We start from the raw sequence: 129,999 nt of genomic DNA on the forward strand, positions 1-129,999 counted from the left end.
TTTAAAGGAGTATATATTGTCCATTGCTGTTCTGGTGTGTTCAGCAGATCATTACACTGATGCCCAGAGAAAGGCTCTGACAATTCCCACACGAGGTGCCAGGTGTAGGGACTGCAAAAAAAAAAGCCATTCAGCACTTCTGTTCTGAAGTCTGAACAGGCATCCTCTGGAAAATGTCAGCAGTTTTCTCATGTTAAAGGTTATCAAGATTGGGACAGCTCGGTGGTTCCCTTTACAAACAAGACAATAACAAATGGAGCCTGACAATTATTTGCTAAATATCAATAATGTCTCTGAGGATAGCCATGAAATAATAAGGGGCATTCAGCTGGGCTAACAAAACATCTATGGCCTGCTTTGAGCATCAATGGAGAGGACCTGAGTGCTCAGGAGCTCACAGGAGTGGGAAGTTGGCAGCCTGAAAATAACTGATTTGGAAAAGAATTCAACAAACTCAAAGCTTTTTCTCCTCTGAGGAAGGAAGGAGCTGGCATTGCAAGGTAGTTTAATATTAAGTCCAAAGCCTCCATTAAGGTGGTTTGCAACCCAACACTTGCCTTTCCTCTCACGTTAAACAGCCTTTTCTGTATGAACCGCCTCATTAAATTCAGTTGGACTTCCTCGACAGGAGAAGGAGGGTAAATATTTTCCTGAGGGTTGTGCTAATGGAGCCACTTGTGCTGCACAAACAAACAAACAAACGTCTGGCTGGCTGTCAGTTGCAGACCTCAGTTTGAGCAGCACAGGTAGGGCAGTGCTGGGCTGTGCAACTTACGTGGCCCAAACACAAACAGCGAAGAACTGTCTGCCTCAGATGGCTCCAAACGCCTTTCATTGGAAACAGATGCTACTTAGGGCGAGAGTTGGTGTTAAAAAGTAACTTGCTGTTCCCACTGTGAATAGCTTGAAATGATTTGTTTAGATTACAAATCAAATCAAACAAGATCAAAAATCTAAACTAGCCTTCTCAAGTTGCAGGTCAAGAATGGCTTTTGCCAGCCCGGCCCGGGACTTGGTTGCGCTGGCAGACCTGCACCCAAACCTGGCTCGTCCTGTAAGTCTCATAGACATAGTTCCTTTTGTTCTCAGATGAAATTGTAGATGGCTGGATTGTATGACTGCAAAATTATGTAATTGATGTGGATTTAGGGAGTAACAGCATTAGTGTAATTGTGAGATGGAAAGCACCTTCCCTTCTTTGTGCATAAAGCAGCAAAAGGAAAATTGATGCTGCTGCTGTGGCTTCCCCGTGCTATGGGCAGCTATAGATACTGACTTGGGCAATTCAGTGCCTGAGAGCATCAGAGGCTTCTTTGTGGGGTTTAAATGGATACTGAATTAGTGAAGGCATCTACAGAATCAGCTTTATGTAGTCACAATACATCTGGAACCCACAATGGTCTTTCACTGGAGGCATAAGGCCCAATCCTGCAAGCTTCAGTGGTGTGCTCAGTCCCTCTGGGCTGCATAAGCTAGTCCTGAATCGTTCAAACAAACCTTCTGTGTTTTACCTGGGTGAAAATCTGACAACTGCATGTCAGGGAGGATCATTTCTACTTACTTAGAGCACAAAGTGGGTTGGGTGGTTGTTGGGTTATAAGGAGCTAAGAATTTCCCCTGTGGGGAGGACAGGATAGTAGGATGAACCAAAAGCTAAACCTAAATCAGCAAAGTTTTGTTGTTGGCAGATTCATGCAGCTGTTTGAGAGTGAACCTGTTGTTGTTGTTGTCCTGACTGAGGGCCATCACCACTGGAGTAAGAGCTGAGCAGGGGGAGTGTGTTGTAAAACTCGGTATTTTTCTCTTGGGAGTTTTAGAGAGTTGAATAAGATCAGCAGGGTTAGGAGGTGCAGCTTCATTCCCTGCTCTCCAGGGAAGAAGAGAGTCAAGAGACACCCCGAAGGTCAGTCTTCGAGTGGTGAGATGCAGGGTGTGCTGCACTCTGGTTGAGTTGAAATGTGGTCTTTAGAGAAACAAACAGGAACTTCAAAATAAATAGCTCTATCCCCCTGCACGCTGGGGGCCAGCTGGCAGCTAGAAGATGCTCTGTCAGACTGGAAGAGCTGGGATCTGACACTCGTCCCCGGCTGTCCTCCTGATGGTTTCCATCCGTGTGGGGTAAGGCAGCTACCTTGCTCCATCTAGTGATTCAAAGGCCACTGGGACCATCAGAGCCAGTTTCTGAGCGCATGTGGATCGCTCACAGTTACCCTGAGGTCAGGCAGGCTGGGTGCAGAATGCAGCCTCTGTGGATTATTAACTTGTCACATTGCCCCTTGCCAGCTGGGGCCAGCTTGTTAGCTGGGGCTCCCGTGCTGGAACAAGGAAGTGAGGTGGCTCTGGAAGTCAGGGCACGTGTGGAGTGCAGTAGAAGGATGTGGCACACTTTGTCCTAGAAGACAAAGCTCATTGTCTAAGCTCCCTTTGTGGCTGGCAGGGGAGAGGCAGCTGCCCACAGTTGTGCTGTGGGCTGGGGACAGGATCTGTGTCCCCCCCTGTACAGGTGTGTGTCCGTGCTGACAGCAAGGGAAAGCTGTGAACTAAATTCTGCCCAGACTTTGCCTGGTGTGTGCCAGGGGACCTGAGTCCCGTGCAGAGAGTGTGAAACCACTCTACTGCTGCCAGCTGAGGAGAGATGCATGCAGAGCAGCCAGCACTGGGCACGCTTTGGGTGAACTTTTGTCCTCCCCTTGTCTTTCCAAACAGAACCAGATGGGTTCCTTTGAATATTGTTATTAGTCACTCTTTTTCTTACAGGAAAATGGGATGTTTATGTTCCAGTCCCTCGTTCATATGGTGCTGTGGGATAAGTAGATTAAACTGATTTCCAGGCAGAAATATGTTTGTTATCATCAGTAGAGTGCAAGCCCATGAAATCTAATTCATGCTATCCATCTGTGTTTAATGCTTGTTTTCTATCATCTCTTTATTTTCTAGAGTGTAATCGGTGTGGTTATTGGGAAAACAGATGTCAGAGGCTTTCCAGACAGAAAAAGTACAGTCCCTTTTAACTCCTTTTACCTCTTTTGTCCTTCCACGGGGGAATGCGGTGCCTAGGACTGAGCCCAGTGGGTAAATGATAAACAGACTGCTTGGTGTAAACCAGAATGGAAACGTGCCAGAGCAGGACTAGGTGTGTGCTGGAGGAGGAGAGGGCAGCAGGAGTGTGGCTCAACCTTAGTGATCAGAATTTGCTTGGGAAAACTCTGGCACGGAATTAAGGGTCTGAAGAAGGTCACTGAGTCCAACCAACAGCTTGAGACCACCATGGCCACTAAACTGTGTCCCAAGGGGCTGTGCCTACACGGTTTTTGAGCCTCTCCAGGGACTGTGCAGTTGGTTTGGTCTCTTCATGTCCGTTCTCTCTTGAAACAGAAATGTCAAGCAGATGCCTTAAGGAGGGGAGTAAGTAATTGCTGGTCTAAGTAGCACCAGCCTCATCTTAGCATAGAATGACCATAGAATTATTGTGGTTGGGAAAGACCTGTGATTCTTCGATTCAGAAGGAAATGCTTTAGGTTGGAAGGGACTTCTAAAGCTCATCCAGCCCAACCCCCTGCAGCCAGCAGGGATATCCCCACCTAGAGCAGGCTGCTCAGAGCCCCAGACAACCTGACCTGGAACGGTTCCAGGGATGGGGCAGCTCCCACCTCTCTGGGCAACGTGTGCCAGGGTCTCACCATCCTCATCATAACTTTCCCCCCCCACGTCTCCAGTCTGAATCTCCCTCTTTTAGTTCAAACCATCACCCGCTGTCCTGTCCCAACAGGCACTGCTCATGAGTTTGTCCCCAGCTTTCTGACAGGCTTTCTAGTCCAGAGAGGCCGCAGGGAGGTCTTCCTGCAGCCTGTCCCTCGCGTTACAACTGTAAGTTCGTGAGGCGTCCCCTAAAGTGAAGTCTCCGCACACGTGGCTGGTGCGGGTCCCGCCGGGCGCGGGCGGGAGCCGGCCCCGGCCCCGGCCCCGCGCGGGACACCGGCGGCGTGCTGCGCGGTCTGCTGCCCTCTAGCGGCACTGCCCCGCAGCGCGGGCAGGGAACCCACGGCGGAGTCTGGGAAAGCCTGGATCCAAACCCCAGGTTTGGTAGGTAAATTCTAGGGTGCAGTCAGATGTGGCGATGAAGTGTGACAGCGCTGTTCGGGTTTGCAGACATCGGGTCCGAGAGATACACCTTCAGCTTCACCATTCGTGACTCACCTGCGTACTTCATTAACGTCAGTGCCTGGGGCAAGGAGGACTATGTCAGATCACTTTCAGAAAGCTTCAGGGTTGGTGACTGTGGTGAGTTGGAGCTCCTTCTCAGCATGTGTCTGCTTGAATCTGGGGTGGGTTTTTTCCCTCCCAGTAAATCAGTGTTATGTACTTGTGGCTTTGCTCTATTTTTCTCTGAGGACTCAGAAAACATTCTAATTGGAAACAAACTGTTCAGATATGTGGAGTAGAAAGAGGAGAGGGAATAAGACCTCAAGGATTTAAACTCAAAACCAGTAAATATGTCAACAAAAGGACCAGATACAACCCACTGAATGCAGCCACCCAGAACTTACCTATAGTCAATCAATCTAAATTCTTACACTATGTTCAGTCCTTACGAATGATGAAAAAGCAGCTCTGTGAGGGACTTTGGTGTTTGTCTTCATTTAGTCATAGTTACAACTACAGTTGCTCAAATAAACCCCAGCAAAGCTCTTTACTGACAGTCTGTGCTCTTCTCCTGTTCTGTTAATACAAAGACTTTGCTGCCTTGGCTGAGAGATCAGAGCAGATAAAACTGAGAGTAGAGAGCTGCTGGAGAGCTCTGTGTTGTTTCCACTGAGCATCTTGAGGACTCCCCTTAAACTCCTGAGGATCTTGCCCAAGGTGTGGATGTGGCACTCTGGGACATGGTTTAAGGACCATGGTGGGTTTAGGTTGATGCTTGGAGATGATGATCTTGGAGGCCTTTTTCCAACTGAAATAATTCTATGGCTCCATGAGCTGCCTGGAGAGCTTGGAAATACTTGTCAGGAGTTACTGCACACTTCTGCTTTCCTTAAGCTTGACAACAACCACTTTTAAGAGCTCTCTTTCTTCCTATATGGCTATGTTCAGTTTGCTAACTTTATTTCTCCATGTTTTGTTTTAGTTACAATTGAAAATCCCTTAGTTCAGTCCAAGGAAGTGGAGAGGGAAGAAAAATTCAACCCTGTGACTCCCAGGTAAATGTAAAGCACAGCCTGGTGGTTCTCTCCAGGAAGATCAAAATCAGTGCCTGCATTAGCTGGCAGCAGGCAGCTGGTGCAAGACTTTAGAACTGGTCACCTTACAGAGTTCTACCTTCTTCCTGTGCTCATCCAGGTGTGGGCAAGAAGTCTCAGAAGAGAAGATATTTGTCAGTACCTGGCCATAAAGTAACCATGTGATAAATAATGCTCTTGGTAACTGACCAGAGCCAATCTTGCTGAGTTTGCTCAGCTAAAATGGTTTGACATGGAGTTGGTTTTTGCCCAAGTCTCTTATCAGACACTTGAATCTCTCTATGAAACTAAAACTGCAGATCTTAACTTAGATATGTTGTAACTTACCTGAGGTAGCTAAGTTTAGGCTGGAGGTGAGGAGAAAGTTCATCACCGAGAGAGCTGTTGGCCATTGGGATGTGCTGCCCAGGAGGTGGTGGAGTCCCTGTCCCTGGAGGTGTTCAAGAGGGGACTGGACGTGGCACTTGGTGCCATGGTTTAGTAGTCATGAGGTGTTGGGTGATGGGTTGGACTGGATGATCTTTGAGGCCTTTTCCAACCTTGTTGATTCTATGATTCTCAGATGCAGATATCAGGCCAAGCTAAGCTCACACACCTCGTCTTTAATTAGTTTCTTTCCTAATTCATAGAACCAGAGAGCAGTTTGGGTTGGAAGAGACCTCCAGAGGTCATCTAGTTCAACCCCCCTGCTGTCAGCAGGGACATCCTCCACCAGATCACACATGAGTGTAAAGTGCCCAGTAAGCCTTCAGGAACACAAAAGTATATAACTCTTGCAAACTAATTTTAGAGCAAATTAATTCCAACTTTCCCATCTCTTCAGGGCAAAGAAGAAAGGCATAAACCAGCAGTTACTTCCTCCTGTGAATTGAGTCCAGATTTTGCAGTGTGAAATGCTGATGGATGTGTTGTGTTTTGTGCACACCCTTTAGTGGCTACAAATTGCTGCTGAGTGAAACTCACTCCGTGGTCAAAACTTCCTCCTGCTACGAAATGGACACGAGGTTGCTTCCTCTGCTGCACCTGCCTGTCAAGGACCCCCAGGATTATTATTCACTGGGTGATATCATGGCAAATGGACAAAGCCTGGATGGAAGGATCCTGAATGTGCTTGCAGCTGTGATGTCAGTGAGTAGAGGAGCTGCAGCAGGCTGTGTTTCTGCTGTCCCGTGGGTAGCTGCACTGATGCAGGTGTGGCTCTGCATGCCAGCTCTCAGGCTGGACAGCCATTGCTGGGTTGGTTTGCTGAAGCTGGCAGCCACTTCAGCAGAGTCACCACAGCCACCACCTGAGCCACCTGAGGTTTCATCAGCACTGTGAGGGGGGAAGTTACAGCCACAGAAATCATAGCACAGAATCACTTTGGTTGGAAGGGACCTTAAAGATCATCCAGTCCAACCATTCTCTAGCTCTACCAAATCCCTCAGCACCACATCCCTGCAGCTGTGAAACACCTCCAGGGAGAGGGATTCAACCACTTCCCTGGGCAGCCTGCAGCTGTGTTTGAATGTCTCATGTCAGGAGTAGAGAACCTGCAGACATGTAAGCCATGAACTCTTCTGAGTTAAATATGAGGCTATGATAGAAAAATGTAACACAAATTATGGATGACTTTAAAATGTGCCTCCCTATCCTGAAGTAAAATTGCTGCTGTCAGACTGAGTGGTGTGCAGGTGGGGGTTCTATTTAATGCTGTTTATGGTGTTTTCCTCTCTTTAACTCTTTGTTTCCTGGCTTATCACTTTCATCCTCCTAAAACTCTTAGTGGCAGAGTGACTGCTTCCCTTTCTTCTTAAAGGTTGGGGAGCCAAAGCATTTTATGACCTCAGACAAGAGGAAAGGTCAGAGGTGTGAAGTGAAGCTCTATGATGAAACTGAGATGTCTTTTCCAATAGTATGGTAAACAGTTTTTGTTTGTTTGGGGCTTTCCTATCCCCTCAACCACACAAATCAGTGCAAAAGTAGGCAAAGACACTAACTCTAACCCTGATGAAACACTGCCTTTTAATTGAGGTGGATTGATAGTTGTGTGTGACCCCCAGTGCATACTAAACAGGGGCTAAAAAAAGGAAACTCATTAAAGTGGCCTCATTTGTATTGTCTGCTTTATGACTCTGCTGACAGCCTGTGAGCTCATGAATGGCAACAGGAAGCTCAGGGCCAAACAGCTACGTTTTTTTTTAGTGGGGAAATTTGAGCTAATTCAGGAAATGGCCTTTAAAACCAGTTGCAAAGGCAGTGCACTTCTTCCACAAGCCAGGCTGAGAGTACAAGAGGAGCAGGCTTGCTTTGTTAAAGCCAAGCAGTATGAACAGGTGGAATGGAAACAGGTTGAGAATGTTTGGCCATGTTTTCAGCCTGTATCCCTTTACTGGCTGCACCCATCCCTTCATGGGTGTGAACAGTGACTTACTCCCACAGGGACTTCTGCATTTTGCCCCCAGTTTGTACAATAAACTCATGGCTTATCTATGTGCAAGGTCTGGGGGTACCATTTGCCTGGGGCTGGCTGTCCCTTGGTCAGAATGCCCTTTGCTCCCTAGATAGATGTAGCAAGCCAGCACTGCACTGAGTGAGACACTGCACTATCCCTCCCTGTAATGCTTACCACAGTGAATGGACACACACAGGCACGACCAGGCATCAACAGGGTGAGGCTGTCCAGCCCTTGGGCTGCCCCCAGTGTCAGTTGCAGAGGCACCTTCACTGGGAGTCCTATTCCAGGGCTGGCAAGCAGCAATCCAGAGCTGCATCCTTCAGGGCTGCTCAGAAGCAGAGGGGAGGTGGAGTTGCTGTGTGCACTCCAAACTCTGCTTTTTTGTGCTTTCATGAAGCCACAGCTAGAGACAAAGATTCAGGAAATCCTTGAGCAACAGGGCTGTGGTGAAGATACTTCTGAGGCCATCAGTGCAGAGGTGGCTGAGCCATGCCAGATGGAAAGGAAATGCCTTAAATCTTTTCCCAAGGATTAAGGCAAAAAGCCACCAGACCAAACTGTGCCTTGGCAGGGTTCTTGCCATCCAAACTTAGGAGGAGCTGAAAGAGATTTTATCTAGGGACCAGACCATCACATTATCATTTCTGAGGGATGCCACTGACCTCACTCCAGTCTCACCATCCCCACTCACAAGGGTTCCAGTGTTGGAAAGCTGGCTGAACATCTGGCCCAGTGACGAGAGCCATCAAGTGGTTCCCTCAGCCCAGGCGATAAGCAGCTCTTTCAGCTGTGCTCTGCTGCACTCTCAGATTCCTTTGGCCAGAGCCCTGAAATACAGACAGTATCTGCCCCATTATGTTCTGCACTGAATCATTTTGACCAATCTAATAGCTCTTTATTCTATCCTGTTTGGCATGGGATAAAAGAGGCCATCCATAAAGCATCCTGCCTGGCTGCAGAGCAGATCCCTCTGGGTGCAGACAGCGTTTCATTTGCACGTGCATTGACAAAGGAGTTGTGTCCCCTTTGACCACCTCAACTACATCACTTCTAGTTCAGTAATAAACACTTGGAGTGGTGTTTTGATCCATTCTCTCTCTTTAATTTAGCTGGGATAATGAATCCATCCAGCTGGCACAGAGTTGGATCCCCCGAGAAACAGGTACCATAGCCTGGGGCTTACGCTGTGATGTGGCTGCCAGTGTGAGGCCCTGCAGTAACAGGGCTGCTCTCCTCCTCTCTCTGCAGTCATTTTTGCCTCAGATGTGAGAATAAACTTTGACAAATTCAGGAACTGCATGACTGCCACTGTGATATCCAAAACCATCATCACAACGAATCCAGGTAAGAGCTGCTGGATTGTGACTCCAGTATTAACAACTGTTATGGGCTAGAATGGAGGTCTGATGACGTTTGCCTGCTTGCTTCAGGAAGCTCTCTCTTTCTTCTCTGTCACCAGTGGCTTTTGGCTTCCACCTTTTCCATTTTCCAGTTATTTTATTCCATGGAAGCAGCCTCCCCACATCTCACCCAGGACTGACAGTTGCAGTACAAGAGCCAAAAGCAGCTGTTGGCTAATTCCAAGAGATGACATGTTGGTACTAAGAGAATAAGGGCATGCCTCAAATACTGAGGGCAGCGTTGTGCCCCTCGCTCCAAGAAGGGCACTGAAGTGCTGGAGCCAGTTCAGAGGACAATGAAGTTGGTTCAGGGTCTAGAGAATAGGTCTGGTGAGGAGCAGCTGAGTTGTTGGGTTGTTTAGCCTGGAGAAAAGGAGGCTGAGGGGAGACTGCCTGAAAGCAGGCTGGAGTGAGACCAGTGTTCACCTCTGCTACCAAGTAATGACAGGACAAGAGGAAGTGTCCTCAAGCTGCACCACAGAGGTTTAGGCTGGAAATCAAGAAAAATTTCTTTGCTGCAAGGGTGGTCAGGGCCTGGCACAGGCTGCCCAGGGAGGTGGTGGTAGTCCCCATCCCTGGAGCTGTTCAAGAAACCTGTGGCACTTGGGGACAAGCTTTGATGGCCACAGTGGCGCTGGGGTGACAGTTGGCCTTGATGACCTTGGGGGTGTCTTCTAACCAAACCAACTCCATGATTCTGTACAATGCTGCTGTTGATTAACATGCTGCATGCAGTAAGAACTTTTGCACATGCACCCCTCAGAAACAGCAGAAGCAAATGCTCTCTTCAGCTTCATAAAAGACAGTGCATGCTCAGGAGCTCTGCATGACAAGATGGACGAGCAGGCAAAAGATTCCATTAACTGTAAGCATGGATCCAACCCCTTGGCTTTACCTACTGAGTCTCCTTCCCACTGCAGCTGCAGCACCAAGCTCTAGCTCTGTACAGTCACCAGACCAAAACTCAAGTCTTGCCTGGCTGAATGCTTAGAGTTTGGACTGCTGTTACTGGGACCACCCCTTACCACTGATTGCTCTTCAAGGCTGCTGACTCTGCCAGTTGCAGCCTGCCTGGCACAACTCTTTCTGTCTTGAAGAAGTACTAAAACTGGAGAGGGAAAGTTTTTGCCCAATACCTTTTTGGGGCACACAAAGATTAAACATTAGCTATTTTTCTCCCTTGACTCCCCTTTTGCTTTATTTCTTGCCCCTAAATGATGAACCTGCTTCAAAGGGAAAGTCTTGGGGGGGTCCTCTTCTGGTTGTTTTAGATCAGATCCTCTCCTGTTGATTCCCTGAACGCCCTTTTTGTTGTTGCTCTTCTGCATTGCTTCTTCTCAGACACATTTAACATGTCCTTTAAACTTTTCAGTGGAGACTATAGTTGATGTTTACACTGTGGAGCAGCTGAAGGAGAAAGCTTTCCAGAGTGATGGGAAACTGGAGCCAGTCTATGGCATTATCTATGGCTACATTTCCACCCTGGACATTGATGATAACGCATCCAGAGTTGTTCGTAACAGATGGTAAGCAACTGCCTGCCTCACATTTGTGCCATGCAGTGCTTCTCCCTCTTCTCCTGACCCAGATCAGACAGGACAATATCTTAGTCCAGTTCCAGACAAGGAATAAAACTCCCCTGGAGAATGCCATGTGGTTTCCTCTTGTGTAGACCTAGGATCAGATAATGGCTTGGGTGATCACAGGGCCACAGAATGCCAGGCTGGAAGGGACCCCAAGCATCACCTGGTCCAAGTGTCTAGGTGACAGCATAGCTGAAATGATCTGGCCCAGCACTCTGCCCAGCTGAGCCTTAAATCTGTCCAGTGTAGGGAAATCCACTGCTTCCCTTGGGTGATTATGTATTGTAAGGGACCTTAAAGATCATCTAGTCTGGTGGCCCTGCCATAGGCAGGGACACCTCCTGCTGGCCCAGGTTGCTCAAGGCCACATCCATCCCAGCTTTGAACACTTGCAGGGTTGAGCACTTGGATTGCAGAAGCTGCAAGGAAAGGAGTTTGCTTTCTGGAGGCCTTGCTCTTTCTGAGTCCAGAGCAGAAGACAGAGGCCATTTCATCTCAGACTTAAGAATTTAGAAGATGAGAAGGCAAAAAGCCTCTTGGGGAAGCTCAGCCTAGCAAGGAGCTTCCAAGCAGGAGGAACTGCAGGGCAGCACTAACTCTCTTCTGATGTTTCAGCTCAGTTTGCCGCTTCATAGTGAGCGAAGGGTCCAACACCTGCACCTTCTGCAGCGATGTCTCCTCAGATTCCAGACCAACCTTTGCAAGCTTTGACATCCTGGTGGATGTGACAGACCACACAGGCACTCTTCCCTCCTGTTACCTCTCTGACTGTGTGGCTGAGGAAACTCTAGGCTGCACAGTAAGTAGAAATGAATTGGGGTTTATTTGACCTGAGGAAGGGGAGCGGTAAGTGTAGATGTGTGTATGGGGAGACACCGGAACGGGTTGCCCAGGGAGCTTGGGGATGTCCTCTCCCTGGAGGTGTTGAAGGCCAGGCTGGATGGGCCCTTGAGCAACCTGGGCTGGTGGGAGATGTCCCTGCCCACGGCAGGGGGGTTGGAACTGGAGGAGCTTTAAGGTCCCTTCCAACCCAAACCATTTCAGGAGTGAATCTGTGGAACGTTTTTGTGTGTGTAGCTGGTTCAAAGAATGCTGTGTACCAGTGGATGCACACAGAGACTGTCACCAGTCAAAGTCAGAAATCAGTGGCTGCTAGAATCCTGTTGAGTGCAGAAGTAAAGCCCCTCTTCAGCCCACCACTTAGGTTGATTCCCAGCTCTAAGGACACGTTTGGAACTGCCTGTCTTTGATTTCAAACACCCTGTAAGTGGTTCTGACAATCTGACTTTCCCAGCACACAGACCACACCAACCACTACCTTACAGCACAAACCCACAGCTTTGAAACCTCTCAAAAGATGTCAGAGGCTCTTTTCATCAGCACTTTGCTGTGGAGGTGCTCCAACTGCAGGCTGAAGGACTGCTCTGTGGTGTCATTAACAGGTCCATGAATTCCTGGCTCTAGCAGAAGACAAGAAGACTGCGCTGAAGTGGCAGCTGCTTTTGGAGCGCAGCAAGGTCTATTTTAAGGTTAGGGTCTGATGTTCATTGAGCCCCTGGCTGGTTCCCATTCAGCAGTGTGTTTAGTACTGACAAACTCCCTGTTGATTCTGCTGAGGATTAGCTTTTGTACCTATTCTGAATCACAGAATTGTTGTGGGGGGAAAAGACACTGAGTCCAACCATGAAACTGATGCTACTAAATCTACTGCTAGACCATGGCCCTCAGCACCACTTCTCCAGGCTTTGAAACCCCTCTGCTGAGAGGCCAGGCTGAGAGAGTTGGGGTTGTTCAGCCTGGAAAGAGAAGGCTCTGGGGAGACCTTCTGGTGGCCTCTCAGGACTTCCAAAGGGCCAAGAAGAAAGCTGGGGCAGTGCCTGTTGTGACAGGACAAGGGGTGCTGGTTTAACCATAAGCTAGAGGTTTAGACTAGGGAGAAAGATAAGATCTTTGACCCTGAAGGTGGTGAGACTCTGTTCTTGGTTGCCCAGAGAGGTGGGAGGTGCCCATTCCTAGAACTGTTCCAGGGCAGGCTGTTTGTGGTCTGAGCAGCCTGCTCTGGTTGGGGCTGTCCCTGCTGACTGCAGGGGGGTTGGAATGGATGGGCTTGAGGGTTCCCTTCCCACCCACAGCCTGGGATTCTATGACATAAGGTAAAATTTGTATACCCAAAGCTTCCAGTGACACTCTGTGTGAGGCTGGAAGAGAAGACATTCCCAAGTGCCATGCAGCAGTCAACACCAAACCCTCTCCACTCTTTTTACAGGGCACTTTGGCACCCAGCTGGAGAACTGGGCTGAAAGTGAACCTTCTGTCCTGCCAACTGGCAGACCCTAGAGAGGCAACTCAGAGCCTGCTGGGGAAAGAGACTGGGAGTAAGAGATTGCACCCTTAACAGCAGCCAGGGGAGAACTCCCCTCACTGCATCCTCGGGAGTGGGATGCTGCTGCTGCTCTGTTGTGCTATGTTCTGATGGTAAGGAAAGGTTGTGTTTTACTGACCCCCTTGAGGGAGCTCCTCTGCTCACCTCTCAGGTGATTGGGCTTTAAAAAGCGTTCTAGTGCCTCAGCCTCAGAAGAATTCCACTGAACTCAGCCCTTTGCAAGGGAGGTGGAAGCTCTCCACTCAGTTTAGAATGCATTTGACACAATCAGAAACAAGCAGCAGTGTTCAGTGTCTGTAGGGTTTAGCCCCTGGTTTTTCCTGCTCCTTCTGTGTTAATGAAAACAAACAATTAAAGAGCCAGTTTGAAGCAGTGCCTGGGTTTGTGGTGCACCTTGTGAGCCCAGATGTGGCACTTGTGGCAGCTGCAGAGGTGTGGAAGTGGCTGTGATGTTTGCAGGGCTGCTCCTCTGTAGGGCAGAGTGAGTCTGATCAGAGCAGAGATCAGTCACCAGGGATCTCTGACACCCAATCTGAGACCAGAGGTGGCAGAGAGGAAAGGACTCTTCCTCCCCCAGGAGAGCTGCTCTCAGCAGAGCAGAAAGCACCCCGGATGCCTTTCTGCACCTGTGTTCCCTGGGGTTGATCTATTTCTGTCCTTTTCATTTCTTTCTGTATTTCCCCCTGGGTTCTAATCTATTTGCTGTCCTTTCTGCTCTCCTGCAGCTGACTGCCCTGGTCTGTCTTCATTTTCTTCCCCATCCCATCAGTCTCTCTGCCCTGTTTCCTTTCTCTTCCCTTGGGGAGGTCAGAAGGGTTCTCAGGGAGCTAATTGGATGATCTTCAAGCTCCCTTCTAGCCCAACCCACTGCAGGATTCTGTGTTCACTTTCATTTTCCTTGTGTGATTCACAGTGCCCTGCACTGTGCTGCTCTTTCCCAGAGCCGCTTCTCTGGGCTCCAGCAACTCTAGAATCACAGAACTCAAGCCCAGACTGTTCCTGGTGGCTGTGAAGAGCCTCCCAGACATGGGGACGCTTAACTTCGGTGCTCGCAGGTGCGGAGACAAACAGGCTCCATCAGCTCTGGCTACAGCTCGCCAGCTCTCCGCAGCCTTTGAGGAGGGGAAGTTTTGATGTTGGCCTCTAATGGGTTTAATTACATTTTACAGCTTGCTCTGTCACTCCTTCAGGCTGAAAGAGGACTTTCTGTCGTGCAAAGCGGCAGAGAGGGTTTGATCAGCCGGAGTCTGGCAAGGGGCAGTGGCTCAGCGCGGCTGTGAGCAGCTGGGAAGGGCTGGAGACTCCGAGCGCTGCCCTGCACGCTGCTGCAGGCAGATTGGTATTGGCTATGGATTTCAGTCAGTGGAAGTAAAGACAAGCTTGCTGGTGGTCTTTCTCAGGGAGCTGCCTTCCTCCTCATCTTTTGTATTGTTTCACTTTTAGAAGAGTTTCTAAGGCTCCGATGAGGACAAACCCAACCAAATACCTGCCAGCATCTGCCACCTTCCCTGCTGCACTGCACCCCCGGAGCGGCACGGGCAGGGGCAAGGCACCCTCTGACCTGTGCACCTGAGGAGCCAGGAAACTGATCTGAGAAGTGATCTTAGGACACCATGGAACTGTTTGGGTGGGAAGAGACCTTTAAGATCGAGTCCAACATCAGCCCAACACCACCCTGGCCCCAAGTGCCCTGGCCACAGGCTTCTTGCACACCTCCAGGGATGGGGACTCCACCACCTCCCTGGGCAGCCTGTGCCAATCCCTCACCACTCCTGCAGCAAAGAAATTGTTCCTCATGTCCAACCTAAACCTCCCCTTCCAGGCCTTTTCCTCTCATTCCATCACCTGATAGTAGGCAGAAGAGACCAACCCCTATCTGCCTCTGACCTCCTTTCAGGGAGCTGGAGAGCAATGAGGTCTCTCTTCAGTCTCCTTCAAACACCCCCAGCTTCCTCAGATGCTCCTCCCCAACCCTGTTCTCTAGTCCCTTCCCCAGCTTCAGGGCCCTCCTCTGGACCCCTCACTGTCCTTCTTAGCACGAGGGGCCCAAAACTGACCCCAGGGCTCAAGGTGTGGCCTCATCAGTGCCCAGCACAGGGGCAGGATCTCTTTCCTACTGCTGGTCCAGACCAGGCTGCTGTTGGCCTTCTTGGTAATGTGAGCACACTGCTGGCTCATCTTCAGCTGCTGTCAACCAACACCCCCAGGGCCCTTTCTGCTGGGCAGCTTCCAGCCACCCTGCCCCAGGCCTGGAGCGCTCATGGGGTTGCTGTGCTCCAAGCCTTGTTGAACCTCACAGAACGGTCCTTGGCACATTGATCCAGCCTGGCCAGATCCCTTAACCTTTCTATTGTGGATACCCCAAGGTGAGGAACTCTTTCTGAAGGTGCAGCTCTTCAGCTCTCGCTTTACTGTCAGAGAGACACCTTGGATTTCCTACAGCAGGGCTGAGCTTCAGCTCTTACAGCACCGTTTTAATTCGTTGCACTTTTTATTTCGAGGCAATACAGTGGCAAAGCTCTGAGCACCATCGGAGTGCACAGGGTGACAGCCAGCCCACCTCCCTCCCCAGCTGTCCAGGGTACTGTTCTCAGCAGCAGTCCCAAGGAATGGTTTGGCTGTTAACCATCTGCCCCACGCTGGGCTGGACTCCAGGCTCACAGATGAAGAGGAGGATGAAGCCTCCATGAGGATGGAGCTGTCTGGAGTTCATGTGCATGGTGCACAGCCCTTGGGGCACACAAGTGCTGCAGGTACAGCACAAGCCTGTGTGTCTCTTTGTCCGCCAGATGCTTCCAGGAGAGCCTCTGCCCCTGCAGACGGAGTCCTGGTTAGGATCCACGCTGCTGCTGAGCCACCTTGAACCGCATGGAGAGGACGTCGCTGATCCCAGCCTCTATCTCATCGTTGGCCTCCACAGCCCCCACTCCTTTGGGGGACCCTGTCAGAATCAAGTCTCCTTCTTCCAGGGTGACTATTTCACTGATGTAGCTGATCAGATAAGGGATGGAGAAGATCATGGAGGAGGTCTCCCCTTCCTGCCTCAGCTTTCCATTCACCTTGAGCCAGATCTTCAGCTTGTGAGGGTCTGGGATCTTCTCCTTGGGCACAAAGTCGCTGACTGGGCACGACGAGCGGAAGCCCTTGGCCAGGGTCCAGGGCAGACCCTTCCTCTTGCACTCCTCCTGGGTGTCCCTGGCCGTCATGTCCAAGCAGAGGGCATAGCCTGCCACGTGCTCCATGGCAGCCTCCTGGGGCACCGCCTGCGCCCTCTTGCCGATCACCACTCCCAGCTCCACTTCGTGGTGCAGGTTGGAGCTGTAGTAGGGCCGGAGGATGGGCGACCCCTCCCTCACGTAGGCCGAGGAAGGCTTGAGGAAGAAGAGCGGCTCCCGGGGCAGGGCGCTGCCCATCTCCTTGGCGTGCTCCGCGTAGTTGCGCCCCACGCAGACGATGTTCCTGCCCCACTCCCAGAAGCGAGACAGCGGCTTGGAGGTCGCCATAGCCGCGGCTGGGCTCCGGCACCCCCGGGCGGGACCGCGGCCGCCCTTGGGCCGTCCTTGCCGTGCCCGGCGCCGCCGCTCCGCCCCGGCCGCCGCAGCAAATCGCCGGGCCGCGGCTGCCGGCGGGGAGGGCGGGCAGGGGGAGGGCGCGGGGCTCGGCACCGCCCGCGCCGCACGCCGGGGCCGGGCCGGGGCCGGGGCCGCCTCCCGGGGCAGGGAGCAAAGGTAAGCGGGGCCGGGCGCGGGGCTCCGGGCGGGGCCGGGCGCGGCGCTCCGGGCCGGGCGCGGCACCATGCGCGGCGGGGGCTGGCGGCGCCTCGGCACCGCCCTGCTGGCCCTGGGAGCTGGGGCCTGGTTCCGAGCCGGTACGGGGGCGGCGGCAGGCGCCGGGACGTGCCCGGGGCAGGGCCCCGCGGGCCGGGCAGCGCCTCGGGCGGGGGGCGGGGGGCGGGGGAGCCCCGGAGCGGCGGCGCCGGGCGCTGCGCAGGGACCGCACGGCAGCCAGCACCGGGCCGAGGGCTTGCGGTGCCCTCTGCGCACCGGCACCGGAGCCGCAGTGCGTTCCTGCAGCTGGCACCGGGGAGCGGGCATGCTGTGCCCGCCGTGCAGCTGGCACCGGGGAGCGGGCTTGCAATGCCCCTGAGCAGCTGGCACTGGGGACAGGGCCTGCCATGCCCCCGAGCAGCTGGCACCGGGGACAGGGCCTGCGATGCCCCTGAGCAGCTGGCACCGGGGACAGGGCCTGCGATGCCCCTGAGCAGCTGGCACCAGGGACTGGGCCTGTGATGCCCCTGAGCAGCTGGCACCGGGGACTGGGCCTGCGATGCCCCCCGCGCAGCTGGCACCGGGGACTGGGCCTGCGATGCCCCCTGAGCAGCTGGCACCAGGGACAGGGCCTGCGATGCCCCCTGAGCAGCTGGGCCCCGTGGGGGGCTGGGGGTTGCAGGCCCCTGGGGCTGGCAGCTCGAGTCTGACGCTGGTTTCATTCTCTCCTGGTTCCCTGGCACAGGGTGTGCCCAGGTTTGGAGCTGACTCACAGCCCCAAGTAGGTCAGGGCCTGCTCAGCTGCAGGCTGTCTGTGGCACTGTGCAGCCATCACCCCTCCGAGAGGCTCCTGTGGCGCTGGGGCAGTGCTGGGGCAGTGCTGGGGCGGCGCTGGGGCAGCGCTGGGGCGGCGCTGGAGCAGTGCTGGGGCGGCGCTGGGGCAGTGCTGGGGCGGCGCTGGGGCAGTGCTGGGGCAGCGCTGGGGCAGCGCTGGGGCGGCGCTGGAGCAGTGCTGGGGCGGCGCTGGGGCTGTGCTGGGGCGGCGCTGGGGCGGCGCTGGGGCAGCGCTGGGGCGGCGCTGGGGCGGCGCTGGAGCAGTGCTGGGGCGGCGCTGGGGCAGTGCTGGGGCGGCGCTGGGGCGGCGCTGGGGCAGTGCTGGGGCGGCGCTGGGGCAGTGCTGGGGCGGCGCTGGGGCGGCGCTGGGGCGGCGCTGGGGCAGTGCTGGGGCGGTGCTGGGGCAGCGCTGGGGCGGTGCTGGGGCGGCGCTGGGGCAGTGCTGGGGCAGTGCTGGGGCGGCGCTGGGGCAGCGCTGGGGCAGTGCTGGAGCAGTGCTGGGGCGGCGCTGGAGCAGTGCTGGGGCGGCGCTGGGGCGGTGCTGGAGCAGTGCTGGAGCAGTGCTGGAGCAGTGCTGGGGCGGCGCTGGGGCGGTGCTGGGGCGGCGCTGGGGCAGCGCTGGGGCAGTGCTGGGGCGGTGCTGGGGCGGCGCTGGGGCGGTGCTGGGGCGGCGCTGGGGCGGCGCTGGGGCAGTGCTGGGGCGGCGCTGGGGCGGTGCTGGGGCAGCGCTGGAGCAGTGCTGGGGCGGCGCTGGGGCGGTGCTGGGGCGGCGCTGGGGCGGCGCTGGGGCAGTGCTGGGGCAGCGCTGGGGCGGTGCTGGGGCAGCGCTGGAGCAGTGCTGGGGCGGCGCTGGGGCGGCGCTGGGGCGGTGCTGGGGCGGCGCTGGGGCAGTGCTGGGGCGGCGCTGGGGCGGCGCTGGGGCAGTGCTGGGGCGGCGCTGGAGCAGTGCTGGGGCGGCGCTGGGGCGGCGCTGGGGCAGTGCTGGGGCAGCGCTGGAAGGAGGCCTTGGGGCACAGAGGCTGCATTTAAACTGAACTTGTGGCTGCTAGGCTCTGCTGGCAGTGCAGGCACAAAAGCCAAGACCAAAACTGTCCAAGCTCTGCATTTGCATTCAGGGCCTGAATTCTGACAGCATCTTGAGCTGGAGGTTGGGCTTTAGCTTCGCAGCATCTTGGGCTGGAGGTTGGGCTTTAGCTTCGCAGCATCTTGAGCTGGAGGTTGGGCTTTAGCTTCACAGCATCTTGGGCTGGAGGTTGGGCTTTAGCTTTGCAGCATCTTGGGCTGGAGGTTGGGCTTTAGCTTCACAGCATCTTGGGCTGGAGGTTGGGCTTTAGCTTCACAGCATCTTGGGCTGGAGGTTGGGCTTTAGCTTCGCAGCATCTTGGGCTGGAGGTTGGGCTTTAGCTTTGCAGCATCTTGGGCTGGAGGTTGGGCTTTAGCTTCGCAGCATCTTGGGCTGGAGGTTGGGCTTTAGCTTTGCAGCATCTTGGACTGGAGGTTGGGCTTTAGCTTTGCAGCATCTTGGACTGGAGGTTGGGCTTTAGCTTTGCAGCATCTTGAGCTGGAGGTTGGGCTTTAGCTTTGCAGCATCTTGGACTGGAGGTTGGGCTTTAGCTTTGCAGCATCTTGAGCTGGAGGTTGGGCTTTAGCTTCGCAGCATCTTGGGCTGGAGGTTGGGCTTTAGCTTTGCAGCATCTTGGGCTGGAGGTTGGGCTTTAGCTTCACAGCATCTCAGGGAAGCTTTGCTAGAGGCCCCTTGCAGCACTTGGCTGTGAAGGTGAGAAGCCTTTGAGGTTCACTGCCAGGCTTGCAGCCCTACCCCGCTGCTGTCTGGGGAGCACATCAGAGCCAGCAGGCAGCAGCTCCTGAGATCCCTGCAGATGTTCAGGGTCAGACTTGATGTGGCTCTGGTCAGCCTGATTTAGTTGGAGGTGTCCCTGCTGACTGCAGGATGTTGGACAAGCTGAGCTTTGAGGATCCCTTCCAACCTGATGCAGTCTGTGACTGAATCCCCAGGCTGCAGGGTGGGTGCATGCCCTGCCCACGCTGGCTGTAAGCCTCTGCCAGCCTGTGCCACTCTGGCAGCTTGACTCAGGACTATCTCAGTTGGGAAAGAGCTCTAAGATCAAGTCCAACCATGACACTGAGTGGGACTTGCCCTAGCCTGGGAGACCAACTCCTTGGTGCTGTGTGAAGGCACAGACTTGCTGGGTCTCCAGAAAACTCTCTGCATGTGCTGTGTTCTCCCCCAGGCATGGCAGGGATGTTCCCCTGGCTGCTGCCTTCGAGGGGCAGCCACAGCTGAAATGGGCAATTTCCACCCTGTGTGAACTGGAGCAAAGCAGAGCGCTGTGGAGAGCCTGTCTGGAGCAGCCCTTTGCTGAGGGACCCTGCCTGGGATCACGCAGGGTGCTGCTCCCCTCACACACATCTGTGCTGATCTGATGACACAAACCCTTCCCTCTTGGCAGCTCCTCCTGCGCCAGCCTCCCGTCCCAGAGAGCTGAGGCCTGTGGGGCTCTGCTCCCCCCAGTGCTGCCTGCTCCAGCAGGGACTTGTTACACAGCTGAGTGGCCGTGGGGGCCCTGGGCATGGATCCTGGAGCAGAGCTCTGCGTGTTAGAGCAGTCCTGAAAGGCTCTGCTGGTGGTGGGCTAGGGGCAGAGGTTGCCTGTGGCCTGGGGAGCTTCCTGCAGCAGGAGTGGGGTTGAGAACATCCTTCTGCCCAGAGTGTGGCTGGCTGGCTGGGCAGGCAGCTGGAATGATGTGGGAGTTCAGGAGGAGCTTCTTAGCCCTGGCTGTTTCCTTGGTCCTGTCCTGAAGCCACACTTCAGAGGACATTTCCTTCTGTGGTGCAGCTTGCTTGTGTGTGTTGCCAGAGCTGCGAGTTCATCATGCAGAGGGCTGCAGGGAGCCTGGCCAGGGCCAGAAGTGGTTGATAAGGAGCAAGCATTTGCAGCTTGTCAGTAATTCCTTTGCCTTCAAGTTAAGGTTGTCTTTTATTTTGCTTGGGGGCTTGGTTTTTCCTGCTCCAGTTACCATCCACCCTGCTGTGCCTTGGGGCTTTCCCTGCAGCACAGTGCTCCCTTCTGCTGCCCTCTCCCCTCCTCAGCTCCTTCATGAGCAAGTGAGGTGCTGGAGGTGGAAGGGGAAGAAGTGCTGGGTGGGACAGTTGTAGCAGAGAGGCTTTACAGCTGCATGCCCCTGGGGTCTGGGCACTGCCTGTTGATGTGTGGAGCTGCAGGCAGGCTGCCAGGGCTGGCTGCAGTCAAGCTGTGAGGCCTCTGCTTTCTGGAGCAGGCTCTTATCAGGGGCAGGCAAGTGTTTTGGGAGATAGGGGCAGGCTGATTAGGAGCGTGGTGACCTCTCCCTTGGGCTGTGCTGGAGGTGACTAAGCACCGAGGGCTGGAGCTTCAGGGACAGAGTCAGTGCTGCAAAGTGAAAGAGTGGCTGAGCTGGCACAGCTTAGAGCAAGGCAGTCACCACCCGTGGTGTGCCAGGGCCCTGGGGTGGAGCCCAGCTTATTTACAGCTGGAGTTAGATTTGCTTCTTGGATCTGATTAAACATTGACCCCAAAGCAAACAGGGAGGCTCTGCTGGGGCACCAAGGTGGCCTCTGAGCAGGAAACCTGCTGCTGGTGTGTGCCTGGTGCCTGGCCAGCTGGGGAGCTGAGCCTGTCTTCTGCCCAGGCAGCATGTCCCCAAGTCACCAAGCAGGCAGCAGGGCTGTGGCAGGGCTGTGGCAGGGCTGGGGCAGGGCTGGGGCAGGGCTGCAGCAGGGCTGCATTGCTGTAGTTCTCTTTGCTGCTGTTGTTCTTTATCCCCTTCAAAAGTGGCCTTTGGTGCTTGTTGTTGCAAAGTCACTGTCCCAGGCTGACCTTTGTCCAGCTGTTCCCTTTCTGCTCTGCTTTCCTGCCCTGGAAGTCCTCTCTCCAGCCAGGGTACAGCGCTTGCCCTGCCCCAGCACGCCTCTGTGAGCTGCGCCCTGACGCCAGGAGCCTCCCACACCGTGGGGCAGGTGCCGCAGCCGCTGAGGCTTTGTCCTGCCCTGGCCTCTGCCTTCTTCCTCTGAAGGAAGGAGCCTGGGCTGCCCAGACCCTTGCCTCTCCGGGGCCGTGGGCCGAGGGCTGCCGTGCTCTGTCCCACTCCTTCCTCCTCGGGCTGCCCCAGGTCCTGGACAGCTCCGAGCGTTCTTCCTGCACACGGAGCACGAGCAGCGGAGGGCGCACACGGTGCTGCAAGCCGACATGAAGGTGGAGCTGCTGCCAGCCCTCACAGACAACTACATGTACCTGCTGATCGATGAGGAGAGCAGGGAGGCTGCCATCGTTGACCCTGTGCAGCCCCAGAAGGTACAGCTGTCTGCTGCCCCGGGAGCAGGGTGCTCGCTGCTGGGGCCTGGGCAGCTCTTTGCAGGTTGCCACAGCCACAGGAGAGTTACTCACAGCTGAGTGGGGTGTGGGGGAGCCAGCACACACAGGCTCCGTGCCTGTGGCCAAGCACAGGTAGGGCCAGGCCTTCACAGGCAGTCTGCTGCTGGGCTCAGGCAGCTGCTCCCTGCCTTTCAGTGCTTTTGGTTGTGCCCTTAGTTTGCTGTGGTGCAGGAAAGGAGATGGGGCTGAGGGCTGAGACCTCGCAGTCTGAGCTGTCACTGCAGTGCAGAAGGGGCTGAGCTGTCTGCAGCGCTGCTGGGGTGGCTTCCAAACCCCGGGGCAGTTGTGCCCAGGCTCCACCAGGCGCTGGCTGTGCTCTGAGCTGTGCTGCTGTTGTGCCCTGTGCCTGCAGGTGCTGGATGCAGTCAAGAAGCACGGTGTGAAGCTGACCACTGTCCTCACCACTCACCATCACTGGTAACTCTCTGCTGTAGTGGGACCCTCTGCACAGGCACCAGCAGGGGAGAGGTGTTGCTCTTCTGGACCAAGTTGGTCTTCTCTGAGCAGGAGCTTAAGTGTCAGAGCTCAGGAAGCTCTTACCAAGCAAGCCCTTGAACTGGTGTGACCAGATGGGTGTTTAGGCTACCAGCTCTGTCTGCCAGCACCTTGAGCCTTTGAAGCTCTGACATCTTCCAGGGGGCAGTGGAGCAGCTGTGGGAGAGGGCAGCTGTGAGGCATGGGAGGGAGCCCCTCGCTCTGAGGTGTCAGGGCATGCCTGGGAGGTGTGCTGCTCACGTGAGGACTTCACCTCTGTGCCAGATGAGCTCTGCCAGGGGGGTGAGGCTGAATGTTTTGCTGAACCTGGGTAACCTCAGGTCAGAGTGGAGCCACCTCTGTGGCTGCAGAGCCAGCTGTGAGCTGGCAGGACCAGCACCACGAGTGGCTGCTGAGCTGCTGGGAGTGTGCCTGCTCCACGCTGAGGTCTCTCCCCAGTTACCCCGTGCTCTTCCTGCCCCAGTTACTGGCTGTGAGCCCCTGAGGCTGGTGCTTCCCAGCCAGGTGAGAACTCTGACTGCCCTGGAGAAGTGAGAGTCATGGACTTATTTCAGGTGGGGAGGACCTTTCAGGTTGTCAAATCCAGCCATTACCTGCCTGGTGCTGAGCCACCTCCCTCAGCACCATGGCTCTGCACCTTCTGAACACCTCCAGGGGTGGGGATCCAAACAGCTCCCTTTGGCATGAGGACAGGAGAGCTGGCCAGAAGGGATCACCACTGCAGGATGAGTGATGACAAGCTTGTCTTCATGCCTGCCCCGAGCCATCTGTGTGCCCTGCAGGGACCACGCGGGAGGCAACGAGAAGCTGGCGAAGCTGGAGGCAGGGCTGCGGGTGTACGGAGGGGACAGCAGGGTGGGAGCACTGACACAGAAGGTGTCCCACCTCACCTCACTCAAGGTAAAGGCACTGAGCTGCAGGGCTGGCCCGAGTTAACACTGTGGTCACAGCTCTCAGCCTCTAACCTCTCTGGGACGTGGTGGTAGCTGAAGCAGAGCTTCCTGCGTCCCCAGCCCCGTGGCCCACAGCCCTCTGCTTGTCTTGGCTGCTGGTGCTTTGCTGGTGAGAACACTGGCAGGGCTCAGCTGTGGGGCCTGCTGGGTGTGCATGTGCTCTCTGACAGCTGCTGTAACTGGGGTGCTCAGCACCCATGTGTGAGAGGACAGGGCCTGTGCTCTGCTTGGAGCTTGGCTAGCACTGGACAGCTGCAAGTGGCGCTCTGAGCCAAGGCTGGATGCAGGGTGAGGAGGAGCTGGGGCTGTCCCAGAGCCCTAGCAGCAAGCCTTGCTGGATCCCAGCTGCTTGTGTACAGATGAGCTCTCAGAGGTGCAGCCTGCCTTGGGAGTCACTTGCTGGCCTTGCAGTGCACCTTTGGTGGGGGTGTTGTGGGGGCAGGGGAAGGTGTGCAAGTCAGGCCTGGGTGGGAAAACCTCCCCTGGGCCTCCTGAACGTGTTTCATCCTTCCCTTTTGGTGAGCCTCATCCTCTGCTTCCCTTCAGCTTCATTTGGATGCTGTTGTTTGGAGCTTTTTCCACGTGATTAAGTGTGCTTGGAGTTTCTGTGCTGCTCTGGATCTGTTCACTCTCTGCTGCCAGCCAGGCACTGAGTCACTCCTGGTGTAAATGAAAGACTCTGGCAGTTCTCTTTGTCACAACACCTGCTGGGAGGAAACAGCTCCCTTCCAAGCCCCTGCCATAAACCCTCTCCTGCTGGAGTCTCCCAGGAGCAGAGCTGATGTTTCCTGGCCAGCTGTGTGAGGCTTTGCCTGGGGGACCTGCAGGCTGAGCTGACACTGCAGGCGAAGAGCAGCCTCAGCTCCAGCCTTCTGCCTTCTTCCCAGGTGGGCTCCCTTCAGGTGAAATGCCTCAGCACACCGTGTCACACATCTGGGCACATCTGCTACTATGTGACTAAGCCAAACAGCTCTGAGCCACCTGCAGTGTTCACAGGTGAGGGCTCGGAGGCTGCGTCGCCAGGAGCTGAGCTCCCCTCGGCCTCTCTGCTCCTGCCTCTGCCTGTGCGTGGAGCAGGCAGAGAGCTGTGGCAGCTGGAGAAGCCCTCTGAGGTCACCCAGCCCAACAGCAACCCAGCAGCACCCAGCTGTTGGTCTATTACCTCAGGCCAAAACGTGGCTGACTCCAAACCCTGTTGGTGTTCCACGCTCTGTAACAAAGCTGAGAGGACCCTGAGGAAACAGGGGAGTGAGGGGGGGCTGCTGCTGCTCCTCTGGTAGGCAGCCTCTGCATCCTGATTTGGAGAGTAGGGGTCACCCTTCCCCAGGACTGCAGGCAGTCTCCCCAGGCTGTCTTCCCTCTGCTGGGCATTCTCCAGAGCTTGCAGCCACTGCTGCATGGAAGAAGGAACAGCTCGAGCAAGGGGGAGCAAAGCAGAGGGAACTCATCTTGGTGCATCCTCATAGCAAGGAGAAGGCTCCTTGACCACTCTAGAGAGGCCAAGAGGGGACAACAGTGGCAGGACTGAGGCCTCAGGGCCCTGTGCTCGTGCTTTGGGGTGAGGCCCCTGGCCTGCTCCTGACACCATGTCCATGTCTCCCTGCAGGGGACACCCTGTTTGTGGCTGGCTGTGGGAAGTTCTTCGAGGGGACCCCAGAGGAGATGTACAGAGCACTGATTGAGGTGCTGGGCAGCCTGGACCCCCGGACGGTATGGACCTGCCCTTGGTGTGGGCACCAGCCAGGCAGAGCCTGCCCTGCCCTGCTAGCAGCACTGCTCCTCCCAGAGAGCCTCTCTCAGGTGCTGAAGCAGTGGATCCCTGCCTCAGGAGTGACCTTTGCTGACTAGCTGGGGACGTCCCCAGGATGTTGGTGCTTTGTGGGCAGCCAGCAGCTGCTGCTGTTGGAACAGCAGCTGGTGAGGGGGTGCCTGAGCTCTTCCCCAGCCTTGCTGCTCAGCTGGCAGCTGGCACTGGCTGGTAGCTCCTGGCACCGCGCCTGGGCCTGTCTCCAGTGGAGCCTGTTGTGTGTTCTGGAGGGTGCTCTGCTGTGCCTGCTCTACCATAACACTGCTGGTGGTGCCTTGCTCTCCACCTCTGTCCCACCAGTTCCCTGGTGCCACTCCTCCCTTCTCTCCCCAGAGGGTTTACTGTGGCCATGAGTACACCATCAACAACCTCAAGTTTGCTCGGCACGTGGAGCCCCAGAACGCTGCTGTCCAGGAGAAGCTTGCTTGGGCCAAGGTAAGCTGCACCCTCCCTCCCCAGACTTGCTGCTTTCATGCAGGCACAGCCTCCCTCAAGAGGCAGAGGAGAGAAGACAATGCTGGGGAGACAGAGAGGCTGAGGAAAGAGAGTTGAGAGCCCCTTATGTAAGTTGTGCCTGCAGAGGAGCGCTGTGCTGGGGAGCAGTTTGCATGGGGCCCAGGGCAGATGCTTTGCTGTCGGGTGGAGGTGCAGCCCTGCTTCAGAGCTTGCTGGTGTACTAACAGGCTGATGTCCAAGCCTGTCAGGGAGGGTCAGCTCCATCCCAAGTGTCTCTGTGTGTTCCTCAGTGCTTGTCTGTCCAGCTCTGCCTGGCCCTGGCCTGAGGAGCAGCAGGGCCTCTTGTGACAGGACAGGTGGGGATGGTTTAAACTGATAGAGGGAGGCTCAAAGTGGAGAGAAGGAAGAGGCATTTTACACTGAGGGTGGTGAGACTCTGACCCAGGTTGCTCAGAGATGCCTCACCCCAGGGCAGGTTGTTTGGGGCTGTGAGCAACCTGCTGTGGCTGGGGATGTCCCTGCTGGCTGCAGGGGCTGGACTGGAGGAGCTTTAAAGGCCCTTTCCCACCCAGCCCAGTCTGGGATGCTGTGATCCTCAGGCAGTTGGATGCAGCAGCAGCCAGCCCTGCATGGTTAGTGTCCAGGATGTTCTGTGTTCACCAGAAGATGCCTCACTGAGCAGAGACCTCTCTGTCACAGGCCAAGTATGACAGTGGGGAGCCAACCATTCCCTCCACCATCGCAGAGGAGTTCACCTACAACCCCTTCATGAGAGTGAGGTACGGGGCAGGCCTGGCTGCGGCAGTGCTGCTGCCGGGAGGGGGAGGGATGTGGGAGATCTCCAAAGGCCCTCCTGCCTTGCACAGCCCTGGTTTGATGCTCTCAGTAGCCTCCTTCAAACACCCTCTCCATCCTGGCAGGAGCTTGCTGCGGTGCAGGGTGAGTCCCTGGCTCAGGAGGAGCTTTGCTGTGGTAGGATGTGGCAGATGGGCTCAGCAGAAGGTGCTGCGCCAGAAGCATTCCAGCCAAGGTTGCTGATGAGGCAGTGCCAGGGCCTTTGATCCTGAAGTGCCACATTGCCCCTGGGTGCAGGCTAAAGGTGGTGCAGCAGCAGCCCTGAGCTGTGTTCCCTTGCGGCAGGGAGAAGACGGTGCAGGAGCACGCGGGGGAGAGCGACCCCGTCCGGACCATGGGAGCCATCCGCAAGGAGAAGGACAACTTCCGAGTGCCCAAGGACTGAGCGCCCTGCCTGGCTCTCTCCTGCCCCGCAGCTCCCCGTAGGCTCCTCAGATGTCTCGGCAGCCCAACCTCCTGGCCTGGCCGAGGCAGTTCAGTCCTCCTTAGGTTTTGGTGTTCATGCAGGATAAATCCCAAAGCACTTTGCCCTCCTTGGGCTCCCCCCAGCATATTTGTGTTCATCCTCCTGCTGCTGGCTCCCCCGCTGGCAGTGCAGCTTCCCGCAGGGGTTGGGACGTGGCTCAGGGTCTGGGGTGGGGAAGGGGCTAGGGAGAAGCTCCTCTTGCTTTAGTGGGAGCCAGATGTGGAGGCAGGTGGTGGGGCTGGGCCTGGTGTGTTCCTGCAGCTGCCTCTCCAGCTGAGGCTTTGGCTTCTCCTGCTGCCCGAGTCTGTCCCTCCTGGCTCCGCTCACCGCGGTTCCCAGTGGCAGAGCCACGCTGCCAGCACCAGCTCAGGGCTGGCTCTGTGCAGTATGCAGGGTGGTCTGGCTCTGGGAACAGCGTGTGGGAGCTGCTCAGCTTTGCTCTCCTCTCCAGCTCGTGGGCTGCAGTGACTCCTCCAGGCAGCACTGCTGGCTTGGAGGCCACACTGCTGCTCGCCCCTCCTGCTCTTCGCTGCAGCCTGCCTGCATGGACCTGCTCCTTGCTCCTCGGGGTCACCTCTGTGCTGCTGGGACCGGTGTCACCCAGATGGAGAAGACATTTCTTTGCTGCTTCAGAACCCCAGGAAGAGCTTCCCTGCTGCCTCACTGCATGAGACCCCCAGCAGATGCCTCACTGCCCATAGCTGCTTGGTACCTTGCTGTCATGTGGCAAAGCAGCATTTCTTAGCTGCCCTGGTGAGCACTGGCAGGAGCTGGGCTGGCTCTGGGAGCCTCAGCTCGTGGGCCTGACCTACAGCAGGTGCTGGGGTTCACCCCCTGCCCTGCAGCCTGCTCCAGAGAGGCCACAGAGGTGACATGACCTATAGTGCAGAGTACACGAGGTTGGACTTGGTGATCTTAAAGGTCTCTGCTAACCAAACTGATTCTGTGGTGAGGGTGGCCACAGACTGACAGGCAGAGCAGGGCTCAGATCATTGCACTGGAGATCAGGAGCAGTCTCTCTGCTGCAGGAGTGGTCAGGCACTGGAACAGGCTGCCTGGGGGGGTGGAGGAGTCCCCATCCCTGGAGGTGTTGGAATGTGTGCACATGGCACTTTGGGCCATGGCTTGATGGCCATGGTGGTGTGGGGTTGATGCTTGGAGGTCTTTTCCAAGTGCAACAGTTTCTGGTTCTGGGTAAGCGGCACCAGGATGCAGCCTGGCAGCTCCTGAGTGCCCTGCTGGGGCTTTGCTGTGCCACCCCTGTGTGAGGGAGCAGGCTGTGGCTTGGCTCCAGGCCTTGACTGGCTTGGAGAAAGCGAATTTTCTGTAGCTTGGGAAGAAAGTGGTACCTGGACCCTTCCTGCCCCCTCTGCTTCAGTGCTGTGCTGCTTCCAGGGCGCTCGGCTCTCTGGCGAGGGAGCCGCAAGTGACACCAGCAGAGCCGGGGGGGTGGGGGGAGGGGGCTGTGTCTTACGAGATTCTTTGTCTCCTTAAAGATGTCTTTATCTCCTCATTTGCTTTGTGTGGTTATTCACTCCTGGTGACTGAGGGCAGCCAGCTGGAAGAGGCTGCCTGATCCTGGGAAGGAGTGGGTGGCAGTTGGGGTCCCTCTGGGGCTCTGCTCAAGTTCTCTTTGAAGAGGATCAGAGGCTGTCCAGTGCTTGACTCCTCCTGGCAGCTCTCTTTGCCCTTCACAAGTGGCACTTAGGGGACTGTGGGCAGCCCTGAAATGAAGCTGGGAAGGGAGCTGTGGCATTCCCACACCTTTGGTGCTTTGGGGGCTTGCATGGTTTGGGAGCTGTCCCTGGAGTTCTGCCCCTCCCAGCATCTCCCTCCCAGGGCCAGGACTTGTCTGTGCCATCTTGTGTCACCAAACGGAGTGTCACTTCAGGAGTGAGCCCCCCCTGCAGTGCTGGGGCAGCTCTGGAGTCCTCAGCACAGACAGGAACCTGTTGGAGCAGGGCCAGAGGAGGCTGCAGCAGAGCTGGCAGGGCTGGAAGCCCTCTGAGGCCAGGCTGAGAGAGTTGAGGTTGTGCAGCCTGGGGAAGGCTCCAGGAGACCTTCTGGTGGCCTTGCAGTGCTTAAGGGGGCAAGAAGAAAGCTGGGGACAGGCTTTTGAGCAGGGCCTGTGGTGACAGGAGCTGGGGGGGTGGCTTGAGGTGAAAGAGGGAGATTGGAGAGAAGAAATGTTTGACATTGAGGGTGGTGAGCCCCTGACCCCTGGTGCCCAGAGAGGTAGGTGGGAGCTGCCCCATCCCTGGCACCACCCCAGGCCAGGTTGGTTGGGGCTGTGAGCAGCCTGCTGAGGTTGGGGCTGTCCCTGCTGGCTGCAGGGGGCTGCGCTGGAGGAGCTTCCAAGCTCCCTTCCCACCCGAGCCAGCCTGGGAGCTGTCCCCTGCCTCCGGCCCCCGCAGCGCCGCAGCCGCTGCTCCCTCTGCCTGCAGCCGCGGGGCCGGGCGGCAGCGGTGCGTGGGGCGCAGGCCGAGCCCCCCAGCCCCGCCGCGGGGCCCTGCGGGCTCTCCGCCCGCCCCACGCAGCGTGACCCGCCCGCGCTGCACCGACGGGGGCGGGACGCGACCGCCCGCTGCGGGGAGGGGCCGCGCCGGGGCCGCCCGCAGGTAGCGAGCGCCGCGTCGCGCGTGGGCTCCGCCGAGGGTCCCGCTGCCGGGGGGGACACCCGGGGGGACACCGCACGCCTCCCTGTGTCCTGCGTGCGCCTCCGCACAGCGCTTTGCTGAGGCGGGGCTGCACCTCCTCCCACCCCCACTCGTGTCCGTGTGCAGCGCCGGCGGAGGACCATGAAGGTGAAGGTGATTTCTGTCCTGGAGGACAACTACATGTACCTGGTCATCGAGGAGAGCACCCGGGATGCCATCGCGGTGGACGCTGCTGTCCCCAAAAGGGTGAGCGACGTTTTGTCCCCTCCCCCGGTGGTCACAGCCCCCCCACGTCCCCAGTGGGCTGCAGGCGCCCACTCAGGGCAGCGCCCGCGGGGGTGGCCCCGCGCTGGGCTAGCCTGTGGGGGCTTGGCGTGCAGGGGGTGGGTCCGCGGGGGCGTGGAGCACCCCGCCAGGGGGTGACCGCCGTGCAAGACCCTCGCCCTCACCCTGGATCGTGGGGGGATTTCCTGGTCACCTCCCAGCCCTCCCTGTGCCGCAGCTGAGAGCTGTGCAGACCCCAGCCCGGGGCTGTGCCTCCCGCGGGGTGCCCCAACCTATGCCTGTGCCACTGGAGGCGGCCCCTGGCGTCAGCCCTCGCCACTCTGACGCCTGTGGTCCCCTCTGCCTGGCGACCCTCTTGTGCCACCCTCGCGGGTTGGTTTGTCCCCGGCTGGGACGGTTCCTGGGAGCGTCACTGGCAGCGGTCGGTGCTGCCACGGATCGGCAGTTGGCATTAAAGCCTCCTGGCAGCGCAGCCCCGGGGTTGGCAGCCCCGCCGGGCCCCTGGCTGTAGCCAGGATGAGTGGCACAGCCGCTGTCCCCCTGCCGCGCCGGTGCCCCCGTGCCCAGCCTGTGCCCTGTCCCTGTGCTAAAGCCCTGGCCGTAAAGCCACCGTCCCTGGGGAGGAGGCTGGGCACGGGCTGAGCCTTCATCCCACCCTCATCCTCCCATCTCAGAGGGCTGGGGAGGGACTGTTCAGGGACAGGACGAGGGGCAGTGGTTTGGAGCTGGAGCAGGGCAGGCTGAGGAGGGACACGAGGAGGAAGTTCTGCGCTGTGAGGCTGGTGAGACCCTGGCACAGGCTGCCCAGGGAGGTGGCTGAGGCTCCATGCCTGGAACCGTTGCAGGTCAGCCTGGATGTGTCCCTGCGCAGCCTGCTCCGGCTGGAGCTGTCCCTGCTGCCTGCGTGGGGCTGGACAGGATGATCCTGGGAGGTCCCTTCCCACCCGATGCCGTCTGAGTCTCTGTGCTTCGGCTCTGCTGGAGCCCTGCCTGCAGAGCGCTGCCCACAGGGCACATCCTGCCCCGGGAGGGGCACGGTGGGCACTGGCTGCTGCCAGCTGCGCTGTGGGGGCCGTGGCACCTGTGCCACCTCCCCTCTGTTCACTTCCCTCTGCTCTGGGTCCTTTCCAGCTGCTGGAAATCATCAGGAAGGAGGACGTGGTGCTCAGAGCCATCCTCACCACCCACCACCACTGGTAAGGGCCACCAGGGTGAGCTGGGCGCCCAGGGTGGCCATGCCCAGCGTGGAGCTGGGCATCCATTGCCTCCTCTGCCCGTGCAGGGACCACGCGAGGGGCAACGAGGAGCTGGCGAGGCTCTGCCCCGGGCTGCAGGTGTACGGCGCCGACGAGCGGATCGGGGCCCTCACGCACAGGGTGGCACACGGCCAGGAGCTGACGGTGCGTGGCTGGAGGGCCAGGCAGCGCCAGGGCAGCGCCAGGGCAGTGCCAGGGCAGCACGCAGGGACTTGGTCCCACACGGGGCAGCTGTGGCCGGCAGGGCGCTGGGCTGGTGCAGAGCAGAGCTGGGTGATGGAGCAGAGCCAGTGGGGTGGGTGCCTGGCTGGGGCTGTGCTTGGGCACCCTGAGCCGTGGGGAGGGTGCAGATGGGGCTGTGCTTGGGCACCCTGAGCCGTGGGGAGGGTGCAGATGGGGCTGTGCTTGGGCACCCTGAGCCGTGGGGAGGGTGCAGATGGGGCTGTGCTTGGCACCCTGAGCCGTGGGGAGGGTGCAGATGGGGCTGTGCTTGGGCACCCTGAGCCGTGGGGTGGGTGCCTGGCTGGGGCTGTGCTGGGCACCCTGAGCCGTGGGGTGGGTGCCTGGCTGGGGCTGTGCTTGGGCACCCTGAGCCGTGGGGTGGGTGCCTGGCTGGGGCTGTGCTGGGCACCCTGAGCCGTGGGGAGGGTGCAGATGGGGCTCTGGTTGTAGCTGTTGGCCGCAGCCCAGAAGGGTTTTAAAGGTCCCTCCGCCCGCGGTGTGTTCTGTGACCCCGCGGCGCTGTGGGTGCAGGGCTGGGATGGAGCACTGGGGTGGAGCAGAATCCTCATCCCATGCCCAGCCAATTCGGGACTGTGCTGGGGACCCAACCCTCTCCCGGGGCCGTGCTGCTGAGCGCCGCTGGAGCAGGGGACTGGGACCCCCCTCAGGCGCGGGCTGGGAGCCCAGCGAGGGCCTGACCCTCTCTGCCCGCAGTTTGGGGCCATCCGGGTGCGGTGCCTCTTCACCCCCTGCCACACCTCGGGCCACATGTGCTACTTCATGTGGGAGGAAGGCTGCCCGGACGCCCCGGCGCTCTTCTCAGGTACCAGCTGCCAGCGGCACCCCGCGGGCACCGGGGGCGTGCTGCCCCTCCCTGCCGCGCCTGGCGGAGCGAATCCGGTCCTGGGGCCTCCTGCCCCCGAGAGGGGGCCCAGGGGTGCCCGGTGCCTTTCCCCACAGGTGACACCCTGTTCGTGGGAGGCTGTGGGAAGTTCTTCGAGGGCACAGCTGAGCAGATGTACACCAACCTCACCCAGACCCTGGGGACGCTGCCAAAGGAGACGGTGAGTCGCCTGCCCCCCAGGGAAGGGACCCCAGAGTCAGCAGAGGTGCCCAGGCTGGCACCACTCGGGGGGGCAGCACCTATCCTGCTCAGGTGAGGCCCAGCACGTGTGTGGCGCTGAGTCCCTTCGTGGTGCTGTTGCAGAAGGTGTTCTGCGGCCACGAGTGCACCGTCCGGAACCTCAAGTTTGCCTTGAAAGTGGAACCTGAGAACGAAATGGTGAAGAAGAAGCTGGCCTGGGCCAAGGTAGGTGGCTGTGGCCCTGCTGGGGCGGGGGCAGAGGGGGTGCTGGGCATCAGCAGGGGCTTGGATGGCTCTGGTCCCTTGGCAGCAGCGGGACGAGGAGGACCTGCCCACGGTGCCCTCCACGCTGCAGGAGGAGTTCCTCTACAACCCCTTCCTGCGCGTCAGGTAAGCTCCTACCTCCCCCCGGCACCTCCTACCTCCCCCCGGCACCTCCTACCTCCCCCCGGCACCTCCTACCACCCCCCTGCACCTCCTCTCTCCCCCCTGCACCTCCTCTCTCCCCCCTGCACCTCCTACCTCCCCCCGGCACCTCCTACCACCCCCCGGCACCTCCTCTCTCCCCCCTGCACCTCCTACCTCCCCCCGGCACCTCCTCTCTCTCCCCGGCACCTCCTACCACCCCCCTGCACCTCCTCTCTCCCCCCTGCACCTCCTCTCTCCCCCCTGCACCTCCTCTCTCCCCCCGGCACCTCCTACCACCCCCCGGCACCTCCTCTCTCCCCCCTGCACCTCCTCTCTCCCCCCTGCACCTCCTACCTCCCCCCTGCACCTCCTCTCTCCCCCCGGCACCTCCTCTCCCCCCAGCATCTCCTGTCTCCCCCCTGCACCTCCTACCTCCCCCCTGCACCTCCTACCACCCCCCGGCACCTCCTCTCTCCCCCCTGCACCTCCTCTCTCCCCCCGGCACCTCCTACCACCCCCCGGCACCTCCTCTCTCCCCCCTGCACCTCCTACCTCCCCCCTGCACCTCCTACCACCCCCCGGCACCTCCTCTCTCCCCCCTGCACCTCCTCTCTCCCCCCTGCACCTCCTACCACCCCCCGGCACCTCCTACCTCCCCCCGGCACCTCCTCTCCCCCCAGCATCTCCTCTCTCCCCCCCAGCATCTCCCCCTGCTCCCTTGGCTTCCCTTGGCAGCGGAGAATCCAGGGCTGGGACTCCTGGCCGTGGTGCCCAGCCCTGCCCTGCCCTGCCCAACCTGGGGTACCCCCGGCCCCATGCCCCCCAGCACCCACCCCCCCCCCCCCCCCCCCCCCCCGAGATGTGGCTCCCTGCTTGTCCATCCCAGCACGTGCTGTGGTCCCAGCGGGGAGGGGGTCCCCATCCCACCCCCTTGGGCAGCAGCAGAGTCGATCTCCTGGCAGGGAGGAGGCCTTGCAGCAGTTCACCGGCAGGACAGACCCCGTGGAGGTGCTGAGGATCCTCCGCGCCGAGAAGGATAACTTCAAGAAGCCCAAGGAGCAGCCCCACCCCCAGGCCGTGCTGGCCTTCGACTGGGGACTTTTCAGCCCCTTCCTGGAGCAGAAGTGAAGCTCAGCCCTGGAGCAGGGGCTCCCAGTGCCCACCGTGGTGGGGGCTTCCTCCTGGCTACCCAGCTCTGCCTCCCTCCTGGAACCTGCCCCTGCCGGCTGCCCGCAGCGCCCTGCCGGCTGCCCTGCCGGCTGCCCGCGGCGCCCTGCCGGCTGCCCGCGGCGCCCTGCCGGCTGCCCGCGGCGCCCTGCCGGCTGCCCTGCCGGCTGCCCGCGGTGCCCTGCCGGCTGCCCGCGGCGCCCTGCCGGCTGCCCGCGGCGCCCTGCCGGCTGCCCTGCCGGCTGCCCGCGGTGCCCTGCCGGCTGCCCGCGGCGCCCTGCCGGCTGCCCGCGGCGCCCTGCCGGCTGCCCGCGGTGCCCTGCCGGCTGCCCTGCCGGCTGCCCGCGGCGCCCTGCCGGCTGCCCGCGGCCACGGCAGCTGTGCCGAGCGCCCAGGCCCCGGGGAGCAGAGCTTGGCAGCGCCCTCGGCCGGCAGCCAGGGCCCCCTGTGTCGCTGGGCTGCGGCTGCTGGTGGGCTGTGGAGAGAGGACGCTCGGGCTGGGGGTGCAGCAGCTGCTGCCCACCCTGCAGCCCCTGGGAGCCAGGGGAGGGGACGCTTGGTGACCATGGTGCTGTACCCCTTGGCTGTACTGGGAGATCCTCCTGGTCCTGCCTGCAGCTCTCCAGCTGTGCCTCAGCCCTTTGCAGGCCAAGGGGGTGTGGGGAGGGCACTGGTGCTCAGCAGCACCTACCTGACTCCTGAGCTGCCCTAGCAGCACCCCCGTGGCAGTGGGGGCTGGGTGGCTTTGCCCACCCCCAGCCTTGCCGGCTCACAGGAGTCATCCAACCCCCTGGACCATGCCAGGCACACTCAGGTGGAGCAGAGGCTGGAGATCCAGGTAGGACATTAGGAGGAAGTTCTTCACCATGGAGGTAGAATACTGGAGCAGGCTGAGGCCCTGTCTGTGCAGACAATCAGGATCAGGCCCTGGGCAGCCTGCTCTAGCTGGAGATGTCCCTGCTGACTGCATGGGGGGCACACAAGGTGACCTTGGAGGGTCCCTTCCAACCTGATGCAGTCTGTGAGTCTTGTGGCTGCCCCCTCCCTGGAGGTGCTGAAGGCCAGGCTGGATGAGGCTTCGAGCAGCCTGGGCTGGGGGGAGGGCTCCCTGCACAGGGCAGGGGTCCCTGCACAGGGCAGGGGTCCCTGCACAGGACAGGGGTCCCTGCACAGGGCAGGGTTGGATCTGGATGGCCTTTAAGGTCCCTTCCAACCCAAGCAGGAGACAAAAGGTAGAGCCCCAGCTGCTGATCTACAGCTGGTATAGCCTGAGGCCTCTGTGCATCCTGGCTGGCTCTGCATGCTCTCAGCAGAACCTCTGTGGTTCCTTTGCACCGATGGAGTTACAGCCTCAGCACTGGGCTGGCACCGGGCTGGCTCTCCCTGGCACTGGGCTGGCACCGGGCTGGCTCTCCCTGGCACCGGGCTGGCACCGGGCTGGCTCTCTCTGGCACTGGGCTGGCTCTCCCTGGCACTGGGCTGGCTCTCCCTGGCGCTGGGCTGGCTCTCCCTGGCGCTGGCCTGGCTCTCCCTGGCGCTGGGCTGGCTCTCCCTGGCGCTGGCCTGGCTCTCCCTGGCGCTGGCCTGGCTCTCCCTGGCGCTGGGCTGGCTCTCCCTGGCACTGGGCTGGCTCTCCCTGGCGCTGGGCTGGCTCTCCCTGGCACCAGGCTGGCTCTCCCTGGCGCTGGGCTGGCTCTCCCTGTCGCTGGGCTGGCTCTCCCTGGCACCGGGCTGCCTTTCCCTGGCGCCGGGCTGGCTCTCCCTGGCACTGGGCTGGCTCTCCCTGGCACTGGGCTGGCTCTCCCTGGCACTGGGCTCTCCTGCTGTAGGTTCATGCTGGAGCAGAGCACTCTGCTGTAGGAGCTGTGCATGGAACCAGGGGGCCATGAACCTTGCAGCTGGCTCCTGCGAGGCAGCAGAGGCAGGGGGAGATCCCTGCCTTGCCCACACTGCATTCAGCTCTTCATCAAGAGCTGGAAAATGTAAAGCTTTTCATTAAAGCCATCCCCAAATGCCCTGCACACTGCTGGCTTCCTGAGGGTGAGGAGTGGAGGTGGACTGGAGCAGGGCTCGGGCAGGGGCTGCCAGGAGGGCTGTTACCAGGGGCAGGGCAGGGGCTGCCAGCTTTGTGTCCCAGCAGCCCTGGGCTGGAGGCCACCAGGACTCCAAGGCCTTTCTCCCTGGAGCTGCTCTCCAGCAGGCCCAGGCCCAGTCCCTGCTGGTGCTGCTCCTCCCCTGATGCAGGACTCTGCACTTGTCCTGCTGACCTCCTCTGCAGCCCCAGGCCCAGTCCCTGCTGGTGCTGCTCCTCCCCTGATGCAGGACTCTGCACTTGTCCTGCTGACCTCCTCTGCAGCCCCAGGCCCAGTCCCTGCTGGTGCTGCTCCTCCCCTGATGCAGGACTCTGCACTTGTCCTGCTGACCTCTGCAGCCCCAGGCCCAGTCCCTGCTGGTGCTGCTCCTCCCCTGATGCAGGACTCTGCACTTGTCCTGCTGACCTCCTCTGCAGCCCCAGGCCCAGTCCCTGCTGGTGCTGCTCCTCCCCTGATGCAGGACTCTGCACTTGTCCTGCTGACCTCTGCAGCCCCAGGCCCAGTCCCTGCTGGTGCTGCTCCTTCCCTGATGCAGGACTCTGCACTTGTCCTGCTGACCTCTGCAGCCCCAGGCCCAGTCCCTGCTGGTGCTGCTCCTCCCCTGATGCAGGACTCTGCACTTGTCCTGCTGACCTCCTCTGCAGCCCCAGGCCCAGTCCCTGCTGGTGCTGCTCCTCCCCTGATGCAGGACTCTGCACTTGTCCTGCTGACCTCCTCTGCAGCCCCAGGCCCAGTCCCTGCTGGTGCTGCTCCTCCCCTGATGCAGCACTCTGCACTTGTCCTGCTGACCTCTGCAGCCTGCTCCTCCTGCCTGCCTCTGACCCAGAGGTGACTGCTGGGGGCTGCTCCTTGTGGTGATTACATCTCACAGCCTCCTTCCCTGCCCTCTGTGACCACCTTCCAGAGACTCCTCAGGCTTTGTCCTCTCTGGGCAGAAAGCTGCCCAGGAATCCTTCCTTGGAACACTGCAAGGAGTCCTTTCCCCTGTTTGGTGTGGCCCACCAGGAGCTGGCTGGGGCAGCTCTGCCACCCTCTCTGCTCTCTGTTCAGGGACACAGAGCTCTGACTGCCTGCAGCTGGAGCCAGATGCTGGAACTGAGGGAGCAAAGGCCTGGGTTTGCCTTCAGCATCCCCCCACAGCCCACTCCAGCACAGCAGCCCCAGGGGTGATGCTGCTCAGGTGATCCCTGCTGACCCCACAGAGAAACAGAAACCCAGAGGCCAAGGCCTGCTTCAACCCTTGGGAACTGAAAGGATGTCCTGAGGGGCAGCCAGAGAGCAGTGACTGCAGCCCTGGCACTGCAGCCGTGGCACTGCAGCCCTGGCACTGCAGCCCTGGCACTGCAGCCCTGGCACTGCAGCTGCTCCTCCAGCCCAAGCCCCTGCAGCCAGCAGGGGCAGCCCCAGCCAGGGCAGGCTGCTCACAGCCCCACACAACCTGAGCTGGGATGGTGCCAGCCATGGGGCAGCTCTCTGGCAGCCTGGGCCAGGCTCTCCCCACCCTCAGTGCCAAACATTTCTTCCTTCTCTCCAGTTCCAATCTGTCACTTTAAACCCTCAGCCCCTGTCCTGTCACAGCAGGTCCTGCTCAGAAGCCTGGCCCCAGCTTGCTTTGTGTATTGAAAGGCTCCTGGAGGTCTCCCAGGCTGCACAACCCCAACTCCCTCAGCCTGCCCTCACAGCAGAGGGCTCCCAGCCCTCCCAGCATCGCTGTGGCCTCCTCTGGCCCCACTCCTACAGGTCCCTGTCTGCTGTGCTGGGGGCTCAGAGCTGCCCCAGAACTGCAGGCTCAGCCCTCAGAGCCTGCTTGGTGCATTCCTGCTCCTGGGGACGTTTCAAGTCAGTGCTTGGGCTTTATTTACACCGCTTCCAAAGTCCTCCAGCTGTAGGTGTGACTCCTGCCTGCAGCCCACAAAGAGGCAGAAGTGGCAAACTCCCAGTGAGAGGCTGGAGGTGGAGCTGTGTTCTGAGAGTCTTTCAAGAGAGTTCAAAGGCACTGAGTGGCTGAGCTTCACAGTGTCAGCCTTCACCACTTGATGCTCAGGCCAGAGCTGGCTCTCTCCACGGCGTGGTACTGGGTGTGCAGAGCCTTCAGAGCCTTTTCTGAGTCCACACCACCCAGCCACTGCTCATACAGTGCACTCACAGCCTGGTTCTCCTCTGGGGCTGCGGCCTGAAGAGACTCATACAACCTCTCCACCTGCTGCAGCTGCTCCTTGCTGGACCCCCCAGCTGCCTTGAGCTGGCCACCTCCATTCAAGCAGCCTGCAAGCAGCAAGGGAGGAAATGTCAGAGCCCAGACACCACCTCAGCTTTAGCAGGGGGGAGGCCAGCCCCACCCCAGCTGCAGCTCATTTACTCTGCACCTGCAGGCAGTCCCAGCCATGGGCACACCCCTGCCAGGGTGCCTCACTCCCCACCTAGCTCCCAGCCCCAGGTGGGCTCCAGCTCTGGGGAGGAGCTCTCCGGTGTGGTGAGCCCCAGGGTTCATAGCCTGCAGGCAGCTGCCAAGGCAGGCTGGGGGGAGCAGCAGCAGGGAGCTCTGGCCCTTATCTCCTGCCTCCAGAAGCCAAGCAGGGGGAGAACAGCCTTGGAGTCTGCAGTGAAGGTAAGATAAAGGTCCCTGGGCTGGGGCTGGGTGTGCTGGGGGGGGGGGGGGGAGGTGCACAGCAGGAGGCTGCCCAAAGAGGAGGCTCAGTGTGGAGCAGTCTCTTGGGGTTTGTGTTCTTGGGAGAGCCCAGAGGGGCAGCTCAGTGTCCCTTCAGGCTGGGTTCAAGCTGCCCCAGCTCTCAGGTAGCAGATTCAGAGAGAAGCAGGAAGGAGACTGAGGAACAGGCAGAGCTCTTCTTCAGCAGCAGTCTCCAGGAGTGCACTGCTGTGCCCTGCCAGAGGAAGCATCTCCCTGTGCTCAAAGGGCTCCCAAACCAGGAGGCCCTCTTTAGAAGCAGCACTTGAGGGCAGTCTGGGCTGCAGGTACTGAGAGCCTGGAGAAGCAGCAGCTGCCAGGCAGGACAACAGCCCCAGGCAGCTCTGAGCTGCTGCAGTGACTGCCACACCTCCAGAGCTCTGCCACAGGCTCCAGGGTGGGCTTTCCCTTGCCTTGGAGCACACCTCAGGGGCAGCTCCCTCTGCCCTGGCAGCCTCACCTGCTGGGCAGGCCATCACCTCCACGTAGTGGTAGGCAGCCTTGCCGCGCTTCAGCTTCTGCACCAGGTTCTGGATGTTCCGGAAGCCGTAGGCCAGGGCAAACTGCAGCAGCACTGCTCCATCCCTCTCCAGGGTCACCTCCTGGAAGTCCTTGTTTCTGAGGAAGCAGAGAGAATGGCTCAGCCAAACTCCCTTCTGACCTCACCTTCCAAGAGCCCTGTGCTCAGAGCCCTGTGTCAGAGCTCAGCGGAGGAGGCTGTCCCAGCCCTCTGCCACCCAGCCCAAAGAGATGAAGAAGGTCTTGCAGGGGAGCTCCCAACCCCCTGTGGGCATCTGCTGCTCAGGCTGAGTGTGCTGAGGAGCCAAGGGAGCCTCAACACAGCTGTCATTGTGCCAGGCCTGCCTCAGCCAACTTCCCCACTAGTGAGGCCACTGAGGAGTAGAACCAAGGGGCAAACCATTACTGCAGGCTGCAGTGGGGAGACCTGCTCCCGAGAAGAGAGTCAAGCAGCTTGGTTTGTGACCAGTATTCCATGCTGGCACTCTGGGAGGGAACTGCTCCTTGTGCTTCTCACACCAGAGAATCCTGAATGCTAACAGAGAGATACAACTGCACAGGCTGGATGGGGCCTGCAGCAACCTGGCTGTGGTGGGAGATGTCCCTGCCCAGGGCAGGGGGCTGGAACTTGATGATCTGTAAGGTCCCTTCCAACCCAAACCATTCCAGGGCTCTATATCCATCATCTTCTTTAGGGGGTTGGAGCAGCTCTGCCCCAAGGCCAGGCTGAGGGAGCTGGGGCTGTGCAGCCTGCAGGAGAGAAGGCTCCAGGCAGACCTCACAGCAGCCTGCCAGGACCTGAAGGGCTGCAGGAAGGCTGCAGAGGGACTGCTCCCAAAGGGCTGCAGGGACAGGAGCAGAGGCAATGGTTTGGAATGAGAGCAGAGCAGATTGAGATTGGATGTGAGGAACAAGTTCTGCCCCAGGAGGCTGCTGGAACACTGCAGCAGGTTGCCCAGGGAGGTGGCTGAGGCTCCCTGCCTGGAGCTGTTTGAGACTCTGAGCAACCTGCTCTAGGGAGGATGTCCCTGCTGCCTGCAGCACTGGAGGAGCTCTGGAGCTCCCTTCCAGCCCAAACCATTCTGTGATTCTCAACTACTCTGAAAATTGTCTGCAAGTTGATTCTGGGAAGAGCTGCTCAGGCCAGAGCAGAGTGTGGGAGGTGCAGGGGTCAGAAGGCTCCCAGGGAAGGGCTGTGGGGAGCGTGGGCTGAGTTAGCCCTGGGCAGCTGTGGGAGTCAGGAGCCAGCTCCCAGGCCTTGAAGCAAGTTTGAGCCCTCAGCAGGATAACAGCCTGAGAGAAGTGCTGACACCCAGGCACCCTGCAGGGCTTTGTGCTCCTTACTTTAAGGCTTTGTACTGAACTGTGTCCACTTGAATCCCAAAGAGCTCCTTGGCTGCATGCTTGTAGATGTGCTCCAGGTAGCCCCCAGAGCCCCCTCCTGAGTGGGTTGTGAGCTCCTCTTCTGCAGCACCACTGAACCTGGAGACAGGAGAGAGAGGCAGATGTGTGTGGGGGCAGCTCTGGTGGGACAGGACAGCCAGAACACAGGGCTGGGGCACTTGGGGCAGCACAGCAGGTCCCAACCCCCCTGCAGCTTCTGGCTTCTCCCTTTCTCCTGGGAGCCAATTATTTATAGCTCCAGAGCCCAGCAGGTTTAACCCAGTGCTGCCCAGAGTCCCTCAGGTCCAGCTCAGTGCAAATACTGTCACTTGTCACCCCAAGGCCTGGCCCAGCTTGGAAGGGACCTCTGGGCATCACCCAGTCCAACCCCTCTGCCAAAGCAGGGCACCCACAGCAGCTTGCCCAGGGGCACAGTGCCCAGGGGGGGTTGGAAGCTCTCCACAGCCTCTCTGGGCAGCCTGCTCCAGGCCTCCAGCAGCCTCACACCTCCTCCTGCTCAGGTGGAGCCTCCTGGGTTCCAGTTTGTGCCCCCTGCCCCTTGTGCTGTCCCTGGGCACCACTGAGCAGAGCCTGGCTCCAGCCCCTTGCCCCCCAGCCTTTATCTCTTGCTGAGCTTTGCTCAGCTGCCCTCTGGGGCTGCTCTTCCCCAGCAGCCTCAGACTGAGGAAGCTATGGTGCTGCACCTCTGTGCTCTCCTGAGAGCACCACCTAGCAGAGGTCCTCTCTCCATCTCAGCAGTGCTAAAGCTCTTCTGCCCCAGCTCCAGAGGCAGAGCCCACTCCTGAAAGCTCCAGCTTGAGCTGCAGCATCTCTTCAAGACAGACACTGCAGATGTGGCTGCTGGGGCCTGAGCTTTGAGAGGCAGCAGTGCTGTGACCACAGGCACAGAGGGGTGAGGTCAGGGGGTTGTGTGCTTGAGGGTAGTGGTGGCCAAAGCTGCTGGTGGCAGCACATTGGCTCCTGCAGGGCTGGCCTCAGAGGGACCCTGGGCTTGGTGGTGAACACCCAAGGCCATCACAAGCTCTGCACTTGCAGCTCCTGACAAGTGAGTGCAGCTCAGGGCCGTGCCAAACCCTCCAGAGGTCAAGGCCACGCTTCTGGAGAGCAGCTCTGCAGCTGGGAGCCACAACAATGGCTTTTGTTAGAGCACACCAGGAGGAGGGAGCTGCTGACAAGCACTGCCCAGGCAGGGACACTCCTGTGCTCCTCCTGACAGCTGCAGAGGGGACAGCACTTGAGCTCAGGCCAAGATGGAAGATGGTGCAGATAAAGCTCTCAGCTCTGGGAGGGCTGCAGAAGGCAACTCTTCAGCCTGCACTCAGCCCTCCACAGCTATTTTAGTTTGCTCTTGTTTACAGGAACTGAGCTTCATCAGCTGAGCCTCTGGCTGTGTCCGGCCTCACGTACCGCTCCGCTCGCCAGGCACGGCTGCCAGCAGGGCCTGCAGCAAGCCCTGCAGCAGCAAGGGGCTGCACACTCCTGGCACCTCAGCTCCTCCTTGCTGCCAAATGCAGCAGCCTCTTACTGGGCTCCTCCAGGTGCTGGAGGCTGAGGCACAGCCGGGGGCCCCTGGGGGCTGCGGGTACGTGCGGCCTGGGGCAGCCTCTCGCTGCCTCTGCTCAGCTCAGCCCGGGGCAGGAGGCTCCTGCTCACCACAGCCCTGAGGCCTGGTGCTCAGCATGTCCTCCTCCCAAGCTGGCCACAGATCAGGGTCAGTTAGTTAGGCATTGAGCTCTATCTTATAACTGACACTTCCACAAAGTCACTTCCTGAGGGGGCCCAAAGGCCTGGGAGTCTCTTTGCCCCTCCCTGCCCCCGTGCTGGTGGTGGGACCGAGCAGCTGGAGAGCTGCCTGCTTGGAGAAGCAGAGAATGGGCTTGGAAGGGACCTGAAGAGCTCACCCAGTGCCAGCCCCTGCCATGGGCAGGGACACCTCCCACCAGCCCATGCTGCTCAAGGTCCTACCCAACTTGAACACCTCCAGGGAGGGGGCAGCCCCCTGGGCAGCCCCTGGGCAGCCCCTTCCCAGGTATCTGCTCCATGGCTAATACCTAAGCTGAAGCTGCTCTTTTGGGCTCAGCCTTGCAGCCATTTCTTCCACCTGGGAATAGTTCTCTTTCCTGAGCAATCTGAGCAACCAAACCAGACTCTGAGTGCTGGAGAAAGTGGCCCCAGACAGAGCCATGGCAGTGAGTGTGCTGTGTGAAAGCTGCCCCTCCTGCTCAGGACACAGCTGCATGAGCAGGGTGGTGGCAGGTTGATGTTGGACTCAATGATCTTGGAGGCTTTGTTCCCTGCTGAAACAATTCTGATTCCATTCTGTGAAGGTGCTGAGCAGGGCCAGGGAGGGGCAGCAGAGCTGGGGAAGGGGCTGGAGAGCAGGGCTGGGGAGGAGCAGCTGGGGGTGTTGAGCCTGGAGGAGGCTGAGGGAGACCTTGGGCTGCAAGGGGTGCAGCTGAGCACAGGCCTGTGTCACCTTCTCACCAGGGCCTGCTGGCTGGTCTCTCCTGCCAACTGCAGGGGCCTGAGCAGTGCCTGTTGGACTCCTGCACTGCACCAGCTCTGGTGACTCTGCAAGGCTGCTGCCTCTCTGTCCACTGCTGTGCAGAGTGCTACAAAGCCCTTTGCAGGCTGCAGAGGGGAGTGCTCTGCTTTGCCTTCTGCTGTGGGAGCAGCAGTGCACAGCAGCTCAGGGGAGGAGATCCCTGGGCAGCTGTCCCTCACCCAGATGTTCTCTTTCACTTCAAGCCACTCAAGGCCCATCTGGACTGCACGTTTGAGGTCTCATTTCTTCCTCCACTGAAGACTCCTAAAGATGAGCTGAGTGACCTCATGCATGCCTGGATTGTGGGATCTCTACAGTAGCTCTGATAGAGCAGGGAGAGGCAGCTGAGCTCGGTGCAGGAGCAGGCTGTGGTTAGCAAACCCTTCAGCACTGAGCCACAGTCTGCAGGTAACTGCCCTGAGGGACTGCACCAGCTGCAGTGTGAGCAGCAGAAGGGAAATCAGAGCAACTCATCCTTCCTGCACAATTCCTCTGCCCTCACTGAGCTCATTCCAGCAATCTGTGACTGACACAGGGAGCTGCTAAGCCTTGGCCTGCTGAAATCTGGGACAAGGAGTTCCAGCCTCTCCAGAAGGGGGAATGCAGCATGTGCTGCAGTCAGGGGCTGAAGGCACAGCTGGACTGAGCCAGGTGATGCAAGGAAACAAAAGAGATGCAAACTCTGTGTGGAAGAGAAGCAAACTGTGCTCAAGAACTCCCTACCTATTAGGTGAAAAAGAACAGAGTGAAGGACCTTGGGGTGCTGGTGGGAAGGGAGCTGGGCATGAGCCAGGGGTGCTCTGGCAGCTCAGAAGGCCAAGGGCAGCCTGGGCTGCACCCAAAGCAGTGAGGCCAGAGATGGAGAGAGGGGATCCTGACCCCTGCTCAGACCTCACCAGAGCTGTGTTCAGCTCTGGAGCCCTCAGCACAGCAAGGACCTGGAGCTGATGGAGCAGGGCCAGAGGAGGCCAGGAAAATGCTCAGGGGGTTGGAGCAGCTCTGCTGTGAGTGCAGGCTGAGGGAGCTGGGGCTGTGCAGCCTGCAGGAGAGAAGGCTCCAGGCAGACCTCACAGCAGCCTGCCAGGACCTGAAGGGCTGCAGGAAGGCTGCAGAGGGACTGCTCCCAAAGGGCTGCAGGGACAGGAGCAGAGGCAATGGTTTGGAATGAGAGCAGAGCAGATTGAGATTGGATGTGAGGAACAAGTTCTGCCCCAGGAGGCTGCTGGAACACTGCAGCAGGTTGCCCAGGGAGGGAGCTGAGGCTCCATGCCTGGAGCTGTTCCAGGTGAGGATGGAGAGGGCTCTGAGCAGCCTGAGCCAGGGCAGGATGTCCCTGCTGCCTGCAGGGGCTGGGCTGGATGAGCTCTGGAGCTCCCTTCCCACCCAAACCCTTCTGTGATTCCATGTAAATGAAGTTTGTCCTTACATGGTGTCCAGTGGGGCAGGATCTACATCTGCTAGAGAGACTCCCTCCTGCTCCAACAACTTGAGCACTTCTCCTGAGACACACAAACCAAAAGCCATTATTGTGGGGCTGAAGGCAAAGAGCCCCCCCAGGTGAAGACACCAACTGCCCCTGCAGCCCTCAGCAGGACAGGATGAGCAGAGTGAAGGGCAGCTAGGCAGTCACAGCCTCCACCAGAGAGGAGGGGCTGCTGAAGCTGGCAGCAACCCTGCCCTGAGGCTTGCAGCCACCAGCTGGGCCAGGGCTGGCTCCACTCACCTGTGGTGATCACACAGTCCACATCCCGAGTTTGGTGCTCCTGGCTGAAGAAGTCTGGCCTGGAGGCCTCCAGCTTCTTGTCATAGCAGGGCATCACTGTCACGTGGTAGACCTGGCTGGGCTGGATGTGCTGCAGGGGAGACACAGCTCTGGAGCTGGCCTGCCCAGCACTGAACCCATCCTGGGGGAGAGGTTTTCCAGGCACAAAGGATGATCCCAGCATGGGAGCTCTGGGGATCAGCCTGGCCCATCCCCTGCTCCAGCAGGGCTCCCACAGCAGCCTGCCCAGGGGGGGTTGGAAGCTCTCCAGAGGAGACTCCACAGCCTCTCTGGGCAGCCTGCTCCAGGCCTCCAGCAGCCTCACACCAAAGAAGTTTCTCCTCCTGCTCAGATGGAACCTCCTGGGTTCCACTTTGTGCCCCCTGCCCCTTGTGCTGTCCCTGAGCACCACTGAGCAGAGCCTGGCCCCAGCCTCTTGTCCCCCAGCCTTTATCTCTTGCTGAGCATTGCTCAGCTGCCCTCTGGGGCTGCTCTGCTGCTCACTAAACACCCAGAGGAGGCTCCCCAGGCTCCCAAATGCCACCATGCCTCTGGCAGTGCTGCCCAGGATTACAGAGCCTCTCCCTCTGCTTGCACACAGTGAGGCTGGGCAAGAGAGAGAGATGGAGTTTGCAGCAATGTCAGCAGTGTGTCTCTGACAGCTTCCCACCCCTGCCCCCTCTTCTTGCCTGCTCAGATGATCCAAACAAAACCAACCAGGGAAGTGAGTCTCCAATTCTGCAGCTAGAGAAGAAGCTTCCTCTGTGCTGCTGACCCCCAGCCCCAGGACAAGATCTGGAGTCAGATAAAACCCCAGCAAGCCAAACCTCATGGCCATCCAAGAGGTAAGCACAGGCTGAGGAAACAAATCATTGACTCCAGGCCATTGTTTCAGTTGCCTGGTGCCAAAGGCTCTGAGCAGCTGCCAGGGTCTGCTGACATCTGCAGCCCTCCCTCCTTGGCTCCTTAAGGCACAAGAAATCAGCCCCAGAGCAGGGCTGCAAGTTTCTTGCTAGGCCTTTAGCAGAACTCCACTCTGCTGGGATCAGACTGTAGGTGGGCAGGAGCCCAGGGGTTAAAAGACTGAGAAGAGAGCTGAGCCAAACTGGAGCAGAAGGTGAGGCTGGGAAGGAGCAAGTGGCTTGGAGAGCAGGCAGGATCAGCAGGTCAGCACTGCCTGCAGCCCTGGGGGGAGGATGCTTGCAGTTCCTCCCAGCCTGGAAGAACAAGCAAACCCCCCAGACAAGAGGGGAGCACAGCCACTCCAGCACAAAATGTTCCTGCCCATGGATCAAGAGGCTTCAAGCAGTGCATGCAGCCTGTGCTGAGTGCTGCTGCCCTGGCTGCTGCCTTCTGGCTGGAGCAAGCAGAAGGCAGGGAGGAGCTGGCTTACCTTGGCACTCTGCTGCACAGTTAAAACCATCAGCCTGCAGTGCCCCCTGTGAGCACTGCACAGTTGAGAGCCTCACCTGCTGTGCTGCAAAATGGCCCTTGACCAAGGAGCCCATGACCTGCTGGGGGGACTTGGTGGTGCTGATGTAAGGGATGATGAAGCTGCCATGGGTCTTCTCTGCGTAGCAGATCCAGCCTGAGGGGAGAGGAGTGAGCAAACTCAGTGCAAAGGCTAAGCAGCAGCCCTTGACTTGCCCCCCTCTGCCCTGCCCCCAGGCTCAGTGCCCTTTCACAACCACATTCAGCCCCACTGCAGCACAAAGAGCAAAGGAAGCTTCGTTTGAGAGCTCCCCAGGCCACCGTGGGGATCGCTGCTGCTGTTGACACCAAGAGCTCTTGGGACTGTGGGGAGAGAAATCCTCTGCCAGGGCTTGTGTGGTTTTGCCTGTCCAGGGTCCTGCTCCTGTGGCCTTTGATTCAGCTGGTGCCATACCTGGGCAGGCAGAAGCAAGCATTGGCAAAGCCTTGCTGTCCTCAGCTTGCCTCCGGAAGCGCTTCACGAACTCCCGTTGGCTTTCCAGCAGGCTGAAGTTCCTGGGGAAGGTGGTGTCAAAGACATGGTGCACACCTGGGCAGCACAGAGCCTGGGTTAGAGCTCCCAGCAAGCATGTGGCAAAGGCAACAAACAGCCTCACTGAGAGCTCAGGGGATCCCATTCACAGGTGTTGACCTCTGCAGCTGAGGCTGAACCTCCTCCCTCGCAGGGCAGCGCGGCGAGAGGAGCACCGGGGCCAGGGGGCTGCAAATCTAAGCCTTAGAGCTTCCTCCTTCCATCACCCCAAGCTCCTGCTGGGGCTGAGGCTGTGGACATGCTGCCTTTTAGTGCCAATTATGAGTCCATCCTAGGCTGCATCCAGAGCAGTGTGCCCAGCAGATCCAGAGAGGCAATTCTGCTGCTCTGCTCCGCAGGGCTGTGCCCAGCTCGGGAGCCCTCACACAGGAAGGGCCTGGAGCTGATGGAGCAGGGACAGAGGAGGAACATGAAAATGATCAGGGGGTTGGAGCAGCTCTGCTGTGAGTGCAGGCTGAGGGAGCTGGGGCTGTGCAGCCTGCAGGAGAGAAGGCTCCAGGCAGACCTCACAGCAGCCTGCCAGGACCTGAAGGGCTGCAGGAAGGCTGCAGAGGGACTGCTCCCAAAGGGCTGCAGGGACAGGAGCAGAGGCAATGGTTTGAAATGAGAGCAGAGCAGATTGGGATTGGATGTGAGGAACAAGTTCTGCCCCAGGAGGCTGCTGGAACACTGCAGCAGGTTGCCCAGGGAGGTGGCTGAGGCTCCATGCCTGGAGCTGTTCCAGGTGAGGCTGGAGAGGGCTCTGAGCAACCTGCTCCAGGGGAGGATGTCCCTGCTGCCTGCAGGGGCTGGGCTGGGTGAGCTCTGGAGCTCCCTTCCCACCCAAACCCTTCTGTGATTCTATGACAGGAGGCTGTAAAGCTCCTTCCTTCCATCTCTCCAAGGTTACTGTGTGCTGAGGTTGTAGCCATGTTGGCTTTTCATCAACGCTAACCATGACTCCATCAGGAGGTAAATCACATGGGTCTGCTGCTCTCTTAACAGGCTTAACACAGCCCCCAGACGGACAGACCACCAGCACCACCACCAGCACCACCACCAGACCACCACCACCACCACCAGCAGCACCACCACCAGACCAGCACCACCACCAGACCACCACCACCAGCACCACCACCAGACCACCAGCACCACCAGCAGCACCACCACCAGACCAGCAGCACCACCACCAGCACCACCACCAGACCAGCAGCACCACACTTGCCTAAGCTCTTCAAGAATGCTGTCAGCTTCTTTGCTGTTTCCAGGACACCCATCTGACATCTTGCAGCCAGGGAAGCTCTGGACTGTGGTGAAACAGAAACCACCACCAGCTTCTGTTCCCTGGGAGCAGCACTCTGTGAGGACAAACCAAAGAGCCCCCTGGTTCAGCCAACATTCACACAGCACAAGCAGAACCTGGACAGCAGGAAGCATCTCCCAGCTGACCTCTGAGGTCAGCACCGAAGATCCCTTCCAAGCCCATTTATTACTTACTAAACATCACTAAACCACAGCAGAGCACCAAGAGCACCCTCAGACCCTTCCCAGCACTGCAAGCAGTGTTCAGTTTGCTCTTCCCATGCTTGTGTCTGCAGATGCAGCCCCCCAGCCTTGACAGCTCTCAAGCCCTGAAGGCCAGCTGAGCAAGAGCTGCCACCCACCTTGTTCGCTGCCAGCACTCTGCAGAGCTCCTCATGGCTCTGCTGGGTGATCAAAACACTCTCTGCTGAGGTGATGCAGCCACTGCAGGCCAAGCAGTCATCCAGGCTGATCTTGGCCTTTTCCAGCTTCTGTGCTCCTCCACTCTAGAAAGCAAGAGCCCAGACTCAGTCCTGCTCAGGGCTGGGCAGCACTTTCCCCACCTTTACCACCTTCAGTGGCAAAGATGTTGACCTTTTCATGCTCCTGCTTTGTCTCTCAAGGAACAATGAAACCCAGGGCAACCAAACAAAAAGTTCTCTCTTCTGCTCAGCAAGGTGAGGAGCAAAACCTCTGAGGTTTGCTGCTTTCAGTAAGGTTCCTTACCCCACAGCTGCACAAGTGCTGAGGGACTTCAGGAGCAGCCCAGCAAGAGCAAGGACGTGCCTCAGGATTTAATTCAGGCTGGAGGCCAGGCCAGGCAGGGGCAGCAGCTGGCTTCCCCACTTGAAGGAAGGATTTGTCCTTTCTATCTGACCTGAGTAAGTCAGTGGTCCCCTGAGCCTCTCCCCTCAAACATCACTTCTCAACAGAGCCACAACCAGCCAGCTGCTCTTAAACTGAGAGTCTAAAGTAACCATGGAATGGCTGAGGTGGGAAGGGACCTTCCAAGCCCAGCCAGTCCCAGCCCCCTGCAGTCAGCAGGGACATCCCCAGGCAGAGCAGGGTGCTCAGAGCAGTCACTGATGTCATGAAGCACTGCCACAGAAGTGGAATCACTGCTGATGGAGCCAGGACACTACACAGGCCATGCCTCAGGATTTAACTGAGGCTGGAGGCAGCACCAGCAGCACTCCTCTGGCCTCTTGGTCCTCTCTGAGGCCGTCAGTAGCTGTAGATGATTCAGATACTCAAGCAGAGACTCAGGCTCTGTGGCTGGTGCACAGAAGGCTGAGGTAAGGCCCCACATACCTGATCAATCTGGAAGTAGCTTCCATCTGCTTCGATTTTGATCTTGGCTGCTGCTTTTCCAGGCTTCTTGTCCACTTTCACAGGCTTGATGCATTCCTGGAAGAGAAGTAACAGCCCAGAGGGGAGGAGATGGGCAAGGAGGAGGGAGATGCAATAGGAACTAGAATGATCAAACACTAGTTTGAGAGTGAATGCTGCTCCCTGCCCCTTGAGAGAGACTGGATCTGCTCACAGCATCTCTGCCTGCCGAGAGCAAGCACAAAAGCAAAGCCTCCTTACCCCCTTCTTGCAGAAGGAGCACTTGCCCAGCATCAGAGCAAAGAGAGAGGCCAGTTCTGCCAGTCTTGCTGAAGATCACAGCTGTTTGACACAGGCTTGGGAGGCTCAGAGCACAGCCTGCCTGCACAGCCCTCCCCTCTCAATCCCTACCCAGAGGCTGCATTCCTCATGGCAAGTGCCGCGGCAGGGGCGGGGACAGCCCGGCCAAGATGTGGCTGCTGCCAGTGGAGCTCCATGGAAGGGCTCTGATGACCTCCACTGGACAGCTTCCAGCTTCCTCTGCTCTGCAGTGAGGAAGTCTCCAGGGTGCTGTTGCATTCTGTGTGATTTTGATTGTCCAGGCTCCGTTACAGCTCCCCAGCCCGCTGCTGCAGCCCTGATTCTCTCTGCCCTGCTCTGCCAGCACCTTCAGCTCTCCCCTCCTCAGCTGGAATCACAGGATGGAAGTGGAGCCTCCAAGGCCACCTTGGCCACGTGCCCTGCAGTGAGCAGGGACTTCCAGCTGCACTGCACTTTGAAGGTCACCATCAGCAGCTCTTCACTGACTAAACCAGCACTTTGTACTTGAAACAGAAAAGCAGGCTGCACTGTTGAGGTGAGAGACTGCAGCAGCACTGCAAGGAGAGGCCATGGGGTGTGCCCTGTCCCACTGCTCTCACTGCAGGAGTTTGCTTTGCTGCTGCACTTGTCAGCAAATACCTCCAGGACTCTGATTCTGTGCTTTTGCTACTGCTTGAAGACTCCAAAAGGAAGAGGCTTGACCTCTCCTTGCTGCTCCTTCCCACCACTGTGCCACCACTGGCAGAGAATCCCAGCCTGGTCTGGGTGGGAATGCACCATCCAAGGTCATCCAGTCCAGGCCCCTTGCAGCCAGCAGGGACAGAGCATCCCAGAAGGGCAGGGGCTGGAAGGGACCTCTGGGGCTCAGAGTGCACTGCCACACGAGCATCTGCCTGCAGTGACAGTGGGCAAGAAAACCTCTCCAGGGTTGTTTTCTAAGGGGGTGCAGATCAGCACTTCACCAGGCTGGGGTGGGGATGCCCAACTGGCTGCTGGGCAATGGATTCGGGGGAAGGTAAGGCTGAGGGCAGACCTTAAAGCTTTCTGTAACTCCCTGCGAGGAGGCTGGGGTGAGGTGGGGGTTGGTCTCTGCTCTCACGTCGCAGGACAAGAGGCACCAGCCCCAGGTTGTGCCAGGGGAGGTTTAGGTTTCTTTCCTGCAGGAGCGGTCGGGCCCCGGGCCAGGCTGCCCAGGGAGGTGCTTGTGAAACGCGCGGCCCTGGCCCAGCGGGCAGGGTGCTGCGGGGCCTGGATGACCTCAGAGCTCTCTCCCATCCCCTGGGAGTGCCTCGGGCTGCTCAGAGCTGCTGCCCTGGCTGCTCCTCGACTGCGGCTGCGAGTGGCAGAAGGCTCTCCCCGGGCTGTGCTTTCCTGTCTCTGTAGCTGCCAGCACCCAGCGGCCCTCCGCAAGGGCCCTGCGCGACCCCACGCCGCGGGCCCCAGGGCTGTCACCCTCCTCCCCTCAGCGCCATCCTCTCGGCCTCCCCCAGGCGGCGCTGGCGGCGCAGGCCGACCCCGCGAGTCCCCTCGCAGTGCCGCGGCCGCAGGCGGCCCCCGGCCCGCACCCACCTGCGAGGGCCCGATGTAATCATCCAGGTCCGTCAGCTGCAGCACCCCGCTGAAGGGAGACGCCATGGCGGCCGCGCCGCCGCCAAGCGCCGCCGCCGGCGGGGAGGACGGCGCCACCGCCTGTCGTAAAAAGGGCAGCGCCACACTGCCGGAAAGCGCGGCGGAGGGGGGCGGGGCTCGGCGGAAGGGGGGCGGGGCTCGGCGGAAGTGGGCGGGGCTCGGCGAAGCGGGCGGGGTGCGCGCTCGTCCCGTGGCGGGAGGCTGCGGGGGGCTGCGGCTTGCATCGGCTTGGGAGGGAGCCGCAAAGGTCGACTGGGGCAGCTCCTGTGCGCCCAGCAGGGACTCCTCCAACCGCGGCAGGCTGCCCAGGGCCACATCGAGCCCCACCGTGAATGTCTGCAGGGCTGGGGGCTCCGCCGCATCCCCGGGCAGCCTCTTCGCGGGGAGAGGAAAGCTGCGGACAGCCCTGTAGCAGAGTCCTTGTGGCAGGGGTGATGGTTTGAGCTGAAAGAGAGCGACTCAAACCAGAGAGAAGGAAGGAAGGGTGGTGAGAGCCTATCCTGCGTAGCCCAGCGAGGAGGGAGCTGCCCCCTGCCTGGAGCCATCCCGGCTCAGGTTGTTCGTGGCTCTGAGCAGCCTGCTCCGGTTGGGGCTGTCCCTGCTGGCTGCAGGGCGCCGGACTGGATGGGCTATAAAGGTCCTTTCCGCCCCAGAAGATTCTGTTACTTTGTGATGCTTTGTGTGTTGGAGGTTCCGAGCTGAGTGTCAGAGACGAAAGAGCTCTTTGAGGGCGACTTTATCTGCATGTGAGGTAGTGGAGAAAGCGGTGCAACAGTTGTGTGAGGTTGCTGCTGTAAGGCTGCAGTCCTTCCAGGTGAGAGCTGTGCATGTGCTGGGTTGCAGACCCTCCTGGGTCAGTGGCGTTTCACCAGAAGCCTTGCAGAGCTCAGCCGGATGCCTATCAGCAGGAGCTTTACTTAACGACAATATCTCTTAGCACTGCTGTCCAAGTGCCCTGAGCTACCCAGATGGAAACTGCTGAGGGCAGTGTGCTGCAGCGGTGCCAGGCAGGATGAAAGGAGAAAGTGGTTGTGTCTTGGTCCTGACCCTGAAAACGCTGGGGGTTTGCCCTTGCACCTTCCAAAGCTCTGGTTCAGATGTGAAGGTGAAGCTGTGGGCAAAAATCCAACCCCCCCCGGGTAGATTTCTCTGTGACTTTAGCATCCTGCAACTGCACCTCTGAGTTACTGTGAAGAAGCAAAGGAGCTCTGAAGAACCCCTTGGAGGCTGAAGTGCTGTGCATCAGTCTCTGTGCTAGCAAACCTCAGGCTTCAGGGATCAGATCTCCTCTTCAAACCAGTGTTTGGTATCCAGAGGGGGAGAACACAGCAAACCCCCCAGGACCTGTGTGGTCTCATCCGTGCTGGTGCTTGTCTGGCTGCAGGAGGTGCTGAAGTAAACATTAAGGCCCCTCATCAGCTGTGAGTCCACGGAGATCATCCCCTGAGGCAGTGATCTGTTGAGCATCTGGAGCAGCTGTTCAGACAGCTTTCCCATTAACCTGCTGCCAGCAGAGGAGAGTCCCAAGGGAAGAGGGACAGTCAGGAAGTCAGCCGTGGAGAAGGCTCCAGCTGGGCTGTGCAAGGGACTGGGGACATGTGGGATGCAACAATCCTGCTGCTCCCCCCCCAGCAAACTAGGGGTGACCCAGAGGGGCTCCCCGGCTGGCCCTGGGTGGGGGCTGATGCTGAGCTCACAGCAGTCCCTGCCCAGCTGGGCACAGCCTTTCCCTCGTGTGATAAACGTCCCTGTGCAGTGGGGGAGGCTCTGCCCCCAGGCAGACAGGGAGTAACCTTTGGGGTACTTTGCTCTGCAGGTGGGAGCCCCTGGGGACCCTTAGCTGGGTTTGTCACCCAGGGCAAGGTCTGAGGGGCAGGTGTGGTTCCTTTGGACTTGGTGCAACACAGACATTGCAGAAGAGATTGCAGGGGACAGAGGGAGGCAGAAGTGAAGGAAAATCTCTTGTGTGGAGCTCTGGGAGGACCAAAGTGATCTCTGATGCCGTCTGACCTTTTCATCCCGTCCTGGTCATCTCCACTGCCTTCGTGCCGGTGTCTGTGCCACTTCCTTTAACCCCGAGTGTCCTCTTGCCAGAGCAGGGTTTGTCCTGGACCTGCTGCAGCAGGAAGTGAGTCAGGGCTGGGTTTGAGCCCTGAGGTGGTGCTTGCAGGTCCCTGGGCCCCTTGGCTTTCCTCCTTGGCAGCTTGGAAGTAGCCTCGAGCAAAAGCCTTTTAGCCGAGGGCAGATGGCTCTGCAAGACACAAACCTGCAGGGCCCTGGTGACCCCCTGGCCTTTGCAGGTAACACCTTGAGCTCTTTCACACCTTCCCAGATGTAACTGAATGCTTAAGCAAACAGGGCTGAGCCAGGCTGTTGTTGACCCAACTGCTGCCTTGTTTATGGCAAGCCCTCTCCTTGACGCTCAGCACCTAGCACCGTGAGGGCACCGAGCTCCCCGGGCCGGAGCTCGCCTCTGCACTGCCGCGTTCCTGGGGAGATCTGCTCGGAGATAAGACCCAGCCCTGGCACTTGCAAGCTTAACTTGCAGAGCTCTGAGGGCAGAACTTCCTCTCAGCTGCTTTCTGAGCCAAGAGCTGCTCCTGGTGCCTGCTGCAGCCGGGGGCAAGGCTGTGCGGTGCTGGAGGGGCCGAGGGGTGATGAGGAGCGGTGCTGCAGGGGCTGCCTGCACCCAGCCAGCTCTGCTGGCCCCTGCGGGGCACAGGGCAGCTGGGCTGTGCCAGGACCCCCGACCTGGGAGGGAGACCTGGCTGAACAAAGCTCCTTTTGTCTCGGGGAGGTGCAGAGGCTTTGGGCTGAGCAGGGCTGTGGGGTGTGCTGGTGGGGAAGGCACTGGAGAGGATTTGTTGTCTCTTGTCACACCTGGCTGAGCAGGAACACCTGGGGAGGCCATTGTACACCTGAGTGCTGCTCAAGAGCACTTGAGCCACACTTGGTGCTGCACAGTCAGGTCGGGTGAGAAGCTACTGACTCATGTGAGGAGCAGCTCAGGGAGCTGAGGTTGTTCAGCCTGGGGAGAAAGAGGCTGAAGGGAGACCTGGCTCCTTACAGCTCCCTGAAAGGATGTTGGAAATGGCCTCAGGTTGCCCCAGGGGAGGTTTAGGTTGGGCATCAGGAACAATTTCTTCCCCCAAAGGGTTGTCCAGGCCTGGCCCAGGCTGCCCAGGGCAGTGGTGGAGTTCCCATCCTTGGAGGGGTTTCGGAGCCATGGAGCTGTGGTGCTGAGGGCCATGGCTTGGTGGTGCCCTGGCAGTGCTGGGGTAAGGCTTGGAGTCATTGCTCTTAAAGGTCTCTTCCAAGCAAAACTGTTCTGTGATTCTATGGTTTCCCCATGGTGCAGACTGTCTCTCAGGCATGTCCCACTGCTGCCCACCCAGGCTGGATAAAGCTCTGAGCAACCTGATCCAGTGGAGGATGTCCCTGCTGAGTGCAGGAGGGTTGGACTGGGTGAGCCTTGGAGGTTCCCAGACCTCCAAACCGTTCTGTGAGGTCTGAGAGGCCCTCAGAGGCAGGCTGGCTGCTCCCCTCCCAGCCTGGGTCCATGCAGCTGCTGCATGGCACAAGGCACTGGGCAGCCCTGGTGCCCCCTCCCAGCTGCTGGCTAAGAGAGGCTCTCCAGCTGTGTGCTCTTGAGGGCAGGTGCCACCAGCAGCTCTGTCACACTGAGTCCCCTTTGCCTGCTGCTGAGGAGCTTGGGGCTGCAAAAGCAGAGGAGCTGCTGAGGGGGGGGAGCTGCAGCTGGGAGCTGGGAGCCCAGCTGCTTGCCAGCTGGTGCATTTCAAGCTGATACAGAGCTGGGCAGCCCAGGGCAGGTGTGGGTGAGAGTCACTTTCACACAGGGACCTGTGAGTCAGGCCCAGGTGACTTCTGAATCAGCCCAGTCCTAACCTAGCTGCTAACAGCATGGAGGGAGCCAGGGCCTGAGCAGCTGCTGGTGCTGCGAGGCAGCCCTGGCCTCCCTTGCCCCACACAGGGGCTATGGGTGGGCATGAGGGGGCAAGCCTGAGCCTGGGACAGAGCTGGCTTTGGGACACAGCATCCAAGTGAGCAAACAAAGCTTGGTGGAGGCTCAGGGTGCAGAGGCACTCTGCTGTGTGCAGAGGCAGTGCTCAGCTCTTGGAGCAGAGCAGCCTGCAGGGATGGGAGAGCCCAGGAAGCAATGTCCCAGGGGCTCTGCAGCAAGGGAAGAAATGAAGGTGTGTGGGAGGACAAGGGAACACTGAGGGCAGCTCCTAGGTGGTTATGAACACTTCAGGGCTGGGTGTCAGGAGGAAGGGGCCAGGACAGCACAAGGGGCAGGGGGCTTGGGAAGTTCCATCTAAACATGAGCTGCAACCTCTGCCTTTTGAGGGTGGTGGAGCCCTGGGGCAGGCTGCCCAGGGAGGTTGTGGAGTCTCCATCCCTGGAGTCAATCAAAACCTGCCTGGACCCCGTGCTGGGGATCCTGTTCTGGGTGACCCTGCTGTGGCATGGGGCCTGGGCTGGATGGTCTCCGGGGGTCCCTTCTGTGACCCTGGGCAGGGCAGGGAGGGAATTCACCTCAGCAGCCCCAGCTGGGGCTCAGAGTTTCCCTGCTGCCTCTGAGGCATGAGAAGTGCTGGCAGAGGACAGAAATGCCAGGCATGCCTCTGTGCTGCTGCACATGTGCATGCTGGAGGGCTCAGAGGTGTGGCCAGGGCTCCCAGTGCATCCTGTAATTTCAGCTGCAGGCTGGAGAGGCCAGGGGCACTCCCTGCTGTGAAAAGCAGCTCCCTCTGCTCCCAGCCCTGCACACCAAGTGCCAGTGGCTGGAGGTAAGTGCCAGGGGGATGGTGCAGCCTCTGCTGCTCTGCCAGAGGGGAGCTGGGCTTCAGAGATCAGCTGCAGGCATCCACCTGAGCGAACTCAGCTGCAGCTCTGTGCTTCCCCAGGCAGAGCAGACCCTCAGGAGTTCCTTGTGTGCTTTGGTCTAGTCTGAGATAGGCTTTGAGCAGTGCTCTTGGCATAAGTTTGCTTGGAGTCAGTCACTTCCCTCCTCCAACCCTGGGCTTGGAGTTATCTCCTTCTCTGATGACCAAACCTGGAGCCCAGGAGGCTCCATCTGAGCAGGAGGAGAAACTTCTGTGGTGTGAGGCTGCTGGAGCCTGGAGCAGGCTGCCCAGAGAGGTTGTGGAGTCTGGAGAGCTTCCAACCCCCCCTGGGCACTGTGCCCCTGGGCAAGCTGCTGTGGGTGCCCTGCTGGGGCAGGGGCTTGGATGGGTGAGCCCAGAGGTCCCTTCCAGCCCCCCCATGCTGGCAGCCTGTGTGGTTCTGAGGTTGTTCCTGTTTGCTTCTTCCTGGCTGCACTAAGCTGACTCCTTGCCCCTGGGGCATTGAAGACCTCTCCAGCAATGCCACCTTTGCTCCCAGCACTGAGCCTCCTCCTGCTGCTTGGTGAGTACTGCTGTGGGGGCGATGGCTCTGCTGGGAGGACTTCCCTTGCCATCCCCCTGTCCAGCACAAGGACACAGCTTGCCTGGAAGAGTGAAGGGCTCTTCATGCAATGGCTTTCAAGCCATGATTTTGGGGATGGTCTTTCCCTGGCTCAGCATGCAGCCATGGGAGGTTATGGGGGAGTGTGGCCAGCAGGCCAAGGGAGGTTCTCCTCTCCCTCTGCTCTGCCCTGCTGAGGCCACAGCTGGAGTCCTGGGTCCAGTCCTGGGCTCCCCAGGTCAAGAGCCAGGGAAGTGCTGGAGAGAGCCCAGGGGAGGCTGGGAAGATGCTGAGGGGCCTGGAGCAGCTCTGTGAGGAGCAGAGGCTGAGAGCCCTGGGGCTGAGAGCCTGCAGCAGAGCAGCCCCAGAGGGGAGCTGAGCAATGCTCAGCAAGAGATAAAGGCTGGGGGGCAAGGGGCTGGGGCCAGGCTCTGCTCTGCCCAAGCAAGCTCCCTGACCTGAGGTGAAAGATGCTAATGCCAGGCAGTCTTTGTGTGCCCCTGCTGCCCTCCTAGGCTTGCATTTTGCCACCTTTCCAGCTGTGTGCTCTTGGCAGGGCAGCTGCCAGCTGCCAGCAGGAGCCCTGGAAAAGCTGGGAGCCAAGGGACCAGTGGAGGGCTTGTGCAGCCCTGCCCAGAGCCAGCAGGGACAGGTTGGCTTCTCCCAGCTCTTGGGCAGGACTGGCATGGGGACTGTCACTCTGTGACCTGGTGCTCTGCAGAGCTGCAGCACAAGGTGCATCTCACCCAGCTGAGGGCTTGGCAGGGGAAATGTGTGGATGCAGCACAGGCCTGGCTGCAGTGGATGCAGAACCACAGAACTGTTTGGGCTGGAAAAGCTCTCTGAGACCACCCAGTCCAGCCCCCAACCAGCCCCCCCATGGCCACCAAACCCTGGCCCCAGGTGCCATGGCCACAGGTTTCCTGAGCCCCTCCAGGGCTGGGGACTCCACCACCCCCCTGGGCAGCCTCTGCCCGTGGGGACTGTGTGAAACAGGTAGAAGCCTCAAGCAGGATGGGAGCAGAAGCTTGGTGAGCCTGGCCCCCCCCAGCCTGCTCATGGTGCACAGGGGGTGCTGGGGAGGGAAGCCCTGGAGAGAGGATTGTCCCTGGAGGGTCGTCTGCCCCTTGCCTTGCCTTGCCTTGTCCTCTCGGGAGGCAGGGGTGCAGCAGTCCCTCCTGCCAGCTGTGGCACCCTCCTGCCAGCTGTGGCACCCTGTGCCAGCTGTGGCACCCTGTGCCTGCTCTGCCAGGCTGACCCAGGGTGGGCAGAGCAGTGCTTCATGTCTGCTGCCTCAGAGCCAGGGAGGGAGCAGCAGGGAGGGCTCAGTGCAGTCCTGTGCCCAGGAAGAGGAACAGAGGGGTGTGCAGGGTCTGCTGAGGCAGGCAGGGCTCTGGGCATCAGCTCTGGCCCGGGGCTGCTGCTGCACTCTCGGCTCCTTGCCTTGCAGGGTGGCAGGAGCCTGCTGCAGCCTCTGCTGGGACTCACCTGGTAAGGGCAGCTGCTGGGGGGGAGGGGGTCTGCTCCCCCCAGGCCTTCATGGCAGAGTGGGGCTGGGGGCTGGTGGGCAGGGCCCCGGGGGGGCTGGTGGGCAGGGCCCCGGGAGGTTGGTGGGCAGGGTGGGCTCCATCCTGGCAGCAGTGCCTGGGGGCTGGGGGCTGGTGGGCAGTGCCCTGGGGGCTGGTGGGCAGAGCCCCTTGGGGGCTGGGGGCTGGTGGGCAGGGCGGGCTCCATCCTGGCAGCAATGCTCGGGGGGGCTGGGGGCTGGTGGGCAGCGCCCGGGGGGGCTGGGGGCTGGTGGGCAGTGCCCCTTGGGGCTGGGGGCTGGTGGGCAGGGTGGGCTCCATCCTGGCAGCAGTGCCCGGGGGCTGGGGGCTGATGGGCAGTGCCCGGGGGGGCTGGTGGGCAGGGCGGGCTCCATCCTGGCAGCAGTGCCCGGGGGCTGGGGGCTGGTGGGCAGTGCCCGGGGGGGCTGGTGGGCAGTGCCCGGGGGGGCTGGTGGGCAGGGCGGGCGCCATCCTGGCAGCAGTGCCCGGGGGGGCTGGGGGCTGGTGGGCAGTGCCCGGGGGGCTGGTGGGCAGGGCGGGCTCCATCCTGGCAGCAGTGCCCGGGGGGGCTGGTGGGCAGGGCGGGCTCCATCCTGGCAGCAGTGCCCGGGGGCTGGGGGCTGGTGGGCAGTGCCCGGGGGGGCTGGTGGGCAGGGCGGGCTCCATCCTGGCAGCAGTGCCCGGGGGCTGGGGGCTGGTGGGCAGGGCGGGCTCCATCCTGGCAGCAGTGCCCGGGGGCACTCCGCTGCCGCACGGCAGACCCAGCGCACCGGGCGCGGAGCTGGAGCCGAGTGCTCTTCCCCTGGCGGTCGCCAGGCAGGGGTGGGATGGGGCTGGCCTCTCCGGGGCTGTGCGGGGCTTCGGTGCCAGCCCAGCTGCAGGCAGGTCCGGGGAGGGTCACTCGCACCCCCGGGAGCTGAGTCGCGGAGCCCCCGGGGGCCGTGGGAGCTCGCCGGGCTCCGGGGCGCGGAGCCGGCGCTGGAAGCCACTTTGGCAGCGGCAGCTTCCGGGCAGGGTGAGGTTGGGAGCCCTGGGTCTGGGCCCCTGAGCGTCCCCAGGCCAGCTCCAAGCGCAGGCGGTGGCAGGGAGCTGGGCTGGGTGCAGAGCTCCCAGCTGGTGCTGTGCTCCTCTCCTGGCTGGTGCTGAGGGCTTCCCTTCTCTGCCTCCCCTGGCGCAGTGCTCCAGCTCCGCTGGCGATGGTGAGTCTCCTACCAAGGGGTCCCCCCCAGGGGCGGTCAGCCCTGGCTCTGTGTGCGCAGTCCCAGCACAGCTCCTCGATCCCTGTCTCTCTCTCTCTGTTTTGGGGAAGCAGAACCTGCCCTGTGTGCCTCGGTGAAGAGGTATGGGAGCCACCAGCCAAGGAGCCTGGCAGTGCCCTCCCTGGCAGTGCCCTCCCTGGCAGTGCCACTGGTTTGTAGGGGATGTCACTCTGGGGGGAAGGAAGCCTCTGAAGCCAGGAGCAGGACCGGAGAGGCACAGAGCAGAATGATCCTAAAGGCCTCTTCCAGCCCAAACCACTCCGGGATTGTGAGGCTGGAAAAGGCTTCTGAGCTCAGGGCAGCAGCACCACAGCCCCTGAGCCACGTCCCACAGGGCCATGGCAGTGCCCTGTGAGCTGCCCCCCTGCCAAGGCCCAGGGCTGCCTGTGGGCAGGGAGGGCTCTGGTTGCACTCACTGAAGGGGGGAGGGAAAACTCCCTCCGGGGGCATTGTCTGTGCAGGACAAAGGCAGGCAGGGCAGGCCCCTGCCGTGCCAGCAGCTCCAGGAGCCTTGGCACTGCTGCTGAGCTGAGCCTGGCAAGCAGTGGGGCCCTGAGACTCAGAGCAGGTCCTCTTCAGACCTGCACTGGACTTGGTTTCTACCCAAGGGCCCACAGTTTCCACCTCCCCTCTCCCTGGGGTGCCACCTTCAGTGTGTTCTGTTTGCCCTGTGGGCTGTGCCTGCCTGGCACCACTCCTGCTCCTCACTGGCTGTGCTGGACCCCCACCAAGCCCGTGGTCAGGGGGGCCCAGGCACCTTCCCTGCCTGCTGGGGCTGGGGCAGTTGTGCCCCCTGCTCCTGCCTGTCTCTGCAGGGGTGGTGTTGGCAGGGTGCTAGCTCCCAGCACGCCTGTCCCCAGCTGCTCCGGCTCTGGGGCAGCTGGCACGGAGGAGATGTCTTTGTTTTGCCACCAGTGCCAGCCCAGAGGTGCTCCATGAGGTAGCTCATGGCCAAGCTCCCCCCTGCAGCCTCACTTTTGGACAGCTTGCCTGTGCTCAGGTAATGGCAGGGTGTGCTGCAGGGGACAGGCTGCTCTGGGGGGAAGGGACCTTGGGAGCTCCCCAGTGCAGCCCCCTGCAGCCTGCAGGGACAGCCCCAGCCCCAGCAGGCTGCTCACAGCCCCACACAGCCTGGCCTGGGGGTGCCAGGGATGGGGCAGCTCTCTGGGCAGCCTGGGCCAGGCTCTCACCACCATCAGCTGCTTCCTTCTCTCCAGTCTGGATCTCCCTCTGTTAGTTCAAGCCCTCCCCCCTTGCTCTGTCACCACAGGCCCTGCTCAGAAGTCTGTCCCCAGCTTTCTGCTCAGCCCCTTAGCACTGCAAGGCCACCAGAAGGTCTTCCCAGAGCCTCCTCCTCTCCAGGAGAGGAAGCAGTCCCGAGGGAGGTGAAGTGCTGCAGCATCCCCCAGTGCTGCACAGCTTCCCTCACCTCTCTGTGCATCTCCCTTCTCTGTTCCAGGGTGCTTGGCTCCAGGACCTGCAGGATGATTTCCTCCCATCCTTGTACTCCTGCCTCTCCCCCGAGCCTCCCAGGGCCCTGGATCCACAGTTCTCCATTCTCTTCTTTTCCAAATACGACTCCAAGAAGCTTGCAGCTGCCCTGGCCAGGTTCAGCCAGAGGGTAGGAGCCACACAGCCTGCTGCCTGCTCTCCTGCAATTAGTGCTCCGCTTAGCCCTGGCTTAGCTTTCACCTCTCACAGAGTCCTGAGGTGGGCTGGGGGGGAAGGGAGCGTTTAAAGCTCGCCTAGTCACCAGCAGGGCCATCTGCAGCTAGGCTGGGCTGCTCAGAGCTCAGCCAACCTCCCCTTGAGGGGACAGCCTGAGGCACCCTTGCAGAGCACAGAGCCCCAGCAGCAGGGCAGAGCTCTGCCGGCACAGCACAAATCCCAGCCCTCAGCCGCTGCAGCCTTTGCTGCCTGCAGGGCCAGCACAGCCCTGGGCTTCCAGAGGGAGGCACAGGCTGGCTGGGCTGGAGGGGCAGAGGTGCTGCAGGGGTGGAAGGGCCGGCAGCCAGAGGGGGCTGGGGCTGGGGCTGGCTCTGTTCCTGCTCTTCAGGCTCCTGGGGGGCTGTGGAAGGCCCCTTCAGCTCTGTGCTTCTCCTCATCTCTTGCCTCCAGCTGTCTCATGTGCCTCTCTCTCTGGAGTGGAGCCTGGTCTTCATCAACGGCCTGTGGGAGAGGGTGCTGCAGGTGCCAGGCATTGGCAGCCCAGCTGTCTTGTTCCAGTGGGTCCATGGTGGGCTCCAGCCCCTCCTGGCCAAGCCCCAGGTTGCTGATTGTCTCCATGCCAAAAACATCCTGTGTGAGACCTTCCAGGGGATGTAAGTGCTGGCCACAGACAGCTCAGCTGGGAGGTAGGGAGGGAGTCCTTGCTCAGCCTCCCCAAGGGGAGGAAGCCTCAGAGGGCTGTGCACCCCTGGGGGCCCAGCCAAGGTTTCTGCTCAGCATAGCTGCTGAGCCTGTGGCTGGTCCTCAGCATCAGTCACTGCCCCCCAGCAGCCATGGGGGGCTGCTGGGAAGGGAAGTCACAGCAGTAGGGGGACAGGGCTGACAATATCAGCCTGCAAGGCAGAATCCAGCCCTGGCTTCATCTTTATTGCCAAGAGAGTCACAGAATCCTAGAATGGGTTGGGCTGGAAGGGACCAAACCCATGGCAGGGGCAGGGACCCCTCCCACCAGCCCAGGCTGCTCAAGCCTCATCCAGCCTGGCCTGGAACACCCCCAGGCAGGAGGCAGCCACAGCCTCCCTGGGCAGCCTGTGCCAGAGCCTCCCCAGCCTCCCTGGGAAGGATTCCTTCCTCATCTCCAGACTCAATCTGCCCTCTTCCAGCTCCAATCCATCCCCTCTCCTCCTGGCACTCCCAGCCCTTGTCCAGAGTCCCTCCCCAGCTCTCCTGGAGCCCCTGCAGGTACTGGGAGGCTGCTCTGAGGTCCCCTGGAGCCTTCTCCTCTCCAGGCTGAACAACCCCAGCTCTCCCAGCCTGGCCCCACAGGGGAGGCTCTCCAGCCCTCTGCTCCTCTTCATGGCCTGCTCTGGACCCACTCCAGCAGTTCAATGTCCTTCCTGTGCTGGGGGCCCAGGCCTGGATGCAGGGCTGGAGGTGGGGGTCTCACAAGAGCAGAGGGGGATCTTCCTTTCTGCTTCACCTGCAGAGTGGCTTCCCTCAGTGGCATCTACCCTGACCTGCCAGTGGAGGAGCAGAGGAACCTTTATGCTGCCATCAAGCACTACCTCCTCCAGGCTGGTAAATGCCTTGGGTCTCTTCCAGAGGCAGCAGGAAGCTCTCAGCCCCTGCTGCAGGATCAGCTGTGGTCTGTGCCAGGGCTGTGGATTTCTGCTGTCTCTCCAGGGGAGAGAAGCTGGGACTGGGGCTGGGGCTGTGACAGGGCTGGGGGCTTGCAGGGATCATTTTCTTGCCTGAGCAGCAGCCAGCCAGCCCTGTGCTGGCTTCCAAGGCAGGGCTCCCTGCTGGCTGAGGTCTGTGCTAGGCAGAAGTCTGTTCTGCCTGTGAAGGTCTCCAGGCCCCACTGCTTCCCTGCAAGTCACTGCTCTGCTTTGCAGGAGCTCAGCAGAAATGCTTCAGTGCAGCCATCCCAGGTCTGAACTCCACTGCTTGGTTTAAGAACTACCTTGGGCCCTTTATGGAGCATGCTACTGTTGCAGACCTGCAGCTCTTTGGGGATGAGCCAACAGTAAGTGCAGTCCAAACTCAAAGCACTCTGTGCCTGCAGAGGTCATCTCCTGCCCTGCCCAGGAGCCATGGGGTGCTGAGAGCTTATTTCTGCTGGACAGCCTCTGCAGTTCTTGTCTGCAGCCCAGCCAGGGCTTCCCCTGGTGAGGGAGAGCAGCCCAGAGGCTGGAGCTGTGCAGAAAGCAAGCTGGGGGCAGCAAGGGGGTGGGGGAGCAGCCCCAAGCCTCAGCTCAAGCCTGGGGCCTGGCTTAGTGAGCTGCCTGCATGGCTGAGCAGGGCTGCAGGGGCAGGACCAAGGCCTTTAGCAGCTCTCCTGCCTGGGTGCCTCACACAGTTCTGGAGAGGCTTCAGTGCCCTCAGAGCACCAAGGTGAGCAGGACCTCAGGATCTGACCCACAGAGAGCAAATCAAACCAGCTGCTGGGGGTGAGGATTGCCCCAGGCCTGGCTTAAAGCAGCTAAACCTGAGCAGGACCTCAGGATCTGACCCACAGAGAGCAAATCAAACCAGCTGCTGGGGGTGGGGATTGCCCCAGGCCTGGCTTAAAGCAGCTAAACCTGGCTTGTGTGCTTGTTTTCCCCTCTCGACCCTTCAGCTGCAAACCTTCGCCAGGGACCCTCTGAGCCTGCAGCTGGTCAGCAGCCTCACCCTGCCCTGGCAGACAGCTGTGTTCTACACCTCCCTGCTGACCTCTGCACCTGATTTCCCCCTGGCCAGGTATGAGACCTGACCCAGCTTCCTCCCTGAACCACAGAGACGCAGAACCAGGCTGGAGAAGGCCTCTGGGAGCAGCAGTCCAACCAGCAGCCCCACACCACCAGGGCCACCTAACCCTGGCCCCAGGAGCCACGGCCACAGCTCCCGGAGCACCTCCAGGGGTGGGGATCCACCACCTCCCTGGGCAGCCTGTGCCAGCCCCTGGCCACTCTGGCAGGGACAATGCAGTTCCTAATCTCCAACCTGTCCCTCCCTGGCACAGTTTCAGGCTGTTTCCCCTTGTTCTATCACCTGAGACAGGGGGGAAGAGACCAACTCCCACCTGGCTCCAGCCTCCTTTCAGGACAATGAGATCTCCATCGGTCTGGAGCAGAGGTTTAGTCTCTCCTCCAGGCTGAGCACCCCCAGCTCCCTCAGCTGCTGCTCCCCAGCCCTGTGCTCCAGACCCTTCCCCAGCTTGGTTGCTGCTGGAGTGAGGGGCCCAAAACTGCAGCCAGGACTGGAGGTGGTCTCTGGAGGCAGGAGTGTCAGCAGCACCAGAGCTAGAATGAGCCAAGGCAAACATGGCCTGGAAAGGGCGTCCTGAGGAGAAGAGGAAAGACCTGCCACAGTCTCTGACAACCTCTCCTCCTTGTCTCCCACCTGCAGCCTTCCAGACAGATTTGTTTGCTGCCTGAGCCCCTCAGCAGTGAGCAACCTGAGCAGGGCTGAGGCTTTGAGCTTGGCCCAGAGGATCACCGAGAGCTGCCCTTGGAACCTGACGCACAGAGGACTAACCAGAGAGAGAGCTCCCTCCTCCCTGAGCAGAGAGGAGCTGCAGGTGAGCACAGAGTGACAGAGTCCTTGTGCTTGGAGGAGACCTCTGAGGTCATGGAGTCCAACCCTTACCCCAGCACTGCCAGCTCAGCACCAACCCCTGGCCCTCAGCACCACAGCTCCAGGGCTTTGGAACCCCTCCAGGCATGGGCACTGCACCCCTGCCCTGGGCACTGCACCTCTGCCCTGGGCAGCCTGGGCCAGGGCTTGCCAACTCTTTTGGGGAAGAAGTTGTTCCTCGTGTCCAACCTAAGCCTCCCCTGGGGCAACCTGAGGCCGTTTGACACCTCCAGAAGCTGTGGGATCTGAACTGCTCAGCTCTCTGCTCCTGCCCTGCCCTGCCTGGGGCCTCCTGCAGGTTGCATCCTCTCTGGTGAGGAAGTTTGAGCGCTTCCCCCCCGCGCTGCTGCGTGCCCTGGGCCAGGCTGCAGTTGGCCTCTCCATCTCTGACCTCGAGGACAGGATCAGTGCCCAGGAGCTGGCTGCAGCGCTCCCTGCCCTGGCTGCGGTTCGAGGCTGGAGCGCTGAGCAGGCCAGCGCCATCACCCGCAAGCTGCTGAGCTCTGGCTATCAGGTAGGGGACGAGGCCCCCGGGGCGCCCCACCGCCGCCGTGCTCGCTGCACACAGGCTGCTCCTGGCCCTCGGGGTGCTGAGGGCTGCCGGTGGTGCCTTGCAGGTGTCAGACGGGCAGAGCCTGGCCGGGCTGGGCGGCTTGGTGCCCGGGCTGGGCAGCGCCGCGCTCCGCGCTCTGCCTCCGGAGGCCGTCTCGGAAGCCGTGCGGCTGCCCGGGTTTGCTCAGCACCTGGAGGCTCTGCCCCCTGCTCTGAAGATGGTGCTGGTGGAGAAGGTGAGGCTGCCTCTCCCTGCAGGCTCCGCAGGCAGCAGAGCTCCCTGGAGCCAGAGCCGAGGGCTGGCTCCCTGGGGCCAGGCGCTGGCACCCCCCGGCCCTGGGGCTGCGCGGCAGGACAGGCATCTCCGGTCCCTCTGGCCAGGGTGTCCTGGCAGCCTCCTGGGGACAAGGGCAGAGGCAGCAGAGGTTTGACAGGGTGGCCCTGGCTGGTCCTGCCCAGTGACTTGAAAAGGCTCCAGGAGAGAGGCCACTGCCATGGCTTGGTGTAAGAGCACAGGAGAAGTGCAGGAGGCTAAGGGAGTGCCTTGAGGGGCAGGCTGGCCCTTCAGGGCCATGTGGGAAGAGAAGGTGCCTCAGGAAGTCCCTTGTGGGGCAGGCTGGTCCTCAGCAGCCTCATTTCATCCCCCATGCAGCTGTGGAGGGTTGGGGCTCCCTGTTGCCTCTCTTCTCACGTTGCCTGGGTGGCTCTCAAGCTCGGGCACTCACCTTGCCTCTGAGCTGCCTTGGGCACCAGAGGTCCCTCCTGCAGCATGTCCCTGTGAGAGGGAGCAGGGAAATGCCAGCTGCTGACAGGATTGCTCTGGCAAGCTGAGCCATGGATTGAGGTGCCAGAGAGGAAGGACATGTCCCTCCTTGGCTGGTTACACATTCTGAGGGCGCAGAGCCAGGAGGTGAGGAGCTGAGGAGGGAGAGGGTTGTTCCTGCTCCCCAGCACCCCAGGCAGTAGCTCCCAGGGGCTCTCTCGACCCCAGGACTGTCAAACAGGAAAGGTTTCGTGGTGTGAAGCCTCCCGGGGCTGGCTGCTGGCCAGCAGGGCATTGTCTGGCTGTTTGCTTTAGCCTCTCTGTTTGACTAACAGCTTGGGTGGGATTCTCTTGTTTGCTGAAGATCTCCTCCCGTGTGAGCCACCCTGCTGAGCTGGTTCCCTGTGTCCCTGCTGCTCTGGCCAGGTACATTCCTAAGTCCTTGCTTGTCTTTGGGGAAGAGCAGCCCAACATCCAGGACCTCAACAGCAAGCCCTGGACCCCAGAGCAGGTAAAGTGCTGATGCTTGCTGCCAGCCCTGGGCTGTGCAGAGCTAGGAGGCTGCTCTGCCAGCCTGCCTGAAATCCCCTCAGTGCCAGTGGAGGGGGGCTGGGAGGCACCCCTGGAGAGCATCTCAGCCAGCCCCTGTGCAGAGCAGGGCACCCAGGGCAGGGCACCCAGGATGGCAGTGCCCAGGTGGGTTGGGAAAGGCTCTGGAGGAGGAGGTGCAGCTGATGAGCCACTGCTGCTCTGGCTTTGCTTCCCAGGCTGCCATGTTCTTCAGTGATGTGGTGAAGGCAGAGCCTGACTTCAGCAGGTAGCATTTCTCTTCCCTTCTGCCCTGGTCCCTTGGCTTTGGTTGGGATCTCTGCCTCTCCTTTGGAGCCAACATCAGCCTCCTGACCTCACATCAGAAGCTTTTCCACAGAGCTCTGTTTCCAATGGAAGGACTTCTCCCTGAGCTGCCCCAGGCTGTGCAGGGTGTTCAGTGGGGAGGATCTGCACTACTCCATTTCTCTTGGCTGAAGGCACAGGGAGGAGGCTCATCTTGTAGTCCAGGGTGCAGCAGTGCTGCTTGGGGTGCAGAGTTTGCCCCTGCATTCCTACTGCCACTGCAGGGCTCCAGCTGAGGGAGCTGGGGCTGTCCAGCCTGGGGAAGAGGAGCCTGAGGGAGAGCTTCTGGCTCCCTACAGCTCCCTGAAAGGAGGCTGGGGCCAGCTGGGGCTTGGTCTCTTCTCCCCAGGAGCAGGTGGTAGGATGAGAGGCAGTTGCCCCAGGGAGTGTTCAGATTGAACATTCCTCACTGCAAGGGCTCTCAAAGCCTGGCACAGGCTGCCCAGGGGGGTGGTTGGATCCCCATCCCTGCAGAGCTGTGGTGCTGAGGGGCATGGCTCAGCACCAGCCTCGGCAGAGGTAGGTGATGGCTGCACTTGACCCTCAAGGTCTCTTCCAGCTGCAGCCATTCTGTGATGCTTGCTTCTCCCCAGCACAGGGCAGGGGTAGCAGGTTTGCAGGGATGGAGTTTGGAGGGCATTAAGCTCTGGCCCTGGGGCAGGCTCCTGCTGGCTGTGCTGGTCACTGACCCGTGGCAGAGCAGGGCTGAATCTGCTCCTGACCTCTCTGCCCTTCTGCTTCACCTCCTGAAACGTTCAGGCTCTCCCAGTCAGTCCTCCAGGGCTTCACCTGTGCAGCTGCCAAGGAGACAGCAGCAGCAAGATTCCAGGAGCTGGCCAGAGTGATGAAGAGGAAGGAGGTCAAGCTGGGAGAAGACCAGGTCAGTGCCCAGGTTCTGAATGTGCTGTGTGTGGTGCTGCCATGCAGCTGGCAGCGAGGGTTGGTCAGCCAGGACAAGAGCACAGCCAGCTGAAGCCCTGGAGCCAGAGGGACTGCCCTGGCTCTGCATCCCACAGGCTGAATTGCCTTGGGGCCAGGAGCAGCCAACCCCCAGCTGGCAGATCTGGGACTCAGCCCTCTGATCCCTGTCTTTGCTGCTGGGCTTTCCCTTCCCCCTCCCTTTGGAGCAGAGCAAAAGCTTTTTGTGCTGTTTCTCCATGCTGGTTCCTCCCTTTGGTGTCTCCTCAGCTGAGCTGCTTGGTGAAGCTGGTGACCCTGCAGGGGATTCCCAAGGACTTGGACAGCTACCCCAGGGAGCTGCTGCTGTTCTTAAGGTGAGCAGCTACCACCTGCAGGTGGGGGCAGAAGGAAGTCTCAGCTGCTCAGGGCTGGCCCCTGGCTGATGCAGAGTCCAAGCTGACTCAGGCCTCCTGCCAGGGGACAAAAGCTCTCCCATTCCAGGAAGCTTCCAACAAGCTTGAAGGGTTTCTGGTTCTCAGATCCAGCCAACCACCAGACTGACCTCAGCACTGTCAGCTGCTGTTCAGTCTGGCTTTAAAGAGCTGTAACCAGTGTGTGGGATTAGTACTTCCTGGCCTCTGGGACTGTGCTGTGCTCTTGCAGCCACAGACTCACAGAAGGGGTTGGGTTGGAAGGGACCTTAGAGCTCCTCCAGCCCCAGCCCCCTGCCCATGGCAGGGACCCCTCCCACCAGCCCAGGCTGCTCAGGGCCTCATCCAGCCTGGCCCTGAACACCTCCAGGGAGAGGGCAGCCACAGCCTCCCTGGGCAGCCACAGCCTCCCTGGCAGCCTGCTCAGAGTCTCCCCAGCCTCACTGGGAAGAATTTCTTCCTGATCCCCAGTCTCAATCTGCCTTCTGCCAGCTCAAAGCCATTGTCCCTGGGTTGCCACTGCCAGTCCCTGCCCAGCTTCCCTGCAGACAGCAGAGCTCCAGGAGCTGCCCTCTGTGCTCTGTAGCCAAGGTTTGAGCCATGTGAGGCTGAGTTTCCCAGTGCAGTGCACATTAAAGAGCCTCAGCCCTGGGCAGCTGCTGGGTGCCATTCACCAGGGCTCAGCTGTTTGTCTTTCCAGTCCCTCAGACTATGCAGCCACAGGAAGCTGTCTGCAGTTCTTTGCTAATGTTGGGGAAGCCAACCTTGATGTTCTGCCAAGAGAATCACCTCAGAGGAAAGAGCTGCTGCTGGAGGCTTTGGCATGCCTGGTAGGTGGTGAGGAGGGAGCTCTGCACAAGGCTGGGGAGGACTTGGGGCTCAAGGATCACAGAGTGGCTTGGGCTGGAAGGGACCTTGAAGATCATCCAGTCCCACCCCCCTGCCCTGGGCCCCTACCAGACCAGGCTGCTCAAGACCACATCCAAAGTGGCTTTGAACACCTCCCAGAGTGGAGCCTCCCCAGCTTCTCTTCCCCTGCAGTGGCATCCAGCTCTGCTCAGCACCTCTCTCTTGTGGCACTGCAGGGAGTTCCTGGCCCCCAGGTGGATGAGGAGAGTGCAGAGCTCCTGGGCCATCTGCTCTGTGAGCTGGGGGGGCAGCACATCAGGAGTTCTGGGGGGCACCTGCTGAAGCACCTGAGCCGCTGTGACTCCTTCCTGCCTGAGCAAGAGGAGGCCATTAGGAGTGTCCTCAGCAGTGGCAACACCTCCTTTGGGTATGGATTTTCCTCCTGGGCACCAGCAGAGCAGTTCCCTTGACCAAAGCCCTTGGCAGCCAGGTCAGCCCAGCACTCAGTCCCTCGCCTCTGAATTCCCCTCTGGGCTTCCTCATTCTGTTTGCACACCTCTCAGCTGGAAGGTTTGCCTGGGGTCCCACTCACAGTGGCCCTTCTGTGGCTCACCTGCTCCACTTGCAGGATCCTTCCCTTTGGGCTGCTCTTTAGTCACCAGCCTTGCCAGGGCCTGTCCTGAGGAGCGTGGTGGCTTGGGCTGCTGGCTGCTGGCTGCCAGAAAACATTCTCCTGCCAGCTGCCCCCTGCTTGGTAATCCCTGGCTGGAGCTCACAGAGCTGCTGCCCAGGAGGCCAAAGATTTCCCTTGCTCTGAGCTGGGTGGCAGTAAGCAGCAGCAGTGCCTTGGGCTTCATGAAAGTCAGGGATTTGTTAGATGCCCTTTTCTCATCTGCCTGCCCCTGCCCCTGCTCTGGGGGAATGAGGCTCTGTGTGACAGGAGGCAGCTGAGGAGGGCTAGGAGTTAAATCCAGGTGGGACAAGGGACATCATCCTGGCAGCTCCTGGGGTGGGATTTGTGGCTGTCCATCCCTGAGAGCTGGTCCCTGCTCATTTGTTCCTGTGCAGGCCTCCTGCAGAGTGGTCAGCTCTTACCTTGAAGGAGCTCAGTGGCTTGATTCCTGTCTTGGATCACAGCATCTTGCAGGAGATCCCCAGGGTGAGTTGTTCACAGAGCTGGGAGGCACTCCTGGGGGGCTGTGCAGCCAGTGCCAGGGGGGGGTGGTCTGTGAGGAGGGAGGCTTCATCCAGCTGCCAGCCTGCAAGTGCAGACCCAGGTCACTGCCATCTTCCCCTGCCTGCTGGCAGAGCACCAGAGGTGGGAGGGGGCAGGAGCTGTAGAGAGGCATTAAGGTTGGAAAAGACCTCTAAGATCCCGTCCACCAAGCCTACCACACCATGGCCCCAGCTGCCATGGCCACAGCTCTCTGAGCACCTCCAGGCATGGGGACTGCAGCACCTCCCTGGGCAGCCTCTGCCAGCCCCTGAGCACTCCTGCAGCAGAGGCATTTCCCCCATGTCCAACCTGCGCCTCCCCTGCTGCAGCTTGAGGCCCTTTGCTCTCCTCCTGTCACTGGGTGCCAGGGAGCAGAGCCCAACCCCCCCTCACCCCAGCCTTCCTTCAGGGGCTCAGAGAGCAATGAGCTCTCCCCCCAGGCTTCCCTTCTCCAGGCTAACCCCCCCAGTTCCCTCAGCTGCCCCTCACCAGCCCTGTGCTGCAGCTGTGTCTCTTCTCTGGACAGGCTCCAGCCCCTCGGTGTCCTTGGAGTGAGGAGCCCAAAACTGGGCTCAGTGTTTGAGGTGTGGCCTCACCAGTGCTGGGCACAGGGGGCAGACACCTCCCTTGGCCCTGCTGGTGGCCTCTGGCTCCTGCTCAGCTGCTGCCAAGCAGCACCCCCAGGTCATGGTCCCCTGGGCAGTGCCAGCCCTGCTGCCCCAGGCTGCAGCATCTCTGCATGGTTGTGACAGTGCCCTGGGGGGGGAGGTGGCATCATTTATGGGGCAGGGGTTAGGACAGGGCTGAAGCTCTTAGAGCTTCGCCTTTGGCTCCCCAAGGAAAGATCCAGAGGCTGCTCCAGCAGCAGCCTGCTGCCTGTGGGGCTTTGGCAGCGCAGTTGGGTAGGACCTTGTGGTGCTGCTGGTAGGGCCCCGGGGCCCTCCCGATGAGCCATTCCCTTTGCAGGATGCTTTAACTCTCTGGCTGAAAAGTTTTGCCCGGGATTCCCCTCTCTCGAGGGAGGAGCTGGCCAGCATCGCTGAGGAGCTGCAGCCCAGCAGGCACAAACGAGCAGACGGTGAGGGAGCCTGCCCTGGCCCGGGCTGGCAGCCTCCCCTCTGGCACCGGGGTGCCCCCAGTGCCTCAGAGTCTCCTTGAGTGGGGCTGAGCTGAGCTGGGAGACGCTGGGTGCTGGGGCAGCCAGGAGGAGGAGGAGGGTGGAGCTGTCCCTGCCCATCCCCAGCAAGGCAGCAGCCAGAGCCTGGCACTGCCCAGGCTGATAACTGCTTCACCAGGTTGCCCAGGCCGGGAAGGAGATAACGGAGGAGGTGCTCAGTGACTGACACCATGAACATCTACTACAGCCCAGCAGAGCTGCATGCCTGCCTGAGGAATGTCTCCCTGGAGAACTACCTCACCCAGATCCTGGTCTACCCCTTCAGTGACCCCCAGCTGGCTGCCATGAAGCAGCACCTGGACGAGGTATCACCTCCCTGGCTGCTGCGGGGGTGGCTCAGGGGCTTCCCCAGATGAGCTTCAGGGTCCCCAGGGGCTGGGGCTCCACCATCTCTCTGGGCTTCCCTGCCAGTGCCTGGCCCCGTGCCAATCTGCGTGCCCTGAGCCCCAGTGGGAGTGCTCACTGCTGTGGGGCTCTCCCAGGCTGGCTGTGCACAGAGCATGGAACCCTCAGCCCTGGGTGCCGAGGGAGTGACCAGAGCTCTTCCCACAGACGTACCCTGATGGCTATCCTGCAAGCCTGCTGCCCAAGCTGGGCCTGCTCCTCTCTTTTGTCACTCCTGAGGAGGTTTCCAGGTGGAACATCACTTCAGCTGATGTCCTGGCTGGCATCCTGAGAAGTCAGCCCCCTGAGCAGCAGGTAGGGGCTTGGGGGTTGCTTTCCTGCCCATCCTTGCTCCCTGCTCTGGCAGCTGCTGGTTCCAAGTGGGCTCAGAGCTGGCTGAGCCGTCCCTGAGGCCCAGGCAGACCCCTGTGAAACGATCCCATGGCCTGTGGTTGGCTTTGGCTGAGGGGAAGAGCAGCTCTGGGCCAGGGTAACCTTCGCAACCCTTCGGTGTCCTGCCCAGGCCTCCGCAGCCGTCCGACGCTACCTGGCCCTGGGCAGCCCCCTGGATGCCACAGCTCTGGAGGCCATTGGCACCACCTACATCTGCCTGCTGGATGGGGCTGAGCTCAACATGATAGAGCCCAGCAGCCTGAAGTGAGTCAGCTGCTGGGGTGCTCCTGGCTCCCTGCAGAAGCCCTGAGGGGGAGGCAGCTCAGCTCCTGCTCTGTGCCCTGTTGGAAAGCTGGCTCTGTCCTGCCAGGGGGGGCTTGGGCTCTTCCCTCTGGTACCAGGTGACAGAATGAGCAGAAATGGCCTCAGCTTGCACCAGGGGAGGCTGAGGTTGGAGAGAGAATAGGAGCAATCTCTTTCCTGCCATGGTGGTCAGGGGCTGGCAGAGGCTGCCCAGGGAGGTGGTGGAGTCCCCAGCCCTGGGGGTGCTCGGGAAGCCTGGGGCCAGGGTTTGGCAGCCACGGTGGTGCTGGGCTGCTGGTTGGGCTGGGTGGTCCTGGAGGGCTTTTCCAGCTGGTCTCTCTCTTTTCTCCCCTGCAGAATGGCATCTCTGAACCCTGCAGCCTGCTCTGAGACCACAAAGGACATCTTGTATGCTAAAGCCAAAAGGGCTTTCTCTGGGCAGCCTTTCCCTGCTTACTATGAACTTATTGAACCCTACCTTGGTATGCAAAGAACATTTATGGGGTGGGGAAGGAGAGGCCTTCGAGCCAGAGCCTGGATGGGTATCAAACACCAGCCCAGATCTGGGAGGTTTCAACTGGTAGCACAAGGAGAGGCTCTTGGAGGGGGGAGACCTCCTGGTGGGCTTCCAGGGCTGATCAGAAAGCTGGGGACAGAATGTGGGGCAGGGCCTGTGGTGGCAGGACAAGGGGGGGGTGGCTTGAACTGAAAGAGGAAGGTTCAGGCTGGAGAGAAAGAAGAAATTTCTGCCCCTGGTGGTGGTGAGAGCCTGGCCCAGGCTGCCCAGGGAGCTGCCCCATCCCTGGCACCACCCCAGGCCAGGCTGTGTGGGGCTGGGAGCAGCCTGCTCTGGCTGGGGCTGTCCCTGCTGGCTGCAGGGGGCTGCACTGGATGGGCAGATCCCTTCCTACCCAGAGCAGCCTGGGAGGCTCTGTGCCTGACTGGAAGTTGTGCAAACCACTGGCAGAGGGGAAGCCAAACTGCTGCCAGAGGGAGCTGAGCTGCTGTGAGCTGCTGGAGCCCTGCAGCAGGCTGCCCAGGCAGGCTCTGCAGTGGGCATTCCAACCCCCCTGGCCCCTGTGCTCCTGGGCAGGCTGCTGTGGGTGCTCTGCTTCAGCAGGGGTTTGGAGTGGGTGGTCCCCAGAGGTCTGTGCTTGATCCCAGGGGGTGCTCCTGCAGCGGATCTCCGAGCCCTGAGCACGAGGAACCTGAACATGGGCATCAGCACTCTGGTGAAGCTCAGGAGAGACTCCCTGATGGTGAGCTGGAGCCTGTGGCTCTTCACATCCATGTTGAGCAGTGGGTTCAGGTCACCCTTGGCACCACGCTCAGGTCAGTGCTAGGCCAGCACAAAGGGGAGGACCAGCTTGGAAAGGCTTTCAAAGTGTGATTGGGAGCCAGGGCGGTCCGGGGGGGACCTCCCCAGAGCAGGATCCCACAGCAGCTGTGGCAGGAGCAGGGGACAGGCAATCACCAGGCTCCAGCCCACAGCTCCTGCAGCTCTCACTGAGTGCTGGCAGTGGCATCACCACCTTGGGAGAGGGCTCAGTGCAGAGAGCAGGGAGCAGGACCCCCCTTGGGCACAGGAGAGCTCAGCAGAGGACACTCTGAGGAGCCACTGTCCTGCAGGAGGCTTTAGTGAGGTGTCCCTGCTCACTGCAGGGGGCTGGACTGGGTGAGCTCAGCAAGTCCCTTCCCACCTGATCCACTTCAGGATTCCCTAAGGGTGTCTCAGCTTCAGCCCTCCAGACATTTGTCCTCCTCCTGCTAAGAGAAACCTCCACGGCTCAGAGGTGTTACCTCCATCCTTAATTCCTGCCTTTTGATGTGTCCTAGAGCCTGACACCTTCTGAGGTCCAGGGCTTGCTGGGGATTAACCTTCCTGACCTGCAGAAGTGGCAGCACAGAGCTCCCATCTGGCAGTGGATCCAGCGGCAGAAGCAGTCAGAGCTGGAGCAGCTGCGGCTCGGCCTCACGGGGGGCACACAGAAAGGCTACATCAACCTGGCCCTCCCCAGAGCCCAGGGTGTGTGTTCTGGTAGCTCCTCTGGCTGTCCTGCTCGAGGCACTCCCCTGGGGGCTACAGCCAGGGGGCAAAACCACCCCATGGAAGCAGAGAGCTTCCAGGGAGGGAAAGGCAGAGGTGGCCTTGGGCAGCGCTGCCAAGCAGCTCTGGTCCTGCTCCCTGCACAGCTTGGGGCAGGCCCTGGGCTGCCCAAGGCTCTTGAGCTGGGCTGCTGCAGACCCCTTCCAGTGGCATCACCCAGCCACTGGGCACACTGGGCAGTGCCCCCCTCCTCCCCTCACCTCCTGGTGCTGGGGGGCAGCAAGCTCCACTCTGCTGAGGAGCCTTGAGCCTTGGCTCCAGTGTCAGAAGCAATCTTGTGACGGCTCAGAGCATCTCCACTGGCTGAGCATCTCCTCCCTTGCTCCTCTGCCATGTGTTGCATTTGGGCCAGGACTTGGTGGTGCTGTCAGGGCTGGCCAAAGATGGCACAAAGAGAAGCTCTGCCCCATGGGGAGCAGCTCACTCACTGCTTTCTCTGCACTCCTGTCCCCTCTTGCTCCTCCAGTTCGATCCTCAGCCTCCCTGGCTGCTGTGGCCCTCCACCTCCTGCCTGCTCTGCTTACCAGCTGCCTGCTGCTGTCCATCCTGGCATGAAGCTCTTCCCTCAGAAGGAAGCCAGCTGGAAGGGAGCAGCCTGTGACCTGCAGGAGGCCTCTGGGGACAGTCACCCCTTGATGGGGAGGGGTTGGTTGCTCAGTGCCACCAGGTACCTACTGCACAGCCCAGGCTTCACTTCTAGGTAGTTTTGTCCTTCAGATCACTCAACCCCCCCCAGCGTCCTGTCTGCAAGGAAAAGCTGAGGCTGCTGAGGGCAGGACCAAGCCTCTTGCACAGACCAAGCCCAGACCAAGCACATCACTGCAGCAAGTGCTGGCAGTATTTTACTTCACAGCCTGGTGGGCTTCAGGGTGAGCAGATTGGCTCTCCTGGGTCTTAGCAACTGCATTTCCCCAGGAGCCTGCCCTCCTGACACTGCCAGCACCTCTGGGTGGCAGGGAAGTGTTCCCCCTGGTTGTTAATGAGAGTGGAACCAAGTGAAAAGTGCCAGAAGCAAACTGCTGAGCTGCTGTTGTCTTCTTCTTGCTCAGGCTGCCTCATGCCTGCAGGCAGCAGTCCAGATGAGATGGGCAGGAGCCCCAGGGGGGCCTGCTGCTTCCCTGGGCTGTTGGCTGACCAACAGTCAGGACCTGAGGGTCTTGCCTTTGGTGCTGACAACTCAACACTGGTGAGCTGAACCCTCAGCCTTGCAGGCTGCTGGCAGTAGGTGAAGATCTGCAGCTTGGAGGGAGAAGCACAGTGGTAGTGGAGCTGGTGCAGGGGGAGAGAAGCAGAGAATGCCAGCAGCTGTGGGGGCTGGAAGGGGCCTCTGGGCATCACCCACTCCAACCCCACAGCAGCTTGCCCAGGGGCACAGTGCCCAGGGGGGGTTGGAAGCTCTCCAGAGCAGGAGACTCCACAACCTCTCTGGGCAGCCTGCTCCAGGCCTCCAGCAGCCTCACACCAAAGAAGTTTCTCCTCCTGCTCAGATGGAACCTCCTGGGTGCCAGTTTGTGCCCCCTGCCCCTGGTCCTGTCCCTGGGCACCACTGAGCAGAGCCTGGCCCCAGCCCCTTGCCCCCCAGCCTTTATCTCTTGCTGAGCATTGCTCAGCTGCCCTCTGGGGCTGCTCTGCTGCAGGCTCTCAGCCCCAGGGCTCTCAGCCTCACAGGGATGCTCCAGGCCCTCAGCCTTCCTTGTGCCCTTCTGTTTGACTCTCTCCAGTAGTTCCCTGTCCCTGAGCTGGGGAGCCCAGAGCTGGAGCCAGCTCTGCAGCTGTGGCCCCAGCAGGGCAGAGCAGAGGGGGAGGACAATGAAGAAAGAGCAGAAGGCCTGGAGCCTGCTTAGGTTTCATCCAGGAAAGCAGCACAGCAAGCAGGAGCACATTTGCAGTGGAAGGAAGAAGCTGATAGATGTTTATTCTGTGACCAAGCCAAACTCCCTGCACTCCACCATCCCTCTCACCAGGCTGCACACTTGGATCCCAGGGTCATGAAACAAGGCAGATGCAGCTCAGTGATCTCAGCTCTCAGGCTGCTTTGCTGGGTCACATTCTGCTTCTCTTGCAGTGGGCTGTGTCTCCAGTCCCTGAGTTGTCCTTCTGCTTCCATAGATGCCAGTGGGAGCAGACAGGAGTTAAGTGTCCCTTGGTGTGGGTAGAGCTGGCAGAGCTCCCTGCTCTCAGCAGCCCTGCCCAGGGAGGTGCTGCAGGAGCTGTCTCTGGAGGTGTTCAAAGCCCATGTGGCCACTGGGGCATGGTGCAGGGGGCATGGTGCTGGTGGGCTGGTGGCTGGGGCAGGACCTGAGAGGCACTTCCCAGCCCTGGTGCTTCCTGCACTGTCAGAGTGGTCCTTGCTGTGCTGCACTGCACAGAGCAGCTGGCCAGGAAGTGGCTCCTTAGGGCTGGAGCAGCTCTGCTGCCCTTCCATGCTGGGGACAGACAGACAGACAGACAAAGCCTGCTCCTCTCCCAGGCTTCTGCTGCTCCACAGGGAGTGTGCCAGCAGCAGGGGTCTGTGGGGTGGTGCCAGTCCAAGGAGGGAGCTGGTGAGTGGGGGCTGCAGGTGGCACTGTCAGAGGAGCTGTGGCAGCAGGGAGCTGCCCAGGGCTGTGGTCAGCATGGCCAGCAGGCAGGAGGAGAGCATGGAGCCTGAGCCTGGCAGGAGAGAGGAAGGGTTGGATCAGCCTGGCAGAGCAGGTGGCAGCTGTGGGGATCCAGGTACCACAGAGGGGCACAGTGCCAGGCCAAAGCTCTTGTGGTGTGCCCCAGGCACTGCCCTGCACCCGGGGTGGCAGCTGGCTGGGAAGAGTTGGCAGCACTGAGTGTCCTACTGCAACAGCAGGGAATGGCTTTGCTTGGAAGAGACCTTGGAGAGCATCAAGTGCAATCCTTCCCCAGCACTGCCAGGGCACTGCCAGGGCACTGCCAGGGCACCCCCAACCCATAGCCCTCAGCACCGCAGCTCCAGGGCTTTGGACCCTCTCCAGGGATGGGGACTGCACCCCTGCCCCAGGAGCCTGTCCCAGGGCTTGAGAACCCTTCCAGAGAAGAAATTATTCCTCATGTCCAACCAAACCTCCTCTGAGGCAACCTGAAGCTATTTCTCCTCTTCTGTCACTTGCTTTCTAGTGACCCCAACCCCCCCTGGCTGCAGCCTCCTCTCAGGGAGCTGCAGGGAGCAGGGAGGTCTCCCCTCAGCCTCCTCTGCTCCACACCCCCAGCTCCCTCAGCTGCTCCTCCCCAGCCCCTTCCCCAGCCTGGTTGCCCTTCCCTGGACCCCCTCCAGCCCCCAGGGTGGGCTCAGGACTCAAGGTGTGGCCTCCCCAGTGCCCAGCTGCTCTTTGGGGCTGAGTTCTGCCTCAGCTCCAGTCCCTGAGCTCCTCCCAGCTCTGACCATTGGCCTCTTACCAGGCAGAGGCTTCAGGTTGACGTAGCCAGGGGGTGTTGGTCTGGGTGGCTCTGGCAGGTCTGGGGGGGGCTCTGTGGGGGTGGTAGAGGAGGGCCCCAGGGGCGTTGGAGGGGCTCCAGTCTGGCACTCCTCCGTCGTCGTCGCGGCCGGGGAGGAGGCAGAGCTGCTGTGGGGGGAGCTGGGGGCTGGGGTGGGCTTGTGGGGGGGGGGATTTGGTTCTGGGGCTGAGGTGGCAGCAGCTGCAGCGGTGGAGTTAGGGGCAAGGGTGCCAGGAAGGCTGTGGGTGCTCGGGGGGGTGGTGTTCTGGGTGGCAGGAGCCGGGGGGGTGCCCCCCGGTGCCGGGGGACTCGTGGACACCGGTGGGGTGCTGGGGGGGTGGGTGGTAAGGGCTGGGTCAGGAGGAGAGCTGCTGGAGGGCTCCTGAGTGAGAGCAGGGGGGGGCACAGCGCTGGGGGAAGCGGTGCTTGGGCTGGCAGTGGTGTGGAGCAGGGTGCCAGGGGGAGAGCTGACCTCGTGTGAGGTGGTGGAGTGGTCAGGTGGGGAGCTGGAGCAGGGAGGGGTGGTGGAGGTGGAGGTGGTGGCTGGAGGTGGAGTGGAGGTGGAGATTGGAGCAGGGGTGGAGCTGGAGATGGTGGCTGGAGCAGGGGGAGAGGTGGAGGCTGGAGCAGGGGGAGAGGTGGAGATGAAGACTGGAGCAGGGGTAGAGGTGGAGGCTGGAGCAGGGGGAGAGGTGGAGGCTGGAGCAGGGGGAGAGGTGGAGGCTGGAGCAGGGGGAGAGGTGGAGGCTGGAGCAGGGGGAGAGGTGGAGGCTGGAGCAGGGGGAGAGGTGGAGGCTGGAGCAGGGGGAGAGGTGGAGATGAAGACTGGAACAGGGGGTAGAGGTGGAGGCTGGAGCAAGGGGGGAGGTGGTGGTTGGAGCAGGGGGGGAGGTGGAGGTTGGAGCAGGGGTAGAGGTGGAGGCTGGAGCAGGGGGGGAGGTGGAGGCTGGAGCAGGGGGGGAGGTGGAGGCTGGAGCAGGGGGAGAGGTGGAGGCTGGAGCAGGGGGGGAGGTGGTGGTTGGAGCAGGGGGGGAGGTGGAGGCTGGAGCAGGGGGGGAGGTGGAGGCTGGAGCAGGGGGGGAAGTGGAGGCTGGAGCAGGGGGGGAGGTGGTGGTTGGAGCAGGGGGGGAGGTGGAGGCTGGAGCAGGGGGGGAGGTGGAGGCTGGAGCAGGGGGGGAGGTGGCAGTGGGACTCAGGGAAGCACTGGGGATGGTGGTGTAGGGGTGGGGGGCAGTGCTGTCAGGGGTTGTGGGGACCTGGGTGGGGGCAGTGCTTGGTGCAGGTGGAGGGTGGCTGCTGAGGGCAGTGGGCTCGGGGGTGATGCTGGCCGTGGGGTTGGGGTGAGGAGTGGTGGTGGTGCCCGCGGGGGTGGGCTGCAGGATCCCTCCCTGCAGGCCGATCCCCAGGACCTCGTCCAGCTCCCTCTGGAGCTGCTTCTTCACCCAGTTCATCACCAAGGGTTCGTTTTCAGCCTCCTTCAGGGCTTGGAGGTTGCTCCCAAGCAACCTCTTCACATCCATGACGCTGAGTCTCTGCCAGAGCAGGGCAGGGAGGTCTCAGCTGAGCCTCCTGGGCAGCAGTGCAGTGCAGCTGCAGGGAGCCACAGCTCCCAGGGGCAGCAGTGCAGTGCTGCTGCAGCTGCAGGGAGCCACAGCTCCCAGGGGCAGCAGTGCAGTGCAGCTGCAGGGAGCCACAGCTCCCAGGGGCAGCAGTGCAGTGCAGCTGCAGGGAGCCACAGCTCCCAGGGGCAGCAGTGCAGTGCTGCTGCTGCTGCAAGGAGCCACAGCTCCCAGGGGCAGCAGTGCAGTGCTGCTGCTGCTGCAAGGAGCCACAGCTCCCAGGGGCAGCAGTGCAGTGCAGCTGCAGGGAGCCACAGCTCCCGGGGGCAGCAGTGCAGTGCAGCTGCAGGGAGCCACAGCTCCCAGGGGCAGCAGTGCAGTGCTGCTGCAGCTGCAGGGAGCCACAGCTCCCAGGGGCAGCAGTGCAGTGCAGCTGCAGGGAGCCACAGCTCCCGGGGGCAGCAGTGCAGTGCAGCTGCAGGGAGCCACAGCTCCCGGGGGCAGCAGTGCAGTGCAGCTGCAGGGAGCCACAGCTCCCGGGGGCAGCAGTGCAGTGCAGCTGCAGGGAGCCACAGCTCCCAGGGGCAGCAGTGCAGTGCAGCTGCAGGGAGCCACAGCTCCCAGGGGCAGCAGTGCAGTGCTGCTGCAGCTGCAGGGAGCCACAGCTCCCAGGGGCAGCAGTGCAGTGCAGCTGCAGGGAGCCACAGCTCCCGGGGGCAGCAGTGCAGTGCTGCTGCAGGGAGCCACAGCTCCCAGGGGCAGCAGTGCAGTGCTGCTGCGGCTGCAGGGAGCCACAGCTCCCAGGGGCAGCAGTGCAGTGCTGCTGCTGCTGCAGGGAGCCACAGCTCCCGGGGGCAGCAGTGCAGTGCTGCTGCTGCTGCAGGGAGCCACAGCTCCCAGGGGCAGCAGTGCAGTGCTGCTGCAGCTGCAGGGAGCCACAGCTCCCAGGGGCAGCAGTGCAGTGCTGCTGCAGGGAGCCACAGCTCCCGGGGGCAGCAGTGCAGTGCTGCTGCAGGGAGCCACAGCTCCCAGGGGCAGCAGTGCAGTGCTGCTGCGGCTGCAGGGAGCCACAGCTCCCAGGGGCAGCAGTGCAGTGCAGCTGCAGGGAGCCACAGCTCCCAGGGGCAGCAGTGCAGTGCAGCTGCAGGGAGCCACAGCTCCTAGGGGCAGCAGTGCAGTGCAGCTGCAGGGAGCCACAGCTCCCGGGGGCAGCAGTGCAGTGCAGCTGCAGGGAGCCACAGCTCCCAGGGGCAGCAGTGCAGTGCTGCTGCTGCTGCAGGGAGCCACAGCTCCCAGGGGCAGCAGTGCAGTGCTGCTGCAGGGAGCCACAGCTCCCGGGGGCAGCAGTGCAGTGCTGCTGCTGCTGCAGGGAGCCACAGCTCCCAGGGGCAGCAGTGCAGTGCTGCTGCAGCTGCAGGGAGCCACAGCTCCCAGGGGCAGCAGTGCAGTGCTGCTGCGGCTGCAGGGAGCCACAGCTCCTGGGGGCAGCAGTGCAGTGCTGCTGCAGCTGCGGGGAGCCACAGCTCCCAGGGGCAGCAGCAAGGGCAGCACTGGGTGCTCTGGGGAGCCCCAGCCCTCCCTGCCCAGCTGCAGCAGGGTGCAGGGGAGGTACCTCCAGCGCAGCAGGGTTGAGGGCAAGGAAGGTGTCCATGTCCATGTCTATGGCAGTGCCAGCTTCAGCCAATGCTTTCAGATCCTCTGCTGGAGCTCCACCTTCGAGAAAGCACAGGGGGCAGCTGGGCAGGGCTCAGGGGGCAGCTGGGCACCTGGGCAGCTGGGCAGGGCTCAGGGGGCAGCTGGGCACCTGGGCAGCTGGGCACCTGGGCAGCTGGGCAGGGCTCAGGGGGCTGCTGGGCACCTGGGCAGCTGGGCACCTGGGCAGCTGGGCAGGGCTCAGGGGGCAGGGCTCAGGGGGCAGGGCTCTCAGGTGTGTCTCCAGTGTGGCCAAACCCCCTGGCACAGGGAGAGGTCTCCTACCTCTGTGTGCTGTCCAGTGCCCTCCAAAGGGGCTGAAGCCCCAAGCACCTACCCAGGTATGGCCGGATCAGGCAGTAGTAGGCTCTGGTGCTGTTTGTGTGGCCAGCAAAGGCCTCCTGAGCCTTGCTGTAGAGCTGCTCCTTCAGGGCTTGAGAGCAAGAGCTGATGTTCAGCTGTCCAGCAGTCCTAGGGAGGGAGAGGGTCGCAGCTCAGAGCCACCACTCCAAACCACAGCTGAAGCCCTTCCCTTGGTGTGGTCTGTCGCTGCTCAGCGCCGGTGGCTCAGGCAGGAGCTGGGAGCAGGATGTGGCCACCCCCCCCCCAGCTCCCTGCGAGTGAGCAGAGCCAAAGGGGAGGGGGAGAGCTGCCGTCCCCTCGGGTCCCTGCCCAGGGGCACTGCCGGGACCCCCGCGGGGTGCCTCACCTGAGTGCTTCTGGAGGTATCGGCAGGAGCAGCTCCGCCGGCAGCTGGCAGAGGCTTTCCCCAGCCACGGCCCGGAGCAAGGCGCCGCTCCAGCTGCCCCCCAGCGCCAGGTACCTGCGGAGCAGCTGCTGGAGCTGGGAGGAACAGGTCAGAGGGTTGCATGCAGGCAGGGCAGGAAGGGGCTCCTGGTACACGTGTGTGGGTACCATCCCACCCCTGGGCAACGCCTGTGCCCCGAGCTTGGGCACCACTTGGGGCTCGCCAGCACCTGTGCCCCGGGGGCTTACCTGAGGAGCTTCCCAGGGGCTATCTGAGGGGTTGAGCAGGGCCAGGAGGGTGCCATTGGACGTCAGCTGCCACTGGCTGATCTCCTCTGGGGAGTACAGGCGAGAGAGCTCCCCCAGCACCTTCAGCTGCCCATCCGGGATGCCCTCTGGGTACATCTGCAGGGCCAGGCCAGGGGGGCAGAGAAGGGGCTCAGAGATGGGCACAGAGGCAGCGACTGGCACAAGGGCCCCACCTGGGCACCTTTGTGTCCATTCCCACCGTGGGTCTGGCCCAGCCCAGAGCTAAGGTGGGGCTGGAGGGGAGCTCCTGCCCTGTGCCACCCATCACCTGCTGCAGCCTTCTTTTCACAACCATGAGGAATTCCAGGGGCAGAGGCTGCTGCAGCAGCTGTGCCAGGTCTGCTGCCAGCACCTGGTTGGTCAGGCAGAGCTCAAACTCCTCAGAGTCCCAGTAGTTGGTGAGTAAGAAGGGGTCAGAGACAGTGTTCGACGTGATGAGCACTGACGGGCAGCCTGTGGGCAGGGAGGGCAAGGCAGCAGATCACAGAATGGAGAGGGGCTGGAAGGGACCTCTGGGCATCACCCAGCCCAAGCCCTGCTCCAGCAGGGCACCCACAGCAGCTTGCCCAGGGGCACAGTGCCCAGGGGGGGTTGGAAGCTCTCCAGACTCCACAGCCTCTCTGGGCAGCCTGCTCCAGGCTCCAGCAGCCTCACACCACAGAGATTTATTCTCATCTTTAAATGGAACCTCCTGGGTTCCACTCTGTGCCCTTTGTCCTGGCCCTGGGCACCCCTGAGCAGAGCCTGGCCCCAGCCCCTTGCCCCCCAGCCTTTATCTCTTGCTGAGCATTGCTCAGCTGCCCTCTGGGGCTGCTCTGCTGCAGGCTCAGCCCCAGGGCTCTCACAGCCTTTCTGCCCAGCCCTGAGCCCTCCCTGGGGGCACCCAGCTGCCATCCAGGGAGCCCAAGTGCACTTCCCCCCCGCCCCAGGTCTGGGGGGGTCCGGAGCAGCTGTGCTGAGGGGGGGCTCTCACTGCCTGCGTTCCTCTTGCGCCTGGGTCGGGATGGAGCCGCTGCTGCCTCCAAGGCTCTGAGCAGCAGCAGGGACCTCTGCCGCTGGGACCGTCCCTGGCTGCGGTACGTGGCCATGATGCTCCTGCCCAGAGCCTCCCGTGCCTCCTGCCAGGAAGGGAGGAGGGGGCTGGGTGAGCAGCCCCAGGGCTTGCCTGGCTGATGGACAGCTCCCCCCAGGGACCCCAGGGGAGGACTCACCTTGGCCACCAAGCTCAGCGTGCTCTGGTCCAAAGCCGGCAGGAGCGGCCCCAGGCGCTGCAGAGCCTGGAGGTCCCAGCTGGAGGGATCCCTGCGGCCAGGGGGAGAGTCACAGAGTGGGGGGGGGTCAGAAGGCTGCTCTGGAGAACACCCAGTCCAGCCCAGCCCCCCTGCTCTAGCAGGAATGCCCAGAGCAGGCTGCACAGGACCCTGCCCAGGAGGGATCTGGAAGTCTCCAGACCAGGAGACTCCACAGCCTCTCTGGGCAGCCTGCTCCAGGCCTCCAGCAGAGGTTTCTCCTTCTGTTCAGGTGAGTCCTGGGTCCTAGAATGGAGTCATTGCCCCTTGTGCTGTCCCTGGGCACCACTGAGCAGAGTCTGGCCCCAGCCCCTTGCCCCCCAGCCTTTATCTCTTGCTGAGCATTGCTCAGCTGCCCTCTGGGGCTGCTCTGCTGCAGGCTCTCAGCTCCAGGGCTCTCAGCCTTTGCTCCTCCCAGAGCTGCTCCAGGCCCCTCAGCATCTTCCTAGCCTCTGCTGGGCTCTCTGCAGCACTTCCCTGACCCTCTGGAGCTGGGGAGCCCAAACTGAGCACAACCCTCAAGAAGGACCAGCTGAGTCCCCCCAGGGGTACAGCATCCCTCCTCCTGCAAGGGCAGACACAGGCTCCTCACCCATACTCTGTGTCCCCAGCAAGCAGCACAGTGTTGAGGGCAGCCCTCTGGGGCTCTGTCAGCGCTGAGCAGAGCTTCAGGTTCTCCAGGACGCCGGGGTCCGAGGCTGCGATGGTCTCGGGCTCCATGTCGCACACCAGCGCCCCGAGGCTGCTGAGCTGCTGGCGGTTCAGGTGCCTGCTCCTCACCCCCTGGCAGAGACAACGCCCCCCCTCGAGCATCAGCCGGGAGGGGCCCGGGCCCCGCAGCCCCCCCCAGCCCGGGCCCCGCAGCCCCCCCCAGCCCGGGCCCCGCAGCCACCCCCAGCCCGGGCCCCGCTCACCAGGCACGTCAGAGCCCTCCGCAGCAGCCCCGACCGCCGGGCTGAGCCCCTGGGCAGCAGGTCCAGGCGCCCGCGGGATGCCCTGGTGTAGAACTCCTTGCAGGTCTCACCACGGACCTCAGCTGAGCTGTGGGGAGAGAGCCAGCGTGGCAGGGAGGAGCAGGGGCCGGGCAGGAGAGCTCAAATGCTGCTTCGTGTGGGCACAGGGAAAGTAGTTTTGAGCTGTTCCAGGAAGCTGCTGAGGTGCAAGGGGCTAGAGGTGGTCTCTTACCCTGGGCACAGCACTGGCACTGCCCAGCACCGTGCACACCATGCCAGGGCCAGTGTGGAGCCAGGCTCAGGGAGGAGTGAGGCGAGGAGGGGACCAGGGAAATGCCCTGCCCGGGGCTGAAGGTGCCCACGGAGGGAGGGGACTTGCACAGAGGCAGAGACTCCCAGGCTGGTGGGGGGGAAGGAAGCCTCCAAGCCCATCTATTCCACCCCCCTGCAGCCAGCAGGGACAGCCCCAACCAGAGCAGGCTGCTCACAGCCCAAAGAGCCTGACCTAGGGTGGCTCCAGGGGGGGACATCTCCCCCCTCCCCAGGAAATCTGGGCCAGGCTCTCACCACCCTCAGGGGCAAACCTCTCTCCCTTCTCTCCAGCCTGCATCTCCCTCTCTTAGCTCAAAGCCTCCCCCCTTGTCCTGTCCCAGCAGGCCCCAGGTGCCCCAGGCTGGTGAGCCCTGGCTGGCACCGCTTGGCACCAAAGCCATGGCCTGCCCTGGGTACTCACTCAAAGAAGAGCAGCAGGTCAGGTGGCAACCCCTGGAACTCCTTCGTCAGGTTCCTGGCAGCGAGCAGCCTGGCCAGGCAGGACAGCTGGGCAGGGAGAGGCTTGTCTTGGCCGTGCCAAGGTGGTGAGACCCCCTTCACCCCAGCACCCCCCACCTCCCTCTGCCCTGTTGGGCTCCATGGGGTTTGCAGTCCCCCCAGGGCTGCCCCTGCCCACCTGGGCGCTGCTCAGCTCCACGGAGTTGTTCTGCAGCCCCCGGGCAAAGGCCAGGATGGCAGCAGCGGGCAGGTCGCTGGCTGGGAGGCATGGCACAGCTGGCAGCCTGCAGGTGGGAGGCACAGTTCCATTTCACCTCCCTCTTCAGCTCCCCAGCACCCCACGAGTGATGAGCCCCCTCCTTCCCCCTGAGCACGGCTGTGGGGGGTAAGTGCCAGCAGTTTCTTGTCCCTCTTGAACTGGGGAGCCCAGACCTGGACCCAGGACTGCAGCTGAGGCCTCCTTAGGGCAGGGCAGAGAAGGAGCAGAACCTCCCTGGACCTGCTGCCCACAGGCAATGTCTCAGCTGCAGGGGCACACTGCTGCCACCCTGGCTGGGGTGGTGGTAGAGGTGCCCACGGCTGTGGGGGAGGGAGACCCCAGCAGAGCCTGGATGCGAGCTCAGGGGAGGCTCCCCGTGTGTCAGCCCCGGCAGGAGGAGGAGGTCCCTGCGGTGTTTGTGCTACAACCAAAGCTGAAGCCCCAGCCAGCCCCAGAACCGGCTGCACAAGGCTGCAAGTCCTCTGCAGCCTAACCCCCCCGTCACAGCTGGGGCAGGGAGGGGAGAAACGGACCTGCTCCCACACCGGCACCGCTGCCGGCCCCCACCCAGACCCCCCGGGCTCGGGATCCCAGCCGGGGCTGGTGCTTACTGGGCGCTCGGCTCAGCGGTGGGCGGAACGGCTCCGACCGTCAGGGCAGCCTGGGGAGGAGGAGGATGGGTGAGGGATGTTCAGCCCCTCTGAGAGCGATGGGAAAGGGCTTTCAAAGCAAGGCTCAAGCAGGGCATGGGGTCTGACCTGGCCAGTGCCCCCAGCCTGCAGCCCACAAGCAGCTGGGAGCTGTGCTGGGTTACAGGGGGGGACCAAAAGCCCCCAGAGCGGAGACCCTTCCGCGGCAGGTCTGCCCCTGCTGCCCCGGGGCTGGGCAGCGCTGGGCGCCCATCAGCTCTGGGATTCAGACTTTGGTCTGGGAGCAGGGTGGGGAAGCCGCTGCGTGATGGATGGGAGGGGACAGGACAGGGCCAGGGCTGCACAGAGGGCCGGGGGGGAGGAAGTGGATTCGGTTCCCTGCAGACGAGGACTGGGGGGACCGCGGCAGCTCTGCTGCCCCTGGCACCAGCCGCGAGGTTTTGGCGGAGCCTGGACCGACCCGCAGCGGGGGGACACTCACCACTGCTGCCTTCACCAGCCCCAGGGAGAGACCTGCAACAGAGTGAGTCATAACCCACCCGTGGCCGTGCTCGGGGGGGCTCTGCAGCACCCCCGCGGCCAGGGCCTGGGAAGGGCTTTTTCACTGTCAGTTTGATAACGTTCAGTGGATGCTGGAGAGCACCAGGCAGGGAGCAGCCCACACAACACCTGCAGCTCCCACCTGCGGGCCAGGGGCTGCCTCAGTGGGGGCTTAGGAGGTAGAATGGGAGGGGTCCACTGCTGGCAATCTGCCTGAGCAGATTTCTCACTGGGAAACCCTCCCTCTGCCCGTGGGCAGTGATGGGAGCCAGAGGAAAGGCAGAGGGCACAGGCTGGGGGTGGGGCCAGGGGTGGAAGGGGGTCCTGGGGCAGGGTCACCTTGAAGGGGACAAGAAGTCACTCACAGAAACAGAGAGTGATGGCTGCTGGGGCCAGGGCTGCCTGCACCATGCTGCTTGTGCCAGGGCTCCGTCCTTGGTGCAGGCTGGGCAGCCAGGAGCTCTGTCCCACGCTCTGGGATGGTGTTGGATGCCTGCTGGGGGGGGAAGGAGCAGCCAAGCCCCTCCTCTGATGCTGGGGCTGGAGCTGTGGGGTACAGCAGCTCTGTGTCCCCCACCTGTGCCCTGATCAAACCCCAGGAGGGAGAAACTTAGGTCCTGTAGAGCAGAGAATTGCACTCCCCACCCATCCTGCAAGAGGCTCCATGAGAAATTGTCCTCTGGGGCACCCAGCCTGAGCCCTGCAGGGAGAGGATCTCCCTTCAGCTCCACACAGGAGCACTGGGCTCACAAAGACCAGTGGAACCCCCTGGAGGGGCACCAGGTGTAGCTCTCCCCTTGTCCCCAGTGCCACATCCCTCAGCAACTCCTGAGGTCACAAATCCCTGCTCCAGAAACGTCTTCCATGGCTGCCCAGCGCTGCCCTTCCACCTGGAGCCATTTCTCCGCTGCCTCTCCAGAGCAGGTAGCTCAGGTAGCTCCTTGCCCTTCCAGCCAGAGCCATCTCTCCTCCCATTCTCAAGGCAGGTACCCAAGCAGCTAGAACTGGAGACCTTCACCCTCCAAGCCTCATCCCTCGCCCCAGACCCCCCCAGTGACCTCACCAAGCTGTGCTGCTCTCCGTCCAGGGGGCTTTGGCTGGGGGCTGCAGCTTTGGTGCTGCTCTGCTGGGGCAGGTGCTGAGTGGTGGCTGGGGATGGGCTTGGGCTTGGCACTTATCTGCTGTGGGGTGGGGATGGTGCTCTGCAAAGGGGGTGTGACGTGGCAGTGTCTCAACAGGGCTGTGTCAAGCTGCTCTCTCCTGGCTTTGCTTTGCTGTGATTTGTGGGCTGAGGCTTTTTGGGGGTGTTGGGGATGGTTTGTTCCCTTTGAAAGAGTCACTTTGAACTTTGGGGTAAATAAGTTACATTTCTGAGCTCCTGCTGCAGACAAAGGTCCTCCCACAGTTAGTGGGAAGCCTTCAAGCTGGCCAGGGGTGCAGTCTGTAGGGCATTTAGGGTGTGGAAGGGGGGCTCTTGGTGGTGGGCTCAGCACGCTGCTGGGAGCTGCTGCCCTTGTTCCCATCCTTTTGGCTTTGGCCATGGAGAGGCCAATTCCCTTCTGCCACCTCTGGCCCTGCTCTGAAGCACCTTCCAGCATGTGCCGTGGAGGAGGAGGCCAAAAAGCAGGGACTCAAAACCTTTCTGAGGCTGTGATGCAAACCTGGAGGAGCCTGACGCTGTGGCAGCAAACCCTGGAGCCGTGGAATGGTAGGGGCTGGATGGGACCCTTGGAGATCAGTGGCACCTGAGGGTTGATCCTGGGCAGAGGGGAGGGTGGCAGCTGCTTGCTTGGCTGCACCCCTTCCTCAGCTAGGTTTTGGGGGGCACCACCCTGTGCCAAGGGTCTCTGGACCCGCTGGTGCAGCGCTGATCAGGGTTTGGCATCCCTCAGTGCTCCCAGCCTGTGTCCCCATCCTGCCCCCGCGGCCAGCAGCCAGTCCTGCAGCACAGGGCTGGGCCAGCCCCGGGGGGAGCTCCTCTTTGGGAAGGATTTGCTGCAGAAAGAGCTCTGCTTGGAGCAGGGAAATTAGAGAAACTTGTTTGCTATGAGGTGCAGGTGGGACACAGCCCCTGCCCCAGGCTTGCTGGCCAGAGGTGGCTGGAGCAGGGCCCCTTCCTCGAGCCCCAGGTCCACCATGGGGCTTGAAACTGACCCTGAAACCTCAGGAGGAGCAGCCACAGGAGCAGCCACCCCAAATCCAAATGGCCTGAGAAGCATTTGCTCAAGCCCCTTTCCCTGGGGGTCCTGGTGGGCTGCTGCTGGGCTCCAACCACATTCCCCCCATGCTGGGTGGGCTGGAAACCATCTCCCCTCCTAATCAGCTACTTCTCTGCCACTGCCAGGTTTGTAAAGACTGCAAACAACCTCCCTGGGTCTTCCCTCGCTGCTCCAGCTGCTCCAGCCCAAGGAATGCCATTCATGGGCAAGAGTTAGGCAGAAACTGGGCTGGAAAAGGCCTCTGAGATCAGCCAGTCCAACCTTCAACCCAACCCCCCCATGGCCATCAAACCATGCCCCAGAGTGCCATGGCCACAGGGCTCTGGAACAGCTCCAGGCATGGGGACTCCACCAGCTCCCTGGGCAGCCTGTGCCAGCCCCTGACCACTCTGGCAGGGAAGAAGCTGTTCCTCATCTCCACCCTCCCCTCCCCTGGCACAATTCCAGGCCACTTCCTCTCCTCCTAGCACCTGATAGTAGGGGGCAGAGTGACCTTCCCTGTGCACCCCCCAGCACCAGCGGCCCCAGGGCTGCTTCTCCACCTTGCCAGTGTTTTGTAACCAGGAGCTTTTCTTCTGCCTCTGCCCTTTGGCTGGGGCCAAGCCCAGCTGCTGGTGTGGAGCAGGATGGGCTGTGGGCAGGGCCGGGCTGGAGAAGGGCCAGGGCACTGGCACCTGCCCCAGCCACCTCGGGCATCCCTGGCCGTCTGCGTGGCAGCTGCCGAGCCTGGGAGGCCACGCAGGAAGCTAATCCTGGTGGCTTCAGCCGGGAGCAGAGGCAAGGATGAGCGTGGTGCTGACAGAACAGGTTGGCCAGGTCGGAGCCCTGGGGCTGGGCCGGTCTGGGCTCATTCCTGGAACCCCCCAGCCCCAGAGTGGCCCTGCTGCAACTCCCTGACCCGCGGCACCCACAGAGCGGAGCGGGGACTGCGGGACACAGGCAATGCTTTACTGGGGCCATGTGCAACGAGGGAGGGTCAGCAGGAGACACAACATCACCAGGTGCCCCCCCATAACCCCCCTGCCCAAAGGCAGGCTGGGCTCACAGGTGAGGCAGCAAAGGCTCCGTGGCAGAGAGGAGGGAGCAGGACTGGCTGCAGCACGGGAGACAAGCTGGAGGGACAGCTGGAAAGCTCTCTGCAGGGTAAGGAAAGCATTGCCCCATCCCTGGCTCCTGCACTGCTGGGTTCAGCTGCAGCACACCCAGGGTGAGGGGTGGGGGGTGCAGGGTGTGGTGAGCACCGGGTGCCAGCCCTGCCCACCACCGGTGGTCCATCAGCCTCCCTCTCCTCCTGCCTGGGCACTGCTGTGTCCCCACTGGCTTCTCCCACTGACCTCTGGCCCCATGGTCAAGGGCAGCCTCGGCCCAGCCGTCAGGGGCAGGGGAGGCTGCATCTCGCCCCCGGTGCCGCAGCCGTCAGCTGCCTCAGGCCCTGCACGTCACCCACGTCCATCCTTTGGCAAACAGGTTTAGGGGCATGATTTACTGCTTCAGGACCCACCTGTGGCTGCCTCTCCCCTCCCCAGCCACTCCTGGCAGATGGGATGGGCAGGGATGTGGCCTGGGAGGAAGGAGCCAGGTCTCCTGCTCCCCCAAGCCCTGCTGAGCCTTCTGCCAGCAGCTGCCACTCGCTGTCCAGGAGCCGTGCACCACGTCCCTGCCCTCACCCTGCACAGGACAGCAGCACCTTGCACCCAGCCACAAGCTGCAGAAGCAAGGTGAAGGTCACCTCCTCCCCAGCCCGAATGCACCAGCAGCTGGAGACACAAGGGCCAGGTGATGCAACAGCCCTCAGGGCTCTGCTGACCTGCAGGCTGAGTTCACTCCCAGGGAGAGGGCTGAGCCACTTTAATCCCCCCCGGGGTGAACACAGTAGCTATGTGGAGTCTCTGTCAGGTGCATCTCCAGTGGAACAAGGGCTGTGGGCTGACAAGGCTCTGGCCATCTGCTGCTGTGGTGGTGCAGTGCCACATGCCTCAGGGCTGTGTGCTCTGGATGCCACGAGCTCCAGCCAGCCCTGTCCCATGCCTCTGCCCTCTTCTCCTCGGTTGCTAAACCACAGGACCCTGGAATTGTTTTGGTTGGAAAAGGCCTCTGAGGTCATGGAGTCCAACCCTCAACCCAGCACCACCGTGGCCACCAAACCCTGGCCCCAAGGGCCATGGCCACAGGCTCCTGAACACCTCCAGGCATGGGGACTCCACCACCTCCCTGGGCAGCCTCTGCCAGCCCCTGACCACTCCTGCAAGGAATAAATTGTTCCTCCAAACCTTCCCAGCTAGGACTTGTGGCCATTCCCTCTTGTCCTGTCCCTTGTTCCTGGGCAGAAGAGAGCAACCTCCACCTGGCTGCAGCCTCCTCTCAGGGAGCTGCAGAGGGCAATGAGGTCTCCCTCAGCCTCTCCTCCAGGCTGAACACCCCCAGCCCCCTCAGCAGCTCCTCACCAGCCCTGCTCTCCAGACCCTTCCCCAGCTTCTTTGCCCTTCTCTGGACCTGCTCCAGCTCCTCAAAGTCCTTCTTGCACTGAGGGCCCCAGACTGAACCCAGGATTCAAGGTGTGACCTCAGAAGACAAACAGGATGGGAAGGTGACAGTGAGCTGGCACTACAAAGGATCTCTGCTTGGCATCTTGCAAAGCTTGGCACCAGCACGAGCCAAGGTCCCTCCTGCTCCTCACATCAATCCTCAGCCTGACACTGGAAGGAACCCAGGTTCAACCACTTCCTCAGCTGCTCCTGTTGCTCCAGAGCCCTCCCAAACTGCCCACCCAAAGGACCCCTGGAGCCCTGCCATGGGACCAAAACCTGACACTTAACCCCCAGTGCTGGGGTAAAGCAGAGGGGGACCTCCACCCCCAGGGCAGAAGTGGGTGCTAGGAAAAGGCAACACTTGGACAAGGAAGAGCAACACCTGGTAGGAAAGCTTTGGGCTGCTGGCTGTCTGACCACAGCACTACCACAATGAGCTCATTTCTGAGACCACCTGCACTCCAGAACCACCACAAGACCAAATTCTTCTGAGAGAAACTGGCAGCAAAAAGGTTAAAATCCACAGGAATCAACTCCCCCAGCAGGTACCCCAGGCAGGGGCTGGGGGGCAAGGAAGCGAGTGGGCAGCGACGGGGAGGGACCCCTCCTGTGCCCACCACACTGCCCAGCTCCACAGGCACACCCCCTGGAGCCATCCCAGGACTAGGGGGGCTGCTGGTGCCCCCAGGCTGCCCTTCAGCCTCCTGCTCTCCCAGCTCCCACACCAGGTGTGTGCCAGTGAGCACAGGCAGCCGGGGCCGAGGGCAGTGGGGACGTCAGCACTGCAGCTGCACCTGGGACGTTCTCCCCTCCCATTCGAGCACCCCAGCACTGAGGGGGTGTGGACAGGCCCATGCTGCTCATGGCAAAGGCAGTGCTGATGCCACCCTGGCTGTGCCCGAGCCCCAGGATGGGGATGTGAAGCTCTGGGGTCACTCTAAGCTGGTAGGTGACACACTGCTGCTAAGGCTTGGCAGGAGGAAAGGGGCATCCAGTGGCCAGAGGGATGATGAGCAGGGTACAAAACCAACCCAGCCTGAGCCCAGCCCCAGAGGTGAGGGAAGCCATGGCACAGAGCAAGTGCAGGTGTGGAGTCAGGGCTCCACTGGGACACAATGGAGCACTGGGCTGGGACTGCAGGGATGTGGTTTGTGCTCACTCCAGAGCCCACTCTGCCAACCACTGCTCGCAGTGCGCTCTCTGCTCCTCCGTCTCCGGGCTGCCGGCTGCCTTCTGTGCCTCCCCTTCCCCACCACCCAGCGCAGCTTCCTGGCTCTGCTCTTCCTGCTTCTGCATCATCTTCTCCTTCAGCTCCTGGATGGTCTCATCCAGCTGGTGCAGGACCTGCTGGGGCACCCAGTTGCTGTCCATGGAGGTGAGGAAGGGGTCGGGGGCGCAGACCTCGATGAGCTCGGTGCTGGTGGGGATGCGCAGGTAGTAGGCGTGCAGCATCATCCTGTAGGGGCTGCTGTCCTTCCTGTGGCTGTAGGTGAAGTCCCCCACGATGGGGTGGCCGATGGCACTGCAGTGAACCCGCAGCTGGTGAGTCCGACCTGGCAGGGGAGGAGGAGCAGAGTGTGGCCAGCAGGGCCAGGGGGGCTCTCCTCCCACACCGCTCTGCCCTAGGGAGGCCACAGCTGGAGCACCGGGGCCAGGGCTGGGCTCCCCAGCTCAAGAGGGACAGGGAGCTGCTGGAGAGATCCAGAGGTGCTGAGGGGCTCTGTGAGGAGCGAAGGCTGAGAGCCTGGAGCAGCACCAGAGGGGAGCTGAGCAATGCTCAGCAAGAGATAAAGGCTGGGGGGCAAGAGGCTGGGGGCAGACTCTGCTCACTGGTGCCCAGGGACAGGACAAGGGGCAAGGGGCACAAACTGGAGCCCAGGAGATTTGGTGTGAAGGTGCTGGAGGCCTGGAGCAGGCACAGAGGTTGTGGAGTCTTCTCTAGAGAGATTCCAAACTCACCTGGCCATGGTGATCCTGGGCCACCTCTGGGTGCCCCTGCTTCAGCAGGGGGGGTTGGACTGGATGACCTCCAGAGGTCCCTTGCAATCCCAGCAGGCTGGGATGGTGTGACCCCGGACAGAATCCCTCCGTGAGGGCTCAGTGGAGCCAGGTGACAATGCACCAGGTGGCTTTTATCCCCTCAGTCTGAGAGCCTGAGTCCTGCAGGAGCTCAGTGTGGCGCTCAGCTCTGCTCAGCCCTTTCTGGGCTTCCATCCTGCGCTACCCTGCTGCAACCAAGGTGCAGGGCTACAAGCACAGGTCCCACAGCAGCTCCTCTGCCTCCCTCAGCTGCCCAACCCTCCTGGGGACAGGCTCTGTGCTGTGCCCAGCCCCACAGCCACCTCAAAGCTCCTGGGGCTGCAGCCCAGCCTGCTCTGGTGGCCCCCAGCCCTCACCTGTCAGCGGCTGCAGCAGCACTTTGGTCACAGGGTCTCCGCCGTAGGAGCCGCGCTCGAGCACGATCAGCTCTGACTGGCAAGGCTTGGGATTGTCACAGCCTGCAAGGAGACCCAGAGCGGGGTCAGCTCCCCCCAGCAGGGCTGAGGGGCGCTGGGCAGGGCAGGGCAGCTGCTCACCCTCAGTCCCATCGATGCACATCATGTGGGTCATGCCCTCCGTGGTGTTCTTCCCGATGGCATAGCTGATGGTCATCCGCCGCTGGCTGACGTGGCCTCTGACCTGGGGAGAGGGCAGCGTGGAGACCCTGCCAGGGCCAGCGCCAGGGCCAGGGCCAGGGCCAGGGCCAGGGCTGCTCCTCGCCAGCACCAGGAGCAGCAGGAGCAGAGGACAAGCTGGGATTCAGCAAGCCCAGAAGGTGAGTCAGAGAATCAGACTCCCAGGCTGGTTTGGGTGGGAAGAGTCCCTGGAAGCTCCTCCAGTCCACCCCCTTGCAGCCAGCAGGGACAGCCCCAGCCCAAGCCAGCTGCTCAGAGCCCCACACAGCCTGGCCTGGGATGGTGCCAGGGATGAACAACCTCAGCTCTCAGCTTCCACCCTCCCAGCACTGCTGTGGCTCCTCTGGCCCTGCTCCCCCAGGTCCCTGTCTGTGCTGTGCTGAGGACCCCAGAGCTGCCCCAGCACCGCAGGGAATCCCCTCCCTGCCCCTGCTGCTGGGGGCAGCCCAGGACAGGGCTGGCTCTGGGCTGGCAGCACAAGGTGCCAGCTCCTGCCCAGCTTCTCACCCACCAGCACCCCCAAGCCCTTCTCCACAGGGTTGCTCCCCAGCCTCATCCTCCAGCCTGTGCTGATGCCAGGGGTTGCCCCAGCTCCTGTGCAGGACCCGGCACGTGGCCTTTGTGCCCTCCTGAGGCTCACCCAGTGCAGAGGCAGGCCCTGGCGGGGAGGACTCACCAGGGCAAGGTAGGCTTTGGTCACCAGCCTGTCCCTGAAGCACTTGTAGGCACTTCCTGCTGCCGCCTTGTTGAGTGCCACGCACAGGGCCCCACTGGTGGAGAAGTCCAGCTGGTGGCAGAACCTGCGGAGGAGATGGGAGGCAGAGGGCATTGCCAGGCCAGGCTGGCTCGGGGGCAGGGCAGAGCCCACGCTGGTCGCCAGCTGCTCACCTGAAGCCATAGTAGGTGTGGGGGTCGGCCAGCTCGGGGAAGCGGTGCTTGAGCTGGCTCTGCAGGGTCAGGGTCTCGTACCACAGCTTGCTGTCGATGCGCAGGTCCCAGTGCTTGTTGACCACGATGAAGTCTGAGCTCTGGTACAGGATGCAGAGGTTGTCGATGGTGCCTGGCTCCATGGCCAGCGCCCTGTGGGGAGTGTGAGGGGCACCGGGGGTGAGCCAGGGGGGCCTCCAGCCACATCCTGGGCACCCTGGGGAACGGGGACAGCACCCTAGGAGAGCAAAGGGACCCAGCCAGCATGGGAGGTAGCAGAAGCCAGAGGGGGGGTACCCTCATAAGAGGAGTGCTGGTGCTACAGTGACACTGACGTCACACCCAGAGTGACACCAGTGTGACATCATGAGTATCCCAGAGGGACACCGATGTCACACCACATGTGCCCAAGAGTGACACCTAAGGGGCCCCCCAGTCTTGCCAGTGTCACCCCCTGCAGCTCCCACCCCGTACCGGTTCCGCAGCCACTGTCCTAGTGTAACCCCGTACAGCTCTGCCACTGTCCCGCTGTCGCGCGTGGAGGCCCCACAGCCGCTCGGTGCTCGTCCCATCACACTGCCCGACGGTGGGGCTCAGCTTGCCCCAGGCTCCTGCCGCCCCCGACCGCCACCACCTCGGTGGCGTCCCGGTGGGGACACGCGGGGCGGAGGGGGCGCAGGTCGCGGCGGGGAGGGGGCATGCACGGCCGAGGGGACAGGCACGCAGAGACAACACGGGGCACGGCGTGGTGGACACGGGGCACGGCGGAGGGGACGGGCACGGCGGCCACCCCTCCCACGACCCGCGGTGCCCACCCCGGGACCGACCTGGAGCGCCGTGGCCGGGCCGGGCTGGCCGGGGGGCCGCGAGCGCCTACATTGTATCCAGCGGCGGCGCCTTGCCGCGCGTCGCGTCCAATCAACGCCAGCAGCGCCGCGCGTCACATCCAATCAGCTCCGCCGCCGCTTCCGGCCGGCGCGCCGAGGCCAATCAGCGCGGGCTCCGCTGGCGGCCGGAAGCGCGCGGCGGGCGGGCTGCGGGGCCATGGCGGACCCCGAGGAGGGTCCCGAGGATAACTTCTACGAGCGGTTTGCGGCAGAGCTGGAGGTGCTGGCCGAGCTGGGAGGTGGGAACCGCTGCGGTGCTCTCTCCGGGACCGGAGGCGGTGGCGGTGGGCAGCGGGCAGGGGCCGGGCTTTGCGCGCAGCCACGTGTGCCCACCCCACCGCGGTCGCCGCTTGCGTGAGCGGCCCCGCGGCGTCTCGCCTCTTGCAGATGACCCCTCCCCACCCGCCGGCCCCAGAATCTCCCAGTTCCGAGGTAGGAATCAGCCGCCGGAGGAGCCCGAGCCCCCCGAGGACCTCATCGGGGACAGCGACCCGGGGGACACCAACCCCCGGAAGAGGGAGCGGGGTCTTGAGCCGCCCTGCGCCTCCCCATCTGCCGCAGCCCGCAGTAGGTTTGACCCAAGCCAGCTTAGCAGCCCCCCGGGTGCTGCTGACCCCCCCACCCCGAGCTGAGCATCACCCTTCAGCAATCTCTTCCTCCTGCCCTGCTGTCTCTCAGCCCCGAAGCCCAAGCGGCAGCGCCTGGAAGCTGTTAAGAAGCTCAGCTTTGGTGTGGAGGATGAGTTGGCTCCCGATGTCCTCTGGGAGGGTGTCCCAGGGTCACCTTCTGCTTCTCAGGCTCCCAGGTTGGGCACCTTCAACCTCACTTCTGGCAGGTGTAGAGGGAAAGGGCCCTTGATCCCCACCCTCTGCTTCTCAGGCTTCCAAGCTGGCCACCTTCAACCTCACTTCTAGCAGGGGTGAAGGGGTTCAAGGGCTCTTTCCTCCACCCCTGCTAAAGGAACCTGGAGATAAGTGGCATGGCCCCGCTGCAGACCACCCCACCCCCTGGGAAGAAGAGGGTCCTCAAGCGGCCGCCTGTTCTGGAGGACTACATCAATGTGACATCCACTGAGGGCACCAGGGTCTTCATGGTCCTCAGGGATGACTCCTCCAGGACAGGGGTGGAGGTAGGGAGAGATCTGGAACTGCTGCTCTGTGACCCCCCTGCAGCTGAGGAGGGGATGTGTGGGGCTGGGGGTTGTGTGAGCGTGGCTGTGTGTCCCCTGCTCCTCGCAGCTCCCCGACGCCCTGGGCTGGAACGCACGCAGGCCGCTGCACTTGCTGGGGGTGCCCTTCTCCTACCTGAAGCAGCAAGTGGATGAAGAGGTATCAGATGCTCTGCTGACCTTCCTGTCTTGTCACCCTTGGGTAGCCACAGCATTGGGTCCTGAGTCTCTGACCCCCCAGCTGCAGGTTGCTGGGGGGGTCTCTGACCTCCTCTTGCCCTCTTTGTGCCCAAGCGCCGCAGGCAGGTTCTGGAGGCATCACAGCAGCTGACAGAGGTCATAAACAGGTGAGACACTGGGATGCAATCCCAGCTCTGCCCCTGCCACGCTGCTGAGGGGCTCTGAGGGGCTGCAGGTCTTGGGGACCTGCGAGTAGAGGAAACTCTTTGTCCTCATCCCAAGTTTCAGAAGTCTGTGTGTAATTCCCAGCCTTGCCCTGGCTGCTTGGGTGCCTTGGGACTGCTTCATTCCTCCTTGTAGTTGCCTGGAGAGTGAGACCGGCGCTGAGACCCCCGAGCCCAGGGAGGAGGTGGAGCCAGCAGAGGAGGAGGCTGCGCAGCATTGCCTCTGGGTGGACAAATTCTCTCCCCGGCGCTACATAGAGCTGCTCAGTGATGATGTGAGGTGCTGGGAGAAGTTGGGGCTGGGTGGTCTTACCCTGTCTGCAACTCCTCCTTCATGCATTGAAGGAAGGTTTGCTGGTGCTGCCTTTGACAGGGGGGCTCTGGAGGGCTGGGGGGCTCTGGCCATGCTAGCCCTGCCTGGGGTGAGCTGCAGGCAGGGGCTTTTCGTGTGCAGGCTTCAAACAGAGGTGAAAGGTGACCAAAGTAAGAGCACAGAGGCTGGGTGGACTTTAGCCAAGAATTTTTGGCTGCTTGGATTTAAAATAGGGAATGGTAGAAAAGGCTGAGAAGTGCTGGGTAGGAATCACAGAATGGTTTGGGTTGCAAGGAACCTTTAAGGTCATCAAGTCCAAATGTTAGCTCAGCACTGCCAGGTCACCCCCAACCCATGGCCCTCAGCACCACAGCTCCAGGGCTTTGAAACCCCCCCAGGGATGGGGACTCCACCACTGCCCTGAGCAGCCTGGTTTTGGGGAAGAAATTGTTCCTCATGTCCAACCTAAACCTCCCCTGGTGCAACCTGAGGCTGTTTCCTCTCATCCTGTTTCTTGTTCCTTGGAAGAGCTCAATCCCCACCCGGCTGCAGCCTCCTCTCAGGGAGCTGTAGAGAGCAGTGAGGTCTGGCTGGGCACTCAGGCTCTGTGCTGCCTTCTGGGGCTCCTCTCCTTCCTCTGAAGGCCACGCTGGTGTTAGGCCATGAAGGAGAGGAGTTCTGTGTGTCCTTGGCTGGGCCATGCTGGTGTGAGAGGGCTGTGCTCCTTTCTTGTGCACCACACAGTACACCAACCGCTGCCTTCTGAAGTGGCTGAAGCTGTGGGACACGGTGGTGTTTGGCAAGGAGAAGGCTGTGAGGAAGGCCAAGCCCAGCACTGGAGCTCATCCTTCCTTCAAGGAGCACCAAACCAAGTGGAAGACAAAAGTGCAGCTCACAGAGGAGATTCTGGAGGCTGAACTGGACCAACACAAGAGGCCCAAATACAAGGTGGGTGGGATGGGAGGCTGCTGTGGTGGGTGCCCTCTCCAGTCCCCCTCATCCTGCCACCAGGGTGAGCAGCAGGCTGTGTCCTTTCTCTTCTCTTCAGTGCAGACCAGGGGAAGCTGGGGCAACTTGTGTCTTCATAGCAGTGATGGGTGGGGAGGTTCTCATTCCTTCTGCCTTGGTTTGAGTAATGTGGTAACAAGGGGAGAGGAAGAGAGATGGTTTTAGTCAAGTGGTCCTGCTGAGGAGGGACCTGCAGAGGTTGGGTTTGACTGGGGGCAGAGCTTTGAGCTGGGGTTTCAGCACCTGGAGAAGAGCAGCGATGCTCAGGGGCTGAAGGCAGCAGGGAGAGCTCCAAGGCCACCTCTCGGACCTCAAGCTGTCCACTGGGAGGAGAGTGAAAAGGGGAAGCAAAGCTGGATGCTGAGAGGGTTGCTGCTCAGGACCGGGGTTTGGAAGGGATTTTCTTCAGTCTTTTCCACCTGCCTGCAGACTTCAAGACAGGCAGGAGAGCTGCTGCCAGCTCGGCTCTGTCACCTCCGAGAGGCTCTGTTGCCTTCTCCTCCCTCCGGTGACTCTTCCCTCACTGCATCTGCCGAGCAGAGCGGCGTCCCCCGCGGGCAGGCCAGGCTGCCCGGCCCCGTGGCCGCCCCTGGCTGCCTTGCTGGGGGCTGGAGGAGCCCTGCCTGATGTCACTGCTCTGCTGCAGGTGGCCCTGCTCTGTGGCCCCCCCGGCTTGGGAAAGACCACCCTGGCGCACGTCATCGCCAGGCACGCGGGGTACAACCCCGTGGAGATGAATGCCAGGTGAGCCCCTGCCAGCTGCCCGGCCTTGGCTGGCTCCAGGCTCTGCTGGGGGTGGGGATGTGGTGGAGGGGCTGCCACGCTGGGGGTGCTGCCACCCTGGGGGTGCTGCCATGCTGGGGGTGCTGCCATGCTGGGGATGTGCCACGCTGGGGGTGCTGCCATGCTGGGGGTGTGCCACACTGGGGGTGCTGTGGTGGGGACACTGCCCTCCCACAGCAGCCTGGCACCAACTTGTCTTGCAGTGACGACCGCAGCCCCGAGGTGTTCCGAACGCGCATCGAAGCTGCCACCCAGATGAGGTCGGTGCTGGGTGCCCAGGAGCAGCCCAACTGCCTGATCATCGACGAGATCGACGGCGCGCCCGCGGTACGGCGCTGCCCCGGCAGCCGGGGGGCAGCTCCGAGCCCCTGAGGGGCAGCTCCGAGCCCCTGAGGGGCAGCTCCAAGCCCCTGAGGGGCAGGAGCCCAACCCTCCTCTTCCTCTGCTCCTTTCCCCCCAGGCATCCATCAGCGTCCTGCTGAGCATCGTCCAGCGGAGGGAGGCGGAGGGCGAGGCCGGGGCTGCGGGCCGGCGGCGGCGGCGCGAGGGGGGGCTGCTGCTCAGGCCTATCATCTGCATCTGCAACGACCAGTGAGGGGCTGGGGGTGGGCTTGGAGGGACAGCTCAGACCCCTGCCCACAGGCAGGCTGCTGTTGGCCTCTAGCCAGAGCCTTCCTGTGCCAGTTTGTCTGCCCTTAGACCTGCAGCTTGGAAGTACCTTAGGGAAAGTGAAGTTCCAGCAGGGCTCAACTGTCCTGACCCCCCCCCAGGTGCTGTGCCTGCTGGGGGCGCTGGCAGCTGGCTGTGAGTGGCCAGCTGAGTTTGTGCCTGGTCAAGCAAGCAGTGGTGCACAGACAGCTGCTGCATCAGGCTCAGCTCTCTGAGTGAGGCCAGAGGAGGCCACAGCAGTGCTGGGAGGCTGGAAGCCCTCTGCTGGGAGGCCAGGCTGAGAGTTGGGGTTGTTCAGTTTCAGTCTGGAGAAGAGAAGGCTCCAGGAGACCTTCTGGTGGCCGTGCAGTGCTGAAAGGGGCTGAGGAGAAAGCTGGGGACAGACTTTTGAGCAGGGCCTGCTGTACCAGGACAAGGGGGGAATGGTTTGAGCTAAAAGAGGGAGAGGAGGAAGAGATTTGTTACACTGAGGGTGGTGAGACCCTGGCCCAGGCTGCACAGAGGTGGTAGAAGCCCCATGCCTGGAAGCACTGCAGGTCAGGCTGTTGGGACTCTGAGCAAGCTGCTCTGGTTGGAGGGGTGTCCCTGCCAGCTGCAGGTGGGGTTGGGCTGAATGAGCTGAGGAGCCTGGGAGCTGAGAGCCCCTGGGAGCTCAGAACCCCTGGGAGCTGAGAGCCCCTGGGAGCTCAGAGCCCCTGGCAGCTCAGAGCCCCTGGCAGCTCAGAGCCCCTGGCAGCTCAGAGCCCCTGCTTGCCTGGCAGGTACGTGCCCGCGCTGCGCCCGCTCCGGCAGCAAGCCTTCCTGCTCAGCTTCCCCCGCACCGCCCCGGCCCGGCTGGCGCAGCGCCTCTGCGAGGTCAGGTGTGCCCGAGGGCTCCTCTGCGTCCCCCTGCCCCTCAGGGCCTGCCTGCTGACCGCCCCTTGTCCTGCAGATCGCCCTGCAGCAGGGCATGCGAGCGGAGGCGGGCGCGCTGCTGGCGCTGTGCGAGAAGGCGGAGAGCGACATCCGCGCCTGCATCAACACCCTGCAGGTACCGGCCCGGCACGGCCTGGCTGCGCCTCCTCGGGCTGGGATGGCCTCAGGGGGCCATGCAGGGAAAAGCAGATCCCTGGATGCCAGTTTGGGAGGGACAGGGATCGGCTGGAGAGAGTCCCAGGGAGGCTGCGAGGATGCTGCAGGGGCTGCAGCGCTGCCCTGGGAGGGGAGGCCGAGAGCCCTGGGGGTGTGCAGTGTGGGGAGGAGAAGGCTGAGAGGGCACTTGGTAAATGCTTCTAAACCTCTGAGGGGTGGGGGTCAGGAGGGAGGGGACAGGCTCACTGTGCCCTGGGGTAGGACAAGGGGCAATGGATGGAAACTGCAGCACAGGAGGTTCCAGCTCAGCAGGAGGAGGAACTTCTGCCCTGTGAGGGTCCCAGAGGCCTGGAGCAGGCTGCCCAGAGAGCTTGTGGAGTCTCCTCTGGAGCCTTCCCAGCCCTGTCTGGATGTGTTCTGTGTGCCCTGTGCTGGATTCTGTGGTCCTGCTCTGGCAGGGGTTTGGACTTGATGATCTCTGGAGGTCCCTTCCAGCCCCTGCCATCTGTGAGCCTCTGATCCTGTCTCAGCACCACAGGCTGGGCTGGGTTGGGAGGGACTTCAGGCTCATGCAGTGCACAGGGACAGCTGCAGCTGGAGCAGGTTGCCCACCCTGTCCCCTTTTAACTTCCATTCCCCTACAGATGGAGGAAGGGTGAGGTGCTGCTGCCCCCTCCAGCTTCCCTCCACCCCAGCTGGTGCTGTGGACATCTCTCCCCACCCTGCCTGTGCCCCACAGCCCCTCTCTTGTGTTGCAGTTCCTGCACAGACGAGGCCAGAAGGAGCTGAGCGTTCAGATGGTGCAGACGGCGCGGGTTGGCTTGAAGGACCAGCACAAAGGCCTTTTCTCCCTCTGGCAGGAGATCTTCCAGCTCCCCAGGCTCCCAAGGTGAAGAGGGATTCAGTAGCTCTGCTGGGTGCTTGGGGCACTCTGCTCCTTGCTGTTCTAGGACCTGCTGGCAGGACCTGCCACGGAGCAACCTGCGAGGTGCTGGAGGGCAGGGCCATGCTGCAGCACACCTGGCCTCTCCAGCACATCTGTGCATCCAGATGTTCTTTGGCCCCTCTCTTCAGTGCCCCAGCCCCTGGCATCAGCGCTGCCTTCAGGCCAGTTCCCAAGAGTCTCAATGTTCCGTTCGTGGTCAGGACCCCCTGAGCTCTTCCCTTTGGCTCTCCTCAGGCCCAGGCTGGGGGCGGACCCCAGCTTGCCAGCCCAGCTGCTGGTGGAGGAGGGGGCCCTGCCGCACCGCGGGGGCGCAGCTGGCTCCAGCGCCTCCTCCCAGCGCTTCCTCCACATCCTGCACCTCGCCATCTCCTCGGGGGAGCAGGAGAAGCTGGCCCAGGTAGAGCAGCCGGGGGGGAGCCAGGCTGCTCCCTCTGCGGCGTGCTGGAGCCCAGCTTGCTGCTCCCAGTGCCAGCAGCAGGCTGCTGGGGCTGCCCCCCTGGGGCTGCCTCTAACCCTCAGCCCTCTCCCAGGGCCTGCACGAGAATTTCCTGAGCATGAAGCTGAGGGACCCCAGCTTCAGCTCGGTGTGCCTGGCCCTGGAGTGGCTGGGCTTCTGCGACCTGCTGAGCAGGGCTGTCCTGCACGGGCAGAGCTTCCAGCTGCTCAGGTACCTTCCCTTCCTGCCCGTGGCTTTCCACCTGCTCTTCGCCGCCGCCAGCGTCCCGCGGCTGGCTTACCCCAGCAGCCAGCAGGAGGCAAGTGCTGAGCGGCCGCGGCCGTGCGGCCCGGGGGGAGCTCTGTCGGGGCCGGGGGGGAGCTCTGTCGGGGCCGGGGGGAGCAGCTCTGTCGGGGCCGGGGGGGAGCTCTGTCGGGGCCGGGGGGAGCAGCTCTGTCGGGGCCGGGAGGGAGCTCTGTCGGGGCCGGGGGGGAGCTCTGTCGGGACCGGGGCGGAGCTCTGTCGGGACCGGGGCGGAGCTCTGTCGGCGGCCGGGGGGAGCAGCTCTGTCGGGGCCGGGGGGAGCTCTGTCGGGGCCGGGGCTGAGCTCTGTCGGGGCCGGGGGGAGCAGCTCTGTCGGGGCCGGGGGGAGCAGCTCTGTCGGGGCCGGGGGGGAGCAGCTCTGTCGGGGCCGGGGGGGAGCTCTGTCGGGGCCGGGGGGGGAGCAGCTCTGACGGGGCCGGGGGGAGCTCTGTCGGGGCCGGGGGGAGCAGCTCTGTCGGGGCCGGGGGGGAGCAGCTCTGTCGGGGCCGGGGGGGAGCTCTGTCGGGGCCGGGGGGGGAGCAGCTCTGTTGGGGCCGGGGGGAGCCCTGCCTGCGCCGGGGGGAGCCCTGCCTGCGCCGGGGGGAGCCCTGCCTGCGCCGGGGGAGCCCTGCCTGCGCCGGGGCTGAGCTCTGTCGGGGCCGGGGGGAGCTCTGTCGGGGCCGGGGGGGAGCTCTGTCGGGGCCGGGGGGAGCAGCTCTGTCGGGGCCGGGGGGAGCCCTGCCTGCGCCGGGGGAGCCCTGCCTGCGCCGGGGGGAGCCCTGCCTGCGCCGGGGGAGCCCTGCCTGCGCCGGGGCTGAGCTCTGTCGGGGCCGGGGGGGGAGCAGCTCTGTCGGGGCCGGGGGGAGCCCTGCCTGCGCCGGGGGAGCCCTGCCTGCGCCGGGGCTGAGCTCTGTCGGGGCCGGGGGGAGCTCTGTCGGGGCCGGGGGGAGCCCTGCCTGCGCCGGGGGGATCCCTGCCTGCGCCGGGGGGAGCCCTGCCTGCGCCGGGGCTGAGCTCTGTCGGGGCCGGGGGGAGCCCTGCCTGCGCCGGGGCTGAGCTCTGTCGGGGCCGGGGGGGGAGCAGCTCTGTCGGGGCCGGGGGGAGCCCTGCCTGCGCCGGGGCTGAGCTCTGCGCCGCTGTCCTGCCGCAGGCGCAGGCAGGGCAGAGCCGCAGGCGCAGCCTGCTGCTGGCGCTGCTGGCCGGGGCCGGCGCCGGGGCGCGCAGCCGCGCGGGCGCGCAGCCGCTGCTGCTGGAGGTGCTCTGCCTGCTGCTGGACATCATCGCCCCCAAGCTGCGACCCGTGAGTGCCCCCCGCCCCCCGCCCCGCAGGCAGGGCTGCCTGGGCCGGGCTGAGCTGTGCCGGAGCCTGGCGACCGCTTTGCCTCGGCAGCTGGGGACAGAGCCAGAGAGGGGGTTGGGGTCGGAGGGACCTCAGAGCTCATCCAGTGCCAGCCCCCTGCCACGGGCAGGGACCCCTCCCACCAGCCCAGGCTGCTCAGGGCCTCATCCAGCCTGGCCTTGGACACCCCCAGGGAGGAGGCAGCCACAGCCTCCCTGGGCAGCCTGTGCCAGAGCCTCCCCAGCCTCTCACCTTCCCCTCCCTGTAAAGAATCTCTTCCTAATCTCCAGCCTAAATCCACCAATGCCCAGCTGCAGGGTGGGGCTGGGGGGGTCCTGCACCTCCTGAGCCCTGCTCTGGGGGTGGGCTTGGCTGAGCAGTCTCCCTCCAGCAGCTGCTTCAGGTGGTTGCACTGGGTGCAGCTGTCCTTTGGGCTGTCCAAAGGGACTGTCCCCTGCCCTCTGAGGGATGTGGGCCCCCAGCAGGACACTAAACGTGGTCTGAACCTCACAGCTGTTGACTCTTCTCGTGCTGGGCTAGATGCAAGGAAGAACTTTCCTACAGTGAAGGTGCTGAGAGCCTGGCTCAGGCTGCCCAGAGAGCTGCCCCATCCCTGGCACCCCCAGGCCAGGCTGTGTGGGGCTGTGAGCAGCCTGCTGGGGCTGGGGCTGTCCCTGCTGGCTGCAGGGGGCTGCACTGGGGAGCTCCCAAGGCCCCTTCCCACCCGAAGCAGCCTGGGATTCTGTACAGACACAGCTCGTGCTTGGAGGTCAGTATGGGTTAGTGAGGCTGTCCCCTTGGTGGCTCCCCAGGTGAACCCCCAGCTCTACAGCCCGAAGGAGAAGCAGCAGCTGGCAGACCTGGTGAGCACCATGCTGGCCTACAACCTCACCTACCAGCAGGAGCGGCTGCCCGAGGGCCAGTACAGCTACAGGCTGGACCCGTGAGTCACTGAGCCCTGCAGGGGCCTGAGAGCAGCTGCAGCCTGCCAGGGCCCTGCCAGGGCCCTGCCAGGGCTCTGCCACCCCTGGCCCTCAGCACCACAGCTCCACAGCTCTGAAACCCTCCAGGGAAGGAGGCTGCACCACTGCCCTGGGCAGCCTGGGCCAGGCCTGGACAGCCCTGCTGGGGAAGGGATTGTTCCCAAGCCCAAGGCTGAGAAGAAGGTTTAGGAGTCAGAAATAAGAGCAGAGGGCTCAAGGAGCCTGAGCCCAGAAGCATGGTGGGATGGAGCTGCTTCCTTGCAGCTGGAGCTCAGAGCTTTGTCCAGTGGTGGCAGCAGGGCTGGCAGGGGCTGCCCAAGCTGGGCTGGCTGCAGGGACCTGGCTGCTCTGGGGGCAGCTCTGCAGGGGTTGTCTGCTTGCCTGCCTCATCCTTGCAAAGGAGGAGCCCAGCAGCTGCAGGGGGCCTGGGTTTGCTTTAATGGGATTAAAGGGGAGGAAGCAGCTGCCTTGGGCTCTCTGCAGAGCTGGCAGAGGGCAGAGCAGGTCTGCTGGGGCCTGGTGGCACAGGGCAGAGCAGGTCTGCTGGGGCCTGGTGGCACAGGGCAGAGCAGCTCTGCTGGGGCCTGGTGGCACAGGGCAGAGCAGCTCTGCTGGGGCCTGGTGGCAGAGGGCAGAGCAGCTCTGCTGGGGCCTGGTGGCACAGGGCAGAGCAGCTCTGCTGGGGCCTGGTGGCACAGGGCAGAGCAGCTCTGCTGGGGCCTGGTGGCACAGGGCAGAGCAGCTCTGCTGGGGCCTGGTGGCACAGGGCAGAGCAGCTCTGCTGGGGCCTGGTGGCACAGGGCAGAGCAGCTCTGCTGGGGCCTGGTGGCACAGGGCAGAGCAGCTCTGCTGGGGCCTGGTGGCACAGGGCAGAGCAGCTCTGCTGGGCCTGTGGCACACAGGAGGTTGCTGTCACTGCTGCCCATCCTTGCTTTAGCAGCTGCCTGTTGCTGAGCTGGAGCCTCACTGTGCTTCGAGCAGAGGGGCTGGGAGTGCTCCTCAGGCTTCAGTGAGGCACTGCAGACCCCAGCACAGCCCAGAGCAATGCTAATGTCTTCCTGTGCAAAGTTAATTAGAGGAATTAGCCTCTGTTAACTCAAGCAGTTGCATCCAGTTTCCCACAGGAGCTTTATTCCTGGGCTTGGGGAGCACCTCTGGGGAGCCACCAGCCCCTGCCCTCCCCAGGCTGGGCTGTGCCTCCAGTGTGGCCATGGGGAAAGCAGGGGAGCTAGGGGGGCAGGTGGCACAGCAGGGACTCTGTGTGCATGAAGCAGGGCCAGGGAGGTTCTTCCCTCTCTGCTCTGCCCCAGGGAGGCTGCAGCTGCAGTGCTGTGCCCAGCTCTGGGCTCCCCTGTGGAAGGCCAGGGAAGAGCTGGAGAGAGGCCAGGGGAGGAGAGGCTGCTGAGGGGCCTGGAGCAGCTCTGTGAGCAGCAGAGGCTGAGAGCCCTGGGGCTGAGAGCCTGCAGCAGAGCAGCCCCAGAGGGCAGCTGAGCAATGCTCAGCAAGAGATAAAGGCTGGGGGGCAAGAGGCAGGGGCCAGGCTCTGCTCAGTGGTGCCCAGGGACAGCACAAGGGGCAGGGGGCACAAACTGGAACCCAGGAGGTTCCATCTGAGCAGGAGGAGAAACTTCTTTGTTGTGAGGCTGCTGGAGGCCTGGAGCAGGCTGCCCAGAGAGGCTGTGGAGTCTCCTCTGGAGAGCTTCCAACCCCCCCTGGGCACTGTGCCCCTGGGCAAGCTGCTGTGGGTGCCCTGCTGGAGCAGGGCTTGGACTGGGTGACCCCAGAGGTCCCTTCCAGCCCCCCCATGCTGGGACTCTGCTGCTTTGCTTCCCTTGGGTTCTTTTGGTGAGTTCTGAGCCTGTTTCCTGGCCATGCACAGCCAGGATGGGCACCACAGCAGTGCAGCAGCCCAGGGGCACCTCTGGGCCACATCCCAGCATCTCCTGGGCAATCCAAGCTGCTGGCTGCAGGACCTGTGAGTTCTCTTCAGAACTGCTCAAACCAGAGCCCTGGCAGCTGATCCCTGGGGTGCTGTGCCCTCTGCCCTTGCTGCCCTGCTCTTGGGAGGGTGATGTGGAGTGGGAGTGAAGAGTGAGCCCTCAGCAGGGCAGGGGCCTGGCCCAGCTGCCCCTGGGGCTGTGCCTGGCCAAAGCCAGCTGCAGAGCTGCTGCACCAAGCCTGTTAAGAGCAGAGCTGCTCTGGGTAACCCAGATCCCAGCTCCTGGCCATGCCTCAATGCCTCAGCTGCCCCTGGGCAGCCCGGGCTTGGGGGCAGGCTGCTGGTGCCACTCCTGCCCGAGCTGTGCTCTGCCTGTGGCCTGCTGAGGGCCTTCTGCTCAGCCTGCAGTTGCCTCTCCCTGCATGACAGCCAAGATTACAGAGCCTGTGAGCCCCTGGGTGCCCATCCAGCTGGGGGGCCCTGCAGCAGCCCTGGGTGCTGGGGGAGGGCAGTGCTGGGGAGGCTGAGGCAGCACCACAGGATCACAGGAGGGGTTGGGCTGGAAGGGACCTTGAAGATCAACTCTTGTCCCTGCCCAGGGCAGGGGGGGTGGCACCTCCCACCCCCCAGGCTGCTCAAAGCCTCATGCAGCCTGCAGGGATGAGGCACCCGCAGCCCCCCGGGCAGCCTGTCCAGGGCCCCCCCCAGCCTCACCGTGAGCAGGAGGGGGGCAGCAGGGCCGGTGGGAAGGGGCTGGGAGCCTCTCCCTGCCCGCCCCGGGCTGCTCTTTGCTCCCTGCCGCTTTGGACGAGCTGCTGATGGGTTTCCCCTGCCCCCCGGGGCGGCGCAGGAACGTGGAGGACATCTGCCGCTTCCCCGGGCTGCCGGCCCGCAGGCAGCTGAGCTACCAGGCCAGGCAGCTGATTGCCAGGGAGGTGGAGCTGGAGAGGATGAGGAGGACGGAGGCTCTGCTGCAGGCACCCAGCCTGCCCCAGGTGGGGAGGTGCTGCCAGCCTGCTCTGGGCTCGGGGAGGAAGCCCTGGGGGCGGGGGGGGGATGTGGCCTCTCCAAAGCACCATTAATGCAAATGGATAGCCAGGATTAACCTCCCCCCCAACCCCCCCAGCCATCTGCCTGCACAGCTGCAGCACAGCTGGGACGTGCCCAGAGGGCTCAGCTGCCTCCGGGAGGCCTGGGCAGGGCTGCCCTGGGCAAGGCTGCCCCTGGGGGAGGGCTGCCCCTGGGCAAGGCTGCCCCTGGGGGAGGGCTGCCCCTGGGGGAGGGCTGCAGAGCCTTCAGCTGCAGGGGGGGAGGTGGAGCTGCAGCTCAGCAGGCTGTGCCCAGCAGGGAGCTGGTGCTGCTCTCTCCTGCCTGCACCTCCTGCCCTTCCTGCTTCACTTCAGTCCTCCCAGAGGCCCCAAAGGCCCTGGGAGCAGCAGAGCTACTCTGCCCCCACCACAGCCACAGCATACCAGGTTGGAAGGGACCCCAAGGAGCATCTGCTCCAACCTCTGCAGGTAGCAGGAGCTGGCAGGAGCTGGCCCTGCTTGCAGGAGGCAGGGGAAGGTGGAAACGGCCAAGAGCCAGCTCAGGTGTAGCTGCTGCCTGCCCTGGTGCTGCTGAGAGTCTCCTGCAGCAGCAGAGCTCTCTGGGGGGGTGCAGAAACATCTCTGAGGGCTCCTTGTTTGCCTGGTGCCAGCCCTGCCAGGGCAAGGGGCAGCAGACTCAAGGGCTGAGGTGCTGCTGGGGGGCAGGAGAGGGGACGGAACCCTTGCCAGGAGCTGTGTGCTGAGGGCACATTGCCATCACCTGGGGGGATGCCCAAACCTTGAGCTCCTGAGGGGACCCCCACTCAGGTCTCTGCTCCCCACAGGAGCCTGGGAACGGTCTCAGGGAGCCAGGGGACGTGAGGGCAGCTGAGCCCCCGAGCCACCAGCAGCGCCTGGAGCACATCATCCGCGGAGCCGCGGTGGAGGAGCAGGTGAGGAGCTGCAGCTCAAACACCCTGCAGGGGGCTGGCCTGGGAGGGACCTTGGGGAGCATCCAGTGCCAGCCCCTGCATGGGCAGGGACCCCTCCCACCAGCACAGGCTGCTCGAGGCCTCATCCAGCCTGGCCCTGAACACCCTGGGGCAGGAGGCAGCCTCAGCCTCCCTGGGCAGCCTGTGCCAGGCTCTCCCCAGCCCCACTGCAGAGTTTCTTCCTGCCCTCCTCTCTCCCAGCTCCAAGCCATTGGCTCTTGTCCTGGCACAGCCCTTCTCCAGAGCCCCTCCCCAGCTCTCCTGTAGCCCCTTCAGGTCCTGGAAGGCTGCTTTCAGGTCTCCCTGGAGCCTTCTCCTCCAGGCTGGACAGCCCCAACCCTCCCAGCCTGCCCCCACAGCAGAGGTGCTGCAGTGCCCCCTGCCCATGGCTGCAGTGCCCCCTGCCCATGGCTGCAGTGCCCCCTGCCCATGGCTGCGGTGCCCCCTGCCCATGGCTGCAGTGCCCCCTGCCCATGGCTGCAGTGCCCCCTGCCCATGGCTGCAGTGCCCCTGCCCATGGCTGCAGTGCCCCTGCCCATGGCTGCAGTGCCCCCTGCCCATGGCTGCAGTGCCCCCTGCCCATGGCTGCAGTGCCCCCTGCCCATGGCTGCAGTGCCTCCTGCCCATGGCATGGCTGCAGTGCCCCCTGCCCATGGCTGCGGTGCCCCCTGCCCATGGCTGCAGTGCCCCCTGCCCATGGCTGCAGTGCCCCCTGCTCATGGCTGCAGTGCCCCCTGCCCATGGCTGCAGTGCCCCCTGCCCATGGCTGCAGTGCCCCCTGCTCATGGCTGCAGTGCCCCCTGCTCATGGCTGCAGTGCCTCCTGCCCATGGCTGCAGTGCCCCCTGCCCATGGCATGGCTGCAGTGCCCCCTGCCCATGGCTGCAGTGCCCCCTGCTCATGGCTGCAGTGCCTCCTGCCCATGGCTGCAGTGCCCCCTGCTCATGGCTGCAGTGCCCCCTGCCCATGGCTGCAGTGCCCCCTGCTCATGGCTGCAGTGCCCCCTGCCCATGGCTGCAGTGCCCCCTGCCCATGGCTGCAGTGCCCCCTGCTCATGGCTGCAGTGCCCCCTGCCCATGGCTGCAGTGCCTCCTGCCCATGGCTGCAGTGCCCCCTGCCCATGGCATGGCTGCAGTGCCCCCTGCCCATGGCTGCAGTGCCCCCTGCCCATGGCATGGCTGCAGTGCCCCCTGCCCATGGCTGCAGTGCCTCCTGCCCATGGCTGCAGTGCCCCCTGCCCATGGCTGCAGTGCCCCCTGCTCATGGCATGGCTGCAGTGCCCCCTGCCCATGGCTGCAGTGCCCCCTGCTCATGGCTGCAGTGCCCCCTGCCCATGGCTGCAGTGCCCCCTGCTCATGGCTGCAGTGCCCCCTGCCCATGGCTGCAGTGCCCCCTGCCCATGGCTGCAGTGCCCCCTGCTCATGGCTGCAGTGCCCCCTGCCCATGGCTGCAGTGCCCCCTGCTCATGGCTGCAGTGCCCCCTGCCCATGGCTGCAGTGCCCCTGCCCATGGCTGCAGTGCCCCCTGCCCATGGCTGCAGTGCCCCCTGCCCATGGCTGCAGTGCCCCCTGCTCATGGCTGCAGTGCCTCCTGCCCATGGCTGCAGTGCCCCCTGCCCATGGCTGCGGTGCCCCTGCCCATGGCTGCAGTGCCCCCTGCCCATGGCTGCAGTGCCCCCTGCCCATGGCTGCAGTGCCCCCTGCCCATGGCTGCGTTGCCCCCTGCCCATGGCTGCGGTGCCCCCTGCTCATGGCTGCAGTGCCCCTGCCCATGGCTGCGGTGCCCCCTGCCCATGGCTGCAGTGCCCCTGCCCATGGCTGCAGTGCCCCCTGCCCATGGCTGCAGTGCCCCCTGCCCATGGCTGCAGTGCCCCCTGCTCATGGCTGCAGTGCCTCCTGCCCATGGCTGCAGTGCCCCCTGCCCATGGCTGCAGTGCCCCCTGCCCATGGCTGCAGTGCCTCCTGCCCATGGCTGCAGTGCCCCTGCCCATGGCTGCAGTGCCCCCTGCCCATGGCTGCAGTGCCCCCAGGCTGCTCCTGTGCTGTTTTGGGGGGGTAGTTCACTTTCAGCAGAGCTTCCCCAGGTGTCCTGGAGGTGCAGCTGTGGGTCACAGGGGCATGGCTCAGGGCTGGCTGTCAGCCACAGCTCTCAGGGGGTGAGGAGGAGAGCTGTGGCTGTTGGGGCTGAAGCAGCTGGATGTTGAGCCTGTGGCAGCTGCAGGGCAGGGGGCTCTGTCCCTGGGGTTTGGGGGGCTGCAGGGGAGCAATCCAACTTCTGCTGGTGCAGCAGGTGAGCTGGGTTGGTCCCATCCCAAAGGGGGCAGGAGGTGGTCCCCTGCCACCACCCCTTCCCATGGGCTCAGCCTCCAGACCTGACCCTCCTCAGCCCCTCACCTCAGCACAGTGAGCTGCAGGGCTGGGTCCCCCCCCTGCTTCTGAGTGCAGTTTGCATTTTCCTGAGCCCCTTGGCCCCTCCTGCAGGATTTGCCTCCAGTTCCTGCCCAGTGCCTTCCTCCTGCCCCAGGTGCTCCGAGGGGGAGGGGGCTGCTGGCAGCAGCAGCATCACCCCACCCCCAGGGCTCTGAATGCCTGGGGGCTGCCAGGCTGGGCAGAGCTGGCTGCTCTCCCTGGGGCCTGGCCTGGCCCTGGGCTGCCAGGCTGGAGCTGGCTTTGCTCTTGGTTGCCTCCAAACGTGACCACAGTCACCTTCTGCTTTGCACAGCCTGAGACAGACTTCTTTGGGAGGCCTCTCCAGCAGCAGGTGTCCACCACTCTGGGTAGGTGCCAGAGGGACAGGCTGGCTGCAGCCCTGGGTGGGTGCCAGAGGGACAGGGTGGGTGTGAGTGGTACCAGGGAGGTGCCAGAGGGACAGGGTGGCTCCAGCCCTGGGTGGGTGCCAGAGGGACAGGGTGACCACAGATGCTACCAGGGGGTCCCTGCATTTTCAGTGCTCAGCCCCCACCCCGGGGCTCTGTCCCTAAGCTCTGCACCCCGGGGCATGAGGGGGAGATGGAGCAAAGTGCCCCTGGCACAGCAGGGCAGGAGGTGCCCCTGGGCAGGTTGGTTGGGGCTGGCAGCCCCCCCCGAGCCGGGGAGCAGTCTGGGGGTACCTCAGGGGGTTGCAAGGGGCATCAGCTCTGCCCCTGCGAGCCCCCAGCCTGTCGAGGTTAACAGTTGTGGAAGTTTTGGCCCCGGCTCTCCCCCCCGCAGCGCCTCAGGCCCCCGGGGGGCAGTCGGTTGAGATGCAGATGGGGAAGGCGGTGGGGAGGAGCCAGGTCTGGTTCCGCTTCAACGAGGGAGTCTCCAACGCCGTCCGGAGGAGCATCTACATCAGGGACCTGCTCTAGCAGGGCAGGAGGGAGCCCAGCTGCCTGCCTGGGGCGAGCCGAAGCTGCCTTCTGCCTTTCTGCCCCCGGGAGGGAGCAGGAGCCGGAGCCAGAGCCGGAGCCAGAGCCAGAGCCGGAGCAGGAGCCTGGGCTGGGGGCGGGGTTGGGGGTTTTGTGCCCACTCACTCCTTTGGTTAGAAACCCAAATAAACTCTCTCTCAAACCAGCATCAAACCAGCATCAAACCAACCCTAAACCAGCATCAAACCAGCCCCAAACCAACATCAACCCAGCCCCAACCCAGCCCCCGAGCAGCCCCCGAGCAAGGCCAAGTGCTGCTCCTTTATTTCAGGTAAAAGCTGCAGGTGCTGTGCTGCAGCGGGGGGGCTGCAGAGTGCTCTCCCCCCTGGTACAAAAGGATCTCAAGGTGCTGAAAATCTTCCCTTAGAAAAGCCTGGGGATTGCTTCTGTTGCTGTTGCCCTTCCCAAGCTCAGGCTCAGCCTCGCTCCCTGGGGCAGAGGCTGCAGCGGGAAACTGCAGCTCGGCCCCGGGGGAGGCTTTGCTGTTCCTAACCCCCAGCCCCTCCGGGGGGGTCCCCAGGGCCCCTCCCGGTGAAACAGCAACACTTCCACTGCAAGCGGCGGCTGGGGGCGGCAGGGGCGGGGGGCGGCAGGGGCTCGGGGCGGGCCCGGGCTGGGGGCGGAAGGGGCTGGGGGCGGCAGGGGCTGGGGGCGGCAGGGGGCTGGGGGCGGCAGGGGCTGGGGGCGGAAGGGGCTCGGGGTGGCAGGGGCTGGGGGCGGCAGGGGGCTCGGGGCGGCAGGGGCTGGGGGCGGAAGGGGCTGGGGGCGGGCAGGGGCTCGGGGCGGCAGGGGCTGGGGGCGGCAGGGGGCTGGGGGCGGCAGGGGCTGGGGGCGGCAGGGGCTGGGGGCGGAAGGGGCTCGGGGCGGGCAGGGGCTCGGGGCGGGCAGGGGCTGGGGGCGGGCAGGGGCTGGGGGCGGAAGGGGCTGGGGGCGGCAGGGGGCTGGGGGCGGCAGGGGCTGGGGACGGGCAGGGGCTCGGGGCGGCAGGGGCAGGGGCTCCGGGCGGCAGGGGGCTGGGGGCGGCAGGGGGCTCGGGGCGGCAGGGGCTCGGGGCGGCAGGGGCTGGGGACGGCAGGGGCTGGGGGCGGGCAGGGGCTGGGGGCGGCAGGGGCTGGGTTCAGCTGCTCCGTGGGAAGCCAACTACTACAAAGGAGCGTTCAGCCCGGGGGCGCAGGCGGCGGTGCTGAGCGGGGTGCTGAGCCCTCACAGGATGCTGCATTTGCCTTTCTCCACCCAGGGATTGTTCTTCATCAGCTCTGGGTTCAAGAAGGGATCTTCTGGGATGCCGTCCTCGATCCACTTGACGAACCTGGGGGGGAGGGGTGGGCACAGCCCCAGCCCCGCGGGGGTGCAGGAAGCACTTTGTAGAGTCAGAGTTGTTCGGGTGGGGAAAGAGCTCCAGGACCACCCAGCCCAGCCCCAGCCCAGCACCACCCTGGCCACAGCCCCTGGCCGCGGGTTCCATGGCCACAGGGCTCTGGGACACCTCCAGGCATGGGGACTCCACCACCTCCCTGGGCAGCCTCTGCCAGCCCCTGACCACTCTGGCAGCAAAGGAATTGTTCCTCATGCCCAACCTGGCCCTCCCCTGGCACAGTTTGAGGCCAGTTCCCCTCACAACTACTGGGGAGCAGAGCCCAACCCCCCCCGGCTCCAGCCTCCCCCCAGGGAGCTGCAGAGAGCAAGGAGGTCTCCCTCAGCCTGGACACCCCCAGCTCCCTCAGCTGCTCCTCCCCAGCAGGGTGGGAGCTGGGTGGGAGCTGGGTAGGGGCAGGGTGGGAGCTGGGTGGGAGCTGGGTAGGGGCAGGGTGGGAGCAGGGTAGGGGCAGGGTGGGAGCTGGGTGGGAGCTGGGTAGGAGCAGGGTAGGGGCAGGGTGGGAGCTGGGTGGGAGCTGGGTGGGAGCAGGGTAGGGGCAGGGTGGGAGCTGGGTGGGAGCTGGGTAGGGGCAGGGTGGGAGCAGGGTAGGGGCAGGGTGGGAGCTGGGTGGGAGCTGGGTGGGAGCAGGGTAGGGGCAGGGTGGGAGCTGGGTGGGAGCTGGGTGGGAGCAGGGTAGGGGCAGGGTGGGAGCTGGGTGGGAGCTGGGTAGGGGCAGGGTGGGAGCTGGGTGGGAGCAGGGTGGGAGCTGGGTGGGAGCAGGGTGGGAGCTGGGTAGGGGCAGGGTGGGAGCTGGGTAGGGGCAGGGTGGGGGCAGGGTAGGGGCAGGGTGGGAGCTGGGTGGGAGCAGGGTGGGAGCTGGGTGGGAGCAGGGTAGGGGCAGGGTGGGAGCTGGGTAGGGGCAGGGTGGGAGCTGGGTGGGAGCAGGGTGGGGGCAGGGTGGGAGCTGGGTAGGGGCAGGGTGGGAGCTGGGTGGGAGCAGGGTGGGAGCAGGGTAGGGGCAGGGTGGGAGCTGGGTGGGAGCTGGGTGGGAGCAGGGTGGGAGCTGGGTGGGAGCTGGGTAGGGGCAGGGTGGGAGCTGGGTGGGCAGCCACTCACTCAGGGATTGTCTTGGAGGACATCTCCCTCTTGTAGGCCAGTTGGTACTTCAGGCTCTCCACCTCCTTCTTCCACTGGGGCAGGTCCCACTCGTCCATGGCAGCAGCTGGGAGCTCTGGGGGGCTGCAGAGGAGGACATTGGTGCCACGTCCCATGGCCTCATCCTGCCCTGGCCCTGCACAGCTCTGCACCCCCAAGGAGAGGCTGCTGCAGGGTCCTCCTGTGCTGCCAGGGAGGTTTCCATCCTCGCTCCTGGAGCTCTTGGGGCTGTTCTCCTGAGGCAATGTCTGCACTTACCTGCAGGCTGTGGGGCCAGCTGGGCACGGGGGGGGGAGCTGTGCTGTGCCCCTGGGGCATGCAAAACCCAAGGACCTGGCCACATTTGACTGCAATTTGAATGGAGCAAGGCACAGAGCACCCAGAGGCAGTGTGGGGCTTGGGAAGGTGTCCATCCTTCTGCCTGGCCACGAGCTGGGGCCAGGAGGGATTTCAGGCTGGGTAGAGCTCTGGAAAGGGCTCCCATGGATCTGGGGAGCAAGACAAAGCACCCTGCCCCTGCCTGCCCCAGCTGTGCTGCTGGGGATGTGCACAGTGGGGAAACTGAGGCACAGCAGCTGAGCCATGAGGCCTCCTGTGAGCCCCCAGCTCCCTGTGCTGCTCACAAAGGATCCTTCCCCTGACCCCAGACCCTGCAGCAGGCGGAGGGCAGCACCCAGCAGCAGCACCTCGCGCCTGGGGTGGCTGAACACCAAGGGCGCCCACAGGTCCCATCCTGCCCCCCAGGGCAAGGGCTGGGGGAGGCACAGACCCAGTCCCAGCTGGGGCTGCCCCAGTCCAGCTTCCCCGCGGAGCAGCCCTTGGAGCACCAGCCAGCCTCAGGAGAAGGACAAGCACCCAGCACCCCCTGCCCCCCAGCCCGGCCTCGCTCGGGCTCTGGTGCCTGCTGGGGGCTCCTTTGGAGGCAGAGAGGACCAGCACCCCCGTGCCCGCCCCGGCCACCCCAGCAGCAGCCCAGCGCCGTGGCTGAGCCTTCCGCTTACCTCTGCCGGGGACGGTGTCAGCCCGGAGCCGGTGGCCGCGTCCCTGCGCAGCGTCGGAGTGTCCCTGGCCTTGCCCACGCTGCCAGCTCTGCCCTCGCTGGTGCCCAGCCCAAAGCCTCTCTCTAATCTATTAATGCAAGGCTGCTCCAGCTGCCTCCAGCACGGCAGGAGCCGGATAATGGGAGCGTCCTGCCCACCCCCACCCCCCGCTGCTCTCCCGGGATTTGGCTCCGCCGAGCGCCCGGGATGGAGGCAGCGTCCTGGTACCCGCGGCTGCCGGAACGGGGGCACGGCCGCAGCCCCGGGGCCCTAAGGGACCCAAGCTGGGGGTAGGCTGGGGCGGGAACATGTAGTGGGACACAGCAGCCCCCCAGGGAGGTCCTTACTGCTGCCTGCATCCCCGCAGCACTGATGGTGTCCCTGCCTGCGTCCCTGCCAAACCCAGCCACCCCCGGACCGTCTCAGACTTCTTCCTGCTGGCCGGGGAAGGGAGGGGAGGAGGGGAGAGGGCACCTGAGAAGAAGTTAGCTAAGAAAAGGGGGGCAAGGGAAAAGCTGAGGGCAAAAGGTGAGCAGTTGGGGACTGGAAATGCAGCAGGTGGAGGGCAGGAGGGGCAGAGAGCAATGGCACAGTCATGGGGAGTGACTGAGAGGGAGGGGTGAAGGCTGATTAAAGACAGCCCCCACCTGGCTCCAGCCTCCTCTCAGGGTGCTGCAGAGAGCAAGGAGGTCTCCCCTCGGCCTCCTCTCCTCCAGCTCCCTCAGCTGCTCCTCCCCAGCCCTGCTCTCCAGACCCTTCCCCAGCTCCATTGCCCTTCTCTGGCCCTGCTCTCTGGTGCTGCAGCTGGAGGCATCCAGGGGACACAGCTCCAGAAGATGGAGCTAGGGGCTGGCTCTCCCAGGAAGCCTTCAGGGCATCACAGCACCAGCCCCATCTCTCCCATGCTGGTGCCCCACAACATCGACCTGGGCACAGGCAAAGCCTCTGCACCAAGCAGATGCTGAGATCAGGATGGTGCTGGGCTGGGCTCCTCTCCCAGCCCTTGGCCTCCTCAGGTGATCAATGTCCTTAAGAGCCTCCCCAGCAGCCTCCTGGAGCCACTGTTCCTCCCTCCTTCTCCAGGGGAGGATGTTGGAACCTGGCTCTTGGCCAGGGATCAATGGAGCTCTTCGTGGCCAAGCCCTGAGCCCACTGCAGCCACAGCCTGAGGCTGCTCCAGCCCTGCCCTACCCATGGTGGCACTGCCACTGCCTCACCACTTCTGTGCTGCACAGATCCCTGGGGCTGCTGGGGGGGCACAGCCCAGGACATGCTCCCCCTGCTCCAAAAGCCACCAGCTCCTAGGAGTGAGCTCAGAGATAGCCAAGGCTGACCACATCTTGCCTGACATCAGCCACACTCCCCCCTGCTGCCTCCAGGCGAGGCTGGGGGTGGCCAGGAGATGCCCCTGGGGAGGGCCTGAGTGGGGCCAGCAGCAGCAGCAGGAGCCACCATCAATACCAGTCCTGGATGTGAGGTGGGCTCCATCCAGCCCCTTGCTCCTGCAAGCAGAGGCTGCTGCTGGTGAGCTCTTTGGTGCTGGCAGGGAGCTGTGTCATGCCCAAGGAGGTCCAAGATGACATCTACCAAACTTCTTTGGTGTGAGGCTGCTGGAGCCTGGAGCAGGCTGCCCAGAGAGGCTGTGGAGTCTCCTCTGGAGAGCTTCCAACCCCCCCTGGGCACTGTGCCCCTGGGCAAGCTGCTGTGGGTGCCCTGCTGGAGCAGGGCTTGGACTGGCTGGCCCCCAGAGGTCCCTTCCCTCTCCCTCCATACTGGGATGCTGTGAAGCCTTTGGGGGGCTGAGGAGGGAGCTGGCCCTGGCAGCTGTCAGGGTCTGCCTCAGCCACCCCCCCAGCTCGGGAGATTAAGGACTGATGAACCCCTGGAGGGCTGCAATATTAATGGCTGTTGCCATCTGTTCATCTGGCAGCCAGGAACCAGCTGGGGCTGGACCTTGCTTAGCCCAGTTATTAAAAGAGGCTATTTTGGGCTGGGGGGCAGCAGGAGGAGCACCCCTCCTTCCTGGCCCAGGGGAGCTGGGGGCTGAGTCGCCTCCTCCTCCTCACTGCTGTCCAACAGGAGGGCAAGAGGAGCTCCCCTGGCAGGGATGATGAACTCGGCTGGGGGGAGCTTGCCAGGCTGTGCTGCCAGGCAGGGGCACCTGGGCAGGCTGGAGAGGGGAGCAGGAGGGAACCTCAGGGACAGGGTCCTGCCCCTGGGGAGAAACAACCTCCCGAAGCAGTACAGCTGGGGAGCAGCTCTGGGGAGCAGCAGCTGGGAGTGCTGGGGGACAAGAAGTGCCCCAGGAGGCAGCAAGGTGCCCTCAGGGGCAGGAAGGGCAGTGGAGGCCTGGGGTGGGGGAAGAGTGTGGCCGGCAGGCTGAGGCAGCTTCTGCTCCTCTGCTCTGCCAGGAGGAGGACTGTGCCCAGCTCTGTACTGAACTGGGGAGCCCAGAGAGAGAACTGCTGGGGAGAGGCCAGGGGAGGCTGCAGAGGGCCCTGGAGCAGCTCTGGGAGGAGCAGAGGCTGAGAGCCCTGGGGCTGAGAGCCTGCAGCAGAGCAAGGGGAGTGGATGAGCTCCAGAGGAGCCTTCCAGCCTCCCCCCTGCCGGAACGCTGTGGAAGGGATGCTGTGTGTGACAAAGAAGCTGCTGCTGTGCTGCCCAGGACCCAGGGCTGGCACCTGCAGGTCAGGGCCCACCGCAGCAGCAGCCCCCAGCCCCCCAGAGCCTCCCCAGGCGGCAGAGGGCTGCCCTCAGCGCCGCTGCTATTTGTGGCTCTCTCTGGAGCTCTGCTCCCTGCTGCACACTGCAAAGGGAGCAGCTCAGGGAGGAGGTCGATTGCTGTCCTTGGCAGAAGTGGTTCAGCACCGTCCCAGGTCGCTCAGCTGAGGGTGGGAAGCAGAACACAGGCAGAGGCAGCAGGGCTGGGGGGGTCCTGTCCTTCACCCCTGGCTCCATGGCTAGGGGCTCTAGGGGCTCCCTCCCCCCCCTTTCCTTGCCCAGATCCAGTCTCACCCTGTGGCCGAGACACTGAGCTGTCCTCTCCCTCCCTTCTGTCCAGCTCTGGGGAGAGCTCAGCCTGGCTGTCCCAGCTCAGCCCCCACTGAGCCCCACGGAGCAGGGCAGGGAGAGCCACAGGGTGTTAGCAGCAGCGGGGAACAGCTCCCTCCAGCCTCAGAAGCTGAGCAGGGAGTGCAGGAGCTCCCTGCCCCAGCAGCAGACACTGGCTGCTGAGCACAGGCAGGGCAGGCACAGCAGGCTCCTGGCTCAGGGGATGGTCTTCCCCTCCCAGCCCCTCAGAGCACCGAGCACTGGCTGTGTTCAGAGGCAAGGCTGCTCTGGAGCAGGCACTCACCTGCAGCTGTTGGGCTTCTCCTGGCAGCAGCAGCTGGGCAGCCAGTTGCTAGAACAGCAGAGTTGTGTTTGCTGAAGAGCTCCAGGTGCCCAGCTTCTGCTCAATTGTTAATGAGCTCTCTTGGTCTCACTCATCCCTGGAGCAAAGCAGAGCTCAGCCTCCAGTCTACCTCTGGGGTTAGCCAAGTCAGAGTCTCAGGGCAGCAGGAAGATGTTTTCCACAGCAGCTGACTAATCCCTAACCTGCCTGGCCAAGCCCTGGCCCCAGCCAAGCACAGAGCTCAGGGGAGGCCTCACACGGAGCTCCAGGGGAGGCCTTCCCCCCCCAGAGCTCCAGGGGAGGCCTTCCCCCCCCAGAGCTCCAGGGGAGGCCTTCCCCTACATGAAACATTTAGCATTAGCTACAGGAAAATCACAGAGTGGTTTGGGTTGGAAGGGACCTCCCAAGGTGTTGTAGCTCCAAGGCCTGCAGGCAGCAGGGACATCCTCCCCTGGGGCAGGCTGCCCAGAGCCCTCTCCAGCCTCACCTTGAACAGCTCCAGGCAGGGAGCCTCAGCCACCTCCCTGGGCAACCTTCCAGCAGCCTCCTGGGGCAGAACTTGTTCCTCACATCCAATCTCAATCTGCTCTGCTCTCATTTCAAACCATTGCCTCTGCTCCTGTCCCTGCAGCCCTTTAGGAACAGTCCCTCTGCAGCCTTCCTGCAGCCCTTCAGGTCCTGGCAGGCTGCTGTGAGGTCTGCCTGGAACCTTCTCTCCTGCAGGCTGCTCACCCCCAGCTCCCTCAGCTGTCCTTGGGGCAGAGCTGCTCCAAGCCCCTGATGAAGTCTGTGGCTCTCCTTTGGACCCAGTTCCACCAGGTCCATCTTCTGCTGCTCAGGCAGATGAGGTGGGAAGGAGGTGGTCAGAGGAAGATGCTGGAAGCACCTCAGAAGGAGCCAGCAGAGAGCAGCCTCAGAAGTACAGCATGGCCAAGCCCTGCTGCCCAGCAGATCCCCACCAGCAGACTTCTGACCTCTGCTGGCCCTGGCTGCTGGTGGGTAGAGCATGAGAGAAGGTACAGCACCCCCTGGAAACAAGGAGAAACCAAACCCCAGAGCAGGCCCAAGCAGAGCTCCCAAGAAGGGAAATCAGTCCTCTGGAGCTTTAATGCTGTGTTGCTTTGGAGACAGGCAGAGTCCTGCAGAAAGCCTGGGACAGGAACAGAGCTTAGCCAGGAGAAGCTGCAGCAGCCACTGAGAGCCTTCCATGTGCAAAATACAATGAATCCCATAATATTCCTCCCCCCCTTGAGTCAGTTTGGTGTCACAGCGAGGCAAAGGTGAGCAGAAGCCAGGCTTGGCACATTTCTCCCTCCAGCAGCTCCAGAGTTCACTTCCACACTTGCAGCCAGGGCTGGAGAGGCTCAGAGTGCCCAGCAGCAGCCTGGGCCAGCTGCTCAGGACAGCAGCCCAGCCCCTGGGAAACCAGGACAAAGGCAGCTGTGTGCTGCAGGAGCTCCTGGGTCTGCCTCCTTGGAAGGAGGAAGGAAGCTTCCAGTCTCCAGCCTCTGGCCTCAGGAGTGGCCTCTGTCCTCTGACTGCTGCCCAGCAGGGGCTGTGCAAGCGGCTCTCACAGAGGCACAGCTGGGCAGAGGCAGCACATCTGGAGCACACAGCAGGACCAGAGGCTGGTGGTGCTGCCCACTCCATCCCTGGGCCTGTCTCCTCCATCAGCATCTCTGGAGACTGGCTTTGCCAAAGGCAAGTGAGCCTGGAAGCAGCAGCTTCACCCAGGGGCCTGCAGAGCTGCCAGCACAGCCCTGCCCAGGCACAGCCCCTGCCCAGGCACAGCCCCTGCCCTGGCACAGCCCCTGCCCTGGCACAGCCCCTGCCCTGGCACAGCCCCTGCCCTGGCACAGCCCCTGGGAGCCCAGCTGGGGCTTGCCTCCAGTCTGTGTCCAGCTGGGGTCTCTTTGGAGAGGACAACCAAAGCAGAAGGAAGACTTCTCCAGATCAAAGCAAACCCAACCCAAAGGCACTGAAAGGATCAGCTCCTCCTGAGGGTGTGGCCCAAGGCTACTGCTGCTCAAAGATGTTCATGAACTTGGAGACCTCCTGGTGAGCTGTGCTGCCAAGGGGCAGGTTCCTCAGGCCCTGGGCAGAGAAAGAAACCTTAGTTAGCCTGCTGCAGGCCTTCCAGGCTGTCCCTGCTGCCTGGGGGGGCTGGCATGGATGGCCTGTGGAGGTCCCTTCCACCCCAAACCTTCCATGGCACTGCCAGGAGCAGTCTGGTCCTGGTGTCCCAGGTGGTGCCTTCACAGGGGATGGGCACTGGCAGCCCTTGCCCAGCCCTGGGGCAGCAGTGCTGTGGCCAGCAGGACAGGGCACTGATGGTCCCCTGTGCTCCACACTGCTGAGGCCACTCTGGGATCAGGTTTGGGCTGACAGGGCAAGAGGAAACAGCCTCAAGGTGCCCAGGGGAGGTTCAGGTTGGCCATGAGGAACAATTTCATCCCCCCCTGGCCCAGGCTGCCCAGGGGGGTGGCTGACTCCCCAAGCCCAAAAGCCAGAGGGCTGTGCTGCTGAGGGCCTTGGCTTCACCCCAGGGCTGGGAGTGTTGGGCTCCAAGCTCTCGAAGGCCTCTTGCAGCCAGACCAACCCTGTGACCCCAGGGGCTCAGCAGCAGCTGCCAGAGCTGCACTTGGGGGTGGAATGCTGAGCCAGAGACACTCACTGCATTGTGGAAGAAGTTTGAGAGATGCTTTGCCCAGGGACACCTGAAAGAGAGACACAGAGCTTACTCCTCTGCCCAGGCAGGGACAGACCTGCCCCAGCCCCAGCCCCAGCCCCAGCCCCAGCCCCAGCCCCAGCCCCAGCCCTGCACTCCTCCAAGCCTTCCAAAGCAGCTAACCCAGCAGCTCCCTTCAGCTTCCCAAGGCTCCAGCAGCTGATGCACACTGCAGCAGGGCAGAGCTCAACGAGCAGGGTGTCATTAGGTCCTCCTGGATCACTGCTGGAGCACTGCCAGGCCTCACAAAGCAGACAGAGACAGAATGGGCTCCAGAGCTCACCCAGTCCAACCCCTGCAGGCAGCAGGGACATCCCCCCCTGGAGCAGGCTGCTCACAGCCCTGTCCCCAGCAGCCTCCTGGGGCAGAACTTGTTCCCAACACCCAATCTCAGTCTGCTCTGCTCCCATGGCAAACCCCTGCCCCCTGTCCTGTCCCTGCAGGCCTTTGGGAACAGTCCCTCTGCAGCCTTCCTGCAGCCCCCCAGGCACTGGAATACCAGCCCAGGGAAGAGTCAAAGCCAAAGCTGAGCTGAGCCTGTTCTTAGGAGACACCAGCAGCAGTGCTGCAGCACAAGGACTTCTCCCTGGCTGTGCTGAAGAGTCAGACTTACACCTGGAGGTTCTCTGTGATGATGTTGAGGGCACAGAGGCCAATGGATTGCATCTTCTTATGCCTGCAGGTCAGGAACAGGCAGAGGAACTCACCCACATACTGGGGACCCAGGTTTTGCCACCTAAGCAACACAAAGCAGAGCAGAGCTGCTCAGAGGCAGCTCTCCCATGGACCCCAGCAGCTCCTTGGCACCCTGGACTCACCCAGAGCCCTGGGCTGGCTGCTTTCACAGAGCCAAGGGCTGAGCCTCTGCTGGTGCTCCTGCTGCAGAGCTGTGCCCACAGGCAGCAGCAGGGTACTCACAGCTTTAGCATTGGGGCCTTCTGAAGGCTCAGGTCTCTCACAAGCAGGGTGACAGTGCCATGCAGGATGTGCTCATCACAGCAGAGGTGGTTCAGCAGCAGCCTCAGGGCCCAGAAGTTGTTCTGGGGAGTGACACAGGGAGACTGCTGAGGGGAGGGGAGTGCCAGGCACTGCAGACCAGCACAGACTGAGAGGCCACAGCTGGAGGGGAGCAAAGCCAAGCTCAGTGTGCCTGAGACCCACAGAGTGGTTGGGGGTGGGAGGCACCTGGAAGACCTTCCAGTTGCAACTCCCCTGCCCTGGGCAGGGACACCTCCTGCCAGTCAGGTTTGCCCAAGGCCACATCCAGCCTGGCCTTGAACACCTTCAGGCTTGCCTGGCAGCCTGCCCCAGTGCCTCAGCACCCTCGTGGGGGAGAGCTGCTTCCTGAGGCCTGACCTCAAGCAGCAGTCTGCCCTCTGAAGCCATCAGCTCAAGCCTGGGCCCAAAGTCCCTCCCCAGCTCTGCTGTAGCCCACTCCAAACCCTGGCAGCTGCTCTAAGGGCTCCCTGGAGCCTTCTCTTCTCCAGGCTGAAGAGTCCCAGCTCTCTCAGCCTGTCCCCACAGGGGATGTGCTCCAGCCCCCTGACCACCTTCATGGCCTGCCCTGGGCCTGCTCCTGCTGCTGCTGTGGGACACAGGCTCCAAGCTGGTGCTGCACAGTTTGCTCATCACTTGCTCTCAGCTCAGGACTCACCCCAAAGGCCAGAGCTATCTCCAGGAAGGAAGTCAAGTAAGGCAGGTCAGAGAGCAGCATCTGCTGGACTGCTTGCACTGCAAGGATCAGACAAGCCTCATGGTGCAGCTGCAGGAAGAGACAGCAGGGAGCAGACATTGAAGTCCATTCTCCCACCACTTCTCCACTGAAGCCCCTCCAGGCAGCACTGAGCTGCCACCCCCCCAGTCAGAAAGGTTGGCTGCCAGTGAGAGACCCCCAGGAAGCCTGGGAGGGCCAGGGCAGAATCCTCCTGCCTGCAGAGCTCTCAGCCCACCACAGCAGGAGAATCAGAGGGGCAGACAAGAGCCACAGGCATGAAGGGAAAGCTAAGTGTGACTCCCTGAGAGCAAACCCCCCCAGGCAGCAGCAGGATCCATCCCCAGGCAGCTCTCAGCACTCTCCTCACTCCCAGAAGCCTTCACAGTGCCTCAGCTGCTTCCCCTGCTGTACCTCCAGGCACAGCAACACCAGGAGGAGAATTTCCTCCTTGCACACTTACAGGAGAGGAGAAAATTGCAGGGCAGAAGGAAACACTGACTCTGGCTTTCAGCTCCTCCAGCAGGCCACCACTGACAGCCAGCACAGCCTGCAAGAGAGCAGTGCCAGGTAAAGGCTGCACAAAGGCCCTGCAGAGGCCAGGCAGGGCCCCAGAGCTCCTCCAGAGGCACAGCAGGGTTTGGGCTGGAAGGGACCTGCAGAGCTCACCCTGGACAGCAGCCAGCAGGGACATCCTCCCCTGGGGCAGGTTGCTCAGAGCCCTCTCCAGCCTCACCTTGAACAGCTCCAGGCTTGGAGCCTCAGCCACCTCCCTGGGCAACCTGCTGCAGTGTTCCAGCAGCCTCCTGGGGCAGAACTTGTTCCTCACATCCAATCTCAATCTGCTCTGCTCTCATTCCAAACCATTGCCTCTGCTCCTGTCCCTGCAGCCCTTTGGGAGCAGTCCCTCTGCAGCCTTCCTGCAGCCCTTCAGGTCCTGGCAGGCTGCTGTGAGGTCTGCCTGGAGCCTTCTCTCCTGCAGGCTGCACAGCCCCAGCTCCCTCAGCCTGGCCTGAGCCCCCTGCTGCCAGCCTGGCTTGGGTGGGTGCTGAGCTCTGCAGAGCAGGGAAGCTGAGGCTGCAGCACCAAGCAAGTCACAGCACACAACCACCTCCTCACTCTGACTTTGCAGAGCTCTTTCTGCTCCTGTGAAGCAGCCAGGCAGGGGCTCTCTGAGCACACTGCACTGAGTTCTGCTGCCTGCTGCCTCTCCCCAGGAGGGCACAGAGCCAGGCCCTGGGCTGCAGCAGAGCTAACCTGGGCTTTTGCTTGGGCTTTCTGCTGCTGCTCTCTTTGCCCTGCTGCACTCCACCTGCACTGAGCCCTGCTGCACCACAGCCTCTTGCCAAGGGCCCTGCCTGGCAGATCCCACAGGAGCCCTGGGGAGGGCCTGGGAAGCCACCCTCAGCATCCAGAGGAGCAAGGCAATGGCCACAGAGGGAGTGAGCTCCTGTTTCAGCCCCAGGCAGCACTCTCCCCCCTCAGCAGTCTGTCACCTACCTCCTGGAAGTCGAGGGGGGGCTCCTTCAGGGACAGGGGCTGCAGGTGCCCATTGTTCTCCAGCAGACTGCTGCTGCCCAGCACCATGATGAGGGAGCTCCAGCATTTGGGCTGAAACACAGCAGAGTGGTTTGGAGTCAGGGCTGCAGAGAGCAGCTCAGCCACAGCCACAGCATGGCTGGCTTGGAAGGCAGCTCAAAGCTCAGCCAGCTCCAAGCCCCTGCCCTGGGCAGGGACCCCTCCCACCAGCCCAGGCTGCTCAGGGCCTCATCCTGCCTGGCCTTGGACACTGCCAGGGCTGAGGAATCCACAACCTCTCTGGGCAAGCTGCTCCCAGCAAAGAGCTCCCTGAGGGGCCCCAGCAGCCTGTGCCCAGACTCACATTCCTGTAGAGCAAGGCACTGCTGTAGAGCAGCTTCAGAGCCTGCTTCAGTAGAACTCCATCCTTCAGGGGAGGGCCTGCAAGAGAACAATGCCACATCACACTGCACAGCTCCAGGGGGAGCACAGCCCAGGGGCTGGCTGCCCAGGGGCTGGCTGCCCAGACCCCTGACACACAGCAACAAAGCACAGAGGCCTGGAATGGGTTAGGCTGGAAGGGACCTGAAAGCTCCTCCAGCTCCAACCCCCTGCCAGGGGCAGGGACCCCTCCCCCCAGCCCAGGCTGCTCAGGGCCTCATCCAGCCTGGCCCTGAACACCTCCAGGGAGGGGGCAGCCCCAGCCTCCCTGGGCAGCCTGTGCCAGAGTCTCCCCAGGGCCTCCCCAGCCTCACTCAACAATTTCTTCCTCCTCTCCAGTCTCAGTCTCCCCTCTGCCAGCTCAAAGCCATCTTCCCTCACCCTGGCACTGCAGCCCTTGTCCCAAGTCCCTCCCCAGCTCTCCTGGAGCCCCCTTCAGGCACTGGAAGGCTGTGCTAAGGTCTCCCTGGAGCCCTCTCTTCTCCAGCCTGAACAGCCCCATCCCTCTCAGCCTGCCCCCACAGCAGAGGTGCTCCAGCCTCTGATCACCCTCATGGCCTCCTCTGGCCCTGCCCCAGTGGCTCAGTGGCCTCCTTCCAGTGGGGCACTAGAGCTGGGGGCAGGCCTTGAGGCAGGGGCTGTGAGAGCAGAGCCAAGGGGCAGCATCACATCACTGGTCCCTGTGTGCTCAGCCACAAGGCCTCCTTCCTGCCCAGTGTCATGCAGCCTCCTTTAGCCTGGCCCCTCTGCAGCTGGCTTCAGGTCCCCCAGGCCACTGCTAGCCTGGGAGCTGTTCAGTGAAGGCCTAACCCCAGGCAACCCCCCAGCAGAGACTTGCCAACTGCACTCCAGAGCCCACAGTCCAGGATGTCATTCCCAGCAGGGACACTGCCTGTCCTGAAGATCTTCAGGTAGATCTCAAAGTGGTAGTGAGTGATCCTGCAGGCAGTGCAGCAGGCCAGGCTGCTGACAGGGAAGAGCAGGGAGTGGGCAGCATCCAGGAAGTCCCCAGCCTTGCACAGGTAGAAAGGGATCTTGTCTCGGAGCTCTCGCAGCCTGCAGGGCAGCAGGAGTGCAGTGAGCCCCAGGCAGCCTCTCCTCCCTGCCTCCCCTGCCCTGCTGAGGGCACACCTGGGCCACTGTGCCTGCTGCTGGGCTGCCTGGCCCAAGGACAGGCTGGAGGGGGCTGCAGAGATGCTGAGGGCACTGCAGCAGCTCCCTGGTGAGGAGAGGCTGAGAGGATTGGGGCCTGGAGGAGCAGCCTGAGGGGGATCTGATCAGTGCTGATCAATACCTACAGGGTGGGGGTCAGCAGGATGGGACCAGGCCTTGCTCAGTGGTGCCCAGTGACAGGGCAAGGGGCACAAGGTGGAACACAGAGGTCCCACCTCAACATGAGGAGGAAACCTTTAAAGATGGTGGCAGCCTCAGCCCTGGAGGTGTTTGCAGCCAGGCTGGAGGGGGCTGGGAGCAACCTGCTGTGGTGTGAGGTGTCCCTGCCCATGGCAGGGGGTTGGAGCTGGCTGGGCCTTGGGGTCCCTTCCAGCCCTGCCAGCTCTGTGGTTCTAAAGGTGATGGAGCCCTGGGGCAGGCAGCCCAGAGGGGTGCTGAGCCTCCATCAGGCATTGCAAACCTGCCTGGATGTGCTCCTGTGTGACCTCCTCCAGCTGAACCTGCCTTGGCAGGGGGCTGGACTTGACCTCCAGGGGTCCCTTCCCACTCCACCCCCTCTGTGACCCAGGGGTTTGAACTCCACCTCCCTGAGAGTCCTGCAGCAGGGAAGCAGAGCTCTGACTGGCTGAGCACCGGCCCCAGCCGAGGGGGCAGGCATCAGTGCAACACTGCTCCCACTCAGCAAGCAGCTGCCAAACCCTGCTGCTTTCAGCTCCACTCCAGGGCAGGCTGCAGAGCCACAGGCAAGGCAGCACTGAGCAGGGGGGGAGCAGCACTCACCCGTTGGTGTCGCTGCACTTCACCGCCCGCAGGTAGCGAACGACCTCCTTGTAGCTGGGGAGGAAGAGGAGAGGCTGAGGGGGGAGCAAGGAGCTGCAGGGCCACACAGCTCAGTCACACACTGACAAGCCAGGAAGCACAGAGCTGAGAGGGCAGCAAGGAGCTGCAGGGCCACACAGCTCAGTCACACACTGACAAGCCAGGAAGCACAGAGCTGAGAGGGCAGCAAGGAGCTGCACAGCCACACAGCTCAGTCACACACTGACAAGCCAGGAAGCACAGAGCTGAGAGGGCAGCAAGGAGCTGCACAGCCACACAGCTCAGTCACACACTGACAAGCCAGGAAGCACAGGGCTGAGCAGGGCAGCAAGGAGCTGCACAGCCACACAGCTCAGTCACACACTGACAAGCCAGGAAGCACAGGGCTGAGCAGGGCAGCAAGGAGCTGCACAGCCACACAGCTCAGTCACACACTGACAAGCCAGGAAGCACAGGGCTGAGCAGGGCAGCAAGGAGCTGCACAGCCACACAGCTCAGTCACACACTGACAAGCCAGGAAGCACAGAGCTGAGCAGGGCAGCAAGGAGCTGCAGGGCCACACAGCTCAGTCACACACTGACAAGCCAGGAAGCACAGGGCTGAGAGGGCAGCAAGGAGCTGCAGGGCCACACAGCTCAGTCACACACTGACAAGCCAGGAAGCACAGAGCTGAGCAGGGCAGCAAGGAGCTGCAGGGCCACACAGCTCAGTCACACACTGACAAGCCAGGAAGCACAGAGCTGAGCAGGGCAGCAAGGAGCTGCAGGGCCACACAGCTCAGTCACACACTGACAAGCCAGGAAGCACAGAGCTGAGAGGGCAGCAAGGAGCTGCAGGGCCACACAGCTCAGTCACACACTGACAAGCCAGGAAGCACAGAGCTGAGAGGGCAGCAAGGAGCTGCACAGCCACACAGCTCAGTCACACACTGACAAGCCAGGAAGCACAGAGCTGAGAGGGCAGCAAGGAGCTGCACAGCCACACAGCTCAGTCACACACTGACAAGCCAGGAAGCACAGGGCTGAGAGGGCAGCAAGGAGCTGCAGGGCCACACAGCTCAGTCACACACTGACAAGCCAGGAAGCACAGAGCTGAGCAGGGCAGCAAGGAGCTGCAGGGCC

General features: G+C 62.2%; 11 protein-coding genes across 13 annotated transcripts in view; 5 read left to right on the plus strand and 6 right to left on the minus strand.

The window, feature by feature from the left end:
• The first annotated feature begins 985 nt into the window (after positions 1 to 985).
• Positions 986 to 13,052, plus strand: MEIOB (meiosis specific with OB-fold). Its single transcript, XM_009897292.1, has 13 exons — positions 986 to 1,054; positions 2,938 to 2,995; positions 4,150 to 4,281; positions 5,126 to 5,198; positions 6,170 to 6,365; positions 7,036 to 7,136; positions 8,784 to 8,836; positions 8,923 to 9,018; positions 9,838 to 9,939; positions 10,447 to 10,600; positions 11,273 to 11,456; positions 12,100 to 12,186; positions 12,924 to 13,052. The coding sequence occupies exons 1-13, from the start codon at positions 986 to 988 to the stop codon at positions 13,050 to 13,052; spliced, it is 1,434 nt and encodes a 477-aa protein (XP_009895594.1).
• Positions 13,053 to 15,530: 2,478 nt separating this feature from the next.
• On the minus strand, positions 15,531 to 16,622 carry FAHD1 (fumarylacetoacetate hydrolase domain containing 1). Its single transcript, XM_009896546.2, has one exon. The coding sequence runs from the start codon at positions 16,541 to 16,543 to the stop codon at positions 15,872 to 15,874; it is 672 nt and encodes a 223-aa protein (XP_009894848.1). The 5' UTR covers positions 16,544 to 16,622; the 3' UTR covers positions 15,531 to 15,871.
• Positions 16,623 to 16,803: 181 nt separating this feature from the next.
• On the plus strand, positions 16,804 to 27,195 carry HAGH (hydroxyacylglutathione hydrolase). The gene is made up of 9 exons (XM_054180263.1): positions 16,804 to 16,908; positions 21,811 to 21,992; positions 22,426 to 22,490; positions 23,351 to 23,468; positions 24,409 to 24,517; positions 25,128 to 25,231; positions 25,662 to 25,763; positions 26,484 to 26,563; positions 26,925 to 27,195. The coding sequence occupies exons 1-9, from the start codon at positions 16,836 to 16,838 to the stop codon at positions 27,022 to 27,024; spliced, it is 933 nt and encodes a 310-aa protein (XP_054036238.1). The 5' UTR covers positions 16,804 to 16,835; the 3' UTR covers positions 27,025 to 27,195.
• Positions 27,196 to 29,833: 2,638 nt separating this feature from the next.
• LOC104297373 (hydroxyacylglutathione hydrolase-like protein) lies at positions 29,834 to 34,197 on the plus strand. The gene is made up of 8 exons (XM_054161295.1): positions 29,834 to 30,008; positions 31,179 to 31,243; positions 31,330 to 31,447; positions 32,240 to 32,348; positions 32,486 to 32,589; positions 32,733 to 32,834; positions 32,920 to 32,999; positions 33,980 to 34,197. Exons 1-8 carry the CDS (start codon positions 29,904 to 29,906, stop codon positions 34,143 to 34,145), a joined length of 849 nt encoding a protein of 282 aa, XP_054017270.1. The 5' UTR covers positions 29,834 to 29,903; the 3' UTR covers positions 34,146 to 34,197.
• Positions 34,198 to 38,187: 3,990 nt separating this feature from the next.
• Positions 38,188 to 51,799, minus strand: CIAO3 (cytosolic iron-sulfur assembly component 3). Its single transcript, XM_054161296.1, has 11 exons — positions 51,717 to 51,799; positions 49,809 to 49,904; positions 48,860 to 49,003; positions 48,421 to 48,553; positions 47,079 to 47,213; positions 46,663 to 46,781; positions 45,155 to 45,284; positions 44,858 to 44,930; positions 40,827 to 40,964; positions 39,424 to 39,581; positions 38,188 to 38,542 (listed from the first exon to the last, which is right to left on the minus strand). Exons 1-11 carry the CDS (start codon positions 51,780 to 51,782, stop codon positions 38,304 to 38,306), a joined length of 1,431 nt encoding a protein of 476 aa, XP_054017271.1. The 5' UTR covers positions 51,783 to 51,799; the 3' UTR covers positions 38,188 to 38,303.
• Positions 51,781 to 75,861, plus strand: LOC128899967 (uncharacterized). Its single transcript, XM_054180222.1, is given in 27 exon segments — positions 51,781 to 52,002; positions 53,980 to 54,076; positions 59,467 to 59,807; positions 61,511 to 61,672; positions 62,170 to 62,372; positions 63,206 to 63,297; positions 63,615 to 63,745; positions 64,340 to 64,461; positions 65,110 to 65,281; positions 65,636 to 65,851; positions 65,955 to 66,125; positions 67,017 to 67,163; positions 67,420 to 67,469; positions 68,306 to 68,426; positions 68,735 to 68,820; positions 69,578 to 69,707; positions 69,963 to 70,153; positions 70,795 to 70,885; positions 71,909 to 72,028; positions 72,247 to 72,282; positions 72,284 to 72,424; positions 72,672 to 72,818; positions 73,027 to 73,160; positions 73,557 to 73,681; positions 74,364 to 74,458; positions 75,036 to 75,225; positions 75,773 to 75,861. Coding segments are annotated over 27 exon segments (3,822 nt in total).
• Positions 75,862 to 77,875: 2,014 nt separating this feature from the next.
• On the minus strand, positions 77,876 to 87,930 carry LOC128899968 (mesothelin-like protein). The gene is made up of 17 exons (XM_054180223.1): positions 87,885 to 87,930; positions 87,324 to 87,492; positions 86,249 to 86,354; positions 86,033 to 86,118; positions 85,261 to 85,387; positions 84,939 to 85,129; positions 84,269 to 84,359; positions 84,031 to 84,175; positions 83,326 to 83,510; positions 82,998 to 83,153; positions 82,711 to 82,844; positions 82,339 to 82,472; positions 81,922 to 82,022; positions 80,007 to 80,282; positions 78,982 to 79,222; positions 78,712 to 78,783; positions 77,876 to 77,958 (listed from the first exon to the last, which is right to left on the minus strand). Exons 1-17 carry the CDS (start codon positions 87,928 to 87,930, stop codon positions 77,876 to 77,878), a joined length of 2,343 nt encoding a protein of 780 aa, XP_054036198.1.
• A 3,694-nt stretch (positions 87,931 to 91,624) lies between these two features.
• Positions 91,625 to 96,794, minus strand: RPUSD1 (RNA pseudouridine synthase domain containing 1). Of its 3 annotated transcripts, none has more exons than XM_054180264.1 (6): positions 96,696 to 96,794; positions 95,830 to 96,021; positions 95,618 to 95,741; positions 94,843 to 94,945; positions 94,663 to 94,764; positions 91,625 to 93,819 (listed from the first exon to the last, which is right to left on the minus strand). In XM_054180264.1, exons 2-6 carry the CDS (start codon positions 96,009 to 96,011, stop codon positions 93,422 to 93,424), a joined length of 909 nt encoding a protein of 302 aa, XP_054036239.1. In that variant the 5' UTR covers positions 96,012 to 96,021; positions 96,696 to 96,794; the 3' UTR covers positions 91,625 to 93,421. The 3 variants fall into 3 exon arrangements, with proteins under 3 accessions (XP_054036239.1, XP_054036241.1, XP_054036240.1); XM_054180266.1 differs by having other exon boundaries at positions 95,830 to 95,969; positions 96,696 to 96,775; XM_054180265.1 differs by lacking the exon at positions 96,696 to 96,794 and adding an exon at positions 96,343 to 96,359 and having other exon boundaries at positions 95,830 to 95,969.
• Positions 96,795 to 96,888: 94 nt separating this feature from the next.
• Positions 96,889 to 113,491, plus strand: CHTF18 (chromosome transmission fidelity factor 18). Its single transcript, XM_054161297.1, has 22 exons — positions 96,889 to 96,994; positions 97,143 to 97,322; positions 97,434 to 97,560; positions 97,716 to 97,884; positions 97,994 to 98,083; positions 98,218 to 98,270; positions 98,464 to 98,602; positions 99,385 to 99,588; positions 100,295 to 100,392; positions 100,635 to 100,758; positions 100,892 to 101,022; positions 101,862 to 101,955; positions 102,032 to 102,130; positions 102,930 to 103,060; positions 103,352 to 103,514; positions 103,648 to 103,895; positions 105,030 to 105,156; positions 106,008 to 106,138; positions 108,968 to 109,112; positions 109,991 to 110,098; positions 112,858 to 112,912; positions 113,346 to 113,491. The coding sequence occupies exons 1-22, from the start codon at positions 96,913 to 96,915 to the stop codon at positions 113,480 to 113,482; spliced, it is 2,835 nt and encodes a 944-aa protein (XP_054017272.1). The 5' UTR covers positions 96,889 to 96,912; the 3' UTR covers positions 113,483 to 113,491.
• Positions 113,492 to 114,712: 1,221 nt separating this feature from the next.
• GNG13 (G protein subunit gamma 13) lies at positions 114,713 to 116,164 on the minus strand. Its single transcript, XM_009896591.2, has 2 exons — positions 116,016 to 116,164; positions 114,713 to 114,851 (listed from the first exon to the last, which is right to left on the minus strand). Exons 1-2 carry the CDS (start codon positions 116,111 to 116,113, stop codon positions 114,746 to 114,748), a joined length of 204 nt encoding a protein of 67 aa, XP_009894893.1. The 5' UTR covers positions 116,114 to 116,164; the 3' UTR covers positions 114,713 to 114,745.
• Positions 116,165 to 122,504: 6,340 nt separating this feature from the next.
• Positions 122,505 to 129,999, minus strand: part of LOC104297395 (uncharacterized) — a 12,058-nt gene continuing 4,563 nt past the window's right edge. Inside the window, exons 4-12 of the mRNA XM_054180224.1 lie at positions 128,840 to 128,893; positions 127,746 to 127,942; positions 126,810 to 126,886; positions 126,428 to 126,538; positions 125,391 to 125,477; positions 124,871 to 124,978; positions 124,135 to 124,256; positions 123,832 to 123,952; positions 122,505 to 122,582 (exon numbers count right to left, since the gene is read on the minus strand). Of these exons, the coding sequence (XP_054036199.1) occupies positions 122,505 to 122,582; positions 123,832 to 123,952; positions 124,135 to 124,256; positions 124,871 to 124,978; positions 125,391 to 125,477; positions 126,428 to 126,538; positions 126,810 to 126,886; positions 127,746 to 127,942; positions 128,840 to 128,893 (955 nt within the window). The remainder of the gene's footprint in view (positions 122,583 to 123,831; positions 123,953 to 124,134; positions 124,257 to 124,870; positions 124,979 to 125,390; positions 125,478 to 126,427; positions 126,539 to 126,809; positions 126,887 to 127,745; positions 127,943 to 128,839; positions 128,894 to 129,999) is intronic.

The sequence above is a fragment of the Dryobates pubescens genome, chromosome 4, assembly GCF_014839835.1.
Source record: "Dryobates pubescens isolate bDryPub1 chromosome 4, bDryPub1.pri, whole genome shotgun sequence".
Classification (NCBI taxonomy): Eukaryota; Metazoa; Chordata; class Aves; order Piciformes; family Picidae; genus Dryobates; species Dryobates pubescens.

What these genes read in the sequence shown, in the direction of transcription:
- MEIOB (XM_009897292.1), top strand. Translation starts at nt 986, where the DNA reads ATGGCTTTTGCCAGCCCGGCCCGGGACTTGGTTGCGCTGGCAGACCTG. An exon ending in AGGCTTTCCAGACAGAAAAA is followed by an intron (nt 2,996 to 4,149) that starts GTACAGTCCCTT and finishes TCGGGTTTGCAG; the next exon opens with ACATCGGGTCCGAGAGATAC. An exon ending in GGCAAAAGATTCCATTAACT is followed by an intron (nt 9,940 to 10,446) that starts GTAAGCATGGAT and finishes TAAACTTTTCAG; the next exon opens with TGGAGACTATAGTTGATGTT.
- FAHD1 (XM_009896546.2), bottom strand. Translation starts at nt 16,543, where the DNA reads ATGGCGACCTCCAAGCCGCTGTCTCGCTTCTGGGAGTGGGGCAGGAAC.
- HAGH (XM_054180263.1), top strand. Translation starts at nt 16,836, where the DNA reads ATGCGCGGCGGGGGCTGGCGGCGCCTCGGCACCGCCCTGCTGGCCCTG. An exon ending in TGGGGCCTGGTTCCGAGCCG is followed by an intron (nt 16,909 to 21,810) that starts GTACGGGGGCGG and finishes GGGCTGCCCCAG; the next exon opens with GTCCTGGACAGCTCCGAGCG. An exon ending in AGAAGCTTGCTTGGGCCAAG is followed by an intron (nt 25,764 to 26,483) that starts GTAAGCTGCACC and finishes TCTCTGTCACAG; the next exon opens with GCCAAGTATGACAGTGGGGA.
- LOC104297373 (XM_054161295.1), top strand. Translation starts at nt 29,904, where the DNA reads ATGAAGGTGAAGGTGATTTCTGTCCTGGAGGACAACTACATGTACCTG. An exon ending in CTCACCACCCACCACCACTG is followed by an intron (nt 31,244 to 31,329) that starts GTAAGGGCCACC and finishes CTGCCCGTGCAG; the next exon opens with GGACCACGCGAGGGGCAACG. An exon ending in AGAAGCTGGCCTGGGCCAAG is followed by an intron (nt 32,835 to 32,919) that starts GTAGGTGGCTGT and finishes GTCCCTTGGCAG; the next exon opens with CAGCGGGACGAGGAGGACCT.
- CIAO3 (XM_054161296.1), bottom strand. Translation starts at nt 51,782, where the DNA reads ATGGCGTCTCCCTTCAGCGGGGTGCTGCAGCTGACGGACCTGGATGAT. An exon ending in GAGTGCTGGCAGCGAACAAG is followed by an intron (nt 48,554 to 48,859) that starts GTGGGTGGCAGC and finishes TTGTCCTCACAG; the next exon opens with AGTGCTGCTCCCAGGGAACA. An exon ending in GTTCAGTACAAAGCCTTAAA is followed by an intron (nt 39,582 to 40,826) that starts GTAAGGAGCACA and finishes CTGCTTCCTCAG; the next exon opens with AAACAAGGACTTCCAGGAGG.
- LOC128899968 (XM_054180223.1), bottom strand. Translation starts at nt 87,930, where the DNA reads ATGGTGCAGGCAGCCCTGGCCCCAGCAGCCATCACTCTCTGTTTCT. An exon ending in TCAACCCTGCTGCGCTGGAG is followed by an intron (nt 80,283 to 81,921) that starts GTACCTCCCCTG and finishes CTGCTCTGGCAG; the next exon opens with AGACTCAGCGTCATGGATGT. An exon ending in GAGCACCCACAGCCTTCCTG is followed by an intron (nt 78,784 to 78,981) that starts GCACCCTTGCCC and finishes CCACCCCCACAG; the next exon opens with AGCCCCCCCCAGACCTGCCA.
- RPUSD1 (XM_054180264.1), bottom strand. Translation starts at nt 96,011, where the DNA reads ATGGAGCCAGGCACCATCGACAACCTCTGCATCCTGTACCAGAGCTCA. An exon ending in GTGCATCGATGGGACTGAGG is followed by an intron (nt 94,765 to 94,842) that starts GTGAGCAGCTGC and finishes GTCTCCTTGCAG; the next exon opens with GCTGTGACAATCCCAAGCCT. An exon ending in GCTGCTGCAGCCGCTGACAG is followed by an intron (nt 93,820 to 94,662) that starts GTGAGGGCTGGG and finishes CTCCCCTGCCAG; the next exon opens with GTCGGACTCACCAGCTGCGG.
- CHTF18 (XM_054161297.1), top strand. Translation starts at nt 96,913, where the DNA reads ATGGCGGACCCCGAGGAGGGTCCCGAGGATAACTTCTACGAGCGGTTT. An exon ending in CCCGTGGAGATGAATGCCAG is followed by an intron (nt 100,393 to 100,634) that starts GTGAGCCCCTGC and finishes CTTGTCTTGCAG; the next exon opens with TGACGACCGCAGCCCCGAGG. An exon ending in TCGCCCCCAAGCTGCGACCC is followed by an intron (nt 105,157 to 106,007) that starts GTGAGTGCCCCC and finishes GTGGCTCCCCAG; the next exon opens with GTGAACCCCCAGCTCTACAG.
- GNG13 (XM_009896591.2), bottom strand. Translation starts at nt 116,113, where the DNA reads ATGGACGAGTGGGACCTGCCCCAGTGGAAGAAGGAGGTGGAGAGCCTG. An exon ending in TCCTCCAAGACAATCCCTGA is followed by an intron (nt 114,852 to 116,015) that starts GTGAGTGGCTGC and finishes CCTCCCCCCCAG; the next exon opens with GTTCGTCAAGTGGATCGAGG.